Raw genomic sequence first — 121,283 nt, forward strand, 5'->3', positions numbered from 1 at the left:
TTGTTGTACAGAGGTGTGTGTTGTACAGAGGTGTGTGTTGTCGTACAGAGGTGTGTGTTGTCGTACAGAGGTGTGTGTCGTCGTACAGAGGTGTGTGTCGTCGTACAGAGGTGTGTGTTGTTGTACAGAGGTGTGTGTCGTTGTACAGAGGTGTGTGTCGTTGTACAGAGGTGTGTGTCGTTGTACAGAGGTGTGTGTTGTCATACAGAGGTGTGTGTTGTTGTACAGAGGTGTGTGTTGTTGTACAGAGGTGTGTGTTGTCGTACAGAGGTGTGTGTGTTGTACAGAGGTGTGTGTTGTTGTACAGAGGTGTGTGTTGTCGTACAGAGGTGTGTGTCGTTGTACAGAGGTGTGTGTTGTTGTACAGAGGTGTGTGTTGTCGTACAGAGGTGTGTGTTGTTGTACAGAGGTGTGTGTTGTCGTACAGAGGTGTGTGTTGTCATACAGAGGTGTGTGTTGTTGTACAGAGGTGTGTGTTGTTGTACAGAGGTGTGTGTTGTTGTACAGAGGTGTGTGTTGTTGGCAGCTGTCACTCACCTCGATGCAGCTCTGAACACGACACAGAGGAATCCACAAACTGAAGCGTTGGCACAGGCCGACGCCAAGACTCTGAAACACTCCAACAAAAACATGTAACGGCAGGAGAGACTCCACTGCAGCAAACCATTAAACCTTTGTCCCGGGAGGGAAGAAACCGCAGGATCTGAGGTGTGAAGTTTGAGATTTAAACTTTTTACCTGAGCTTCAAACGCTTCAGCCAAAGAGCTCGACCTGGGACGTGTCTTTGGAAGAACGAGGCCTCGTCTCTTTGTGGGATTCACTTATGGAGGAGATGAAAAACGTGTTATTCTTGTAAATCACCAGCGCTGATTGAAAAGTCGACACTTATTCTTGTTGGTTTGGCTTTTTTTTTGTGATGACAGCAGAGTTAAGTCTCAGTCTCACATCTACAGGAGACATTCGGAGACATACAGAGACAAGGAGGAGATGGACAAAAGGACCATCTCTGCTTTAAGTGAGTGATGCCTGTGCAGTAAACATGGACTCAACATGGACTCAATGCCATCATATTCCACGATAATAAAATAAATCCTCGTTTCCAGATCTGTTTGTCCCACTTCTGAACCTGTGATGTGGATTTCTGGTCATAAATGTGAGATTAGGGCCATAAAAGTGTGGACAGATAAAGCGCCCTGTCCATGAGCAGGCGCCATTGGCTGAGCTGCTCCTGCACAATGCTCCAGTAGTAAATAGTAAATAGCTGCAGAAGAGGGGCTTAAACTTGAGACGCGTGAAGGCATCAGCCCGAACCTGACACCCGCGCATGGAGCCCGGGACCAAACATGCATCGCCACAGAACATCTCTAAAGCGCATTCCGCATTCTGAAATCTAATCCGAGGACATCAGGATGTGTGACATAATCCTCAAGACATCTGAACAGCGCGCTGCTCCAAACGGGGCTGCGGGGCTTCGCTTCGGACTCGTTCGTGGACGGCTCTCTCTGTTTGCTCCTGAAGCGCAGGGGCGGGTCACAAACTGGTCCGAACGTCAGAGCAACTCAACTATAAATCTGTCCAAAGTGTCCAGCGCCTGGAGCCTGCGCGCACATGTCCCTGCTGTCCTCCAGCTGCTCACACACTTTCCACTTGGGAAATATGGAGAATTTCATCATGTGTGGCGCGTCTTGTTTTGACTTTTTCAGGATTTTCTGGATTTAACCTCGTTTGGACATTTGTGGTGCGCCTTGTTTTGATGTCTTCATCCAGTTGCCCTGACTGGAGATGGTGGACATCTCTCGGATTTCAAACGTGGAAACGTAGCATCCAATTAATCAGGGACTGCAACTGAAGCCCGGGCGCAGTGGCACTTGGTCTGAGCTCTACCTTTGGACTCGTTTGGGAGAGTGCGCGAGAGGACGCACGGCTTTGGAGAATGAAAAACACACCTGGCGCGTCATTTCACATGATTTTCATAGGACAGCTACTGCGTTTTACCTTTTATTGAGATATTTCTGTGGCTTTTGACACCGACGCGCAAAGTGGGACACTAAATGAGAGGAGTTTTCACTTTGGATTATAAACCCAACAGTCAGACAAGGGTCAGGTCTGCATGGGTCATATTTAAGGTAAGCGCGCGTTATGTTACATTTATTTAGCCAAAGGAACTTGTGACACAGTTTGACTCTTCAGAAAAAAAAACAGCCCGAGCCTCCGTTTCACAGCTGCCTCCGCCTAAAGTCCCTCTTTACGCGTGCACACTTAGTTTAGGTTAGTGCAGACTCAACGTGCCATTAGACACAGTCACGTAAGCACTGGGCATTGCCATCTGGCCAACTCTTACAATTATTTAGACTGTGTTTGCCAGCGCGCTGTGGTGCGTGCTCTGCGCAGGACGCAGCGCCTCGGGGCTGTGCACAGCTCATCCTAATCTCTGAGCAAAAAGTTTAGCACTGAATGAATCTAATCTGTGTTTGTGTTAAAGCTGGTGCATGCCAGAGCCTCGAGGTTAAAAGAATAATGAGTTTCTTTTTACGCACGATTTTACGCACGGCATTTGTGGCGTTGTGGCGCATTGAGACACGTTAAACACTCACTACAGTTACACTCTTAAACTATTATCATACTGTAAAAGTGATATTATACAGACAAAACCCCACTAACACGGACTAAACTACACATTTGTGTTAAAATCGAGTCTCGTTGAGAATCTTTACGCGTCTTGAATGAGCCAAAGTGGATCAAAGGCTCCTGACATGATGACACACAGTTATTAATACAGATGACTCACAGTGGAGCTGGTCACATCACATAGTGGGACACATCACTGACATTTCTGAATTAACCAGGCCTGGCCCGGTGCCAGACCAGGGCACATTCACCACGTGACACTGACGCCTTTGTCCTGTCTGCAGGTTCTTCATAGGAACTGAGTCTAAGATGAAGTTATGGGATGTTTTGGCCACATGTTTGTTGCTCCTGAGCTCTGTAGCTACTCGGCCTCTTTACTCAAACGCTCGTCCAGCCAAGAGGACTTATTTCCCCAGCAGCAGTGATTCTGTGTCCATCTCAGAGGAGGACAGCGAAGAGGCCAACTTCCAGCCCCAACAGCACAGTCTGCGTCAAATCCCAATGGAGGATCAGAGTAAGTTTTGTCTCTTTTGTCTCATTCATTCTCTCTGGACCCTAATCTCCTGCCAAGTCCTTTTTGTTTCTCGCTCCACTATCGCCGCTGTTTGTGGCTGATGCAGAGTCCCACATTGATAAGACGCTCAGACGCAGAGGTTATCACACGCTCGGATCTGAGTTTGTCTTTTATTGCCTGTTGGTTACGTCACAACAAGGTCAAAACAAGACGAGCAAACGAGCCCCCAGCCCCTCAGACATGTCCAACTTTTTCCTTCCCTTGTGTTTACATTCACCTCTGCCGCTCTAAATTAACCACATATGACCTTTTACCCATCTGCCCCGGAGTGGGAAGCTTGTTTAAGAGGAAGAGCCCATCGCAGGAATTTTAAAGAGTGAATGGCGCTGGCTCGTTTCCCCCGCAGCGTCGAGTCTAAAGGTCTGTTTGTGTTACGTCCTGACAGCAACAGTGGGCAGGGATTTATTTTGTTTAGATCCAGGTGACACTGTGTAGCATCGACCAAACGCACGAGCGCCCGACATTCTAGATAAGGAATGGAACTTTTGGCGGCATGTTTGTCCCGCCACTTCATGTTCTGTTTGGAGAAGCGCGACGACTCCGAGGCCGCGCCGAGACGGTAAAGAAAAGTGTTTTTGAGTGAAAGATGGCGAGAAAGAGTCCGCCTCTGTCTTTAAACGTAAACGGTCACATTTTTATGAAGCGTTTTACATCGAGGAACACATTTATACACCAGTGTGCACAGATACGGGAGTAAAATGGGTGAAGTGTCTTGCTCAAGGACACAATAACAGAGGATTTGTCCGCTCTAGAGCAGGATTCGAGCTGCAAACTTTTGTATCACTGGACAAACGCTCCACCAACTGAGCACAACAGCTGTAAAACAAGAGCCAAATAAATATGCAAATCCATCCCCTGCAAAGTTTTTATATTAAATTATAAAAACTCAAAAGTTCCACGTGGCTCAAACTCACCTGAGGCTCAAACTCACCTGAGGCTCATTTGTGTCGATTCTTTTACCCAAATATGTCTGAGATGAGCCTGGATCACGTTTGTGTGTCACTTTCGTGTGTTTTTTTTGTCTTTTCGTGGTGCATTTTCGGTGCTTTAAGTCGTCTCTCCGTGTTTCCGCTCCTCGTTGAATCGGGCTCGACCCCAGAGTTCCTGTTTGTCAGAGTAACACGTGGACAGGTGCACACGGCGGCGTCCTCGTCCGTCGGCTGGACACAAAAGGAGCCGTCTAAATCAAAGGGCAGGTGTGTCTAAACAGATTGACCCCGGAGCGCCTGATACAGAGGCAGCAGACCAATCGGCTGTGGAGCGCCGCCGGATCAGGTGTCGGCCGCTCTGTTAGTGCGACAGGTAGATGCGAGCGGACAGGTGACACCGGGCGTAAAAACCGCAGGCCCAGCTGCCCGACCTGCCCCTCGCCGCTTTAACCACACACAAAGGTAATGGGAGTTAGACTAATTGATTCATTGGAGAACAATACGACTTCATGATTTGATCGTTTGCTGCTGCCAGAGCTCGCGGCGGCGGCGTAATGGAGTCAACATGTAGATGCAGGGCGCTCCTCCCGTGGCTCCTCCTCCCGTGGCTCCTCCTCCGGCTCCTCGGCAGATGGTGGACGTCTGTCTGTTTTCAGTTTGAGGCAGATGAGATTCGCCTCTGTCTAAATGACTCAGACGTTATAATTCTCTTTCAAGTGTTTTTAGAAGCTCAGATGCAGAAGTGCGTCTCTTTGTGTGATTATGACGGTTCAGTGTAAACGGAGGACGCTGCAGGGACATGGACCTGACGCCGTGTGTGAGGAAATACGGGCTTTTATGTTACAATCATTAGTATTTTACAGAGCAGCTGTGAGGCCCCGTGCTCCGCCCTGGACCAGCTCCACATTCATCTACAACTCCACACGTGCACTTCATTTTTATACATATTGTCCACGTTTGTGTTGCACTTTTCTTTGTGTAACATCCTGGTCCTGGAGCCACGTGGGCGTCGTGTTTGACCATGAGCGTGTCCACCTGTTTGTCGTTTTTAAAGTGTTGTGTGTTTGTTCCACAGATTACATGCGAGGGCCTTACCCAAACCACCTGGAGGACGTGATGGATTTTATCGAGGCCACGATCGGGCGACTGCGGAGGTCCTCTGAGGCCGGAGGAAACAGCCGAGGTCGAAGGGAACGACAGAGAGGAGCAGCAAACGCGGGCAGAGACAGAGAGGGGAGGAGCCACAGCGACCGGCGGAGGGGGCGGTCCCGGGGCCGAGGGGGGAAAGGAGGCCGCGGGGACAGGAACAGGGACAGGACGACGGCGGTGCAGGGACGAGGATGTCTCCTGAAGGAAGTCCACCTCAATGTGACGGACTTAGGCCTGGGATACCAGACCAAAGAGGAGCTGATCTTCCGCTACTGCAGCGGACCCTGTGTGGACGCCGAGACCAACTACGACAAGATCCTCAACAACCTCACACACAACAAGAAGCTGGACAAGGACACGCCCTCTCGCACCTGCTGTCGGCCAATCGCCTTTGACGATGACTTGTCCTTTCTGGACGATAATGTGGTGTATCACACTCTGAAAAAGCATTCTGCCCGGAAGTGTGCCTGTGTCTGAGGGCGACGAAGGACACCAGGAACATTCTGAGGATCTAAGGTTCCTTCACACATTTACAGCTCTCAACTGAGTCCGCTGAGTCACGTGACCCGTCACGTGAGTCACGTGACCCGTCACGTGAGTCACGTGACCCGTCACATGACCCGTCAGACGCTCTTTTATGGAACTGAGAGCTCTGGCTTGTTTTTGTCTGGAGTATCCATTTTGTGTTTTCAAAGGAACTTTTTCCAAGGCAGAGTCCAGACTCAAGGGCAAACTACAGACTCCAGACTCGGGGCAGACTCCAGACTCGGGGGCAGACTCGGGGCAGACTCCAGACTCGGGGGCAGACTCGGGGCAGACTCCAGACTCGGGGGCAGACTCCAGACTCGGGGCAGACTCCAGACTCGGGGCAGACTCCAGACTCGGGGGCAGACTCCAGACTCGGGGGCAGACTGCAGACTCGGGGGCAGACTCCAGACTCGGGGGCAGACTCCAGACTCGGGGGCAGACTCCAGACTCGACTCCAGACTCGGGGACAGACTCCAGACTCGACTCCAGACTCGGGGGCAGACTCCAGACTCGGGGCAGACTCGGGGGCAGACTGCAGACTCGGGGGCAGACTCCAGACTCGGGGCAGACTCCAGACTCGGGGGCAGACTCCAGACTCGGGGGACTCCAGATGAACAGATTTGAGGAGTATACTCCGCTGCATGCTAACTCACTGCACCACACTGTCTGGACGTTTACACTGAGAGCCGAGATGAGAAAAAACACACAAGATTTTCTGCTGCGTCTCCATAAACAAACTATATAAATATATATATAAAATACATACTTATATAGAGAGATATACACACGTGCGTGTAAGAGGTATATTTATTAAGATAGAATTAACTTATTGTTATTTATTTCAGTCCATTTTATCAGAAAAGTTGTTTTTTTATTTATTGAAATGCTCTGCTTCCTGGACGGTGCCATAGACCCGCTTCTGTCCTAGACCCGCTTCTGTCCTAGACCCGCTTCTGTCCTAAACCCGCTTCTGTCCTAGACCCGCTTCTGTCCTAAACCCGCTTCTGTCCTAGACCCGCTTCTGTCCTAGACCCGCTTCTGTCCTAGACCCGCTTCTGTCCTAGACCCGCTTCTGTCCTAGACCCGCTTCTGTCATGTCCGTTTCAGGCTTCTGTGACGTCAAAGCTTCATTTTGATTCCAGATTTTCAAATGTCAGAAACATAAAGTACTGTAAACTTCGTGAGGAGCTGCAGAGGGGACCAATGGATGTTTACTCGGTCACTGTTTTGGAGAAGATTTTTTTTTTGTTCTAGTAGAAACGAAATGCCACAAATGTATCAACACGTCACAACTGGGTCAAACAAACGTCTGACCGTTAGAACGTTTAGGTCACAGACGAGTTTCCACGACAACGCAGCTATTCATGCGTCGCTAAATTTGCATCGTCCTGGAAAGATTTGATTTCAGTGACACGTGTTTCGACAGTGATTCCTTTGTGGAAGCTGCTGTCTCAAACGCAAACACACGTAGGTCTGGTGTAGGACTTGTGTAGGTCTGGTGTAGATGTGTCGGTGTCTTTGAGGAGCTCTCCTTCACACGTTTCCCTCCAAACCGCAGTCTGGCGTCGCCCCGTGTGAGCGCTTTAAAGTCCGCCGTCTCCGTCTTCGCTCCGACACACGGCCCCTTCTCCCTCGGAGCAGATTTGTAAGTGATCCCTGCTTCAGTCTTAACCGAATATCCCAGCGGCGACGGCGTTTTGGTGAAGGCAGTTTAGCTGAAATCTGGAGCTGTCATCACCGTCAGCAAACGCACAAAAATGAGACACGACACAGCGACCGAACCGAAGTACAAGCATTCACACGCCTCAGAAACATACAGCCTGATTTTAGTCACGGTATTGGAGATATTTTATACTCTAAAATGCTTTTTCGTGTCATCAGAGGTATGAAACGACACGGTAGATTTAAGTTGATCTTCTTATGTAACAGATACACACACACAAACGCACATTATTCTGACAGAGTGTGCGTAGGACATACAGTGATGTACAGTAGCTAAAACACGAGTGAGGCTCAGATTATCTTGGAAAAACAGGAGGCTTCATGAGACTTTGGAGCTTTACGGCACAACATCTGGTTTAAAGACTGTGCCACGAGATTGTTACAAATGGAACAATTGCACACTCTTACTTACGTCTTGATAGTAGCGCGGATTAGAGCCTAAGGTATCCGTGGCCACCCAGCTTTGTGTATAATCCCCCTCACACAGATCAAATCCACGGCATCCATCTGAAATTAGGCCAAAGTCGACAGTGAAAAAAGAAACGTGCTCGTCTTTATGTCGACATACCTCCTGAATTGGCTCATCCTCCGCCTTCAGCCGCTCGTCGTAAGGTTTTCCAGATGACGGTTGTGTTGGAGAGTTTCTGATTAGCACCGTGCAGCTCTTAAAAACTTTACATTAAAATAGTGTAAACTGTGACCACTTTCTCCGCCATCTTTGTTTTGTTTTTTTCCTCTGGTGTTGTCCAAGCGTCCACAAACGGCATCTGTTGAGTGTTTTTTTTTCTCTCCTGTTTTGTCTCCGTTGTTTTGTGTTACAGAACCAAAGCTCTTGGCAAACTTTATTTTTGTACAATATTCATTTTATAACTTTTTACAGAATTAAACTTGTTTCTATTAAAAGATTCCGTGTCCTGGTCTTGCGCCATCTACAACAAACACAAGCGTTGCCAGATGCAGCTCATTTTAGGAGCTCAAATTTACACAATCGTTATGTAAATTTGGGGATGAGAAGTCGGTTAACTGGGAGTCTGGTGGAGGAGACATGTAAAGGACTGCGCTGCATTCCAGAGCTGCAGCCCAGGGTCAAACAGTAAACAAAAGTGAGCCGTAAAGAGCCACTCTGCTGTAAATCAGGCCCAGTCTTTCCACTGAGCTGCAGATACATGTAAACGCGAAGGAGGCCGTGTTAAACGCTCCAAAGACGGGTCTGAATACGGTCGGTCAGGCTTAAACTCTGTGAAATAATGAGCAGTGATGTCAGTTTATCTGTAAAAGACGACTGCAAAAACTCCCAGAATCCTTCACCTGTTTGTTCATCACTGATACATTTAAGCCCAGGTCACATGACTCCATCAGGCCAACGACGAGCCGCAGCAAAACTGACTCTTTTAGATGTTTTTGATTCACAAAAATGGAACAAACCCCAACAAAAAGTGAAACTGGTTTGTGACACAATTGAAATGTAATGATCTGATAATGACAAACAAACACCTCATCATGTTTTTAATTTATATGGACTTTTAAACTTGTTTTTGTTTGTTTTTCTGTTTGTGTTGTGTTTTAAACTAAGAGCCTAAGAGCTCAATGGGTTCTCCTGTGTAAATAAAGAGAAAGAAAGAGACGGAAAGAAAGAAAGACAGAAAGACAAGAAGACAGAAAGACTGAAAAAAAGACAAAGACAAAAACAAAAACATAGAGACAGGTAATTGGAACTGCAGTGTTTGTACGAGTAGAAACTAAAACTAGTATCAGACCTAGATACTATTTGAAGTAGTAATTGCTCTAGTGTATATGGTACACAGTACACAGTACACAGTACACAGTACATGATCCTGAGTACTTTGAGACTCGTCTTTATATTGAAGGTTTAAAACCAAACAGTAAAATTAAAGAAACACCTGTTATATTGTCAGAAACACTCTTGATCCTTGTGGGACTGAGATCAGCTTCAAGCCTTTTCCTTCAAATCAAAATCAAGTTTGAAAAGTTAAATTGTTAAACATTAGCCCCGTGACGCCCCTCGTCCCCACAGGTCCTGCGTTCGCCCCGTCCCGTGAGTCCAGGATCGTCGCTGGAGGGTCAGTGCAGGGTCCACACATTCCAGTTTTCGTGGCCTTGTGGCTGGAGGTCGTGGGGTCAGAGCAGTGACCGTGGGTCCGGTGGGTCGGGCCTTTTTCTTGGGGCAGTATATTTGAGGTGGCAGTTGTTGTGGCGCTGGTAGAATGTCGTGTATGTTCAAAGCAGGTGGGTAAAGAGCAGGACAGACGCTCCTTTTGGAAAATAATGGTGTGACGGTGGAAACGCGTCTGCTGCTCATTTCACTCTAACAAAGTGAAACTAACCGTGTTTCAAACAGAAGCTACCGGGGGATTTCTCTTGGATCCAACAGTTTGTAGCGTTTGGATCCATCAGAGTTTTTCCCTCAGGCCAAAATATTTCCTTAAAAAACATGTTTCATTTTAACTTTTATGAAGAATTTAAATATCCTAATGTTATGAACTCTATTTAAACTCTTCTGAACTTTAATTACAGATTTAATTTCTTTGTTATCCTATTCAGATCTTTGTATTAAAATTAAAATTAAACTATTACCATAAGAAACTTCACGCTCCAAAACCACTGGAACCAACTCTCTGCAATATTTATTTAAAGGTTCTATATTACACTAAATAAAGCTTTAATCCATGTTCTAACGCCGTTTCCTCCTCAAAAACAGACCTGGAGTTGTGTTTTGTTTCATTTATTATTTGTCTGTTACATCTCCAAAGCTCAAAATGCGACGTTCCACCTTGTGATGTCATGAAGTGGTAGTTTTAAAGTGTTTTTACAGCTGCTTTTACCTTTAGTTCAGTCGAGATAATGATAATGATCCCGATGAGTCTAGTGAAGGTTTGTGGAGTTTAAAACACTTCCCGTATCACCACATGATGACATCACAAGGTGGAACAGAGTGTTTTCTGTCTGAGAAGAGCTCAGTTCATATATAAACAGGGTTTTTTAAGTAAAACAAAACACAACTCAGGCCAGATTTTAGACGAGGAAACAATATTATCAGGTTTGATCAGAAAACAGAGGAACATGGAGCCTTTAAATCTGGGTTTTCTTCAACACTGGGGTCACCTCCTCCTGTGGTGTCCTCCTCCTCCTCCCGTCGCGTCCTCCTCCTCCTCCTTCTGTCCTCCCGTCGCGTCCTCCTCCTCCTCCCTCCCTCTTTGTCCTCCTGTTGTCCCTGATCTCATCCTCCTCCCGTCACGTCCTCCTCCTCCTCCTCCTGCTCACTCTTTGTCCTCCTGTTGTCCCTGATCTCGGCCTCCTCCTGTGAATCTGACTCTTTGTCGACTTTAGTCTCTGTTAAAACCTCCGCTCATTGTTCTTCCTCTTCCATACTTTTTCTTCTTCTTCTTCTTTTCTCCCCGTGACTTAGTTTCATATGATTTTTACGGTCTCAGGAGGCTTGCCAAAACGCAGACGTTGAACGGCCTGCTTGTGATTTTGTTTGGCTCAAAGTTGGAAGTTTGCTTTGCAGTTTGGCCAATTGAGAGTCAACAAAGACGTACAGACTGTCAATAATGTAACGCACATGAATGTTTGGCGTTAAGGGTAAAAGGGGAAAAACGCCGCTTCAGATTCTATTAAAACTGAACCGTGAGACGCAGGACGATGTTCATTTAAATGTGGCTCCAGTTTGACAAATGTTTGTTGTGGTTTTGTCCGATAAAGACTTAATGAAACGTCCACAGGTTGTTCTCTCAAATATCACATCTGCAGCTCAAATTTACTCAATTGGTGAAATATTGTAAATAATTGGAAATATCTGGAGTCGTGCGTTTATATTTGTGTGATGTGACTTAAAACAAATGTGTTCTGAAGGTCAAACGTTTCTCTGAAGAGGAGCCACATGGTTCAGTCGACAAATACATTTTTTTTACTAATTACATTTACAGTTTTTGTGCATTCCTCTCAGCGTTTGTGTCGTTCTTGTGGTTCGCGACGCCTTTCGTGCTGGACCGCTTTCAAATTTGCCTTTGTCTCGCAATAAAACCGTAAACAAGTCATTTAAATTCAGCCGTTCTTGGATTTCCACCAACGCAAAAGCAACGTACAGTGTCGTTATTAACAGAGTCGACTGTGAAGTGCGACGGGAAGAGACTCACAAAGGTTTTGGATTAATGAAAAGTTAAAATAAAATGAAATGGCTTCGTTTCAGTTTCAGAATGTTCTACATAGTTGGCAGAAGTGAACCACAAGATCTGGAGCTGATTTATGAGGCAACAGCATTACTCTGGAACTGTGGAGAGGAGAAGACAATAGAAAAAAAGTCCATACAATGAAAACCAACATTAAAAACCCGAGTACTTTTATTGTTTTTGACGAACGACAAATGGAAATCTATTTGGGCAGTAAAAATATGTGTAAAGCTCCTTAGCACGGAAGCGTAACACATTAAAACGAGGGCAGGGTGACGCTCTGAACACGAGGCTTCTGCGTTTTAAGGAGACGGAGCCGTTCACAAAGTCGTTTAATCGGCCATAAAAGCCACAGTTTGTGTTGGGAAACCTCAGATCTTGCGTTTCTTCCACTCCGGCTCCTTGTCGGCGTCTTCATCCTCGTCTGATTCTTCTGCAAACACCGGTTCAGGCTGCGTCCTAAAGGGATTCACAGCAGTTTACGGTTTAAACACTGTTCAAACCTCACAGTAAATAAATGTCAAACACTTTCATTATTACATCAGCACATTAACAGATGGAGCTCACCGTTTGTTTAAAGTGAATCTGATACTTTCAAGGTTTTTAGATAATGATCTGAACGACTCTTCTTCAATTTTCTGCCATTTGACCAGTGTAAACGGGTGAACGGGTTTGGCTTTTTAAACATTCATGTGTCGCACAGGAGCAATATAATAATGAGGCGTCTCAGTTTACAGAGAAATGCTCCTTTGGGCTTAAATAAGTAATACCACTTTAGCTCGTCTTACTGCGTGTACGCCGGGGCCACCCAGTACGGGTCCTCCGCCGCCGCCTGCGCGTGGCGTAAAATGGCCTCTCGTGGGTTACTGTCGTCGGTTTTGTCCAAGGCGATGTTCTTCACGATGAACGACGACAGAGTTCCACCGTGAGCCGCCACTCTGCCCCCGCGACCTGCGACGAAACATCACAAACACGTCAGGACTTTGACCAGCAGAGGAGCAAAGACTCAGGTCTGTAAAAGTACAGATACTACAGAAAACAAATACTCAAGTAAAAGTGAAAAGGATCTGTCGAAAAATGTACTTAAAGAGTAAAAAGTAAAAGTATTTCTCTCAGAGTTTGAGACGTAATGACGCTTCAGATGTGGTGATTTTGATAAAGATTTGAGCTGATGTGTTTTTATTTTTTTTATTTTTGTTTTGCTCAAATTATGAAGTGGATAAAAATAAACCCTCAGACTTTTCAGCAGGTCTCAAAGTCCTGTTCAAAAATGTAGTGCAGTAGAAAGTACAGATACTGCTCTCAAATGTGCTGAAGTAAAAGTAAAAAGTACACAGTGTAAATGCACTGCAAAGTACAGATACATAAAGTTTTGTGTACAGTACTTTACTACTTTTACTCTTCTACGTTCCCACTGGCGTTCTCATCTTTACTTACAGTTATACGTGTTACATTTGAGGTATTTTCCATTTTAAAAACTACTATAATTCAGTCAAACTGCAGTTTTTTTTGTATTTATTCACAATATTTCTGATCACAACTGAACAGATAAAAGTGTAAATCGTTTCTCACACTTTTTTTAAGCCTGACTGAAAAACTCCAATAACAAACAGCTGTGGAAACTCCAAATCTGTGTCGTATTAAAATACACAAATAAATATTCCAAAGAGTATTATTATTGTTATGATGTAGTTAAGTGTTATGAGGCAACGCGCTGGAGGAGGCGGAGGAGGCCGAGTGGGAGCCGTAGTGATACTGCTCAGCTGGGTTGCATCATGGGGCTGAATTGAGGCATTTTAAAAGAATGCTTTGACAACAGTAGTATGTTTAGAGCTCGGTGAACTTTTGGCTTCCCTCTGGTTCCATTACCTGGCCCAGACACGGGCGGCTCTGGCTTGTGCGACTTCTTGGGATCCAGCCGGTCCTTCTCCAGTTGTTTCTTGGTGCTGCGTTGCCGGGCCTCTCTGAACATGGGTAATGCATGTGCTGTCGACAGAATAAACAGGCATAATTAAGACGCTTGTGTAACTCAAACCGGAGGCTCACATAACGCAGCGGGGGAACATTTGCAGATCCGACACAGTCAAATCTTTCTCTTTGTTGACATCTTAATACTACAGCAGCGGACACCTGTTGAACCCTGTGGCGTGGCCTTGTGTACATTTTCTGCCATAGTGCGCACAAATCTGAAGCGTGTGTGTGTGTGTGTGTGTGTGTGTGTCTGTGCTGCGCTCACACCTTGGGGAGTAACGCTTTAGTATTGGGGTGAGATAAAGTGATTTTCCATTGACGAGTCCATGGCGCTGTCTGCTCTTCCTCCCTCCTTCACGCTACATTAAGTAAAAGGTTACTGTTAACAGATTCCCTCGCGTTTCTCAATGGGCCATCACTAGTTTCCTGTCCTCTTTAATTTTCCAAAGCCAGGCCATTAAGTGCGTCACTCAGCGGTAGCGTAAGGGCCAATGGCGGAGCTCCGTCGATAAAAACCCGTTAGACAAAACAGTAAATGAAGAGCGGATTGTCAAACGTGTGAGATTAGCGGCTGGTTTGGTCTTAGGTTTTGGGGGCAGTGAGAAGCACGCGCAGATGGAGTGATGGGGCCGTGCATGAGCGGCGGACATGTGTGTGACCGCTGTCCGTGTGTGTCTGTGTGTGTGTATCACGCAGACGCCACTGGTCAGCAGCGTGATCCTGACCACACGCTCATCTCGTGGCAAAGCGCCCGGCAACGGTCTATTGAAGTGACCTCTAATAGTCTCTCCTCATCCAGATTCCTTTGAAAGCCGGACTCTGACGTTCATATTTCACAACACGGCCACAAACTAGAAAATAAAAAGACTTCAGTGTGTTTGTGAAACGACACGGACACGACCCACGAGTAAAGTGACACACGGAGAAAACAGGGCGGACGAGTTTGTGGAGGTGAGCGTGAACTATAATTTACCTACATTTGGAATTATTCAAACAGTTTGAACAGAAATGAAGTAATAATCATATGTAAAACTATCTAAATTAACTCTGAGTTCCAAAGCAGCCAATAAACCGCTCAAGAACTCACTGAAAATGTTCAAACAAGACTAAAAATTTAATCACTTTATGACATCACGAGGTGGGACCAAGTGAGGATTAGTTTAACATGTAAATCCATAAAAATACAAGGGAAAAGCTGTTGTTTCTCCAAGTTGACGTAATAATGACAGACCTGAGCATCACTTTGTCGTGTTTCCTGTGAGAGTGCGGAGGATTTGTTTGATTGACGGGCGGAGTGGACTTACGTGTGATGATGTAATCTTGTGCCAGCATCTCCGTGTGCTTCTCTTTGCGCTTGGTCTTGGCTAAACACAGCTTAGCGCCTCTGCAAAGGAGATAATGTGGAGTAATCACATCACGATGGCTGAGTCACACACGGGACAGACGCCCCGCTGCCACAGAAGGGCCTGATTAGAGGCGGACGCAGGGACGTACCTGTAACTCTTGACCGGGTCATAGTAAACTTTCACCAGCCCGTTCCCCGTCCCCACCATGATCTGGTTCAGTTTAGGATGCCACAAGCAGCGGACGACACTCTGGAAAGACAAAGTGTTCATGTTTTGAAGAGTATTGTACAAGGACGTTTAAAAACACACCACAGAGCGTCTCGTAGCAGCACGGAGCAGAGGTGGGGAGGGGGTTTTCTATTGTGGCGGAGGAGAAACGCTCAGAGGCTTTGCAGAGACATAAACAAAAGAATGAGATTTTCAGAGCTCAGAGTGTGTGACCCACGCTGGTGTGAGACAGCAGGATCAGGGCGCTCTGCTGCTCCACTTGACTATATTTGGTGGTTGGGATGAGGCTGGAGTCTGTGTGACAGATGGAGCTGTGCCAATACGCAAATGTGACCACATTTATTCAGCGACTGTCGGGGGAGAGAGAGAGAGAGAGACGACGCACAACGAGAACGAGCCTCATGATGAAGAGCCACTGTTCTTCAGTGAAATGTGAGGCGACAACACCACGCTGCTGCAGAGGGCGGGGCTTAAGTCTGTCAATCATAACTTAGGGCGCACACACACACACACACACACACACACACTGTCAGAAGAGTCACTGTGCTGCACTTCACCACACACTGTACTCAAATCAGATAATCCACTCTAAGGTTAAAAACTATTGTCAAATGTTTAATTCCTTGGTTCATTCAGTCGTGTTTTGCTCATTTTAAGTTTTGACCCAGTTTGACCTGGAAAATGGAAGATACATTTTTCTTACAGCCGTTCGAGCTCATTTTACACTCGTACAGACTGTAAAATACAGTGCCAAGTGTAGTAGGACAGAAGTGAGGGTGGTGTAGAGGAGGACAGGGGCGGTGGAGGGGGGGGAGGAGAGGAGGGGGCAGGGGTGGAGGGCACGGGGGGTAGAGGGGGTGGGGGTTATTCGACTGGATGTGCAGATACTATGACTGTGAAAGCTGCTTATCGTCCAGCTGTTCATCCTCCCAGCATGCACCAGTACAGACAGTCCCCATCCTCCCAGCATGCACCAGTCCAGAGAGTCCCCATCCTCCCAGCATGCACCAGTCCAGAGAGTCCCCATCCTCCCAGCATGCACCAGTCCAGAGCCCCCTGCATGCACACACACTCCTCTCTGTGCTAATGTGAGAAACTGGATCACACTGAACACGATTTTCACGACACAAACATTAAACATTACGCTTCTGTATTCGTCTGTAAACTGTGGAAATGGTGATGTTTGTTCGATTAAAGCTCAAACTCTCCCAGCGCGTGTCTGCAGGCAACGTTTACATCCATTTTCTCCTTCCACAGTTTCAAAAAATGGACTTCACATCCTGTCGTCGAAGTATCGAGACAGAGACCCCACCAGACCCAGCTCAGACCCAGCTCTGCTAACGACGCCATAATCTCCTCAAGCTCGTCATGAGCCAACTGTAATTGATTGAACAAGCATTAAAAGAGCTCGGATTTACCATGATACAGATATTTAGAGTCAGACCACGCGACGGCAAAATGCAACACGTCCTAAACCAGAGCCACACTTTTATATTTGTGGTAAAAGTCTCATCGAGCCGTTTACTCAGGCTCCTCTTTCTCCAACGTCGAGTTACACATTTTAAATAAATCCAAATGTGAAAACTCGCTCTAATTGTGTTTGTATGAGGAGGTTTCAAAAGATCCTCAGTGGAGATGTTTTTGGACTGTACGGATGGGACAATAAACAATAATATCGTGATGAAAATGGTCGACAATAACCGTTCTCGGGACATTTTATATAATCGTGATAATTGCCGTTATATCACCTGAATGTGCAGAAAAAACGACTGATCCACAGGGGAGTTGACGGGGGGGACACAAGGGTCTGTTGTCCCGGGGCCCAGAACTGGACCCTCTTCCTATTAATTTGTATTACAGGGGGCCCACGTGAGACTTATTGTCCCAGGCCTCTAAATTTCAGTCGACGGCCCTGCTCCTCTAGAATATTATCCACTAAAGTTATAATTGTTCATAACCGTAACAACTGGACTGTAGACCATTGTGTCGTGTGTCCTGATTGGCTGTTGGACTGTAGACCATTGTGTCGTGCGTCCTGATTGGCTGTTGGACTGTAGACCATTGTGTCGTGCGTCCTGATTGGCTGTTGGACTGTAGACCATTGTCCATCAGTCTCCTCCGTGCCGTGTCTCCTGTCCAGTACAGAATGTGTTCAGACAAATTTACATAAACGTTGGATCTCAGTGTGACTCTGAAGTGCTGTACGTTTGCGATTTGTTTTCTCCCCGACAAAACCCACAATGTCGATGAAACGTTCTGCACCGACAAAGACGCCTACGAAGGTTTGAACTTTGAGAGAGTTTAAACGAGAGAGAAATGTGAGAAAATGTTAACGTCTGTGTGAGAAAAGTGTATAAAGTGTGTGGTGAGGGGTTTGACAGACAAAAACAGAGAGAATAATGTAAAAAATAAAGATGATACTTCCTGTTGTGGGTTATTTTTAGAACGTGACCCCTGCGGTAAAACAGGGACCACTATAGTTAATTTGTGTGAATGGAAACAAGGAAGTCACGTCCGCAGGTACTGTCAAAATACAAACGATCCACCCGACATTTAGCAAAACCCCGCGGTTGTAAAATGGAAGTACAAGTGACAACTGGACTCGACAGTGAATCACGAGGCCAGTCCGGCTCCACAAACCTCCTCCTCGGACCTGCACAAATCATAATGTCAACACAGAGGAAGCAGCAGGGAGAGGGGCCTAGCGTAGCGCCTGAGAACGAGGAAGTCTAGAGCCAAGACCCACTAACCCCAGCCCAGAATAAGATCCACAGAGCTGTGTATACACTTATAGAAGCCGTGTTTATTCTCTCTGTCCGCAAAATTACATCACTTCATGAAAGAGGAAACTTTAGTTAGACAGTTCTTGGTAGCTGCTGTATCTGCCCTGTCAGATTATAAAACCACAGGCTGATTGGGGCAAGCCGAGACGATAGCTCCTTACCCAATATGTAACACCAATTATGCAACAATAATACTCCGCTAATGGGACACATCACTCACAGCTCCCGGTTCAGTCACTCCTCAGGACGTCCAAAAGACTGGAGCCAACTATGGGAAAGGACTGGGAATGTTTAACTATCCAAAGGGCAGCAGAAGTGGATGGAAATAGGTCATTAGCGCGGGGTTGTCTTACTGGAACAACTGGCAGGATTTCCTTGGTGAGATGCACAAGAGAAGAAAAGCCCCCGTGTTACGCCTCAGCTTTGGCCAGGCTCCGTGCGGTGATGAAAGAAACGTCCAAATCTCCAAAGAACTGGAAGCGGCTCAAGGCTTCAGAGCGGTCAAGGATGACGTGGTCGGCTTTAGCATGAGGAAAGAGCTAGCGGCGGCAAATGAAAACCAAACACTACCACCAGGAATATGACTAAATAAGACTAAACACGACTATCCTTCAGTCGCAGCGTGGAGATGGGTAAACTACTGATGTGTTTTCTTCCTGACTTCCAAGAACAGAGATTTAGAAGTTACCACATGGACTCGTTTTTGAGTTTAATACTTTTGTCTCTTTTTGACTCTGTATCAGATCAAGAGACAAAGTTTATCTTTAACCTGCACAGACTGTATATTTGTCTATGTAAAGGACACGAAAATCTTAGAAACTCTGTTATAAATGCCTGGTGTCGTAACAATAATGATTAAAATAAACTAGTAATGCACCACCATCGTCATTTGGATTGTTATTATTTTGAACGGGGCTGATCTTGACAGCAGAGGCGTGTTAAAGCCTCCCAGACACAGGGGGCAGTGTTGACGTGTTGATGCATAAACACTGAACATTTGACACAATTCAACATCACTTTAAAATATATTGTAGTATGTTGTAGTCCATCGACATGAACGGGATTTCTACTTAATCGGAAATGCCGCCACAGAAAGTGCGGTTTAGGCGCATTTACGGAAAAAAGTGGGTGGGGCCAAATAAGGTCAATCGTGTAACACAAATCAATCAAAACAAAAGTCAAATATGAAATATGCTGATTTGCCCTGAGTCCCTACAGTGTCCCCACAGCGTCCCCTCCATCGTCCCCACAGCATCCTGCACAGTGTCCTGAACAATGTCCCTACAGCGTCCCTACTGTAGCTTCCCTACAGAGTCCCCACAGAGTCCCTACTACATCGTCCCTAGAGCGTCCTGCACATAGTCCCTCCATCATCCCCACAATGTCCTGCACATAGTCCCTCCATCGTCCCCACAGTGTCCTGCACAGAGTCCCTCCATCGTCCCCACAGCGTCCTGAACAATGTCCCTACAGCGTCCCTACTGTAGCTTCCCTACAGAGTCCCCACAGAGTCCCTACTACATCGTCCCTACAGCGTCCTGCACATAGTCCCTCCATCGTCCCCACAGTGTGCTGCACAGAGTCCCTACAGCGTCCCCCACATAGTCCCCACAGTATCCTGCACAGAGTCCCTACAGCGTCCCCACAGTGTCCTGAAAAATGTCCCTACAGCGTCCCTACTGCAGCTTCCCTACAGAGTCCCTACTACATTGTCCCCACAGCGTCCTGCACATAGTCCCTCCATCGTCCCCACAGTGTCCTGCACAGAGTCCCTCCATCGTCCCCACAGCGTCCTGAACAATGTCCCTACAGCGTCCCCACTGCAGCGTCCCTACAGAGTCCCCACAGAGTCCCTACTACATCGTCCCTACAGCGTCCTGCACATAGTCCCTCCATCGTCCCCCACAGTGTCCTGCACATAGTCCCTACAGAGTCCCCACATCGTCCCCACACCGTCCTGCACATAGTCCCTCCATCGTCTCCGCAGCGTCCCCACACCATCCCCACAGTGTCCTGCACATAGTCGCCACAGCGTCCCCACAGGACCCTCGCTCCGGGCCGTGTTAGTGTGTCTTGTTTAGGCAGGGCTGATTGGTGGCCTTCCTTTCACTTCTGCTTGGCACAACACTTTAAAACACTGCACTTAGATTTTGGGGCCGTCCTGGAGCAGACGGCTGATGTAAACATAGTAAATATCTCATCCATCAGGTTCACAGAGTGCAAACACCACACAAAAACTACAACTTAAACATTTAGGGAGGGCAGGTGAACGAGGGAACGAGACGAGGAATTATCTGAGCGAGAGGCCACACAAACAGCAAAATTAAACATATATATGAAAATAAACCACATTGCACAATGGGAAAGATGTTTACAGTGATAGAACATACCAGACACTCAACAAATACCACTGTGGAAATGTGAATGTGGTACTAAAATAACAATGTAAAGTGTTTAGAAACTTAAAACAACAGAACAAAAGGCTGGATTTTAAAGGGGAATACTTGTGAAATAAACAAGTGTGGCCAAGGAGTCAAAGAAAATATTTTGATTAGTTCTTCTGAGCATTCTTTAAGAGCACATTTATTTAACCAAACATGCCAGAGACATGGGTAAAACTCTGGCAGGTCGTCGTACTGCGTGGCCTGTTTACTTATGTGTGATATTTGGCTGGATTTAGAAGGAAATCTTGGGGATTTGCTCGCTCTACAAAGGGTAAGAACAGAGGACGGGGCTCGCTGCTCGCTGTTGCGGTCTCTCACAATGGCAGATGGTTGAGCGGGAGAAAGGCCCATGGAAAAATCACTTCCAAATGTTTACCCTCCACAGTGAAGTGAGAGAAAGACAAACGCTTCTCAGAGTGAGGCGAGAGGCGGCCGTCCAGCTCCAAACCGAGCCCGAGCGAAGCGTCTCGGGCCCGTCTTTGATGTCGACTGCGGCCATTTTGTCACCGCGGGACGCTCGGAGCAATGTCACAGCTCATAAGTGTTAATGTGCACGAGGAAACAGCGCGGGGACAATCACATTAGAGACATTGTGACGTGCAGCAGATCCATGAGGTAATATTCCTCTGAAAAGTTCACTCCAGTCCAGCGCGACCAGGAGGCACGTGTGGACCAGCCTTTAGCGCGGGGACGACAGCGGTCTGGTGACGATCGCCGCATAATGATGTTTCAGGGGTATTTTTAGCACCACCCCACACACTTGTTTTCTTTTGCTTTATTCTAATTTCAGACTTCGGCCCGGGCAAGGTCAAGCAGCAGCTGAAAAACACACTGGGACATGACATGAGCTCATTTAAACTGTCTTTACGTTTAAGTAACAGCAGCACGGCGAGGCCCAAATGCAAAGACGACTGCACGTTAACTACAGACTGAAGCATGTGTACGCAGATAAAACACAGAATATTTAACTTCTTTTCAAGTTTGAGTAAAATGAGAAAACATCAGCCCAATTCCAAGGCATCAGACGGAGTTAACCTGACTGCAGACACACAGAACTTTCCCTGCTGGATTCACACGTTCCTCTGAGTGTTTTATTTGAGCTCGTTTTCTGTGGCCGTGTGCCGTGGACTCGAGGAGAAACTGGGATTAGTGGAAAGTGCCTGAGCTTTTCAGAAAATGTAAAATGTTGAAAGAAAGTTGGATCTCAGAAGCAGCCCGAGTGGGATATTTAAAAGATCATTTCTGATAAATGTGAAGCAGTGACTTTTAAATGTCACTCCAGTTACTTTTTACAGCGGGGAAAATGGGACGAGCAAACACGACCAACAGCCATTAGTGAAGCAGTCGGGATAAACAGGTTAAAAATAAAATTAGGATTTAAATTTGTGTTTAATAGACTGAATTGTACAAGGAGTTGGCACAAACTCCAACCAGCCCAGGTTTCCAAAACAGCAGAGAGCTCATTTGAGTTTAAAATGTACAGTTGTCCCTCACTATCGGTTCACCTTTCACGGTCTCGCTGTTTTGTGGATTTTTTAAGCGCAATTTTGCTCTTTTTTACAGAATGTGTTCAGACAAATTTACATAAACGTTGGATCTCAGTGTGACTCTGAAGTGCTGTACGTTTGCAATTTGTTTTCTCCCCTGACAAAACCCACAATGTCGATGAAACGTTCTGCACCGACAAAGACGCCTACGAAGGTTTGAACTTTGAGAGAGTTTAAACGAGAGAGAAATGTGAGGAAATGTTAACGCCTGTGTGAGAAAAGTGTATAAAGTGTGTGGTGAGGGGTTTTACAGACAAAAACAGAGAGAATAATGTAAAAAATAAAGCTGATACTTCATGGAGTCATTTTTAGAACGTGACCCCACGATAAACGAGAGAACACTGTACATGAACGTGTTTTAGTGAATCCACTCACTGCGTTCGTGACGTCGATCTGGTAAACCCTCTCAAACGTCGTCCGGTCAAAGAAAACCAGCTTGCCGTTTCCTTCGTCTTTCTTCACAGACGTTCCAGTAACGAGAAGTTTGTCGTCAGGGCTGAAGCAGCAGTCGGTCCTGAGACAAACAAGGGAATTATAAAATATAAAACATAAATCATAATTCAGTCTTATTTCATCCTCATTCTTACATTGAGAAGTAGTTCGTTAGTCCGTTCGCCACGTTCAGCGGTTTCTTAAAGTTGCGCATATCCCATATTTTTAACGTGTCGTCTCCTAAAACAAAGAAATGAAAAACTTTAAGTGAATATGCAGATTTAAACAGGTGTTAAAGTAACTGTCAGTCACTTTTCCCACCTCCGCGTGATGCGAGGGTCACGCCATCGTACGAGAACATGATGGAGGAGGTGTCCGACCCGGGAATGTGGGCCTGTCTGCAGTGGTACTTTGTGTGAACCTAGGAACAAAACATTCATTTGAAAGTGAAACAATTATGAAACAACAAAGCAGTACATAAAACCAGAAAATAAAGTTCCTTAAAGCTTTCTTTTCCAGGCTGCGGTATAAAAACCGCCAACTCAGGAGCACATTTAACTCAATCAAGTTAATAGGAGCATACATTCTGGTGGTCGACAGCACCACATGGTTTCAATTGTGCAAATGGTTTGTAACTGCTAAACTCGCACTATCCTCCACTGTATCCATCAGTTAATCTTTACAAAGAACAGGCCACAGACATTTACGTTGGCAGGAGGAGGTTGTACAGGTAACGGCTGAAATAATAACATTTTGCTCATATTTGAACGTGCCAAGCAAAAAAACGTTTGGGATTTTTGACGCTTTAGCTTTACAAATCTAAAAAAAGGAGCTTGCACCTTTGACGCAATACAATAAAAACAGAGAAAGAACAGAGAGTTCATCCAAAACAAAACAAATGGAAACACTGCCACTCTCTTCTACAGACACGACGGTATTATACACGCACAGACTTCTAAACAGTTTGTATTTGTGAGGACGCGGCGGTCAGGAGCACTTATGACCACTAACTGCCCCGGGTCAATGTGGGAGTCAATGATCCGTGAAATTCCAAAAAGGAAAAGTTTAAGAAAATGGACAAAAAGCGAGCGATTTGTACTTTAACAACTTTCTGCTGGTTTCGAGATCGTCGTCAGATTCACCAGAGCAAACCAGTCCCGGGTCTGACCGCACGACCCCCGTCCCGTCGAAACCAGCGACAATAACCATGGCCTTGTCCGCCTTTGCTGCGCCGTACAGCCCACGGGCACATGGGCGTTCAGGGCTAATGTTACGCTGCTTGGCTGTGACTGTGCCCATCAGCATGTAACACTGAAAACCAAGTCGACGCGCTGGCATTTAAGTCGCGGGTCATTGTAAAGACTTGTCTCATGAGCCCACTGGGTTCATTTGACTTTCTCTGAGTTTTACCATCAAACTTTAATGACCCAACAGACTTCCCACGTGTCTGTACAATCTGACAGAGATCGAGCGCGTGGGGGTTTTCATGACCGATGCCGATTGTTAGAATTCAGAGAAACCGACGGCCGATAATCTCTGCTCGTATTTTAACGTAGGGCAGATTATTTTATCCAAATTATGTCATTTTAATTTAGTAAAACTCCCATAAGAGCTGTACAGTCAGGGTTTGTGTTAAAATAAAGCTTCTTTTGGCAGCAGGTCGGACAAAAGTAAATATCGGCCTGTGCTGGAGATGAGGCTGAAAACAAATACATTAAACAGAGCAAATATCGGCTCGATATATCGGCCAAACTGATACGTAACAGCCCATCTCGAACAATCAGTGGCTTCTGTCAGTGAGTGCAGTCGACTGGACTCGTCACAAGCATCAGGTAGAATGGATTCAACTGTGATCACTTTGAATACTCGAGTACAGGCCGTGCAGTACTCGAGTACAGGTGGGGCAGGGTCTGTCAGTAACGCCCTCTGACACAGACCTGTCTCACATACAGTACAAAGTCACACTATTTTATCTGCACAGCTGGTAATATTAAAATTGTGCAGATAAAATATTCTGAAGGTTGTATTTTTATGAAAATGTGAAAATGCACACGGTCCCAAACGCTCCGTACAAACGCTCCGTACAAACGCTCCATACAAACTCCATGTGCTGTTTCCATTGCACTTTGTCACCTGAGATATTGATTAAGAGATCAAATGGTGCTATAGACGGGTGAAGCAACAGTATGTGAGGTGGGACTGATAACAAACACAAAACAAATATAACCCTGGTTTCTACAGCTGGACTTTTATTAATCCCAAATGGAATGCAAATAAATGGGAGAAAGGAGAATTGCGGAAAGGTAGGCTTTTCAGAGCACAGATAAGAAAATGTGTGTGTGCAGACTGTGGAAGAGAGATAAGACTGAAAGACCGGCCAAAAGAGACAAGACACGATGGGAATAAGCAACGTGTCCTCATAAGACACTACACACCGCCCTCTGCAGCGTTAAGTGGAGGGAAGTTATTAACTCGGCAGAGACAGATAAAGTCGTTACCTTGAACTGCAGATAACATGTGTTCCTCCTAAGGCCTCGGCCACTTAGTCCTTGAGGTCCCCCAGAGAGTCCTCCACCTCCTTCCATCATCAATCCCAAATGACTTTAGGCCCAAACCGTTCTCTCTGGTGTAATCTCACGTCATTATCAGCACTTTATTTTATTCACTACATTAAACTGACACGACCGAGTGAGACGTGTCAGGAGTTTAATTTAACGGCACGGGCTTTTGTTACAGCAGGTGGAGCCCATTCAGCGCACAAGAATCGGCTCTATTTAAAGAGAATCGCACAAAACACCGACTCCCAGCACCAACAGTGAGGGCGACGCTCTGGGCGGAGCCAGTGGAGTCTGGACAGGAGGGTCATGGACAAATCTTATAACACAAAGTAAGATCACGCTGAATACTTAAAATAAATGAAAATGAATGTAAATGTGCTTATTACATCATGATTGGCGTTTGCCTCCTTCAGTCTGGAGTTTAAATAAAGTCAAACACATTCTGATGTCGGCCGGTGAGGGATTTATTGCCTTATGTTGGACAATAATCAGTCGGTGTCTGGAGGTGCCTTTTTCTTTCATCTTCACATTTAAACATAAAACTTGAGCTGAAGCATAAGTTTTCAAACCTGCTTCAGAAAGACAGTTAACAAAGATTAGCAGTTCAATAAACCTGGTCGTTTTAGGTTCCATCCGTTTGTTCTGTCTATTGCAAACACACACCCACTCCTGCTATTTCTAGACGGCCTACTGCTGTTGCTTAAGCTTAAGTGTTTATTTACTATGATGATGTTGGCTGCCACTGGTGAATGCCATGGAGTTTGTTTCCTGTGTAAATCTACACAGAGGCCTGTGAAACTGAAATCATAGGCTCCATTTCAAACTCTGCAATGCCCCGAGACAGAATATTTAGAAAGTTCTACTTCAAGTCACAGTGAATGTGGAGATCAGCTGAAGGTGAAGACTGAATATAATGTTTTTCACTGTTCAGATGATAATTACATGACTTAATTTGTGGAGTTGATGTGAATGAGCTGATTTCATCTCTTTTCTTCAGGGTCCAGCACAAACCTGCCCCTCAGTGTCCGCTCTGACCATCTCTCCAGTGTTCTGCCTGTGGGACCATCCCACTCTGACCTCTGCTGCTTTAGAGGATCGAGTGGCCAAACTGTAGTCCAACAACAGCTGCTCTGATCTTTCACAGAAATCAACACATGCTGATGGCGGCGCTGGGCCTGCGCTGGGTCTCGTTACTTTTACACTCTTCTCAGTGGCATTATGGGTATTATGGGCATTATGGGCACTGGGCGGTGTATTGTTTTGAGAACATAAAACACTTTAAAGATCAAAATGGCAGACCTGGTGGTTTAACCCTTGAAAATCATGTGAACAAAAGGAATAAAAAAGGACAAAAATCAAAATAAACATTGTTTGTCGAGATGAGACTCTGAGCTGAACATAAAGGCCTGTCTGCAGAGTGAGACAGAGTGAGCTCCGCAGAGTGAGCTCCGCAGAGTGAGCTCCACAGAGTGAGCTCCACAGAGTGAGCTCCACAGAGTGAGCTCCACAGAGTGAGCTCCACAGAGTGAGCTCCACAGAGTGAGCCCCACAGAGTGAGCCCCACAGAGTGAGCTCCGCAGAGTGAGCTCCACAGAGTGAGCTCCGCAGAGTGAGCTCCACAGAGTGAGCTCCACAGAGTGAGCTCCGCAGAGTGAGCTCCACAGAGTGAGCTCCACAGAGTGAGTTCCACAGAGTGAGCTCCGCAGAGTGAGCTCCACAGAGTGCTCCTGGTGTAAAGAGGCTGTTGTTTGGTGGGACACACTCTGATCACACTAGAGCCTGGTTCATGGGAGGCTCTGGTACCATCTTCCATCTGCACTGTCTGAAGACGTCAGAGCGTTCTTATGATTTCTGAGGTGATTCTTTGGAAAGTCCTCAAATCAAACGCACAGCATCATGCTGTGCGCATTTCAAGGAACTTTTGTGCTGACCCTTTGGGTCTGAGAGCTCGCAATCACTCTGTCTTTAGCAATCTGTTAAGAGAGAGCTCCCCGGCTCCGCCACAGGCCCAGAGCGCTCATGTGGAGGGGGAAGAGCGCGGTGTGTCAGCCCCAATCGCTCGCTCACAGCGGAGACTTAGTCCAAGGTCATGTCCACGTTTGATCATCTCTGATCAGCTGCATTTTCAGCCCATGACTAATAGAGCTCATACAACAGAGGAGTCGGCAGCTGTACCAGCACCAAGAGGTCAGCTCCTTTTTAGGCTAATGGCACAGGGTCATTCAGACAGAACAGGCTCCTGTGGTCAGGGAGGACACATGAGACAAACTACAGGCTCCTGTGGTCAGGGAGGACACATGAGACAAACTACAGGCTCCTGTGGTCAGGGAGGACACATGAGACAAACTACAGGCTCCTGTGGTCAGGGACGAGACATGAGACAAACTACAGGCTCTGAGAGGACACATGGGACAAACTACAGGCTCTGAGGACACATGAGACAAACTACAGGCTCTGAGAGGACACATGGGGACAAACTACAGGCTCTGAGAGGACACATGAGACAAACTACAGGCTCTGAGGACACATGGGACAAACTACAGGCTCTGAGAGGACACATGGGACAAACTACAGGCTCTGAGGACACATGGGACAAACTACAGGCTCTGAGAGGACACATGGGACAAACTACAGGCTCTGAGGACACATGAGACAAACTACAGGCTCTGAGAGGACACATGGGACAAACTACAGGCTCTGAGGACACATGGGACAAACTACAGGCTCTGAGAGGACACATGGGACAAACTACAGGCTCTGAGAGGACACATGGGACATGGTGAAACTACAGTGCTCATAAACACTCAGCGAGGTGTAGAAGGAGCAATGCATTGTGGTAGTTTAGCGCCTCTGCCTTTCAGCTCAGTACAAAGTAAAAGGAGAAACGATGGAAGAGACACCAGGAAATCAGTGAAAAGAGAAGTGAGAGGAACCAAAAGGTCCAACAGCTGCAGAGCCAAACGTCTCAGAACACGAAAGAACAGTCACAATCTGCTGCCTAGCAACAAGTTTAAATGATTACACCTCATGAAAGCTCCAAATAAATCTTTAATAAACTGTAGAACAACAGTGTAACCTCCCACTCAGACACAGATGTGTTTAAGCCCAGTCAAACACAGGATGATGGATGTTCTGTCTAAACCATTCATGCCCCAAATATCTACTGTTGTTTTATCACGTAATAATTTATCAAATAACTCAAGTCAAAGCAAATGCTTAGCACCAAAAGCTTTTTCAAGCCAAAATCAACAGTTGACAACAAGGCGGAACTTTGGGAATGGAATGTACCTAAATCATTTACTCTGAGTTTTCTAGTAGTAAAAATAGAAATAACTGTATTTCTAGAGCACTTTTGTTAACACAGAAGCAAAGTGCTTTCTATTCAAAGGGGGTTTTAATATAGATGTGAAAGTTGTACAGAGTCAACAGTTCTCAGTTTCTCAGGTTTCTTCAGAGGTTTGGGGCTGTGATAGAGAACTGTGTGTGTGGAGTCGAGACGAGGAACATGAGGAGGTTTGACCTGAAGAGCGAAGAGAAAGACCAGGGACATGGGGACAGAAGATCCATAAGAGACTGAGGACATGATGTTTTTCATAATGTTTGTGTAGTGTAAGTATGTGTGTAATGTGCTCACGTGTCTTTATGAGACTAGTCAAGACTCGCCATCGAGTTCTGTAACATTTTAAAAGGTTTAGAGACTTTTAGTACCAAACAAGACTGGAGTCACCCATGGGTCTGTACTGTAAATATAACAACGTCCTTTATACCTGCCATGAGAGCGCTTTTCTCCAGGGTTAAAAACACCAAAGGAACAAGCCCCTGGTCAGTTTGAGTCGGACATGTGGATTAATATGACACAGTTTTAATTAGAACATTTCACCCTCAGGTCAGTGTTATAACCTGAGCTGTGTCCACTCTGGACTGTGACCTGTGGGTGTTTGGTCCTGGTCAAAGCCCTCAGTCTGGTCTGTGCGTGTGTGTGTGTGTGTGTCTGTGCGACTCACACTCATGTTCCTGTCCCAGATCTGGATGCTTCCGTCCTGACATCCAGCTGCCACGAGCCTCCCGTCCCGACTGTAGGTGCAGCAGATGGGGATGACCTTCTTGCCCTGGAAAGAGCGAGGTTTGAACACGGCTTTGTGCTGCTTCTCTTTGGTCACGTCCCAAGTACGGACAGTTCTGTAAATAAACATGAGTTTAAGATCAGGTCGTGCTTGTAAATGTCCAGGATGTAAATGTTGTACCTGTTTTTTTACTCAAATGTAACGCAGAAACATGTGCAGTCGTTATTTTGTCTAACAAACCCATTCTGACATGAGCCCTGTGGGCAAGGTGGAATATTTGGGACAAAAGGCTGATTCAAAACAGGTGTCACAAATTTCAGAAAAGAACAGAAAGTGAAAAGATGGACAAGTTAAAGCACAGGTTAGAAGATGGACATTTGACCTTTGACCTCACTGGCCCGACTCTGAGGGATGTTACTCAACGAGCCCCCTGTGTTTTTACAGAGAAACACGGTAACATGAGTGATATCAGTGTTTTACTCTTTAAATGTTGCTTTGTGGTTGTTAAACTCTCTGTGCAGACAGGACACATGTTTGAACATCCAGACCTCTGTGTCACAAGGTCAGAAGAGAAGTATAAACAAACGCACTGCCGCCAACAGCGACCCAGACCACGGCAAAGGCCCACATCGTGAGACAGGAGACTGAAGACACATGTTCTGAAACTGAGACAGGACGTTTTACACTTCAGTGGGAGCAGATAAGACACTGCAGATTAACTCAAGGTAAACGAGTTCTATTCTCTCTGCCCCGTGTAGGGACGAGGCCTGGGCTGCGTTCAAAGACTTACAGTTTTTTGACAAATAAATATAAATAATACATAAAGGACTTCACATACTAAAGTACATGTGTGTAATGAGACAGTGAAAGGCTCAAGAGGAGAATCTGTGTGTGTGGAAAATAAACTACAAAGGAAACAGCCGTGGTTTGAGCTCCTCCTGGGTTGGGTCGGTCTTTACGCTCACAGGATTAAGCCGTGTGGCCTGGTTTGAAAAGGTGAAAAAAGAGATTTGTTCTTTCCAACTTTGTTTTCAGTTCAATCAGCGCCGCTTTTCAGAGAGGTGAATGTAATGAAATGAGACCTATACAGTGTCACCCGGGCGTGAGCTTTATGGGGCAGCGCGTGGTTCACACAACGACTGATGAGTGACAGCTCTCCCGGCCCCAGATCCGACCCATGAGCGTTGTTATGGGCCCAATCAGACGGGCGGTCGCTAGGACCGCTCTCCCAGATGACGAGATAAAGAGGAGTGAGATGAATGTGCTGCACACGGCGGTTTGAGGCTCAGATCGACGGGACGGGGCCTGGTTCTGGTTGAGTGAATAACTGGGTTTTGTTCCAGAGAGAGAGGGATGAGGCAGCTGTATTAGTGTTTCTGAGGACGATACAGTCTTTGGAGAGAGGGAAGAGTTGAAGTCATGCATAAAGCACAAGTGTGACTCAAAATGAACAAAGACAAAAAGACGACAGAGACGGAGACCACACATTATACATGTCAAAACTGTAGATGGAATCAGCAGGACGTCGTGTAGGACTAACACGCCCCTATTCAGAGTTTAACACAGTATGTTTCTGAACAGAGCACATGGAATGTTACCAGAGAACAAGCGAACAGTGAACAGTGAACAGAACAGTGAACAGTGAATAGAGAACAGCTACCTGAGTTTAACAAGCAGAAATACTAGAGTGTAAATTAAATGACAGGAGGGAAGTGTTTAACTGTAAGAAAATGCAGATATTTCTAATTTATAATAAAGTAAGAGCTGTGAAATGCTCAGTTTTTTCCATAAAACAAAAAAAAACCCAACACAAACACAGACGCCGTGGACTCGAGATCCACTGTGCATCTGTGGACTCGAGCTCCGCCGTGGACTCGTGTGTGGACACATTTACAGTAGAAGCTGCACATTCATTTGTTCAGTGACTCGTTTGCGGCCGAGCCATTCTTCAGAGCTCTTTTTCTTCCCGTTAGTTTAAATCTCATTTATCTGGAGCGGTTTAATGACCTCTGATGTCCCGTGTGCATCTCTCCAGCTGCAGTCTGACTCTGAGCCAACTCCAAGGGAATCCCAGGCATTCAGAAGACCTGGAAACATTCCACTAACTGAGGATTTGAGTGCGCTGCGTGCACCAGAGCGGCTCAGGATCTGACAGAGGTAACATGTGGGCCCAATTACAAACTCGTCTTATGGCCTGTCCTCTGCTCCACCACAGGCTTGAATGTGAGGCACAAGAAGAACACAACACGGAGCTCGGATTGTGATAAAAGTACATCTAATAAAACAAAAAAACACTCCGTCACATCAGTGAAGTCTGCATCTTGTCATGACATTTGATCCTCATAAAAAACGGATTTTATTTCTCCAGTTACTTTACCACAGCAGGAAAAAAACTACTGCAGAAACATGATGGACACAGATGGACACAGATGAGGTAATGGATGTCCACTTTGTATTTGACCATTCTTCATGTGGTAATTAGTCAACATGAAATAGTTTGTAGGATTTCCCCACTGCCCGGGCGCTGGTGCGTTCCATCGTTTGAACATCGTGTGCCTCCTGCTGCTGCTTTATGAACACAACACATCCGCTTCCTTCTCGTGCTCTTCCTCTTTGACGGAGACTGTGGGTTATTGAAATGATTCAAAAAGCTCGAGGTTCTTCTTCTGAAAGGGATTCTTTGAGCATGAGGATCCTTAGTGAAGGAGTGGGCTGGTTCACTGATCATACTTAATAAGCCATTCAAATAAACAGCACAGGGCTAAAAGGAAAGCAAAGGAGCTGTGACGTTATGGACAGCACCTTCATCAGGCAGGAATGCACTTGAAGAACATCTATGGTGGAAGAAAAGAAGAGAAACTTTGTCTAATCCGCATTTTGAACAATTTATGATGAATATTTATTTGGATTCTGTGGATTTCCTGCCGTTTCCTTTTCTGCGCTTCACGTTCGGCCCATAAACTGTCCACGCTTTAACCTCAGCACTTTTCTTCAAGCGGGTCACGGCGTAAAAAGGCCGTCAAAACCAGAGCATGACCCGGTAACGTAATGCTCCTGATCAGAACAAAGCAGAACACAAACTGGAGCAATAGTAATCTGTGTGGACATAAAGCCCGGCTCTATCGTCAGGTTAAGTATAATACATGACCATAATCCCAAAAGGTCCAGGAGGCACAGGGCACGAGGCCCCGGGCCCCGTCCCGCCGCTCTACACCAGCGCAGCAGATGTGTAATACAACCCAGACCCAGTCCACTCCAGCGTTTTTCCACTGGGGATCAAGCCTGATACACGACAGTTTACACATTCATTTAGTAAAACCTGTTTTTTCATTTGTCCGTTAACATTATTTGTGTAAATTAGACACACTTTGGCTTTGGCCTTTGTTTGCAGTACGATCGCCAAGTAACATTTATGGAACTACCACAACATAATTTGTCTCATCTGCTTTCCAAGTCACACCAGGGAGCAAAATATAAACTTACCTAGTTTTTCCAGTCGGCAATTTTGGTGACGATTGTTAAATTTAATTATAATGTGTTTTGGTCAAATAACTGGTCTAATATGTGATGTAATTTTATATGTCATAAAGTAACACGAGAAACACATGAAAATCAACCCCTCCTTGTACACAGAGATGGGACAATACACAATAAAATCGTTTATCGTGATAAAAAAGGGGCGTTCGTGGGACATTTTATATAATCGTGATAATCTCCAACAAAGATAATCACCGTTATATCAGCAGAATGTGCAGAAAAAAGCGACTCCACAGGGGGGACAAACAGGTCTGTTGTCCCGGGGTTTAGGGGCCCAGAATTAGCCTCTCTTACTATTATTTTGTATTAGAGGGGGCCCATATGAAACTTCTTGTCCGGGCCCACCAAATTTCAGTTGACGGCCCTGCTCATCCAGAATATTCTCCGCCAGATCGTAGTTGTTTTCACAGATGACAAAGTACAAGACTAGAACACTTATTCATAACATTAAAATGATAATTATTCATATCCAGAACATTTTAAACTGTCAGAAACTTGAATAATTATCGTGACATGATCATTTATCGTAATTATTTTGGCCATGATAATCGTCGCAGTAAATTTGAGTCTCGTCCCAGGCCTCCACGTACACCGCTCTCCCTCCATGTGCGCCCCACTTCTCACTTCAGACTCTCAACCTCTTGCCACCTCTTGACCTCGTGGACTTTTTCGACTACAGCTGCTCGTCAATGGCTTCCTGTTCGCTGCGAGCCGAGTTGTCCCGAGGCAACACCCAGCGCTAACGTGCCAGGGGAGGATTTCCAGAGCCTTGACTACGGGCCAAATAAACCAGCCGCATCTGGGAGTGCAGCGCGACTGGTAAACACAGAACAGCCCACAAAGCAAAGCGCTCGTTTCAGCGATGGTCCGGGCGGCGTTTCTGCTCTGCGGCCCGTCGCACACACTTACAGTCATCACGGCGTTTTCACTTATGGACCGACATACGTGAAAATGCTCACGCCACAGGCCAAAATTACACTGCTGCTTATTGTTGCCAACTATTATAAAGTCTAGTATTTACAGCTTTAAACAACAGTCACATAGAAGATGTACAGAATGATTTGTGTCATTCTTCAGGCGATGGGCACTTGCTTATTTGTGACAAGTAAAAATAAAGTTATGTAATTTGACTTTAGTTTAAAAAGTGTGTGTTGAAAAGATAAACAGAAATCCAATCTGTAAAGTAAAAAAACTGAAGCTCTGTGCATGAAATGAAACTCACCCGTCATTGGAGCAGGTCATAAACTCCTCTTTCGTTTTTGGATGCCAGCAGCCGCAGTTTAGCATCGCTGTGTGGCCCTAGAAAGAGCAGGGAGAAAAATCACCTTAGAACATATTTAACAGGCACTGACAGATAAACTGAGGCACCACACACTCTGAGAATCTTTACGTCTGATTTGGAAAACATGTAGGTTACACTTTGTACAAGCCGGGCGTTTGTGAAGCTGTTTGGTAATGAGCACATGTTACCAATAGAACATGAACGCAACGGCTAAAGGAAGATGAAATAAGGTCTACAGCAATGACCTTAAACTGAGCCAGTTTCTCTGGAGAGAGATATTAAGCTATGGGTCAATACTCCAAACAGAGAGCTCCCTGTAGAGTCAACTTAAGCCAGCGCTCCTGCTAAAAAACTCATGTGGAGAAAGACTGAAAACAAATAACTTTAAAGTGCGCTGGCCCAGCAGGAGACCGAGTGCTCTGCCAGGTTAAAGAGGAAACACTGTGGTAGTGTGCAAGAGGCAAAACCTGACAAACAGCTAAGTGTCAGGATGCTCCAGAGCCTCACAGGAGAGACAATGGTATGTGAGCAGTGGAAAGACAAAACCGTCTGCTGACTCTGTCTCAAAGGAAAACACTGTACGGTCGATTAAAAGTCATGACGAAGTAATACACTTTAATGAGCAAAACTAACTAAACAGTTTGGTCGTTAGACGTTAATGTGCTGAATCATGAGCCACCAAAAAGCTTTATATAATGTAGCAACCTCCTAAACTTTAAACCTGAGGATACTTCAGTCCAGTGTGAAAAGCACAGAAAAGTATAAATGCCCCTTTAACAACTCAGCTTTCCTTTTTATTTTAATGGTAAAGAATAGAAATCCTCATTTTCAATGTGTTACACAGAAAAGATGAAAGGCCATGTCACACCATCAGAACTAGACCTGGATGTTTTAAATGTGCCAACAAATACATTTCCACTGAACCAAACACTGATCAGATGGACACAAACAAAGGAAGAATGTAGAACATCCACGAAAACACTGGCACCAATGGACCTTCACTTAAACTCACTCATATGAGTTTAAACTGTGTCCAAATGCAGCGCAGCTGCTGCAGATGTTTAGTGACCAACACAAACACTTCAGTCTTAACATAGGCCCTTAATATGACGGCCCTTTGTGGATCCAGGTACAACAGAGACATGAAGCAGCAGCATGTGGGGCCCCTGCGACTGGGCCCCTGCGACTGGGCCCCTGTGCATCACTAGAGACACAGCCTCTTTCAGTTTTCTCTTCAGATCATTTTGGCTGAGAATGTGTAAATTTTTTTATTTTTTGTACCATGTTCAATGAATGTGCCTAAAATCCCACAGGTTAAAACACAGCAGTTTCCTCTGTGTTTGAAACAATGAAAGTCCAACTGTTAAACTACAGGATGAAAACAAACTCATATTAAACCTGCACATACATTTACAGGAGGGTCACAGTAGTTTACCTTTGTGTTGGCCATATCCACTATGTACTGGTCTCCTTTTATACACTCCATGACATTGAAGCCGTCCCGGTCCAACACTTTGGCCTGAGCATTAGCAGAAATCACCAGGATCACGTCTCCTGTGATGCTGTACTGCAGTGACTTTATCTGATGGCTGCAATGACACATACAAATTATGCTTAGACGAACATGATGGTTTGACAGAACACAACACTGTACAAGTACAACCACATACAAACCAATGTTTACACAGAAATCACACTCAAAAAGCCCTTTTCAAGTGCGACCCATTTTAAAACTATTTTCTTACATTGTGGGTACATTAAAAGGGCGGGATCTGAATGGTTCTTTTCTATGAAAATCTTTAGTTTGAAATACATAACAAAGGCACTTCACACATTATATGTGAGAGTAGATCAAAGTAATGACTGAATCATATCAGATGTACAGATATTTCAATATCCCACTGGTTTCAACTGCAACAAACGAAAGTTGGACTCTACCTTCAGTGAAGACCATAATAAACAGAAGCACACACAAATGTGCACAGATCTCAACCATCTGCTTGTGTTGTGATGGGCTCATTTGACTGAATGGTCAGGATGTCCACGAGTCAACATGAAGCCTGATTAAGCACAACAGTATGTGTGTAAATAAATGCACTGCATGTCCTAAATGTTTGTATGAATCAAGTTCCCCACATGTTCAACAACTGTGTTGATGTTACACAAGGAACTGACTCACCACTCACAGGGCTGCAGAGTCCTGAAGGCCTGGAGTGTCTGATCCATACCGGCAAAATCCCAGAAGCGCACATCAAAGTCATATCCCCCCGACACGAGCCGAGCTCCAGAGGGGTCCAACCCGAGAGCCGACACCTGAGGAAGAGGCATCACTTTTAGAATTTAGCCCAGTCAATATTTTGTGGTTACTCACTCACATTTGTGTCACGCTGCAATCTAATGATGCAAACAACTGCTGCTTTGAACTTACTGTTTTGGTTCCATGTTGTAACGTGATCTCATGAGTGTCTGGAATCTTTTTGACTGGATCCTAAGAATACAGAAAGAAATGAAGAGCACTCTTTTATTCTCAGAGACATCCTGTCTTTATTATCTGCTCATGACAGCTTCATCTCAGATGAAGAGTAACTAGTTTTCTGCCCCTTACACAATCTTCACAGTGGTTGTGCTGCCATCTAGTGGTAACATGAACTACATGCTGTGCAAGCAGAAGAATGTAAAACCTTTTTTGTGGAATAAATTGTTGCTTTTTGTTTCATACATACATCTTCATTTTGATCTTCCTCTTCGTCCTCCTCATCTTCATCGCTGTGTGCTGTGCTGCCTGTGTATCCTGGAGGAAGGGGAGGCCCCACAAGCTCCTCATCCTCTTCCTCAGGCTGATGCTGAAGAGGGAGCGGAGGACCAATTTCAGAATCACTGTTGCTGTCACTACTGCTGTCACTCTGTTTTCTTGAATGAGAAGAAAAACATAAATACAATTGCACAAATTACACATAAATACTCCATTATTTAATTAAACAACCTTGAACTTGTCACTTTGCTCTTCGATGTGTTTGTCACTGAGTGTGAGCTTTCCCCAGGATCTTTCATTTGACTGTCCTTCTCTCTTTCCTCTATGGTGCAACAAATCAGTCAAATTATCCATGACCACAGTGGCCTCATAACCAGAATGACCGTGTGTCTTTACCCAGAACCCGCTGGCTCCTCTCTATGGCTGTGCGGCGAGTCTGCTCGAAGATGGCATCCAGGTCAAAGGTTCGTGCTTTTTTACCTTAAATACACAGGATCAAGAGTTTTATTATAACATATGAAATGATGCAGGTATCATTGAAATAAAGTGAAGCACAAACCAAAGCCTGAGAAGCCCATGACAGAAGCAATGTCCCCATCACTGCTCTGCCCTGATGGGACAAACAGAAATAAGTTAGTACATTTTAAACTTTAACGGCATAAAAAGCTCAGAATGACGAAATGACATTATTATTAATGATTTTATATAAATATAGCAAGATGGAGATTCCAAAATATAAAGCAAAGGAGCTAAGTGCAAGTTCCTCTGTTTAATTTAATCTCAGAGTTGAAACCGTGAGTATAAACTGTGTTCGATAAAATGTGATTCATAAAAATAAACTGAAGGTTAAATGGAGGCAAGAATAAACAAGTTTTAGGGATATAAACAGAAACGCTACCTTCATTAGCATCCATGTTTTCGAAACTTGAAAAGGAACTTTAACCCCGGAAACTCTTCTTCTTCTTCTTCTTCTTCTGTTGTTGGTCTTAGAAATAATAGACTCCGTCCAGAAGCTCCTCAAACAGAAATAGCAGATGATTTTTTGGTTGGAATTAATGAAGAAAATGTTTAGGCTGTCTTTAAAAAAAATAAATAAATAAATAAAAATAAATAAAATAAATTCATGTCTCAAGATGGCGTCCGCCCCCGCCGCAGCGACGCAAAGTGACGCACAGCCGGAGAATTATTAGAATTTATTTTCTGTTTTTGTCCATTTTATCACTATAAACAATGAAGCGAGGAAAAAGGATAATCCTTTCACAAGTTAAATTCGCCAATTTAATTTAACAAGCTAATTACACTAATTTACTGCTCAAATGTGTCAGTTTAGCGAAGCTAGCTGCTCATTAATGTAAATGCGACAGTTTAAACCCAGTTAAGACCTTAAAATAAACGTTAATATTGGTAATGAAAATATTTAAGGCAACAAAACACAAGTAGAAAACTTATCTTACCAGTGATTTCAATCATTTATAAAATATTTGGTAAAAACTTTTGACGAGTGAAATAACTTAAGTGTAGTGTACGCTGGCGGCCACATGAGGGCGTACTACAGCTGCTCTATGTATTTAATATGGTGAAAATGTTATAAAACCTTATTTCTTAAAATAAAAATATCCAAACCAGCACTGTTGTCTAAAACATTTACATAGTGGCCGTTGAGATAAAATCTAAAATATGTGGAAAAGTTGTTTTTGGTGAACCTGAAAATACCTCAATGCTCAAGTGTCCAGTCCCAATATGGCGGCCATTCCGCCGCAGCACCAGCTCGGATCGGTGAGCTGTATATTTGTGTGACCTCTATAATCTCTATTTCGCTGTGGTTGTAAAGGGCCGAGCGCGCCACCGTGTGGTCGTCACCGGTACATTCAGTCAGTCGCTCTTTTATATTGAAATAACTTTCATGCGAAATTGTGAAACGTTTTTTTCTATAATTTATTTATAGAAATCATAGAAACATAGTCAAATTTTAAAAATAAATATTGAACATGTGTAAAAGCTCCAAAACATAAATTACATTGAAAGATAAAATACATTCTCATTGCCTGCATTGCACACACAGATGTGCTCATCGTATAAATCTGGAGTGACTTTACATTTAGACATTACTAAATCTCAAGCTGTAAACATTACTTAAGATGTTTTTTCGTCCCCCAACATCCTCTCGATCGCAGCCCAGTCAATTTGACTGATGTTGCTTCCGGTGTCTGACAGATTCTCCGGCCCGTCCCCCTGCGCCTCACCTGCTACGATATCGTCCTGCTCCTCTTGACTAAAGTACAGCCCAGGTATCTCCTAACACAGTCACAGGGACACATAAGACCACAGTAAAGTCTATACATTTTATAATCGTAACAATACATTCCACATATTTGACTCAAATGAAGTTCAAATCTTACGAGGTGAGACACGTCTCTCTCTGTGTATGTTCTGGATCTGTGCAGGGTTTCAGTTTTATTCAGATGGTCTCTTTCCACAGCTGGTGCTCTTGAGGGACTTTTTCTTTTGTCATCTGCATTTGACCTGGAAGATCTTGGGCTCGTCAACATTCCACGGCGGGTCACCTGAGAGAGACGGTCCCTGGGCAAAGATGTCACTAGAATACAAACATTTGGTAAAAGTTGTATTACGCATGAATTAATAAAATCACTGTAAAAGTTCTAGTGTTCATACCTGGTCTATCTAGACCCAGTCTCTTGTGGTATTCATCTGAAAGAACGTCTTTTATCGCAGCTGAACGAGGGCGAGGGTTTTCAGGTGGACTCTTATTCCTGACTGAGGGGTTAAAGACCCTTTGGGAGGAAAAGGAAACTTTAAAATGTGCTAAATGGTGATCATTTCTCCTGTTGCAGTTACATTTTACAGCTGTAAACATGCCCGTTACCTGTAAGTGCTGCCAAAGGGCGGGGCAGAGGGGGGGCCGGCGGAGGGGGGGCCGGCGGAGGGGGGGCCGGCGGAGGAGGGGCCGGCGGTGAACGTGTCTGCAGGATCTGAAAAGCCTTGTGTTCTTGGGGCACTGGCACAAAGATCAGTGGCCAAGTTATAAGCCTCCAGTGTGCGCTGGTTAAAATGCTCCAACACACTGTTACAGAGTCAAACACCATGAGTCTTTCACAGTTAACATCTTATAAAAACACGTGCGCACACAGACGGGACATACACATACCGGACAGGTTCCCATTTAGATTTCAAGTTTGCATTTTTAGTCACACAGTTCTATGAGAAAGAAAAAAAATGCTTTGTGATGTTCAAAACACTATAAATAAATGGAGTTAGTAAAAAAGCAGCAGCTCACAGTTTTATGAGGGGAGGGAAACGGCCTGCGCTCATTCTCTCTGAGCTTCTGCCGATGTTTCTGATAAACAGCCAGTCTCTCACGCTGCTTTTTTCTCATCCAGGTCCTTAGCTCTCTTTTTTCATCCTGGGGCGTCAAACTGTTTTTTGACATTTTGCCTTTTTGCTCCAGATCCAGCCTATTTCAAGACTTTTATTTACCAAAAGTACCACAGCAGCCTGAAGCGTATCATATAAACAGTATCATATAAACATCACCTGCTCCTGTAGTCAGAGGAGTCCAGCTCAGTCGGCGACAGAAACCCTTCTCTGACCAACTGCTCTAAGATTTCAGCTGTATCCGATAACCCCGTCTCCTCTAGAGTCTCATCTGTCAAACCACTACAGAAAACACACAGAACACAGGTCAAAGTGATGTGGTCAAAATGTGAACGTACAAAAGTCTTCTTACGTGTTGGACAGTTCAGAGAGTTCAGTCGAGTCCTGTTTTCTCTCTGTAAAAACACGTCCCTGAGTTACACAGTAAAGTTTTGTATTTGTATTTTACGCAGGTGCATCTTTACCTGGTGGAGTGACGGTGTTAGTCGAGGCAGATGTTTGAAGCTGAAATGATCCACAGACGTTCAGTTCTGTTGAAGTGTCACGTGGTGGTGTCTGCACTGTTTAAGAGTAAGATAAACCAGCCTTTACTATTCAATTTAACGCACAAGAAACACAAAACTATCATTTGATTTTATGACGTTAAGTTACTTTCACATGGAGCATAAAGCCGCACAGTTTTCTTTACTCCTGTGTTTGTCTTTTTCTCAGACGTCGCGACTGGGGTCAGTTTTTCTTCAGTGTTCACCAACTATAAGGACAAAAAACAAACATATAATTAGTCAGCGTTACTACACAAACGCTTCAGTCTCTTTTAAAAACAGTCACCACTCTGGACTTGGAGAGGTCCGTCTCGAGGGAGTCTGCGATGCGCTGCAGAGCGGTCAGCTGTGAGTCCAGGTGGGACATTTGAGAGGAGAACCAGACTGTGGACTGTGGGGTCACGAGCGGCTCAGACTTTACGGCTCTGACGACGTTTGATTCAAATTCACAACTTTCTACAGCAGAATCTTCTCCATCAACATCCCACGCAACAGGACTGCGTGGAACAAACTGCTCGATGTTGATTTCTGAGATGAAAAGGTAAAAATCCATGAGTACAGGTGGTGCAGTTACAAGTGATTTGACTTAAAGGTGAGAAAGGTCAAAGGTGAGACCTGGCTCAGAGGTTTGATCTTGAAGCGTTTCATTTATTGGTTCATGGGAGATTTGAGGTTCGGCCCCGTTTCTCAGGACTCCGGCCGCCAGGAGGTGAAGCTCGGCTGAAGCGGCGGCAGAAGAACGATCGATGTGACACTGTGGCAAATCTTTGTGCAGGGATTTGTCTTCAAGATCCACCACACGGACGAAGAGACGCCCGTGTGGAGCCTGCAGTGCGACACGTGAGGAAAACAACTGTGACATTACTCCTCAAATATATTCAAACTAATGATTTAAAAGGCTCGTCTTACCTGTATTTCTTCTGTTCCCTGCTGCTGATCTGGAGCAGTATATTTGTTGTAGGTTTGTTCCTCTTTAAAAACAGGAGCTTAAAGGAAAATAACAAAACATTAAAATAAAGAGACTTAACTCTGAAGCAGCAGACACTTACCTTCTGTTCTGACGTCAGTAGAAACGGCCTTATCCACGTGAAGAGAATGGTCTTAAAAATAAATAAATACATATAAAAAAGCCTTCAAAAACTCCTACAGTAAAAGTACTTTCTCCACGTGACCCTGTTCACCTGAGTCTGTGTTGGTGCAGGCGTCGTGTCGTTCTGGAGGTTTCTTACAGGTGGATGCAAACGCCTGGAGCTCAGCAGCTGTGGAAAAGACCTGCTCCAGTAAAGCCTCCCCCCTGAGCAGAGGCCCTGAGATCAGAATAACATCATAACATCATCATCTCATCACAGGGAGTGTAAATGTGTGGCTTTGTATCATCTTATAGACACTACCTGAGGACGGGGCGGAGCCTGTTTCAGCGACGGCCTCCTCAGAAACGATGTCTTCATTTGTGAAATCGCACGTCGTCTGCACAGTAAAAAGAGGCAGGAGATAATGAGACATTTGGCCGTAGTTTGGGCTCATGATGCTGAAGCTGTGAAACCTCTGGGGGGATGATGGAGTCATTTGGACGAAACGTTATCTCTCTCGCCGCCTTTTCCAGTCTCTCTCTTCTTTTCTGCCTGTGAAGAAAAACACAGTGAGACTGAAAAACCACAGGATTTATATAAAATAAACACATTTACCTCTTATCTGCGTTGTGTAAAGTGGAGGATGTGTTGGCGCCCCCTGCAGGCGCTCTCAGCAGATGCACTTGAGAACTGTCACTGTGTTTTTTACCCAGAATCAGCCGTGATATTTGAGATAAAGAGGTTTGGAGCGGCAGCATCTTGGAATACAAACACATCAGATGGAAGACAATCCAAATGCATTTATTTTTAAACCCTTTTAAAAAATAACAGTTACCATCTTAGGCTGAGGTTCTAGTTGCAGGAGTCTTATTCTCGGTGCTGGTCCCGTGTGTGCAGCCTGTGCAGACGGGGGCCCGGGGCCCGGGGACAGTCTGGGGAGGGTTATGTTGCTGTTTGAAACGGGCTGCACATGTAGAAGCTTCAGTCTTTGTGGAGCAGATTCTGTCCAAACAGGTGAAGCCAGAGGAAGTCGTGGAGCCTCTCGTCCTTTGAGTCGTGTTTGATTTGAGTTCACAGGGACAGGCTGATGTTGAGCCTCAAGTGTAAAACGGATGTGTCCTCTCGTGAACCTCATGAGGTCATTATGTTTGAACATGGAGGGACCAGATTCAGTTTGTGGGTGATTCTGTGGAGACTGAGGTCTACACCTGGAGACATGGGCAGAAAACTGAGGAGAATGGAGCTGAAGCAACTTCAGCCCTGAGAGAAGAGGAGCCGCGTGGCTCTGCAGAGGAGCCGCGTGGCTCTGCAGAGGAGCCGCGTGGCTCTGCAGGCTGCAGGTGGAGGGAGGTAAAACAGGGTTTTGAGGGACAGTTTGTTTGAGGTCAGCTGTGGTCAAAAGGCCCTCAGTGCACGGGATCAGATTGTTTCTTGAGTTTCTTACAGGTGATCCAGCTTCAACTGAAAGTGGAGACATTTCTGGACCACCAGACAAAACTGGACCATGGGTGAAAGGAGGAGTCTGGAGATTCATGTTCACAGTGTGAAGGCCCCTGGAGCCTGGATGAACACACACAGGGCCCTGAGGACGATGCTCAGGGGGTGGGCTGGGCCCTGTGAGAGGCTCTGAGGGACGGGGGACAGATGGGGGAGGCTCTGTGGGACGGGGGACAGATGGGGGAGTCATGGCGTTATTTAAAAATGGCAGATTTACAGACAAGTTGAAGTTGGATTGGGCAGAGACATTCTGCTGGGCAAGTTGTAAATTAGAAAACGAGGCTCCCAGGACTTCCATCAGGCTCATGTAGTTAATATTCTGAGATTATAAATAGAAAAGTCACTCTCACTTTAAACACAGAATCAGTCTCAATCTGTGACATTCAGGTCTTACCTGAACCAGTCTGTACAGGTCCTCACCCAGACGCTGCCTCATCTCTGGAGTCTGAGCCTCAGGGACATGAGACACTAAAGGAGGGGCAGCTGGAGGGGCAAATGGAGGGGCAAATGGAGGGGCAGCTAGGGGGCGCTCTGTGTGAGGATCTGGACTTTGGCTTGAAGACTGGAGCTTTGAACCAGAATCATGTACCACACTCTCCTCTTTCTCTGCTGACCCTGTTAGAGACTCTGTGTGAGGAGACGTCTTTGTCTGCCTGAAAAAAATGACATGAAAAATAAACAATCTGCAGAGCAAATAAACATCTGCCACATGATTTTAAGAGCACATGTTTCATTTTACTTACAAAACGGCAGAATGAGATTGAGTTTGAGGATTTTCAAGGTCTGAAAGTTTCAAACTCTGTAAAAAGACAATTTGCATTTATTGTATTATGGAGAGTAACATCACAGTTACAGAGTGAAACTCACTGCTCCTGGAGCGCAGACTTCACTCGAAATGGAGGAGCAGTCCCAGACACTGCAGTGAACGTGCCCGTCTGTGATAGAGGCAAATAAAGACATAAATATGACGACACATAACTCTTACTTTAGGTTGCTACAACAAACCTTCTTGGGCTGGAGCCTCAGGAGAGTGTGAGGACAGTGACCTACTGGGAGCGTCTGGGGGCGGCTGATCTGGGGCGTGTTCAGTGTGTGATCTCTGTAACTCCTCAGTTTCACCGACACAGGAGCCACTTGACAAAAACAAGTGTTGATTAAAAACCAAATCACACTGACAGTGTATAAATACTGGGCAAAGTAAAACCTACGCAGACGACATTAACTCCAGGACCCTGGAGGCCGTATCAGACGTCAGAGCAGAGCTCGTGTCCACTCTCCTCTTCTCCTTTTCCACTTTTCGATGTGTTGGAAGCAGCACTGGGCCCACAGTCCACTGTGTGTGTGCTATTTGCATATGGGTCCTGTCCATCCCAAACAGAGCAGTGTATCTGCGCTGCATCAGACGCAGTGAGGTCAGGACTGCAGGTGCAGAGGCTTTGACCCGAATGACCACTCCATCAGCTGTTTGTCCACGTCTCTTCTCTCTGTTCTTACCATGCTGCCCCAGGAGCAGCCTCCTGTCTGCCCAGCGCATCAGCCACTCCAGCAGCCTGCCCAGCTCTGGAAACTGAGCTTCTAACTCAGTGTCAAGGCCCTGGATCAGCTCCACAGCAGGAGCCACAGAGCAGAACCTCAGGCTCTCAGACGTTTGTGTCTGAGGAGAACTTCTAACAGAGCTGCACTTAATGCTCCTCTGTGAAACATCACACAGCTGAGTTTGATGATTAAACAGACCTTTATGTCGGCCTGCTGTACGCTGAGGAAAACCACTAGAAGAGGCTTGTTTTTGGGAGACAGACTGAGCTGAGGTCATAGCTGCAGGACCTTGAGTCTCTGGCCTAAAGCAGGAGCCTGCTCTGAAAATGTGAGTCTCTGACTTGTTTCTTTCTTGGCGGTGCCCGTCTCTTTGGCGTCGATGCAAAGATGTTAACACATCAAAAGCTAAAGAATGCAGCTCTTTTTCTCTGAGTTTGTGGGAGAAATCTTTCAGCAGTGGAAGCTCATTAGACGAGTCAGAAGGCTCTTTTTCTAAAAGATAACTGAGGAAAAGCTCTAGGAAGTTCAGATACTCTGCGTCTTCAAGCTCAAACTCCCATGATCCCACTGAGGGGAGAGAGGGCTGCTTTACTGATGAACGCTGCTCGTCTTTGGCGCCGCCTGATGGGCCGTCTCCTGTAATCACATTCTTGACCTTCTTGGAAGTCTTAGTTTCATCTCCCCTGTCTCGTATTTTAGACTCTTTGGTCCTAAAGTGGAAAAAATTAAAACAAAAAACAACAAAAGAAAAAAGAAGGTGAGGAGGATGTGAACAGGAGCTGTAAACAAACACCATTTTCTTTGAGAGGTCAAACAGAACGATGGTGCAACTGGATGAATCTTCTTACCCAGACGTGGACGTGTCGTCGGCTGCGTCTGCGTCGCTGTGCACAGGGAGCAGCCCACAGTCTGTTAAGGTGCTGGTGCTCAGGCTCGTCCCCAGAGACAGTTGTTTGGTTCGATCTTCTTCCTCTTCTATTTCTTTTTCCCATAAATGTAACTCAAGTGGGGCCAGGTTCCGCCGTAAACGATTCAAGTGTTTCTTCCTCAGCCTGAGTTTGTCTTGAATGAAAACCATCATGATCTCCCCTGTTTCATTCCCAGCACCTACAATTCAGATGGTTTTAGTAAAAATATGCAACAAAAAACTGATGATGATGTTAATATTAAAAGTGGTGATTACCAACGACATTACACTGCTTTAAAGTCTGCATTATGGTGTTGTACTTTTCTCTCAATGGGACTCGAACGGATTCTTCTTCCTCTGGGAAAGACTGCACCAGAGCGTCTGCCACCTGAGAATAAAGAGTAACAAACATAAGAAACACACTGACATGACTCCATTATCAAACAGATGACACTGTACCAATGAAACAGGAGGCAGCTCAGACAAAAGACTGAGAATAGTGTCCTGAACTATTTCTTCACAGTTTAGGAACCGAGAAAAGGGTAGAAAGCGCTGGGCCCACTGAAGAGCATCGACACAAGGAGATCTCACTTCAGAATCCTCTTGGCTCTACAAAGAGAAGAACGCAGTAAACACCCACGGCAACATTACATTTTTGTGCATAACTGAAATGGTGAAACCTGCTCGTCTCCCGCCTTCTGTCGATCGGCCTGATACTTTCTGCAGGATAAAGAGAGCTGATCCCTGACGTGAAGCATCCAGCAGAGACCACACAGCTCCCTGAAGCAGCCTGAGAGCAGAGCACAGGACATGCACGTCTGAACAAAAGAACACACTGACAGTGGTAGAAATCCACACTGAGACAAACACCAAACAGATTTTACTTATTGTCTGGATTGTGCCAGGGTCGATGTTCTTTTTAGGTCTCCATCTGAAGCACCCGCTCCTGTTGCTGAACTTTAAAAGACCATCTGGAAACGACACCTCTACTTGAACCGCACCGGGATAGGAATATTTCTTCTTCATCTGAAAATAATTTGTTATATTATCATTTGTGATTCTGAAAATGCTAAAGAAATAAGTTTGGAAAGGTTTAGTTTGTGAAATGCCTTGTATAAGATGTGTCGGGCACGTCGCAGCTGCCTGAGGTACCACTGAGCCGCAGGGGAACAGCAGTTTGCAGATCTCAAGACTAAGAGTAATTTTTGGATAACTTCTGATATTTTATGGCGAGAGGAAAGTTCTGTGTGATACCCCACTGTGCCCACCGGGTCCTAAACACAAAGTCAACAGTTATACAAGTACAACAGTCACAATGAAAAGGTTTAGTTTAAATAAATGCACTTTTCATACATCATACCTGAGTGTTTGGGGAAGGCTGCGGACAATAAAGAGGTGGAGATGGAAGATACAAAGCTGTGGGCACCAACGCAGACAAACATGAACAGAAATCCTTGGCTTTGTCCAGAAGAGAGGACAAAGGAGAAGACACAGCGTCCACCTCTGCCATGACCGAGGCCTTCAGAATGTCCTGTATGGACACGTGCAACAGTCCCCAGTCCTCTTCATCAACTGGGTCTAATTAGAAACACAAATATAAACTGTCACTATGGGAAACATGAAAAATAAAATCAAACCCCCAGTAAGAGCAGACCTGAGACACTGTGGTTTGCATCGAGTTCTGTTTGTTCATTGGAGTCTCCAGTGTCTCCTAACAGACACTTGAGCTCAGCTTGAAGGATGTTTGCTGGTTGTAAATCCCTGGGCAGAAAGAGCTCCCTTCTGTTCAAACTGTCACAAACAAAAAAACATAAATGACAGGAAATTCCCTAAATACAGAACTTTAGAACTCAATGTGCTTTTCACACTAACCCAGTGAAATCAAAGTGCTGTTTGCAGTAACATGAATATGCCTGACTCAGAGACACTGCTGCTTTCCAGTCCCCCAGATGATAAGCCAACCACACAGCTTCTGGAAACAGGGCCCCGAGCATCAGCAGGTCCTGTGCAAACTCCACTGTCCAGACTCCTGAGAGCTGCTGCTGTCGGACGGCCCTCGACACCTCTGCCTGGCACAGAGGGACCAAACGCCCCAGACTGGAGGCTGAAAGTGTTTCACTGTTAAAGAAATGAAAGGTTTACACATGTGTTTATTTTGTACAGACCATGAGGCAGATGCACTGGTGGAAGGACGTCCACACTGTGGGGGGGCAGGATGTAAAGGGGCTGGTTACTGAAATAAGAAGCCATGAATCTGCCCAGAGTCTGAACCACTGCATAAGCTGCATCTGTGCTGACGTCCTCTGAGAGCCACGGGCACTGGAACGAATCTGTCATAAAGTTCAGACTTCAGAGTTCACACTTTATGTTGTGCACTTTTGTGAATGAACTGAAATGAGCTCTGACCTCGTTTGTTGCTGATGCCGTCTCCGCTGCCGTCCTCCTGGTGCTTATGTGTCTGCAGTATTAAACAGACCATGTGGTCTCCCAGCTCCTGGGCTTGTTTCAGATGATACTGAGAGAGCAGACTGTACAAAAGTGCCAAACAAAGACGCTTCTCCTGAAACACAGTTGCTTTTCCACCTGAACAGAGATAATGGGATTTAAACACTGTACAGTTTAGGATCATGTAGGACTTTAAAGTTACACACTTTTTTTCCTTGTTTCCAAAAGTTGTGAGAACCAAACTTCTGAACTTTCTGTGTAAAAGCCACAAAGAAAAAGATCCTCCCCTACAACAAACACATAATCAATAGATGTAAAGTGGTAAACTTATTTAAATCGTAACACACCTGAATAATCTCTGAGTTTGTTGGGCTCTTCCAGACATTCCCCAGAGGCTTGTAACACTGTCTGAATCTGACACATTATGACGATTACCTGCTGCTTTTCCCTTTCCCAGTTCTCATAACCTTTAAGATGTTTCAGTTCACACATGTACTTTTGGGTGATTGAGTAAATCCACACCCAGATACCGTGCAACCTATTCAAAAAAAGGATAAACACATTATTTTGCCATTAATGTTAATTCAATCATCAAAAACACAGATTGCCCTTTGCCTCCTGGATGGTTGAACAGCAGGTGATGTGCGGTGCATCAGGTTTGTCTCCTCTCTCGTTTCAGTTTGCAGGACGGGCACACTGTGTAGATCTGAGGGCCAGAGCTCCGGTTCCTCAGAAGATTCTTTTACATCAGACCAGACACATCTCTGCTGTAGTGAGTAGGTTTGATCAAGAGACTGGGTAAACATTTGGATTATCTGGAGTGCTGTAAGTAGATTGTGGGATGATATTTCACAGTTATGATGGCAGTACGCTTCTGTGTACGGGGTCAGCACTAGTTGAACCAGATTTCTACAAAGTTCTACCATTATCCCAACAAACAGTGGTCCTTCTGAGTTTGCTCTGTCCCAGGGAGTAAAATGAAAAAGCTTCTTGAGAAAGTTCAACGTGTGATCAGCTTCACTTTCTGAATGCACCATGGAGCTGGGTCGTAGCTGTGACAAAGCTGCAAAGCGAACAGTGCACTTCATGGCGTGTTTCAATAGGGAAGATTTGGATTCACCAAAGTTTCCCAAAGACAAACCAAAGGCCCAGGCACTTAGCAGCTTGGTCTCCACTTTTTCCAAGTCACAGTAAGACATTTTCTTTCCCACAGAGGATCCTTGTTCAGAATCTGACTCTAGAACTTGTTCATAATGTGTATTCAAAGCATGAAGAGTGTCAAACATTGAGGCAAACTCCAGTCGACCACCTTCCTCAACATGGGACCCAGGTGGAACCCCATCCACATCAGAATCATCGTCAAAGAAGGTCTGGGGAAACAGTGTGATCACGCTGGTCATGTTTTACTTTGATAAATATTTGTTCTACATTTTTACTCACCTGCACTGTTTCGAGAATGTCCCGGGCGTTTCCCATCGTCCCTTGATCTTGTAAGAAAAAGGGCAACGTGGATCCATCTGCTGAAGTTCTCACGTCTGTGGACTTCAGTCTGTAGGTTGAGCCTAAGTCCAGAAGACTCTTTTCCACATTCAGAGCTGAAACCGAGTTGAACCACACCTTCTGCAATGGCAATAATTATTAAAATAGATTAAAGGAAGTTCTGCATGTAGAAAATAAAGCAACACATGTAGAGGCAACGGGAATCTGAGAAAGGTTTAAATTTAGAAGAATGTACTGAGTGTTTAACATACGTTTATGACACATGTGAATGTACTGTGTTTAACAAAAGCTTAAAACACCTGTGGATTTTCCAGTAACTGACTGGCCTTCTCCAGATCTGTAGTCGTGTCATTCAGTAAAGCTCTCAACAGCAGAGCCGGTGAAATCTTGTCAAACACTCGGACGACTGTTGCCATGTAACCGTCAGACACAATGAAGTAAAACAGCTGTGGGTGGCAGGTCACTGAATATCGCTGCCTCATCACATCTCGCACAGACAGGCTTGAGCTGGACAGAGATGCCTCTCCTTTGCCTGCGTAAGATGGAGGCCTGTAAAAAAGCCACATCATTAAATAAAAACACATAAAACACAATCACATCAATGTTGAATCTGTTAAAAGACATTCTAATCTATACCTGTAAGTGACTAGTGGATGCAACGGAAGGAAATGTGCTGGTCCAAAATCAATATTACAACCAGATGTTGATAACGTTAAAAGCCCTCCGAGGCGCGCCAACATTAGAAGTGAACCTCTTTTCAAAACACAGGCCAGAAAAAGTCCACCAGCAGACCAGCTCACACAGCCCACCCAGTACGACCTAAACACACATAATGCACAAGAACATCATGTACAACCCTGGTGCACGGCAGACTTAATACAGAGCATTTGTTTACCTTATATATTTAGATGGAATAGACATTTTCTTACATCCACAACCTCCAAGGCTTCGTGACACAGACACAAAATTAACAGTGCTGACAAAAAGGACTTGTGTAGCCTAAAAAAAACAAAAACACATTTATTTTCAAAAATCCAAAGATAGGTAGGTTGAAAGTCCAACACATAAAAGTAAATAAAATATTCTTTTCAGATAGATAAAAAAAAAAAAAAATGAACCTGTGGCTGTCTCTGGTTTAAAACAACAGCCAGGAGTTGGCCATCAGGTGAAAGTGCTGACACTAAGGCACCTCTGGACTTCACAGGTTGGCAGGGAGGTTTGAGACTTGACATCAGGAAAGTCTTGGTGGCCCATTTTACACTGTAATTTACTGGACTGGAAAAAAACATGCAATTTTAAAAGAAAAAAATATATACAGATAGATTTAGAAATGTATATACTGGTACATACCCAATTTTCTCCTGATTCTCCCCCCAAATAATTTTGAGACAGGATATGATTAGCTTGTTTCCAGACGTAAACACAAAGGTGGATAAACAAACATCACCCAAAGCCTGTAAATAGTTACGACATAAAAAGAAATAGGTTAAAAAAGTAAAACAGTATTGCTCTAAATGTGTTACTTTCATACAAACCTCTGTTTTAACAAACAGTGTGTGCACATAAGCTTCTTTGTCTTGTGAAGTCGGCAGCATCGTGTCATTAGAGGCCTGGATTTGGGACCAGTTTCCTTTTACTGTGGAATCTCGGACACCTATCAAATCTCTGACATCCGCACACTGCCAGAGGAACACCTGCCCTGTCACAGCTACAAGCAGCACATGCAGGCCATCTCCTGAAACCTGGACCGACAGCCTCGAAGCACTTCCTATGACAAACAAAAACTACAAATTACTAATGGGCTAAATGCAACTAAAATAAAGTGAACCCAGATTAAGGTTAAAAAGCAAACCTTGGACACTAGATGTGAAATCAGCAACTTCAGGCACAGTTGTTGTTATTTTCAGAACGTCTTTATCTCTATTCCACATAAATATTTGTCCGGTTTTTAGAAGTCCACAAAGCCACACACCTGAAATAGAACAAGCAAAGTATAAGATATGATAGAGGGCAGGCTGAAAGACATTAAAATCACAGTACAACAAATCAAAACATGAATAATCACAAATAATCATCATAAAATTAACTTTAAATGAGAAAGAGCTACGAGTTTTATATGTTCCCTAGTTCTTCTTCACAAACCATTGCTGGATGAAGCCATGGTCACTACATTGTTGAGCAGTGGATGGAGTTTTGGAGTCCTCTTCTTGGTGCGTCCAGAAACCAGGTTAATCTCACTTATGCGTTTGTCATCTAGTAGAAACACAGACTGCTTCTCCTGAACCAAAACACATGGCAGGTTCATACAGTGTCTGCAGTGACTCTCAGTGATGTTTCTGTCTCATTTTTTACCTGTCCGAGCCAACAAAACCTCGGCCAGGGCTTCTTGCGTTTGATGCTCGAGGACAAAACCACCTCCAGCTTCAGCTCCATCAGGTCCACACAGTTTTCCCATTAGATTTTCACTGAAGTGGTTTAATGTTCAAAATCCACTTACACAAAGGAAGAAATACGTTCATTTACTCATGGGAAATATAAAAAATAGTCTAGTCAGAGCCAATCACATAAGAATAACAAACATGTTTAGTTTAGCATGAGCTAGCTTACCGCGCTACTCCCGCAAAAAAAACAACACGATTTGAAAAAATGTGAAATGTTTTTCTACGAGTCAAAACTGAACCAAACTGTGGGAAATGTTCGTAAAATAGCTGCTTCATGTGTTTTATCTTGGCTAATTAGAAAATGTTTCAAAAAATCCCTCCGTGGCAATAGCACATTTTACCCACAATCCTTCAGGAGGAAGCCTCGGTCCGTTGCCATAGAAACAGAGAAGGAGGGGCACGTGATCATAACGCGGGCAAATTTAAAAAGATAATAATAATAAATAAATAAATGAATCGTATTTTATTATCGCCAGAAAGTCGAAGTTTTGTAGAGGGACTTGTTGCTTTTTGTCTATTCGTTAATTTATTTATTTTTCTTATATCATGTAGCCTAGCATAGCATGTAGCACAAACGTCATAAAGATATGCATTATTTATATATAATCTGTATAATTTTATCTTTATCTTTTATATAATCGATATAATTTATTTTTTTCTGCTTGTATTGTCCAAGTGCTCTCATTGGGTTGCCCTGTATAAATAATGACAAAATAAAATTAAATTAAAAAAAAATAATTTATCAATAATAAATTATCAATAAATAAAAAATAATTAATTAATAAATAAAACTAACAAAATAAAAAACAAATAGAAAAACATAAAATAGAAAAAAAAAAAAGTCTATGGCATATAGGCGAGATTGTAACCTATGCCTATTTTAATATAAATTGCTTTTATCTGTGTAGAAGAATATGCAGAGCTGCTCCTGTTCATTGAAGAGAATAACCAGCAGAGGGCAGCACGTCTCTTCTGCACACAGGCAGCTCATCTCTGCCTTTGTGACATAGTTGATCACTGTGAAGATAAATCCATACACTGCTTTGTTTCTAAGCAATTCATATATTTGTGCTCAAGGTCATTTCTGTGTGGAGAGTGCAAAGTGTCCCTGGGTTCACTGTTTCTCTTCACCATTAACATGCTTCAGCCTGTGTGCAACCTGAAGCAGCTCTCCCTTATAGCCTTGTAACACAGAGTTATTAGGTTTGCCCCCTGGCCCCTGGTGGTTTAATTACCCTTGTACTCTTTTCTTTTCATCATGATGGAGATGACGGCCGCCATCGCCAAAAGGTGAAAGAGGAGACTTGAGCAGACCTTAATTGGTTCATTTGCCTCTGCCTGCCAGGCGCAGATGGAGCTCTTTATTACTGTCACGGCCAGGATCACTCTGCTTTGAGGAGGTCTAAGGAGGAGACATAGCCTTAGACATGATGGAAACAAGAGCAGCAAAAACAGATAAATCGCTTACGTTTATATTTTATTCATTTGGGCGATTGATGAAACATGATAAAACAAACTGCCTAAAATATTGAGGTATTTATTCTCTGAGAAAATCATTTGGGAATAATCCTTCAGTTTAGACAACAGATTTTTAGCATCTCTACTTAGTCATGTCCTTCTACGATAAAGAGTAAAGCCTGATGAAAACGTAAAACATCTGGAATGTTAAGACAGTAAAAGAAATATGCAAATTCAGGAGAGTATTTGCTTTCATGTAGCAATCATCACAATGTTCTGTGATTACATATAGAACAATTGTGCTGCGACGGGGCCTATGTCTTCTGTTCAATATAGAGACATCAGTTGGCATGGTAACCTCATTTGCCATCTGCAGGCCCCATTCATTCTGAAAAATGACACTCCGAAAGCTGTCAAGAAACAATTTGATATTCTCATCTCAGTGACAGTGAGCTTTGGGCTGGAGCTGTTCACTCTGATTCAGGGCTGTGCAGGACAATTACAAGTTTTACTCTGCTGCAATTAACGTTGCATTGCATTTTCATTGTGGTTAGAGTGTGCACAGTCCCAGGTGAATGTATAATGCAGACTGCACTGTGTGAACATTCAGGCCAGGGCCAACATCAAGGAAACAACTTTAATAGAAAAGATGCACAGGTACATTGCCCCCACGCAGAGATGCCATTAGACGCCCCACATGTTCATTTCAGCCACCAGAAAATATTATTAAGTTTAGACTGGATGAGTGAGTGCCCGGCTCAGCTGTCACCTCACCTCATCACACACCTCATGACCCACGAGGATAAGACACAGGGCTTTTACACCAAAGAAGAGAACACACAAGAGTGAATCATATCAGGATGGAAAAGATTATGTTGAATCTGCCCTTGGTTGTTTTCATACAGGTCCATTCTCACAGTAAACTATTTCTCTGTTTACACCAGTAACAACTATAGCTGAGATAAGCTAAAATACTTTTGTGGATTACTCACACTGGTGTTTACATGTACACACATATGACACACAATCAGGGAATTCAAATCAAAATAGAAACTACAGTGTGAACACGTTTATAGAGTTTTATTCTTACTCATTGGCTTTAGTGTCCTGTTATGTGTCCTGTTGAAGCCACGGCTGTTTGTCTTTATAATACTCTATTGTAGTGAGTATCTACAGCTGAAGCGGCCTGTGCCTGATCCAGTCTTTTGAATTCTAAAGCCCTTTTTATTTATGGATAATTACCTTTCTGATAGAGAGAAATCCCATCAGTTGAGAGAAATTTGCGTTGCAAGTTAAATCTTTGTTGGAGTCTCATAAATCCTTTTTTCCTTTCAAGTATTTATTTATTTATTTTATTTTTTCTACAGCAGCAGCGCGTTTACTCCGAGCGTCACTACGTCACAGCAGCGTGCTTACTCCGAGCGTCACTACGTCACAGCAGCGTCCGCCTCCTCTGCGCTGTGATTGGTCGAGCCGTGGGAATATTCAAATGAGGCTTTGATTGATTGGCCCGGAGCCGGTCTCTCCCGCACAGAGGAGCCGAGTCTCATTTCCATCCGACATCAGGCTCCTGTGGCAGCGGCTCAGCGGCTCAGCGGCTCAAACCCGGGACACAAACCGGGACACGGCCTCCGGAGACAAGTGTCCACGGAGGTTTTGAACATGTAGAAGAAGAGGAGGCGCAGGAGGCTCGTCCCGTCCATGGATATTTCCCCGGAGCCGAACTGTTCGCATCGGGAAAACAGAGCCCAGGAAGTCCGCCTGGAGAGCGACCAATCACCGCAGAGAAGCAGATAAACAAGCCTCATGAGAACATAAGACCAAGTGAGACTCAGGGACACATTTAGACACATTTAAGAGTTTGCATGTCCTGAGATTCGTCTGAATGTGCTGCTGTTTGCATGTTTTGTTTTGTTGAATAGTTGAGTGTATGTGCTTGATGCTGGTTTGATTTGGTTTAATTGAGATGTTTGTGTGTTTATATTGTGTTTTGTTTGTTGTATGTGGAGTTGTGTCTCACTGTGCACCTGTCTGTCCCTGTTCTGTTTTGTGTAGTGTTTTTTTTGTGTGTGTTTTGCATGGGCCTGTCCCACATTAGGACAGCCCGTGTGTCATCATTAGTTATATTCAGTAAATCCTGCCAACTGTCTGGACTGCTCTGGACCTGATCATAGATTTGTGCAAACGCTGAAGCCTGTGTCATCGTTTCCTCTTTGCACGAGGATTGGGTTCGTTTCAAGTTCTTCCTCCCCCTGTGAAGTGCACTCATGCCATATCCAGTCTCATCAGTGTGCTGTGGATGATGTGAAAGCCGCTTTTCCTCGTCTCGGTGTCTGCGGATCCGGGAAGTGCTTTGAAGTCTATCATTGGTCATTGAAAGCTGTCTCTGAAGGTTTCCACTGCTATTGTCTGGAAGCCGGAGGAGGGACCATCGCACCTCACTGCACCGGTGGCAGCCGAGGTTGAAGGTTATAGCCGCTGCAGAGGGCCCTATAGATTATTGGCCAGGTGTGAAATTCTACCCTGCAAGCCTTTTTCCTGCTTGTGCCAGATCCTTTATTATCCAGAGAGATGGGATGTCACAGCTTTCCACCAGAGGCAGGAGAGAAAAAGCCTGCAATTTGCTGTTTATTATCCTCTTTCCTTCTTGTGTGCTATTTTTTGTGTGGAAAATAAGTCAGCCCCCTGGGATAAGCTTTATATTGAGGCACAAGGGAAATGCCCCCGGTTTAGAAATGGCACAGTGTCATGTTTGTGAATGTGCCTGTTTGTGATTTATAATAATAGTGACTTAAAAGAGATACCGTGTGTGTGATGGTGACGTTTCTAAATTAACACCGATCGCTCAACAGAAGGACAGTTTTAAAAAGAACAGAAAGTCTCCCAAAGCACGAGGCAAACAGGGTCCCACAGCCCATGATCGAAAGCCTTTAATTTCACCTAAGCCCGGGCTATGGATCATGCTCCTCCGACCGGCTCTGCTTTATGGCCATTTTGGTGATTAAAATTAATGAGAAGGTTAGCGAACCCAGTTTAGCTGTAAAACTAAGGGACCGAGCAGCAGTGAGAGCTACTGATCTGGAGCAAAGGCTCACAGTATATTCAATATTCAGTTTAACAAGAAGCAAAATGTGCAACAAAAAGAGCCGTACGAGCCAGTTAACACAGTGAAACGTATCTGCGGCTGGTTTCATTTCTTTCTTTATTTTTACTGGCAGAATTTCAATAGTAAACGACTCATGGGGCCCTGTAAATCTGCCATGATTTGCATCTCATTGTATGTATAGACTTGATGGCGTGCGTCCTTCCTGCTCCAAATGTCTCTGTATTTTGTGGCTATTATAAACACAAATAATCTGGTTACATTGTGATTCATATAACACAGTAATCACATGACTGCTTAGAGCTCGCAGCCAGACATGGACGCCATTCTAGGCAACATAATACAATTTTTCTGTTTGGGTTAGTCATATTTGATCGTCTCCAGAGCTCATAAATGGAGTCATGTTATGAAGCGTCGGAGCACAGGTATCCCGTGGGCTTTTCCCTTCTGATCTCACACCCCGGCAGTAATTCCACGTCTGAAGAGGAGGAATTTGTCATTTGGCTGCTCCCTTCTCTTTGCTTTCTCCCTAAAGTAACCCAGCTCTGATTTATTGTGAAGTCTGCCCGGCCTTGCTCAATCTCCGGGCCTATACTAAATTACCAGATGAAGGATTGAGCTCACCATGAGAATGACCTTTTCTGCCGTCGTTATTACTCAGGCCAGAGCCAGGACTGATCCAGGTCATGTATTTTTTGCCGTGTCATGTCTGTGGGAGCAGGTCCAGCCCCTGGTACAGCTCACACTGACACGTGCATCAAGACAGAGGATAAACTGAAATGAAACTACTGGAGGAAAGTACACGGTATACAGCCCGAGAGAAGTACACGGTATACAGCCAGAGAGAAGTACACGGTATACAGCCCGAGAGAAGTACACGGTATACAGCCCGAGAGAAGTACACGGTATACAGCCAGAGAGAAGTACACGGTATACAGCCAGAGAGAAGTACACGGTATACAGCCTGAGAGAAGTACAAGGTATACAGCCTGAGAGAAGTACACAGTACACATCTATGAGAAGTACACAGTACACAGTCAGTTCTATTGTGCACATATCCAGTACAAGGGGACGTCATGTGTAATTACGAGCAGCTTGGCGTCTTTTGAAATCTGTCTAATTGGTCTATTCATAGTAATGGATGAGGACGGGGGTGAAGGGTGGAAGGTTAAGGACTGGGCCTCTGCGGGTCAGGGGGGAGGGGACACGGACCCCCGCTGTGATCGGGAACTCCTGTAATCTTTATTTTGTCTACATGATTGCATCTGGTCATTATTTCAAATTAATGATTAAGTACAGCAAATTACAAGTGATGTATCATCGTTTGACTTAAACAGAGCGGCGTCCTCAGAGGAATGAGCACGCCCTCGCCCCTCTGAGGACGCCCTCGCCCCTCTGAGGACGCCCTCGCCCCTCTGAGGACCCCCTCGCTGCTGTGAGGGCGTCCTCAAACCGGTGAGGACATCCTCAGAGGGGCGAGGGCGTCCTCAGAGGCTCTACACATCAGAGATTTGTAGAACATGTTGATGTTTTTGAGGCTCATGTTGCAAAAAACATTTCATTAGGTGAAGAAAAGCGAGAAATGATCTTTACATTTTATCTTTTTTTTCAAAGAGATGTTTTGTTTGAACTTTGCTCATATTATTTGTCTGTGGTTTGTTTGCACATGGTGTTTGGATGTGAAAAGCACAGACTGTAGCATTACCCCCATCACCACACAGTGAGCAGGCGGGACAGTGAAGTCTTCTATAGAACATAGTGTGTGTATAGTGTGTGTATAGTGTGTGTATATTGTGTGTATAGTGTGTATAGTGTATATTGTGTGTATAGTGTGTATATAGTGTATAGTGTGTAGCACGTGTGACATTTCCGTGTGCAGATGTTGTCATGAGGTTCGTCGCTGCTGCCAGAGTCGAGCACAAATCCTTTGGTGCCAATTAGCTGAATAAATAGCTTAGTTGTTGAACCAGTTGCAACTAACAACTCTCTGGAGTAAAGTGTCAAAATGTGTCTTTACACAGAACAGCACCTGATAAAAACATCAGTTCAGAGGGTCAGAGGGTCAGAGCGCTGACCCCACAGTCTCCTCCTCGTTGACTCAGACTGTGTAAACGGTGTAAACTCTGTTGTTGTGTTAGACTGGACAGTTTAGTTTTTGTGTGTTCTTGATGTGTGCAGGCCTCTGGGAGTCTGATTAGATAAAGCTGTAGTGTTTACTCTCTAAATGTGGACTGTAGCATTTACCCCCTGACCTTGCTCCTGCTGCATCCTCGTGCCTTGGCAGAGGCCCATCTGTGAGAGCAGATCTGTAAACTGCCCCGACTCAAACCTGATGGACTTTATTTAGACATTTGCCATTAGAATGATCCATATCTCTGCTGCTGTGCACGTTCTTCTCTAAATGTGAGAAATATTCATCTTGACATTGAATTAAAAACCTCCAGTAGTTTAAAGAGCTCATTTTAAAGACGTCTTAAAGTGTCTCCTAAACCCTCCATTAAATAATCACAGAATCTGTCACAGTCACAGCTCAGAGCAGCACGTCCTCATCACCAGACCCACCAGACCCACCAGACCCACCAGACCCACCAGACCCACCTGAGCATTGAGTGTGTGACCAGGGGAAGATGAACAAATATGAAGAACAACTGACCGTTAGCACTGAGTGATCCACATGCATGTGAGTGATCCACATGCATGTGAATGCTGTGGACATCTGTCAGAATATTGCCCATTGTATTTCCATGAATCTGTATGTTGCATAAATCATAAGAAAAGCCCTTTAACTGTGTTGTAATACCTTTTTACACGGGGCTAATCTCAATGGAAATGAGGCTCATTGTTATCAGCCCCGGGGCTTTAAGAGCGGGGCTTTAAGAGCGGGGCTGAAGGGGCTGAAGTGTCTGTGGGGTGTTTGGTTTGTGAACCTTTGTGTCCCTTTTCTTCTGTCACTGCACAGAAGGCAAAAAGAAACTGTGAATCTCTTATATGCGCCTCTGATACCAATTATGCAAACTATTACAGAATTTAACCAGGGCAGCTCTTATCGGCTAATCCAGAAGTAATAGATTCTATTAAAAATGTATGAGGGGGCCGGGGGCCGGGGCCGGGGGGGCTCGCTGTGAGTGTGTATAGAGATGAAACTGGCAGCTGCGGCTGGACTCCTGTCTGTATGTCAGACTTTACTTGTCTCGTCTCCATTACTATAAGACAGCTTCCTGCAGTGCTGCCTCCGACTGCAGTCCCAGTCATACATAATATACACTTAATTATATCCGAGCAGCGTTGTTATTCACAGAACACGTCGTTTTCACTCAAGGAGAACTGGCGCATTACCACTCCATAATGACCCCGCGCTCCGTGTTAATCATTAATTTCTCCCCAAATTAACCTTTCTGAATCATTCCGTCCCTTTTTTGTGCACTCTGCCCGCTGCACAGATGAATTTTGAGTGTGTTTGAGCGAGGAGGACATTAGCATAGGCCTCACATGCTAATCCCCCCACAGACGCTCAGTGGAAGGGCTGCACTTCCTAAACCTTTTTCATTATCATCTAATTATTAACTGAGGAATCTGAGGAGCGTTAACACGGAGAGACGGAGAGATGGAGGGAGAGATGGAGGGAGAGATGGAGGGAGAGATGGAGGGTGTGTTTAGACTCTACAGTATTTCTGAAAGTCTGGAAATTTGGTAGCAGAGGCAGGTTCTTGTCAAATTGCCTCAGAAGGTCAGAATGATGCGGCGAATCCATCTATATTAATGTCACCTGCTCCTGATGGATACGCTCAGGCTGCTCTGACGCTTTCAACGCTCCGACATCGCTCCGAGATGGTGGAAAGTCTGCTGCGTTTTATTTTACACTGCCAGTTTGTTTTAAAGGTGCACTGTGTAACTTTTCTGCTCGTCTCCATGGAGATGACACTGCTCACCCCGAGAACAGCGAAGGGCGTCTTTTGACAAAAACACTGAAACAACTGAAAACATTCCATTCCAAGACGGATACGTTTAACTCCAGACTGTGGAACATCACAGGGAAAGTAATGACATCTCCATGGAGACCAGCAGGTGGCGAACCCTCAGGAAAAGTTACATGGTGCAGCTTTAAAGAGGGCGTGTCATGTAAAATCGATTTTTTTTTTTAGGGGAGTTTTCTGTGATGTTATAATGTTATTCTCTCAAAAACATGTCTGCAGAGGTTTTAGATCATCCATGTTTGAGTAATCTAGTGATCTCTACGGTTAGCTGTACAAGGCCCCGCCCACAAGCCTACATCACCCCTGCATAAATATACAAAAACATGATACAAAACTGTGCGCTATGACATGACAAACCTGGTGTGATGTGCAGGAGTTTCATTAGTGCGACGCAGCTGATTGTGTTGTGATAGTGCTCTGAAGGGGGAGGGGCTTAGCACAGAGAGCAAAGGGAAACGTGATGTTAATCTGCTGTTTTTAATTGAATATAGCGTGTTTTGTGTTAGAGTTAGACGTGTCCAGAACATAAAGCGTCTACGGAAACATTAGCGCCGGATTGACACGCAGTAATTTAACTAATGTCTCCGAGAAAAAGACGAGACTGACACCACACACTTTATACACTTTTCTCACACAGGCGTTAACATTTTCTCACATTTCTCTCTCGTTTAAACTCTCTCAAAGTTCAAACCTTCGTAGGCGTCTTTGTCGGTGCAGAACGTTTCATCGACATTGTGGGTTTTGTCGGGGAGAAAACAAATTGCAAACGTACAGCACTTCAGAGTCACACTGAGATCCAACGTTTATGTAAATTTGGACAATGGTCTACAGTCCAACAGCCAATCAGGACGCAGGACACAATGCACGTTCAGACGCTGTAAAAGAATATGTAAAATTGGACAAAAAAAATCCGTGAAACAGCGAGACCACGACAGATGAACCGCGATACAGCGAGAGACGACTTTTACGTTTTTCTTATGTTTGGGGCTTGGGCTCTTTGGGGACGGCCTTGTCAGGATCTGTTTGTTTTTTGTGTTTTTTCTTGTTTGTCGAGACACTTGTCTGTTGTGTGTTTTTATCTGCCGCTTCGTGACTCTTTAACCGACCCTCTTATCTTCTCCAAACACTTCTGTGCTAATCGTGGGACAGTGGCAGCTTCAGAAAGAGCATTTTAAAACGGCTCCACGCTCAAGTGAACACACTGAAAAATTCAGTTTGTCTTACTGCCAAAAACCGTCTTATCGGGGACACATGGGGGACACGTGGGGGACATGTGGGGGACGAGAGACACCAGTGGACTTATCTGTGAGGACGACCACAGTGGAGTCCACGGCTCTGATCTGTGTGGGCCTGGCCCAAACACCAACACTAACACCAGCACTAACACCAACACTAACACCCTCTGGGCTTTAGACAGATGTGTTGATCCTGGACAAATGGACTGAACATCTCCACTTTTATTTAGTGAGAAAAGCTGCATAGTGTGGCTCAGTGTAATAAAGATTGAATTAGATGGGGGTTTTTTTGTTACTGTACTTTGTGTTTGACTTTTGTTTGGATATGACAGAATCAAAGTGGCTCCACGGCTCTTTACGACTCTTTACGGCTCTGTGTCTGTGTAATACTGTGTGTGTCCAGCTCCACTGTTTGAATAATAATAATGTCCTTATTGACCCGTTTCATTCAGGTTCATTCATATATAATTTTGTTTTTTAAATCCTGTTTGTCAAAGGGATTTCCTCGTGTGTGTTTCTCTTTCCTCGTGTGTTTCTCTTTCCTCGTTCCACATGTGTGTGGCTCTGGTGTGTGACTCTGGTGTGTGGCTCTGGTGTGTGGCTCTGGTGTGTGGCTCTGGTGTGTGGCTCTGGTGTGTGGCTCTGGTGTGTGGCTCTGGTGTGTGGCTCTGGTGTGTGACTCTGGTGTGTGGCTCTGGTGTGTGGCACGTCTCTGACTCAAACTTCTGTCCTCTGTCCTTCAGGGCCGAGCAGCAGACGTCTGTATTTATCCACAAACGGCTCTTTACTGGAAATACTGCAGTATAAATACTGCAGTACTGCAGTAGTGTTTGTACCTGATCCACAGTAATGTCAGGTGTATGAGACATAAAACATCTGCTGACGCCGTCACATAATCAAAGAGAATGTCAGATGTGATTGCTAATGAAATATTCTCTTCATGTGAGCCGTGTGTGTGCGGCTGTGTGAGCCGTGTGTGTGCGGCTGTGTGAGCCGTGTGTGTGCGGCTGTGTGAGCCGTGTGTGTGCGGCTGTGTGAGCCGTGTGTGTGCGGCTGTGTGAGCCGTGTGTGTGCGGCTGTGTGATTTGTGTGATCAAAGCCAAAGAAGCGGCTGGAAACAGGAAAGAGCCGTTAAAGGAGTCGACAGACAGTGGGACGACACAGTGATGTTACTCAGAGGAGAGCACAGATCACTACTGTGATTTACAAACGCAGATGATCTGACCCTTCAGGAGAAATGAGACTTTATACGATTGTAAAGAGAAGTACTCGCAGTACTTTGTGCGTGTAAAGAGACTGACGGACGGAGCTGGGGAACAGTTTTGTGCTTGATTTGACTTTGTTTTCAGACTTGACGTGCACTTTGTTCTGTTCATTGAACGGGTTTTCGTTGATATCCCACTTGCCGCGCTGACATATGCTTCTTCCTTTTCTCCAGCAGGTTCAGAGGCCGTATCGACCATGTTGGCCTGTATCCAAAGACGACAGAACTTCCCCTCACAGCATCTCAACTGCTCCGCCAGAAGTGTCATGGCGTCGGCTCCTCCGCTCCTTCTGTCAGCGCCACATCTGCAGCCCGGCGTCTCCAAAGGTGAGCTGCTCTTTCATCTGTCAGCTCTGTGTCAGGAGGAGCAGGTTTTTAGAGCTTTTTTTACCACTGATCCTAAGTGTGTGTAAATGAATGGCTCTTGTTCTAAACTGTTTCCTGGAGTTCGGTCACAGGAGGTGATTGTCTGTACATTGTCACATTTGGACATTAGGTCTGGGATGTTCATGTGAGTTTCCCTGTGTGAGATGAAGAGCTGCAGAGGGGGGTAAACTGTTCATGTGAGTGGATTAAATTCTGTACAAATGCATATGGAGCTGGGTCTTTACTTAAATGAACATGTTCTTGTGGGTTGTGTTTTCCTGCCGTGCATTTTCACAGAATGGGCTCATAAATACAGTGATTGGGCGTTTGCTCCGTCACATTCCTGCCAGTGCCATATGATACAATATTTGGGGAGACTTACCATCGTCCCCGGGGTGTTCAGCCTGCACATTTCACACTTTGAGAGACACATGAACATACATAATGGTCTCTAATTGTCAGCTTTCAGGGACAGCTGTGCACGGATGAACCCGACTCCCGCTAATGCTCGCAGGTGTTTGGACTCACTTCTCCACAGAGGGAACGTGGCTAAATCTGGGAATGCGGCGTTTAGCTTTGGTATCGTTCAGAGTCATGAATGTACCTCTGCAGACAGACAGGTGTACTGCAGACAGACAGGTGTACTGCAGACAGACAGGTGTACTGCAGACAGACAGGCGTACTGCAGACACTCCATCTATTTCACTCTGCACAAATTGCTGCCAGGAAACTCTTCAGACTAACACTCTGTATGAAACATGAACCTGTGAGTCAAATGCAAAACTTTGACAATAACGATATAAGTATTTACATAATTAATCAGGAGGTGCCACGTGTTAATGACACTGAGATGTTTACAGATGTTTTCTCTCTGTTTTGGGTCGTTCCTAAAGTGTCCTGTTCCTCTGTCGCTCACATTCACTGCTGGGACGGCCTGCTGCTATTTGGAGTGTTCTATATTTTCCCCCCTTCCCCACATGATCTATTTTTATTCAGTTATAAAAAAGTGAATCGTCTTTGCCTCCATTTCGCCCCTGCAGTGAAACAGCTCTTTGTCTCTGTGTTATTAAATATTAATTGGAAATCAGTGGAGCGATTGTCTGCTAAACGCTGGAACAGAAGGAGCCAGTGTGCCCGAGGCGCGCTGTAACCAGGGGTGGACTTCACATCCTGTTTACCTGCAGGCCCCGCCCCCCCCCTGGGTTTAGTGTTGAGCGACTGCGGTCGGTGTGGCTCCCCGCGGCTCCCCGTGGCTCCCTGCGGCTCCAGACTCACATTTCACACAGACTCCAGGGAAAAGGCAGAGCTCAGTGTGTGTGGCACCGGCCTCTTCATTAAACTCATCGCTGTTGGGCTCAGTTAAAATGGGACGGTCTTGAGTTTCCGCTGTGCTTTTAAAAACTATTTCCATTTTTAGATATTAATAAATGGAACGCACGGGCAAGAAAGATCTGAGCCGCAGAGAAATCTAAGCTCAGGTACAAGCCCCGGCCGAGCTCTGAGCCCTGAGGTCGCGCTGGTCCTCAGTGTTTCTCTGGACACTGCTGATTGTTCCTCTCTGAGCGGGTTCTCTTTGGCCCTCTGAGCGGGTTCTCTTGGGCCCTCTGAGCGGGTTCTCTTTGCAGTGGCTGAGTTCTTCCCCCGAGCTCAGCTGTGGGTCCGGGGGCTCTTATAAAGCTAATGCTAGCTCTAGTGTAAACACAAATCTACTTCTGTTTTTCTGTGTCGATTCCTCTGTGCTGCGTCTTCTCTTTATGTAACACTTGGGTTTGGCTCATGTTCGAGACTTTCTGACCTGGAAATATTATATTTTCGCCCTTTTATACGTGACACCATCGATAAACAGGAAGCAGCTGTTGCGTTGGTTTTTTGTTTTGCAGATCAGGTGAACATATAAAGAGGCTCTCACTGGACACACATCAGGTCAGCGGTGACAGACGATTATTTTAGTTTAGATCAGCTGTTTGTCGTCTTGAGTCTATATTCTCTCTCGCCCAATCATCTTGTTTCTTGTGTAGCCTGAGTTAAAGCGCCCCGCCCCCTGCTGGCTCCACTCCGCCCCCTGCTGGCCCCTCAGGCGGGCGGTGCAGTTCATGTTTGGACAGTGGAGACACTCTGACCCACTGGAGGCTCTGGTGTTGTTCTGATGTCACTTTAGTTTCTCCATCTTTAGTAAAGTCCATAAACCACAGAGATAAATTCACTTTGATGATTTAAACTTATTTAAATCTCATCACAATGAAACTGAAATGAGTTTAATGTTGGTCATTTTTAGAATAAGATGAGTTCTGTTCTGTTAAGAATACTGTGCACACACTGTGTGTCTGGTCCCCTCAGGTCCTGGTCTAGTCCGGGGCCTTTTCCAGGGGCTGGTGTCACAGATGAGTGGGTTCAGGTCCATTAATGACATGGTTGTGGTGACTGATCTGATTGGGTAACGGGGCACTTAGAGGAGGTTGTCATGGTAACAGCAGACGTGGTTTTTAATGTGTTCAAAGTGCTGTGCTTCACTGTCCCTAAATCTTAAGGTAGGAGCCATTTAAATATCAGGATTATTGGTGTGGTAAACAAGTGTTTATGCGGCGCAGAGGCTCTGGCCTGTAATTAGCTGCCAGCTCAGAACTCCACGCCGCCGCTCAGGATTTGACACGCAGAATGTGTTATCTCCGAGTGCGTCCCCTAAGTTTCAGCGCTACATCAAAGCCACACCAGCCTGAAGCCCGCCACCGCCGCTCGTGTATGGAAATGAGCATCATTTATGAAAGTTTATCTGTGGAGATCCCGGCGGTCACTGTGATGTGCTCCTCGGGCCTGAGGGGGAGGAGCCTGGGAGCTGGAGGTTTAGGAAAAACACTCTTCTGGTTTAACTTCTGTCTTCAGACCTGCCCCTGGGGTTGTTTTGCCCATAAATTAGAGATTAGCTCTAACCACTAAAAGACAATGAGGTTTCTGCTCTAATCTTAGAAGAAATGGATGGGAGTTTGTCCACGGGGAAAAGATTAGGCCGTTAAAGTGACAGGAAACACTCAGTGGGACGCAGGGGGGCGGGGCCTGAGCAGGGACAGGCCGTGTATTTAAAGCAACACGGTAAATAAGATGCTTATTATTCCCCAATTATCTCAAAGCCAGTGTATAAAGCGTCTTTTTAAAGCCGCGACGCAAACACGAGCGCACACAAACAGCCCGACCGGAGAGAGCGGGTTTATGATGGACCAGAGCCACCCGCTGTTCTCTCTGAGGCGGCTCCTGGCTGGAAGCAGGAAATGAGGATTAGGTGTTTCCTGTGAAAGTGTGCCAGTTTGACTCAGCGGGACGCCATCGCCTCAACAGCATGTTTAATGTGGACCGCCTCCTCCGACCGGGAGCGCGTTTTCAGCCCGACTGTGGGGATCATTAAATCTATCAATCAGGACTCGCCAAACAGCAGCGTCATTAGAAAGAAAAAAGTCAGAACCTCGTCATCGACAACATATGTCCCTCAGAAAGAGACGAGATAAAGAGCGAGTGGGACGCCCTGAAACAGGAGCCAACGAGCAGAGGAAAACGTCCAATTATTATAGTATTTAGAAGAAACGCCTCATTTATGAATGTATTACTCCATAAAAATAAAGTTCAGACATAACAAACTTTTCTGTTTTCACCACATAAACTTAACATGAAAAAAAAATAAATACAAAGGTGTTTGATGAGTTATATTAGTTAGATTTGTTGTGTTGTGCTCAGAGGTTATAAAAGTCTGTAAACACGTTGCATTTTTGAGGTGTCTGATAATTAAAGACTTTTAAATAAACCACAGTGTGTCAGGTCTGTGGAGCTGTGAGTCGCCTTTGGAAGAGTTTTTTAAATTGTGAAGAGACTTTATGGGACGCCCTGTGTGTGGAGAGACATGTTACTGACACGTTACATGTTACTGACATGTTACTGACACGTTACATGTTACTGACATGTTACATGTTACTGACACGTTATCTCATAGTTGAACCACTGTTAAAATGATTCAGTCTAAATGTGACGTGTGAGTCGAGGTCGATCCAAACACGACGATGGAGTTTGGAGACGTTTGGACGAAGCTCAACAACAGAGTGAAGCTGTGTGTGTGTGTGTGTGTGTATATGTTTGTATATTGGTGTGTATATGTGTGTTCAGAGACTGTAGGTGTGTGTGTGTTAAATATGTGTGTATATTTGTGTGTATATGTGTGTATGTGTGTATATTTGTGTTATGTGCAGGTTGAGGGTGATTAAGTGCTTAAGGTCAGTCTAATTACCTCCTCTCTCCTCGTTACCTCACGGAGCTGGTTGCCATTTCCTGGTTGCCGTGTCAACAGCCTCATGTTTGTTTTTAGATTTTATGTTTCTGTTTCCTGATTATTTCCTTTGGTCTTTTCAGATGTTTATGTCGTAAGTATCAGACCTGCAACTAAAACTATTCTGCAAAATAGAGTCAAGTTTGGACATGTCCCAGTGGACAAGCGTGTCCCAGTGGACACGCGTGTCCCAGTGACACAGACCATTTATTTGTTCAAAAATGTCATTAACACTGTGACTTTAACAGAGTTTTGTATCACAACGAGGAGCAAAATCAGAGACGTCGTGTGATTTGAGCTGATTTTTATTCTCCATTTGACCTCGGCCCCTGAGAACAGCGCCCCCTGTCAGTGAACAGCACAATGAGCTTTAATCAGGTTTACTTTGGGTTTGTGGACAGTTTGTGTGTCCTGTGTGTCCTGTGTGCTGTGTGTGTCTGTGTGCGTTCTGTGTGTGTGTTTGTGCGCTCTCTTCCTCACACTTTCTGACTTTAAACCCAAACTCCTGCCTCAGGTTTCGTCCGGCGTCTCGTGCTCTGACTCCGTGTGTTTCACTTCGCTCAGGTTTTGACTGAAATGACTTTTTGAGCGTCGTTTTCTTGTCACAAACACTCCGCCCACCTTTGCCGTTTTATTGTCAGGTCGGATTGAATCAGTCGTGCGTTTCCAGCGGCGCGGGGCCCGGTGCTTTGGCTGCGCCCGCTGCTCGTTCTACCACAGTTCAACACGTCTGATTGGCATAAAAACCCACAGGACTCAAACTGTTCGGTCTGTTTGTAAATATAAAGCGGGTTTACTGCTCGCCGGGTCTTATTCTCATCTTACGTTTTAATAATGATTATGACTGTGTTTCTGTGCCAAAGCCAATAGCTCTTTATGCTCATGTCACACGCCGGAGTGCTGCTGTCAGTGACAAATGGAGGAATGCAAAGCGTGGAAAGGCCTATTTGCTAATGAGGTTACCATAGCAGCACATTAAGGCGGCCCCAGTGGCTGTGCAGCTGTGTTGTGTCTCCACGGCTCTGACTGGGCTCTAATCGCTGGACTAACAATATCAGACGCCCTGTGAAGACGTGCGAGTGCTCAGAGTGTTTGTGGAGCCGCAAACCCTGACATTTCACTCAAAAGAACATGCACACGGAACACGCACACACACACACACGGAACACGCTCTTTCAGTCCTGTGGTAATGAACTAACACCATTTCACTGTGGAAATGGATGTAACACTTTTAATAATCCAGTAACGCAGTGTTTCTCAAACTGTGGTGCAGGTGCAAATAAAGACTGACCCTTTGACCTCATTCTGCCCCGCCCACTTTTGTCACTAAACTGTAAACTTTCTTTGTGGTGGCACCTCCGGTTAAGCAGGAATCTTGTTTATTTCAGCAGTTTTGCAGCTAAAATGTGACTAAAGTCGGTTTGTGTCGTGTGACCAACACGTCGGCGGCGGCTCTGGGGCTTTAAACGCCTCCGTCTCTGCTGTGAAATAATCCAACCTCACGACGATGGCGGCTCCACAGAGGCGTCCAGACTCGGGTGGAGGCCGCTGCTCGTCCTGGTCCAGCTCCACGTCGCAGTGTTTAGTCCTGTTTGACTTTAGTCCAGTGTCATTTCTCTCAGTTTGTGGTTCTTCCTCCTGTTTTTTAGTTGCGTTTTTGTTGTGCTGCATTTGTTTCTTTACATTTCCCATCTTAGGACCATCTTAGGACCATCTTAGGACCGTCTTAGGACCTTTGCTCCAAACCGTGGGTCTTTTACCCAAACGTGGGAGCCGGTTTGTGCAGCTGGTTCTTCCGGTTCCTTGTCTCCACAGACTGAGGATGGGGCTCACATCTTGATGTTGTGTACAGTATAAACAGCTCCTTGGGCAAACCCAGATGTCGTTGTTTTCCAAAGCAGCTCCGCTCGGCGCTACATAATAAACAGTGTTTTTGCTCCGTTGTGTTGCGTTTGCTCCTGGCGCCGGCTCCTTTGGGAGATTGGTGCAGGGATTGAACGGTTCTACCTTTTCCACATCCCTCCTCCATTTTTAAACACCCAATTTATTTTCTTCATGAGGTGGATCTTGTAGATTGAGTCATTTTCACAGTCTGAGGCTCACTGTAGACTCAAAATGAAATGAACTCCCAAATCAATTTGAGATGGAACGACACGTGAGCCCCCCCAGCAGCAGGGGCCCGCTTTGTCTCTGAAATGGAAACCAAGTGTTTTGTTTTGATTTTGATGCTTTTTTTTAGATTACTGTCTCTTTCTTTTGACTTTCACTATCTTCATGTTCATTTAAATGCATTTTAAAAGATTTGAGTAATCCTGATGTGCAGCAGGTTTAAACAGACTCAGGCTGAACCTAAACAGATGTTTAAATGCTGCATTTGTCCCAGTTTTATTTTGTTCACTTTGTGTTTGAACACTTCATTTCCATGAACCTCACAGGACGTTCACTGACAGAAGCTTCAGATTCACATCTTTAGTTAAACCTCCTGAATGTTCAGGAGTTTTCTGCTTTGTTCATTATTTTTTTCATGACATAAATTCTAAAAATGTTTTGTTTCTTTTCTTTTCAGGGGAGCCTGTCTCACGATACCCGTCTCCTGCAGAGCTGGACGCCTTTGCTCAGAAGACCGCCCGGAACCCACTGACCATTAAAATCTTTCAAACTGAAGTGCGGGTTCCACAACATAAACAGTTAAACAAGACGGTGAACGGGCTGGACACGACGGGACAGAGCTACAGCTCGTGCCCGTACTCCAGGGGGTATCAGGGTTTGTTGGCCATAGTTAAAGCCTCAGTGACGATCAAAGGAGTCGTGAAAAACTCCGAGGGAAAAAGGACTAAACATTCGAGCGGACAGGCCTCTGTGGGGCCGTACGGTAACGCCCCCTACAGGCAGGGGCATAAAGCCTATCACACGAGCTCGTGTAAGGCTCCGGACGTGCCCACAGACACGCACTGCTCCAGCGCCAGGGCCTCGGGGGACCCGGGCCGCGCCCCCCGGGCGGAGCTGGCGCAGGTTCAAAGCCTGATGAGGCAGATGAGCAGAAACCCCCACAGAGAGCAGCTGGGAGGAGAGGCCCGAGCCAGCCCGTCTGTGCAGGCCGCCGCCGCCGTGGCCCCCCAGAGCGGGGTGACGTACGCGGGCGCCGTCGTGCCCACGCAGACGGCGGGCACGGCCAAAACGGTGTACTTGGACAAAGCCGACTACAGGACGTCCTGGCAGCGCAAGCAACAACAGACGCAGCATTATCAGCACAGAGCAGTGAGGTACAGCGCCGGGACTCACGCCGGGACTCACGCCGGACAGTCTCCTGACGCCGTCATGTCGTTGGCTTATCCCTCTCAGCTCTCGTACCGTCTCCCTCTTCCCGGCGTCCAGGACAGGGGCAGCGCCTCCTCTTTGAACTGCATGCAGGGAGATTTCTCTACCGGCCCGTACTTCGCTTCTCTCTGGGACAACAGTTTAACGTCGGCTCCAAACAGTGACAGTAGTTTCCAGTCTCAGTTGTTGGGCGTCTGTCCCGCTCGACCCAGAGACCTGCCTCTGTCCAATCATCATCCTAAATGTCACCAACTCCATCATCACCAGACGCAGCACCCGGCGCCGCAGCCCCACCCTCACAGCCACCAGGCCTACAGCGCCGACCACACGCTGACGGGAGGCCTGCCCACGTCCAGCCTGTGCCACGCCGCTCTGCTCAGCAGCAGCCTGCAGTCTTTGGAGTGCCTCATCAGTGAGATCCAGCCTCCCTGCATCAAAGAGCGCATGCTGGGGCGTGGGTACCAGGCCGTGGGGATGCCTCTGCTGCTGGAGCCTCAGCAGAGCCACATCCAGCTCCCTGTCTACAGATAAGACACAAAAAGGACTTTTTTAGACGTGTGAGACGTGTGTCCACTGCACCAGGTTTTGTGCTGGACCTGGAGAATCATGTGGATTTTTTAAACTTGTCAAAAACCTGCTGCATCAGAACCGCGCTCTTCAGCCTCAGTTCATTAGGTCATTTATTTCAAGAGTTGTTTTAATTGTTTTGTAAATATACAAATATATATTTTTACAGAAAATCTTATTTGTGGAACATTCCTTTGACCATCAGATCTTTGGTTATTGGCTCCTTTGTGCTGGACGTCTGAAGAATCAGAGATGATGTTCCCTTATTATCTCGCCTTTGCAAACAGCAGCCGCTTTATGGGGAAACAGTTTGATCTTTTGCATAAAAAGTACAGTTTTTACAGAGTACAAATGTAAATCAGTCTGATGTGGTTAGGCGGCTCTGCGTGTGGAGACTCTGTAACCAAACGCCATCAGGAGATGTTTGCATTTTCACTTGTGTTTTTGTTTCATTTTGAAACTCCTGGGATATTGTGGATGTTTACAGTTTAATGAAAGGTTTGTGTCCCAGGTAAAGCTGCGTGCCACGATGAAGCTACGGCCATTTGAACCAACTGAATCATTTGAATCAATTGAATCATTTGAATCATTTGAGTCAATTGAGTCAATTGAGTCATTTGAATCAATTGAATCAATTGAATCATTTGATTCATTTGATTCATTTGATTCATGTCATGTTCCTTGTTTTCGGGCTCCAGTCTTAGTCTGGAGTCGTGTGTCTCGTTCGTTCATGTTTTATTTATTTGGGCTCGTTGGGTTTTTAAGGCGTCTCTATTATAAAGTGCAATTATTATTATTCTATAAAGTATGTGAACACTGTCCATGAAAATGATGTTAACATGATTTCAAATGTTTGACCCTAATCAGTTTTTGCCTCTTCGTAAAATGAAAGTCAAGTAAACGACATTTTCTAGAAAACCACGTGTCGTCTTTTTATTATCCCTTTGGACAAACTAGCATGCAAATGTGTAACTATGGCTCATACCTGGACGACTGAGGGATTTACAGACGCAGATGGACTGAAAACAGACGCTTTATGTGGTTTTGTCACATTTAATCCTTTACTCTGCTCTAAATGCATTTGATGTCTTATTTTTCAAAGATCTCCTCCTTCAACCACAGTTTCAGGTTAATATTGGCAACAGGGTCATTTCTCAGCCGCCACATCAATAATGAACGTGCATTACAGGGAATAATTTGGTTTTCATGGTCATTTGTATCATTAATGCTGGAGGCACTAATGCATAAAAACATGTTCTGTGCAGGACTAGGCGCAGTGCACAGTTTTACCTCACGTTTCACTCAGTTACAGTGAGAATAGACTGTGATACTGAGGAAATACTTAAATCTGTTGCAGTTGTGGTGAAGTAGCGGAGGTAAAGGAGGTGGAGGAGGTGGAGGAGGTGGAGGAGGAGGTGGAGGCAGCAGTACAAGTTGTGAAAAACCAGTACTTGATGCATTTATTAAGGTTCTGTTGAATACTCTGGTGTTTTAGTATGAAACCACTTAAACTAACCCAACAGTCGCCCTCATAAAGATGAATCCTCTGTGTTTGGCTCCTTTGTCCAGACTAAAGTCCAGCTCAGTCCAGTGGTGACCTCTTGTTCAGATGACCGGTCCTCCAGAGTGTCGGGGTCAGTGGGTTTGTGCCTGGTTCGCTGTGGTAAATGATTTCTTGTCTTTAGTTGCGTCCTGGCTTGTCTCTGGACTCTTCGGCCTCTATCTCTTGGTCAGACCAGGCGTGGAGCTGATAAACGTCCAGGATTACTGACATGCTCCTCTCTGGCTTTCACTCGCTCCACTGTGGCCCCCAGGACACTCTGCAGATAAGTGGCACTGCAGAGGAAAAGGCTTCTAGATGTGAAGGATTAGGAGGCAGAATGAGGAGAGGGGCCTAAACCCATTAAATCAGCTGTAAAATTGGGTTTGGAGTCTCGCGAAGGCACTAAGGGTAACACTAAGGGTCAATTTTAGCTGGAATGAACTTTACAAAATAGGGCATCATGTTCAGAGTAATTTTTTTTAAATCAATTTATTAAGAGCTGTGCATGAAGGAAAATTCAATGTGAGAACACTGCCCCCTGCTGTTCAGTTTATGAAGGTCATTGTAGAAAATATAAAACATTTTACACTGACAGAGCCTGTTTGTTTTTACTTCTGCTTTAACATTTGCTTTAGCTTAATTATCTGTTTTTATTTATTTTTATGACTGTTCAGCCTTTACTGTGAGCACAGAGACGTTTAATAGATGTAAAATATACACACACAGGCAGGATAAATTATATAAAATAAAACATTCAGCAGTTGTTAATTAACCTAATGCAAAACTCAAACAGTATTATCACAGGGAAACAAGAACATACAAAATATATTGAATAGTAAATCTTTAATAAATAACAGGGAACATTACACACACTTCAGGGATGGATTTGAAACATGTGAAAACAAAAAGAATCTAAAAACTGTCACTGCAATGAAAACAAAATGAAGTTTAATCTGAACTTAGACACAAATCCACATGTGAAATACTGTGATCCTTTCAGTCGTTTCACTTCTAAACATTCAAACAGAAACATGAGACGTTTTTTGTGAAGAGTTCATCTGAATCTGAACAGTCCAGCATCTGATTTAAGGCACACGTCATTTAATAAATACCTCAATATTTTAAGTATCTTTGTAAAACTCTATGTACAAAGTCCATGTGATGAAACATCAAACTGTGTAGTCCAGCTCTGCGTTTAGCTCCGTGTACATGTCATAAATGGCATCTACGGTGGCTGTGAAGTTCACCAGGAAGTGACGCACTTTCTCCAGACACTCTTCTTCTTTCACTTCTTCTCCTTTGGACAGAGCTTTAATAAAGTCTGACCTGTAGGGAGCCGCCATCAGAGCCGCCTGCAGAGAGAACAGGTTCAAAACAGAGATGACGTGTCACATGAAGAGCTCTCAGGCTTTTTATTTCAAACCCTGTGTCCAAAGAGTAAAAACTGTCACCTTAAAAATCTTCTGCACTAACCAGCCGTGGTATCTCTTCAGTGACCCTTCATAAGCCTTGGTGATACTGACTCGAATGAGGTTTGGGTTATTCTCGTCTTTTTCACCATCTGCCAAACTCTGGAGCAAGATCTGAATAAAGCGGAGCCCCCTGCAGGAGACACGGAGGATTTACACCTGAATAATGAGTTTGTTTGACCTCCCCACACACAGAGTTAAACTGCTGACCTCTTTAACCACATCAGAGCCAGTGTGGCCCCGACTTTAGGCCATTCAGACGCATGGTCCTGTCGCTCTGCCTCCAGGATCTGCTGCAGCGTCACAAACCTCTGAGGGTCCTTCTCATAAACGCCTCGAATTTTCTGTATAAAACAAAACAACAGCCTTTATTAAACCTGTATTTAAAATAAGTTTATATGATCTGAACACCAGTCTCACCGTGATGTTGCCGATAATATCAGACTTGATGAGCGAGAAAACTTTTGACCCCAGACAATCTGAAACAGAAGGACATTTGAGAAGAGCTCAATGAAAAATGAATGAGTTCACACTGGAGCGAGGAGCCAGAGCCTCAACGCAGAGTCACAAAGAGCTCAATGTGCAGAGAAAACAAAGAGACTCACTGAAGCTCAGTGCTGACTCAGAGGAGCACAGAGGAACAGCCTCTGTACAGAGGAACAGTCTCCTGTACAGAGGAACAGTCTCCTGTACAGAGGAACATTCTCCTGTACAGAGGAACAGCCTCTGTACAGAGGAACAGTCTCCTGTACAGAGGAACAGTCTCCTGTACAGAGGAACAGTCTCCTGTACAGAGGAACATTCTCCTGTACAGAGGAACAGCCTCTGTACAGAGGAACAGCCTCTGTACAGAGGAACAGCCTCTGTACAGAGGAACAGCCTCTGTACAGAGGAACAGTCTCCTGTACAAAGGAACAGCCTCCTGTACAAAGGAACAGCCTCCTGTACAGAGGAACAGCCTCCGTACAGAGGAACAGTCTCCGTACAGAGGAACAGCCTCCGTACAGAGGAACAGCCTCCGTACAGAGGAACAGCCTCCTGTACAGAGGAACAGCCTCCGTACAGAGGAACAGTCTCCTGTACAGAGGAACAGCCTCTGTACAGAGGAACAGTCTCCTGTACAGAGGAACAGTGTCCTGTACAGAGGAACAGCCTCCGTACAGAGGAACAGCCTCCTGTACAGAGTAACAGTCTCCTGTACAGAGGAACAGTCTCCTGTACAGAGGAACAGTCTTCTGTACAGAGGAACAGTCTCCTGTACAGAGGAACAGTCTCCTGTACAGAGGAACAGTGTCTGTACAGAGGAACAGTCTCCTGTACAGAGGAACAGTCTTCTGTACAGAGGAACAGTCTCTGTACAGAACAGTCTCCTGTACAGAGGAACAGTCTCTGTACAGAGGAACAGTGTCCTGTACAGAGGAACAGCCTCCGTACAGAGGAACAGCCTCCTGTACAGAGTAACAGTCTCCTGTACAGAGGAACAGCCTCTGTACAGAGGAACAGCCTCTGTACAGAGGAACAGCCTCTGTACAGAGGAACAGTCTCCTGTACAAAGGAACAGCCTCCTGTACAGAACAGTCTCCTGTACAGAGGAACAGCCTCCGTACAGAGGAACAGCCTCCGTACAGAGGAACAGCCTCCGTACAGAGGAACAGCCTCCGTACAGAGGAACAGTCTCCGTACAGAGGAACAGTCTCCGTACAGAGGAACAGTCTCCGTACAGAGGAACAGCCTCCGTACAGAGGAACAGCCTCCTGTACAGAGGAACAGCCTCCGTACAGAGGAACAGTCTCCTGTACAGAGGAACAGCCTCTGTACAGAGGAACAGTCTCCTGTACAGAGGAACAGTGTCCTGTACAGAGGAACAGCCTCCGTACAGAGGAACAGCCTCCTGTACAGAGTAACAGTCTCCTGTACAGAGGAACAGTCTCCTGTACAGAGGAACAGTCTTCTGTACAGAGGAACAGTCTCCTGTACAGAGGAACAGTCTCCTGTACAGAGGAACAGTGTCTGTACAGAGGAACAGTCTCCTGTACAGAGGAACAGTCTTCTGTACAGAGGAACAGTCTCTGTACAGAACAGTCTCCTGTACAGAGGAACAGTCTCTGTACAGAGGAACAGTGTCCTGTACAGAGGAACAGCCTCCGTACAGAGGAACAGCCTCCTGTACAGAGTAACAGTCTCCTGTACAGAGGAACAGTCTCCTGTACAGAGGAACAGCCTCTGTACAGAGGAACAGCCTCTGTACAGAGGAACAGCCTCCTGTACAGAGGAACAGCCTCTGTACAGAGGAACAGTGTCTGTACAGAGGAACAGTCTTCTGTACAGAACAGTCTCCTGTACAGAGGAACAGTGTCTGTACAGAGGAACAGTCTCCTGTACAGAGGAACAGTCTCCTGTACAGAGGAACAGTCTTCTGTACAGAGGAATAGTCTCCTGTACAGAGGAACAGTCTCTGTACAGAGGAACAGTCGTCTGTACAGAGGAACAGTCGTCTGTACAGAGGAACAGTCTCCTGTACAGAGGAACAGTCTCCTGTACAGAGGAATAGTCTCCTGTACAGAGGAACAGTCGTCTGTACAGAGGAACAGTCGTCTGTACAGAGGAACAGTCTCCTGTACAGAGGAACAGTCTCCTGTACAGAGGAACAGTCTCTGTACAGAGGAACAGCCTCTGTACAGAGGAACAGCCTCTGTACAGAGGAACAGTCTCCTGTACAGAGGAACAGTCTCTGTACAGAGGAACAGTGTCTGTACAGAGGAACAGTCGTCTGTACAGAGGAACAGCCTCTGTACAGAGGAACAGTCTCCTGTACAGAGGAACAGTCTTCTGTACAGAGGAACAGTCTCTGTACAGAGGAACAGTCTCTGTACAGAGGAACAGTCTTCTGTACAGAGGAATAGTCTCCTGTACAGAGGAACAGTCTCTGTACAGAGGAACAGTGTCTGTACAGAGGAACAGTCGTCTGTACAGAGGAACAGCCTCTGTACAGAGGAACAGTCTCCTGTACAGAGGAACAGTCTCTGTACAGAGGAACAGTGTCTGTACAGAGGAACAGTCGTCTGTACAGAGGAACAGCCTCTGTACAGAGGAACAGTCTCCTGTACAGAGGAACAGTCGTCTGTACAGAGGAACAGTCGTCTGTACAGAGGAACAGCCTCTGTACAGAGGAACAGTCTCCTGTACAGAGGAACAGTCGTCTGTACAGAGGAACAGTCGTCTGTACAGAGGAACAGTCTCCTGTACAGAGGAACAGTCTCCTGTACAGAGGAACAGTCTCTGTACAGAGGAACAGCCTCTGTACAGAGGAACAGCCTCTGTACAGAGGAACAGCCTCTGTACAGAGGAACAGTCTCCTGTACAGAGGAACAGTCTCCTGTACAGAGGAACAGTCTCCTGTACAGAGGAACAGTCTCTGTACAGAGGAACAGTCTCTGTCTCTTTCACGTGTCGTGTCTTTGAAATAATCGTGTCATGAGTCTGAGCAGCGCGTAACGCAGACTGTTTCACGCAGACTGTTTTACCCAGACGCCTCTGCGCCCTGGACTCACCGATAAACGCGGGGAGGTGAGACACTGAGTCCAGGAACAGCCCGGTGTCCACGGCCCGGTCCGGGGGCAGGTCGGTGAAGAGGTGGTCCAGCAGCAGAGACATGTCCAGGACGGGGTCTGTGCGTAATTACGCAGCACTAACGATCTGCGCCTCTGGAAACAACCCGGAACTCCAGCCTCGTGATGGGAGGCGTCAAACCCAGAGCTCCAGCCTCCAACAGGTGGAGAATTACACTGTGGTCTACGGAAACCGCTGCGAGTCAACCAGAACAAAAGACACACAAGAAAAGGACACGGCGGGTGCAGCACTTTATTCAGACTGAGGCGGGGACTGTGGCGGGTTAGAAACGACACAGACAGGTCCAACCAGGAGGAAACTCAACATCAGGAGGGTTTTTACTTTTATTATTATCCATTTATTGGATTTAGCTCCACGTGGATCAAAACTGCTTCACTTTAATAGACTTAATCTTATTATTATATATTATTCTAATAATAATATAAATGGATTTACAGAGATTAGGAAACATTCCAATGAGGAGGATTTAACATGAATGACACATCAGTCCTAATGTTAAATTCATTTATTCATCAGAGGCAGATCTGTGTCTAAACTGTGTGATTCTGGTTCTGTTTCCTCTGGGTCAAACCTGCTCTGGGTCAGTCACACAAACAGTCACAGGTGACATTATGAGTGTAAACCACAGTGGTGTAAAGTGGATCACTGTACCACACAGACCCACACTGAACCGTGAGCTACACACATCTCTCCACGTGAGAGGATTAAGTTAAAGAAAAGCTTATGAAAATAAACACTGGTCTTTGTAGAGGTCTGACGTACATTTATAAATAGAATAACATCTGTAGAATCTGCTTAAGACTTACAACATTTAAAACAGATTAAAACACTTAATGGTCCACACATTCAAACACCAAAACAGAATATGGCTGTTAAAATCCAAATAAAGATTATAAACTCTTAATTTAAATGAGAGAAAACTGTCTACTGCCTCGGGCTGTGGGAATGTTCCCGATTGTGACTTTAACAGTAGAAAACACTCTGAAATATGGGTTAACAACATTTTACTGTTTTGTATTTTTATGGAACTAGTCATGTTTATATTTGTAACACTGGAGAAGTAACATACTGGCATTTTTTTCCCAATTGGTCAATAATTAAGGCTCAACAGCACAGTAACATCAAGTCCACGCAGTGAAAGAGCCAAGAGTTTGACTTCTGTACAATGACATTCAACATCCAAAGTGTGTACATCATTTAAGTCTGAGGAAAAACAAACTAAACTTTATATCCATTGGATTAGGAGGAATTACAATGAACTTGTGCCCAGTGGAATACAATGTTAGTGGAAAGTTTAAATCATGTAAATGACACATACGATAGTAAATATGGCACAAAGTCAGGTTTACTTTGTGGGTATCTGGAATATTACTTTACTCAGTTGTTGTTTTCTTTGGTTGTCACAGTGACAAGTTGCTTGGCAGCTTTGGCGATGTCGTAGGCACACTGAATGACCTGCTGAGTGACCAGCTGGATGTCTGATGGACAGGGGCAATGCTCCGCAGCCTTCAGACACTCTCCATGGAGACGACTGGCACTGGAAGTGAGCAGACACAGAGAGCCACGGACCGTCTCTGAGGAAGGCCTCTGCGAGCGCAAGAAGAGGTAAAAAAACAACCACAAACACAACATCCAGAAATACAATGAGTGAAGTGTGAGCCACAAACATGCACCGGTGTAATCACACACACCGGACAGGCCTGACCAATCCTCTGAGTGTTTTTTCATGTTTCGTCAAACAAACTGAACCTCAGGCAGGGGGCGTGGTTAGCGGCTCATCTTACCTTGGGAAAGAGGGCGGCCATCTCTGTCACAGCCAGACAGATCTTCTCTGAACAGGGCAGAAAGCTGAGGCAAAGGCACAAACATGAAAAGCTCTGAGTGACGCTCTTTCACTCTCCTTATAATTGTATAATAATGTAATAATAAAGATAAACCAGTGCAGTGTTTAACAATAAAACCAGTGCAGTGTTTAACAAGAGCAAACAGTGTGATCCAGGCAGCTTCTTTTGGTTGAAGTAAATAGATGAAGATGTAGACAGGACAGGAAACAACAGGCAGGTCTGGTTCAAAGCTCCCAGTTCAGCTCCTACAGTCACGTCTCCTGGACATCGTAGGACATTTGGCTTTGGGAGAAGACTCTGTTTTCTCTTTTATAAAGTGTGAACAGGTTTGTGTCCTGGTGGCAGCTGCATTCATTCATTCATTCATTCATTCATTCATTCATTCATTGTTTATCTGACTAAAGTGTGTTTTTTTTAAATAAAATGTTAAAGGTGTAACATGAAACTTACTAATGTGTTTCTATCAAAAATACCTTGAAAAACGTGCGTTCTTAGTGTAGTCTCCACACACCATTTTAACATTCAAGCAGATGCATTTGTCCGATCACAGGACACTCAATGGAGGCCACATTAAACGCAGGTGTGGACAAGTTTCAACCACTTCAAACCACAAATCCCCAACTAACAGACAAATGTTAGTCCTGGAATGATCAGAGGAGTCCACGCCTAAAGCCGGTGGGAACAAGTCTCCAGCGTCACATGAAGCCGGGAAAGGTGACAGGTGATAAATAACTAAAGCCTCACCTGTCGTGTTTCGTCTCCTGAGCAGCACGGAGAAGTTCTTGTATGTTCTTAGTGATTTGCTCCGTCTTACAGATGACGTCCTCGGTACAGGGCAAAGTGCCGTCCTCCTCAGCGCCTGGATCAGTGTCTGTGGCTTGAAGAGGACTAGTACAACACGACAGGACAAACATTAATACTTCTGCTTCAGGAGTGAACATATTATAAAGGAACGATCTTTACCCAGCGTCTTCAAGCTCAGAGTGGTTTGGGGCGGGGTCATAGTCGTTCTCCATCACTGTGCTCTGTGCTTCCAGGCTGCAGCCCTGCAGACACATGTGACAAATGTCACTACTTTAGTTCAAATGTGACACAAAGACACTGTGACCTGCATCATTTAAGATAAGGCACAACAATTATCAGAACCATGCATTTCTGAGCAAAAGCTGAAACAAGATTACATCTCACAATCACATTAAAAAGGAAATGAAACCCAAACATCAATCCAATTAATTCGGAGCCTACGTCGCAAAAGTGATTAGTAATGCCAAAGTGTATTTTAAAGCTGGGTGTTTCCAGGGCAGCCACAGAGAACAGTATGTTACATCCCTAAAGAAACCAAAGCAGATCCGAGATTTCAACCTTTTTCAGAGAAAGAAGCTCTACAGACAGACAGAGCTGTGGCAGTAGATGCACGGGTCCATGCAGGCAGTGAATACTGACAAACAGCAGAGGAGGCTGGAGAGTTAAGCTCAGACGACTGTTTGCGCTGTCACAAGAACTGCTTGTGAACCCTGGGGAAGGTCAGTACTTAACCCTTCGAGATCTCTCATCCCACGACCAGGACAGGGAAGAGGGGAAGGTAGGAAGGGAGGAAGCAGCCGTCCCCAAAGGACCCCTCCCAATCTAGAAGGGGGTCAAACCAAGATGAGCGACTGGATGCACGGATGGACTGAATAATGAACCAAATGAAAAACCAACTCCAGGCCAGTCAACAGCATTTCTCCTCAAAACTGCAATCAGTCAGAAACAGCTCATCTTACATTAGTCTGGAAGGGCTGTAAAACGACTCCATCGTCGCTCCGAGCCGGCTCCGCGCGGTGGGGGTACTGTCGTAGATTAGAGCCCGTCTCGTACATGGACAGAGCGCGGCCCCCCCGAAGCGGCTGTCGACCGAAGGGACCCTGAGGCGGCTGAGGTCCGCTGGGAGCCTGCCATTTGAGCGTCGTGTTTTCAGTCTGCAGGGAGTTCAGCTGGAAACACAACGGTTATTTATTTGCATGTGTGGTTTAAGGAACATTGATGTTTTTGAGACGGCTGCTGATGAACCTTGCTTTGCATCACCCTCAGTTCTTCACTTAAATGGCAGTTGACTTTGAGGAGCTGTTGTATTTTTGCTTCTGACGCTGTGAGAGCACTTTTCACCTCCATAAATTCTTGGACTGTGATTGGTCCATCCGACAGGTCTGACGACTCTGAACTCTGCAACACGATATAATGAATAAATGTAAGCCGTTGTAAATAAGAAATGAACTCAAACACACCTTAGTGCGTCCGTCGTTACAGCTGTCACTGCAGGTCGCCTCTTGCACTGGGTCTTCATCTGACGCCACACTGTCATAATCATTATCTTGGCTCTCACTGTTGTGGCGACTGTTTATTCCCTGAAGAATCAGCTCTACATTATCTGAGAAAATCAATACGTCTAGATTAGTTCAAAGCAAACAAGTAAGTAATAGATGGATCATGAATGCGTTTAAAGTGTCACACCTTTTGGACTTTCACAGGTGTTGCCCCATTGTCTGTGTTTTGCATCTGTCAAAATATCAATGACGAGTGTGGCAAACTCATGGGCACTGAACCGGGCCAACTTCTGACGACCCTAAAACATGTAAACAAAGAGACGTTAAACACAACATTAAATGGTTTTATTAATATGGATGAATAATTGAATATGACTTCAGTTGCCTGATTTCTGGTAGAAGAATATTCTGGATTAACTGGCAGGAACGGTACGACTGTTGTGTCTGTGACGAGTGTGCTGTGGTTCTGTGTCGCCAACCAAACTGCAAAATACAAACATTTACTTCATTAAAGCACAGACTGGATAAAGAAAAGGACTAAGTGAGTGTGACGTCGCCCGTAAAGTTCAGCTCCAGATGAAGCTCAACGAGGCTGGAGCGAGTACAGCGGCTAATCTGGAGCAGGTACATGTTTGGAATTCTGAACGTGAGTATCATAGCAACCAAAGAGCCAATCAGGAGCGAGACTGTTGAAGGTAACGCCCGTTCACACCTGCGCCACTGGTTTAGCAGAGAATGGGTCGCTAACAGGAGCGACCTCAGGGAAAGAAGGACCTGATTTGTCTGTTATTAATGTTCAGATCTTGATTTACAGACACAATAGTGAAATAAAAACCCCAGGATCATGTAGAGGGTTAATACGAACATTTAAGACCGAAATGACGAGTGTAGCCCATGATCGCTTCCTGTTTGGAACGGCGGCTAGCAGGTTAGCTCTGTCCATTTACATAAACAGTCTGTGCATAACAATGAGTACACAACAGTCAACAAAATGTGTTTAACATTAACCTGCATCTGTTTCTCTTCTGTCCACTTCATCGTAGACGTCCATGGCGAGTTCCTCAAACTGATGATTACTCAGCTGTAAAACAATTATACAATTTAAACAAACTGGGGGAGCAACAGATTTTTGTTCAACAGTAAAAAAAAAAATCTTACCGACTGGAGTTTCTTCTTTGCAGCTTTTGCAAATTCTGACAGATCCAGGCTGTAAATAAAAAAATAAAGTTAACGTAAATAATTATAATGAACGCACCAACGAGTGAGCGACACAGCCAGGCACTTACTTATTTCTTATCCATCCATTGCAGCACAAAATAAATTAAACTGATTTGACTTGACAGTTTTTATTGTTTAATTTCATGACAATAACCGTTACATCACACACAGCCTGTATTACCTGTCTGCCATTTGTGGAATAATGAAGTGTGTCCCATTTCTGTGATCTGCAAATCACAAACTCACATTAATCATCATCATTATCAGCAATAACATTAATGTCCTCATAAAACACACACACACACCTGGCCTCCTGCCGCACAGGTAAAACGTGAGGCGGTCCGTGAGCTCGTACTGGATTTCCACGAGTCGTTCTGCGAGTTCATGGTGCCCGGCTTGTCTAAGTCACAAAACATCTGCTATTAATACTCACAGACATTGAGAAAGACTGGCAGGAAACATACAAGTTTAATATAGATCGACACAAACGCGCAATTTCCTTTCTCAGTTCACTGTTCAGTTAGTCACAGTCTTCCTCAGTTATTCACACATTTGTGGTAATGTGCTCTGTGGGGTTTATGCATTACATGATGAAGAGGAGTTGCATTGTTTTCCATTTCCTTCTTCTAATTTCTGCCTCAAATTTCTACAGAAGAAATTCTAAATAACTGTTCCGAGACACTGACCTTGCATAGTCAATCGGTGTCTTTCCGCAGGAGTCCAAAGCTCCGGGGTCGGCTCCATAAACAGATAAAAGTTCTGCTTGTAAAACTTGTCCTGCTTTTGCTGCTATGTGAAGAGGAGTGTTTCCTTTTTCCTGTGGGTCACAAAATGGTTTCGATTTTAATATGAGCATTGCTTAAAAAAAACTAAAACTAATTTCACTTTAACACTTACTGGATGGAAGAAATTGGCCTGAGCTCCTAAAGACAAGAGTCTGAGGCACGTTTCTAGATTTCCAGTGCGAACACTCGAATGGAGTTGCTGCAACATAAGTGTTTTTTTCGATTACACAACAGAATATTTCAAATGCAGCAGCGTTTTTGAAAGTGTGCGCAGTAAAAGTCACATCTACATCACCATGACCTCACTTTTGTTTGAAATGTTTGCATTAGGTTTATAATAAAATGTGCAGAGGGACTATAAAAAGTACCTTGCTGAGGTCTTTGGCAGTGACACTGTCATCTTCACGACAAGGCATCCGATGAACATAAGCCAGCATCTGATACTTAGCCTTGATGAACTCGGTCTTGTTTGGGCTGAAAGAACAATAATAATCCTGCTTTATATTGCAATAAACACACTGTGAGTATTTTATATAGCATTACTTGAGTTTATTTCAGCCTCAACATCTCTGACATTAACGGTTCAGTATAACAAAAATGTCAATAATGTTTTCTATCAAACTGGGTGCATTTTGCTGCAGTGGGCGACATATAAAACGTGAGCGATGACACTTACTGAACTCTGTCTTGAGGGTTGGCTTTGCGCTTCCCACTGACTGAGGCGGAGGGGTCCAAAAGCGTGTGCTCCCAGATGGAGTTCGCCCCATTTCCGTACAGCGTCTGCACCATCTAAAACAAATACGCGGGCAAACAGAACAGTTCCTCATTAATACTTTGCGTTCTGTAGAGACTCAGCGCGTCGGGACAGTTTGTAAAGTGTCCACGTTCTAGAATTCAACGATGTCCTGATTTCAGACGGAGGGCAGGGGCCTGTGGGAGACGTATGAGCCACAAATGAGAGAAACTTTATCCCAGTTTTTGATTGATGTGGATAGTTTTGGTAATTACAGAGACATTAACCATGAACTGAGTCAACAAATCTATCAATCTGACAGTTACCAGCAAATTGTACGACACAATTCTGACCCATAAGACGGTGTTTTGATGTCACACGAACGCAGTCTACTCTAAATGAAATGTAATGTAATGTGGAGCAGCTCAGAGTATGTGATAACTGTATGTATATATGATGTTTGGGAGGTGTCGTGATGGAGGATCCACACCTGTAACTGTGAGGGGGGCCATGAGGAGTGAGTCAGATGCCGCACTTGGGAGCTGTGTCGTCCCAGACCTCGGTGGATGCTGCAGCACTCGTCACAGATGAGCACGCCTCTGTTGATCGAAGCCCAGCGAGGTTCTGCAAAAAAAATGATGATTATAGACATGTCTGCGATGCAAAATGATGATGGTACATGAGAAATAATAAGAATAATCACAGAGAAATCAGGGCAATCATATGAGCTCTGTGGCAAAGGAAATATCTGACAGGGATTGTTTTTACAGCTCGGATTCTTAAATAAAAGCAACTATTCATACAACTGTTCCAATCTGCGTTTATATATCTATACATCTGCATTTATTGACTTTAGACAAGCTTTGGTTCTCTATGGTTCCTCCAAATGAGCCATAATCACTGATGACTGGAGGAAAACAGTTTGAAAAGACAAAATGGCGCTAATCTGAAAAAACACTGCACACAAACGGGATTAGTTTGAGTTTTAATATTAAAATGACTGTCACTGCCGTTTCAGAGGTAATATTCTTGTTATTTACAGTGTAGTGCTCGGTGTTAGCTCTGATGCTAACGCGTTAGCATGTTAGCTTGTTAGCATTAGCATTAGCCTGTTAGCTCGTCTCACCCGGGGCGCTGCAGTCCGCACACACTTCTCGGCTCCTCAGTCTCTTGGACATCCCTCTGGTCCAAATGTCCGCGCCACAAGAAGCACAGAGACTTTATCTGTGTGGACAGAAGTGTGGACAGTGTGGACACGGTCCTGGACACAGCAGCAGAGACGAGAGTCCAGCCTGAACAAAACAAGAGCCGCCAGAAGAGACGAAGAGACTCAGACTCACACAGACACAGGCTCCGGCTCTCACAGAGACTCAGAGACTCAGAGACACAGAGACACAGGCTCCGGCTCTCACAGAGACTCAGAGACTCAGAGACTCAGAGACACAGAGACAGACTCTGTCTCACTCAGACTCAGAGTTTCAGAGGCTGGGCTGTTTCCTTCCTCTTCCACAAACAAAGACACTTCAGTCTCACAGAATAAAAGTTGGATAAAATGTGAATATTTGCAACATCCTTTGTTACACTTAAAAAAAACAAGAAAAGTATAATTACTCGTCACAGATGAGGATTTTAGAGAAACAAAGTGAAACTTTCACAGACGTGCGCCCTCTAGTGTTTAATCTTTAACCTGTTAAAGGGACATTCAGCTACAGGAAAGAACTTTAATCATGTTATAACAGTGTTTATAATGTCATAACAGTGTTTATGATGTTATTATTACAGTGTTTATGATGTTATTATAACAGTGTTTATGATGTTATTATAACAGTGTTTATGATGTTATAACAGTGTTTATAATGTCATAACAGTGTTTATGATGTTATTATTACAGTGTTTATGATGTTATTATAACAGTGTTTATGATGTTATTATAACAGTGTTTATGATGTTATAACAGTGTTTATGATGTTATTATAACAGTGTTTATGATGTTATTATAACAGTGTTTATGATGTTATTATAACAGTGTTTATGATGTTATAACAGTGTTTATGATGTTATTATAACAATGTTTATGATGTTATAACAGTGTTTATGATGTTATTATAACAGTGTTTATGATGTTATAACAGTGTTTATGATGTTATTATAACAGTGTTTATGATGTCATAACAGTGTTTATAATGTTATTATAACAGTGTTTATGATGTTATTATAACAGTGTTTATGATGTTATTATAACAGTGTTTATGATGTTATAACAGTGTTTATAATGTCATAACAGTGTTTATGATGTTATTATTACAGTGTTTATGATGTTATTATAACAGTGTTTATGATGTTATTATAACAGTGTTTATGATGTTATAACAGTGTTTATGATGTTATTATAACAGTGTTTATGATGTTATTATAACAGTGTTTATGATGTTATAACAGTGTTTATGATGTTATTATAACAATGTTTATGATGTTATAACAGTGTTTATGATGTTATTATAACAGTGTTTATGATGTTATAACAGTGTTTATGATGTTATTATAACAGTGTTTATGATGTCATAACAGTGTTTATAATGTTATTATAACAGTGTTTATGATGTTATTATAACAGTGTTTATGATGTTATAACAGTGTTTATAATGTTATTATAACAGTGTTTATGATGTTATTATAACAGTGTTTATGATGTTATAACAGTGTTTATGATGTTATTATAACAGTGTTTATGATGTTATAACAGTGTTTATGATGTTATTATAACAGTGTTTATGATGTTATTATAACAGTGTTTATGATGTTATTATAACAGTGTTTATGATGTTATAACAGTGTTTATGATGTTATTATAACAGTGTTTATGATGTTATTATAACAGTGTTTATGATGTTATAACAGTGTTTATGATGTTATTATAACAGTGTTTATGATGTTATTATAACAGTGTTTATGATGTTATAACAGTGTTTATGATGTTATTATAACAGTGTTTATGATGTTATAACAGTGTTTATGATGTTATTATAACAGTGTTTATGATGTTATAACAGTGTTTATGATGTTATTATAACAGTGTTTATGATGTCATAACAGTGTTTATAATGTTATAACAGTGTTTATGATGTTATAACAGTGTTTATGATGTTATTATAACAGTGTTTATGATGTCATAACAGTGTTTATAATGTTATAACAGTGTTTATGATGTTATTATAACAGTGTTTATGATGTTATAACAGTGTTTATGATGTTATTATAACAGTGTTTATGATGTTATAACAGTGTTTATGATGTTATTATAACAGTGTTTATGATGTCATAACAGTGTTTATAATGTTATAACAGTGTTTATGATGTTATTATAACAGTGTTTATGATGTTATAACAGTGTTTATAATGTTATTATAACAGTGTTTATAATGTTATTATAACAGTGTTTATGATGTTATTATAACAGTGTTTATGATGTTATAACAGTGTTTATAATGTTATTATAACAGTGTTTATGATGTTATTATAACAGTGTTTATGACGTTATAACAGTGTTTATGATGTTATTATAACAGTGTTTATGATGTTATTATAACAGTGTTTATGATGTTATTATAACAGTGTTTATGATGTTATTATAACAGTGTTTATGATGTTATTATAACAGTGTTTATAATGTTATAACAGTGTTTATGATGTTATTATAACAGTGTTTATGATGTTATTATAACAGTGTTTATAATGTTATAACAGTGTTTATGATGTTATTATAACAGTGTTTATGATGTTATTATAACAGTGTTTATAATGTTATAACAGTGTTTATGATGTTATTATAACAGTGTTTATGATGTTATTATAACAGTGTTTATAATGTTATAACAGTGTTTATGATGTTATTATAACAGTGTTTATGATGTTATTATAACAGTGTTTATAATGTTATAACAGTGTTTATGATGTTATTATAACAGTTTTCTCTCATCCTGACCTTACTCACAGTTGTATTTTGTTAGTCCTGGAGGCTGTTTTCACCTGCCCCCTGTCCCCGCCCACATCCCTGTGGGTCAGACAGAGCAGCTGCTCCTGGGGCCCATAACATGTCCCCTCTTTAAAGGGCCAACAGGTCACATGCTCCGGGCCCTGTGGCTGCAGACTGAAGAATCTGGTTGTTTTTGGTTCATTCTTCAGGTTGAACAGGTGACACTTCATGAGGAACAGCAGACAATGTGCAGATGTACAGTCCTGTTCCACAGTAAATGCACATTTCATTATTCAAAGTGAGTCTGTCTTAAGATTCATCAAACGTATTGATTGTATTGATCAGTGATTTAAATGTGACATTAGTTCATTTATGGAGTTAAACATAAAGATGAGCTCGTGCCTCCTGCAGCATTGAAGTCAGTGCATATTTGTGGTGAGGACAGATGAGTCTCTGTCTCTGTCTCTGTCTCTGTCTCTGTATATATATTTTGAATCCATCAGTCTCAGTCTCTGTACTGTGTCTTTAAAGGGGAGTTGGTTGAGGAGGAGCCGCAGACACAGCTCATCTGCGGGAGCCGTTCATCTTAAACCCTCCGGTGCCGCGTCGAGGGGTTTTTGGGGTTTTTTTCTTGGTAAAATCGTGTTTTATTCACAGCGTTGGCCATGGGAGGTACGAGACTGAGTGTGTGAGGGTGTGTGTGTGTGTGAGGGTGTGTGTGTGAATGCGTGTGTGTGTGTGTGTGTGGCATCAGTGTTTTCTTGCAGATATTTGTGATCAGAGCCTTTGACTCTTGTGTTTCTCTGTGACAGAAGCGGAGACGCGTCAGAAATTACTGCGCAACGTGAAAAAAGAGGTGCGTGTTTTATTTTTATTTGTCACTTTGTGTTTGTGAAGCAGCTGTGTGTGTGTGTGTGTGTGTGTGTGTGTGTCGGTGTGTGTGTGTCTCTGTAATAGACAGTGGGTGTTTCTGCAGGGGGGGCTGTGTACCGGTGTCTTTCTCTGTTTTTGCCGCTGTTTAAATGTGTTTAAATGTGTCTGTGGCGTAACATGATGACGAGGACAGGGATGAAGATGATGATGATGATGAAGATGATGACGTTGGTGATGATGATGATGACGATGGTGATGATGATGTTGGTGATGATGATGATGATGTTGGTGATGATGATGACGTTGGTGATGATGATGATGACGTTGGTGATGATGATGATGTTGGTGATGATGATGATGATGATGATGTTGGTGATGATGATGGTGATGATGATGATGATGACGTTGGTGATGATGATGACGTTGGTGATGATGATGATGTTGGTGATGATGATGTTGGTGATGATGATGATGATGATGATGGTGGTGATGATGATGATGACGACGTTGGTGATGATGATGTTGGTGATGATGATGTTGGTGATGATGATGATGGTGATGATGATGGTGGTGATGATGATGTGATGATGACGTTGGTGATGATGATGATGATGATGATGTTGGTGATGATGATGATGTTGGTGATGATGACGTTGGTGATGATGATGATGTTGGTGATGATGATGATGATGTTGGTGATGATGATGTTGGTGATGATGATGATGATGATGATGTTGGTGATGATGATGATGTTGGTGATGATGATGATGTGATGATGATGTTGGTGATGATGATGATGTTGGTGATGATGATGTTGGTGATGATGATGATGTTGGTGATGATGACGTTGGTGATGATGATGATGATGATGATGTTGGTGATGATGACGTTGGTGATGATGATGATGATGATGATGATGATGATGATGATGATGTTGGTGATGATGATGATGATGTTGGTGATGATGATGATGATGTTGGTGATGTTGGTGATGATGTTGGTGATGATGATGATGATGTTGGTGATGTTGGTGATGATGTTGGTGATGATGATGTTGGTGATGATGATGATGATGTTGGTGATGATGATGATGCTGCTGTGATGGTTGTGCTCCAGTCCAGTTAGAGCAGGTCACAGTCACAGTTACTAAAGCTGAAGTCCAGTCTCCAGTCAGAGTCAAATAAAGATTTTGCAGAAACTACTCGAGTAACAATGTGAGTTACAATTTGAAGATAATGTGACTGGAAGAACAAAAAAATAAATAATGCACAAAATCTCATGTTTTCAAAAGATTTACCACAAACATGAGAAAAACTGGATCAGATTTGAACTTATCTGTTCAAATGTCTGAGTGAAACATGTGGCTCTTTTTCACAGGGGCCAAAACATAACACTAAAATGTCACCTCACTGTTCACACATGTTTTTGTGCATGTTTCAGGTGACCCAGGGCCTTTTTACTCTGTCATATTTGTACATGTTTATCACACTAATACTCCAGTGTAATGTGCAGTTTATACTTTATAAATGTCTTTTATTTTAAAGGCAGAGTGACGTCTGTGATTATATCAATTCAACAATATCGTATGAAACAGGATCACCTCATGAGACACAGAATGGGAAGCTGTACAGCAGGGAGCAGTGGAGCAGCTGCTATGACTCATGCAGCACAGCGACTAAAACAGCATTTTGCTTCTTTCTTTTGCAGGTGAAACAAATTATGGAGGAAGCGGTAACAAGAAAATTTGTGCATGCTGACAGCAGCCACATCATATCATTCTGTGGTAAATATATGTTTCTTTTCACGTTGGTGCTTTTTCTTATACTGTCAGTTTTGGGCAGTATTGTATCATTATAATAAATGTATAAATATAATGGTAGAGACGATGTGGTGGACACAAAGCAGACGTCCTTTTTGCTTCTGCTGAGATTCCACTGAATTTAAACTGTTCTGCTTAAAAACTGTGATTTATTGCATTAATGAGATTATTGTCACACTCACCTCCTTCAACTACAAACTCTGTGTGAATTAATATTGTAAATATATGTTCAATTTAAAAGTCATTTACTACGTAAATGTGTATGAAACATCCAAACTGAAGTGTGATTCACATATCCTAGCAACAAGCGACACCCTGGACTCTATTTGTGTAAAACATATAAGACACAGTGACTAACCCAGAGTCTGTGTGTTTTACAGCCATAGTGGAGGCATGTGTGCTCCACGGGCTCAAGCGCCGGATCGCTGGCCTTTTGTGCAGTAATAAAGTGGCAGCACTTTTCATGAAGGTGGCCAAGAACTTTTCACCAGCTGAACAACTTTGCCAGAAGGTCCAGGAACTGGAACAACTCATCGAAAACAAGTGAAAACATGATTATTATCGTTCATGACAGAATTCACACATGACCTGTTTCATTGTACTTTGGTCAAATATATATGGTATATATATGGTATATAAAACTGACACAAATATCTTTCCTGTGGTTAAATTTTCTTTTTCAGCAAACAGAACATCTCATCAGTGAGTAATGAGCGCAGTCGTCAGTCCAAACTGGGGAACCTCCCTCCACAGGCTCTGAAACACCTCTGGATCCGAACGGCACTGATGGAAAAACTCTTAGACAAAATAGTTCTGTTCTTGGTAGAAAACTGCAGGTATTAAAATATGTTTTTATGTTTAATTTGATAAAGATTTTGATTTTACACTTGATTCTTCTTCTTGCAGTACGTATTATGAGAAGGAGGCCATGCTGATGGACCCTGTGGACGGACCCATCCTCGCTTCACTCCTGGGTAAGAGTCACATGTGGAGCAAAAGTCTGTGTCATAAAGTGAAAGTGAAGTGAGTTGACTGTGTGACAGTTGGACCATGTGCTCTGGAGTACACCAAAGTAAAGACCGCTGACCACTACTGGACCGACCCGTCTGCAGACGAGCTGGTGCAGAGACATCGTATTCACAGTGGACACTGTCGGCAGGACTCCCCCTCCAGGCGCCCGGCTCTGGTGCAACAGCCTCTGGTTTTGCTCAAAGAAATCATACAATAAAGAAGTACTTTTATTAAAATAATCATGTGCACATAGATCCAGAAAAGGCAGTCCAGTGGGAGTATGGACGACCGGCCCCTCACGTGGGTCAGAGAATATGTGGAGTCACTGCATCAGAACTCCAGAGCCACTCTGCTGTTTGGCAAAAACAATGTCCTCGTGCAGCCGGTGAGTCTCAAACAGATGATGCTCATGTGATGATGCTCATGTGATGATGCTCATGTGATGATGCTCATGTGATGATGCTCATGTGATGATGCTCATGTGATGATGCCCATGTGATGATGCTCATGTGATGATGCTAATGTGATTATGCTCATGTGATGATGCTCGTATATTTGACTCCTTTTGACGGCACGTTGTTTAATGACAGAGGGATGATATGGAGGCGATCCCAGGATACCTCTCTCTTCACCAAACCGCTGACCTGATGACTCTAAAATGGACGCCAAATCAACTGATGAACGGAAACATGGGAGAACTGGACTCAGAGAGAAGGTCTGACTAAGACAACAACATTTCTGTAGAAACACACTGAGTTTATGATGTGGTAACGTCTGTTCCAGTGTGTACTGGGACTACGCCATGACTATACGTCTGGAGGAGATTGTGTATCTCCACTGTCATCAGCAAGGTATGTGCGCCTGGGGTGGGTCACATGTCTTATGTAACACATCCTGGCGCTCACATGATATCCCCTCAGTGAACAGCGGGGGCACCATTGTTTTGGTAAGCCAAGATGGGATCCAGAAACCTCCTCTGCATTTCCCCAAAGGAGGTCATTTACTCCAGTTCCTCACGTGTTTAGAGACTGGACTCCTACCTCATGGACAGCTGGACCCTCCCCTGTGGAACCAGAGGGGAAAGGTCAGTGCGCACAGAGGTTCATCTAATGTGATACTTTATGTAACATCAGACAAAAACACACAAACAGACAAAAGAACAAGTATTGTGCCTCTTCTTTTGCAGGGAAAGGTTTTTCCAAAGTTACGAAAGAGGAGTCCACACGGCTCCTGTGACTCTGTTTCAGATAAAGAAGATGATGAAGCCACAGATTACGTGTTCCGTCTCCTCTTTCCTGGTAATCAAATGGAGTTCAGTAAGTTTCTGCGGTTCTTCTGCCTCTGAAACCCAGTGTTGTGTTTTTGTTCATGGAGATGGTTCAGCGTCCTCTCTCTCACATTTCACATTATGTTCACATCGTCTTTGTGGAGCCCATGTCTGGACAAACATGTCATCTTCATCAACGTGGTTTGTTTTTCTTTGTTTTAAGTTTGCTCATGTTTTTAGAGAAATACAGTGATGTTCAGATCCAAACTGAAGTCGTGTGTTTCAGTGGCGCTGGAGCTGATGGACCAAGGCGTGACCATGTGGCAGCCGACCCAAAGGAAGTCGTCCTGCTCCTCCTGCTCACAAAACGGCTCCTCTGACAGCTCCCTCCCCAGCGCCTGTAATCAAGAGAGGTAAGAACGGGAAAAACAGGGACGTAAAGTACAATCGATGTCACAGCCGTTCCTTTTCACTGTTAGAGCTCCGATAAAGCTTCTGTGTGACACCATGAAGTACCAGATCATCTCTCGGGCCTTCTACGGATGTGAGTACAAGTGTATTTTAAACTTATGTGGTGTCAGTCTGCTCCACAAAAGCATCTGTTTCACGTGACGTAGGGCTGGCGTACTGCAGACACCTGTCCACCGTCAGGACGCACCTGTCGGCTCTGATCAAACCCGTCATCATGGACCCAGACACGCCCACCAACGCACGGATAGGTCTGTCTCCTGAAGTCTGGGGCATGTTCCTCCAGGACAGCTCGGTACGACTGTGCGCTTTAGAACTTTAGAACTGATGGAGGTTAGAGATGGAACATTGATTAATGCAAATACAGGTTTGAAATAGTTACTACAATTATTATGTCCCCCCCATAATCCACTGACTGTTGAGAAATAATGGCATTTTTATATTATTTTTATTTTTATTTTTTATTTTATTATTTTTTATGATGATGGTGATTATTATTATTGATTTTATTATTACTTTTTTATATTTGTGTTATTATAATGGAATATCAATACAAAACAAACAATATTGTTATTTTGTTGTTAAAATTATAGATTTTTGGACATTGGAGCTTTTAAAGTGTGTTTTTTTGTCAGGCGTATGAGGAGGCAGAGCTCCATCGCCTCGTGTACTTTGGAGGAGTGACTCCGTCTCTGCGTAAAGAAGTGTGGCCTTTCCTCTTGGGACATTATCACTTCACAATGACAAAGAAAAACAGGACAGAGGTGTCGTTTTACGCTTCAACATTATTAAGTGTCATTTAAAAAACATTGTGTAAAGTTTGTTCTGTTTCAGATCGACAGTCAGATGCAGATCATGTACAGACAGAACATGAAGGAGTGGCAGGGCTGTGAGGCCATTGTGCGTCAGCGAGAGCGCGAGAAACACGCCGAGGCTCTGGCTCGATGTTTATCAGGGGCCAGTGTGGAGAGGGGCCCCGTGCAGAGGGACTCCACCATCAGCACAGATGTATGTACATGTATGACACAACACACGCTGTTATTTCAACACCAAATCACTGTCTTTGTGTTTTACTCTTTTTATTCCAGTCGTCTCTCAGCTGCAGCACAGATCAACACAACTCACACTCTCTGAGTGACTCCACCAGCACCGCACAGGTACGACAACACACCACACACAAACAACACACCACACACACAACCCATACACATACACACGGCCCATACAGACATGTGTGTGAGGTTCATGTTTGGTTCATGTTTGGTTCATGTTTGGTTTCCACAGGTTTTTGAGTCGATTGAAACATCGGAGCCTCCAGCCTCGAGTGAAGGACCAGACGGAGGCTCCACTTCCTCAAACAAAGAAAACCAAAGCAGCGTCTCAGAAGCTCCAGCGTCTCCACAGGCCACGAAGGAGGCCATGAAGGAGGCCACGGAGGAGGCCACGAAGGAGGCCACGAAGGAGGCCACGAAGGAGGCCACGGAGGAGGCCACGAAGGAGATCACGGAGGAGGCCAAAGACAAGGCCACAGACGAGGCCACAGACGAGGCCACGGAGGAGGCCACGAAGGAGGTCACGGAGCAGGCCATGAAGGAGGCCACGGAGGAGGCTAAAGACAAAGTCACAGACGAGGCCACGGAGGAGGCCACGAAGGAGGTCACGAAGGATGTCACGGAGGAGGCCACGGAGCAGGCCAAAGACAAGGCCACAGGCGAGGACAAAGACCAAGCCAAAGACCAGGCCACGGAGGAGGCCAAAGACAAGGCCACAGATGAGGACAAAGACGAGCCGCTGCCTTCAGTCGCTGACGCTGAACCGACAGAAAAAGCAGAAGAAACAAGTCAAAGCACAAGCCACGAGGCAGAGGACAGTTTGGAAACAAGTGGCACCAAACAACAGTCGACGTCTGAAGAGAACGGAAGCTCTGGAGAAGAGAAAGTAACGACCAACAACGCCTCAGTCGATTTAAAAGCTGTAGATACAAATATGAACTTAAGGCCTACTACAGAAACCACCGATGTTCTCAAGTTACAAACAGAGATCCATAATGAATACTTCCAAGCGCCTCCACTCGGTCAAACCTTGGCCAGAAAATTCAAATCTTTCACTGCTGAACCTTCACCTGATAAAGACCGTCTCACATCCAGTGTCCACGTTTCCCCACAGACGTCACCGATCGAAACTTCTGAAAAGACAGAGCTCACACCATCAGCTCCAGACTCAGAAAACATGAAAGAGAAAACAGTTGAAATATCCTCTGACAAACTCGGCTCAAATTCACCCGTTCGACAAGTCCTCAACGCTCTGCAGTCAGCGTCCAGAGGGAGCCTGTCTCTGTCCAGACAGTCTCCAGACACGGCCGACTCCGACGACTCGCCCTCGGCTCTGGAGATGGAGGACATCCCGGTTGGAATCACGTGTGTGACTTCAGAAGATCCCAGAGGCAGACCCCTGACGGCTCTGGCAGCTCCTCCTTTCAGACTCACTCAGAGGGACAAACCTGCGTCAGAAGAACTGGACCCACATCTGGACACGGCCGGGAACACCAGCCCTGAAGGAACTGACCTGGGACTGTCCGAGGAGGAGCTGGAGATGGAGAAGCTGGAGATGGAGAACGTGCTCTCTGAAGCCAAGACTGTGGACTCACAGGGAGACGTCAAGTGCAAAGAGACGTCTGAAGAACAAGGCTATTCGGTAAAATAATGTTTATGTCTCTGTCCTCTCCTGTCTCCAAGTCTCTCCTCATGAAATAATCAGAGGTGACGAAGTACAAGTAGGAAAGTCCGGTTCTTTAAGTACATTTGACAGTGTGTACTTTTTACTTTTACTTGAGTACATTTGAGAGTAGTATCTGTACTTTCTCCACTACATTTCTGAACAAGACTGAAAAGTAAAAGTACTTTTCATCTGATTTAAGGGAGTATTTTTACCACGTTCATGGAAACAACCTGAATAAGAGAATTCAAGCTTTGGCTTTGAGCAAAACTTAAAAATAAATAAATAAATAAAAACAATATTAAAATAAAAATAATAATAAAATACAAAAAATTTACAAGAAAAATTAAAACATTGATTTGTTTTGTTCCTGTTGAACAAAATCGGTCTCATCTTGAATCAATATCACCACATTTACACTTAAATGAAAAACACTGAAATACTTTTTACTCTTTAAGTACATTTTTAAACGTGTGACACTTTTACTATTTCTTGAGTAACTTTTTACCTCTGTATCTGTACTTTTACTTAAGTACTTCTTGCTCTTTTGGCACATTTTTAACTTAAATACTTTTACTTAAGAAAAAGTATCACACAAAAAAATCTGCGTGAGTATCTTTTTACCTCTGTATCTGTACTTTTACTTAAGTACTGTCTGTGCAGCAGGAACAACTGGACATGTACCTGATTAATTTACATCGTATCGACAAAGACGTGCGACGCTGCGACAGAACGTACTGGTATTTCACCCCAGAAAACCTCGAGAAGCTGCGAAACATCATGTGCAGGTGTGTGGTAGTAGTAGTAGTAGTAGTAGTAGTAGTAGTAGTAGTTTTATCCCAGGCTGTGACACGTTGATCTTATTTCATTTGCAGTTACGTCTGGCTGCATCTGGACATCGGTTACGTCCAGGGCATGTGTGACCTGCTCGCGCCTCTTCTCGTGATTCTAGACGATGGTCAGTGTTTGTTTCTCCACATTATGGTATAAAAAGTACACATGTATTATCGTATAAAAAGTACACGTGTATTATCGTATAAAAAGTACACGTGTATTTTCGTATAAAAAGTACACGTGTGTCGTCTCATCTCATGTTCTATTTGGGGTTTTTTTTTCAGAGGTTATGGCGTTTAGTTGTTTCACTGAGTTGATGAAAAGGATGAACCAGAACTTTCCTCACGGTGGCGCCATGGACACACACTTCGCCAACATGCGTTCTCTCATCCAGGTGAGTGTTTGAGCCGAGCGTAGGGGGCGCTCTTGTGTCCTGAGTACTTCATCATGACATGTTCTGTGTAGATCCTGGACTCGGAGCTGTTTGAACTGATGCAGCAGAACGGAGACTACACCCACTTCTACTTCTGCTATCGCTGGTTTCTGCTCGACTTTAAACGAGGTGAATATTAAGGAGCCGTTTCCAAAGTTTATAATCAACCAAATAACGAGCCGTGTTTTGTTTTTTGTGTAGAAATGGTGTACGACGACGTGTTCTCCGTGTGGGAAACGATCTGGGCGGCTCTGCACACGTCCTCTGAGCATTTCGTCCTGTTCATCGCTCTGGCGCTCGTGGAGATGTACAGAGACATCATCCTGGAGAACAACATGGACTTCACAGACATCATCAAGTTCTTCAACGGTAAGATTCAAACGGAGCCTCAGATCCTTTTTGCACTTTAAGAGTCTGATCTTCTGCTCTGGTTTGTGCAGAAATGGCAGAGCGACACGACGTCCCCAAAGTCCTGAACATGGCTCGTGACTTGGTGCACAAGGTTCAGAGGCTCATAGAAAAAGAGTGATGGAGTCGCTGTACAAAACACGCCGAGCATCCGTGTTTCTGTGAGGAAAAAAACCACAAGAACAGAACCGGTGCATTTAAATGTGAAACTGCTTTATTTAAACACCTGTCTCCGGCTGCACCTTAATGTAAAAACACAGTGATTGTCATGTAAACTGTGCCATCGTAGTCGTTCTAGTCGTGAATGTTTCCCAGTAAAAATCTGCTTCAGGATGTGATTTGATTTGCCTTAAATTTACAGTTTTTTCAGGGATCCTGCCGTCCACCCGACCCTCGTACACAAGGCAATGTAAAAACACGTCACTATGAAGTTGTAGCTCGCGTGGTTCTCTGCGCCGCGCACTCGTGTTGTTTAATGTCACGTTTTTTTTAAACATGACGTAGCTGTGATCAGTTTCACACACGCCCCGAGTAAAAGAGTGAGCAGCATCACGATGATTATTGTATCACCACAGACATGTGACACAGGTGAGACGTGTGGACACAGGTGAGACGTGTGGACACAGGTGAGACGTGTGGACACAGGTGAGACATGTGAGCACAGGTGAGACGTGTGGACACAGGTGAGACATGTGAGCACAGGTGAGATGTGTGGACACAGGTGAGACGTGTGGACACAGGTGAGACGTGTGGACACAGGTGAGACGTGTGGACACAGGTGAGACGTGTGAGCGCAGGTGAGACGTGTGAGACATGTGGACACAGGTGAGACATGTGAGCATAGGTGAGATGTGTGGACACAGGTGAGACATGTGGACACAGGTGAGACATGTGGACACAGGTGAGACGTGTGAGCGCAGGTGAGACATGTGGACACAGGTGAGACGTGTGAGTGCAGGTGAGACGTGTGAGCACAGGTGAGATGTGTGGACACAGGTGAGACGTGTGGACACAGGTGAGACATGTAAGTGCAGGTGAGACATGTGAGCACAGGTGAGACGTGTGGACACAGGTGAGACGTGTGGACACTTCACAAAGCCCTTCACTGATGTGTCCAGGTTTGAGCCTCTGGTTTGTGGATGTTGCGTTGGACAGATGTCAGTGTTGTTCCTGAAGTTCCATGTGATGTGAAATGATTTGCTGATTAATGCATTTATTCAACTTTTATATGTAGTTTGCAAACCTCCCAGGTCACAGTTAATTATACCTCAAGAAGATCGTCTTCATCATAATCTTAATTTTGTGCTTTTAATATCAGATTTAAATATGTTTATTTATTATAGTTTTTTTTGTTCCTACACGACGGCCGTGTGCTGATCACTGCTGGGTTTAAATCGGATATTCATCTTTAAAGCACAGTGTGGAACTTTAGGATATAGAAAAATATTAATGGCTGAACAGTAAAGTAAAACTGAAAGAGTTTGGACTGGTTTACATAAACAAGCCCATTTTACAGCTAATGGTGTGATTGTGTTTTGGTTTAAAAAAAAATAGAATATACATATATAGTATTTGGCTTTTTCAGATTAAATATTGAACTAAACTATTGTCATTTAAATATTTTATTTTTGCAGTGTTGTCTGAATCACCCAAAAAAGTTAATTTGTGTATTAAATGTTTATTTTGCATTTTGTGTCCTTTACTTTTGTGACAATACATTTCATTTTATTGAAAACACAAACCAGAAACAGAGTGAAAGGGAAGGAAAACAAGAAAAACAAAGCTCAGAGGTGAAGCTGTCGCGGCCAAACGGCTTTAATGGCATTTTAAGAAACTTCATAGATACAGTCGATATGATTCTCAACTTTATCTCCAAAATGTCGTCCCTTCAGTGTAACTAAGACTGTAGTTAAACGTCAATCACTCTCAAAAAGATTTTTCAATAAAACGGTGCAACAATATAAAAAAAAAAATGCACTGCCCAAATGATTTAGTTGGAATGTACCAATTAAAACAAAAGGATTTAATCTTGAGGTCTGGGGTTAAAAACATTATAAAAATCCCCAAATACAAACGCTCTCATCGATAATGTCGTGGCGGCGGGCTGTACTGTGGCTGATATCGTCTGAATGGCGGACTACGGCGAGACATAGCACCGCGAGGAGGGGGCGAGTAACGTGGAGGGGGGGATCCCCGGCTGTAATATTCAGGGGAATAACGCCCCCTGGATCTGGACCGGGACCTCGCTCTGTCCCAGCTGGGCATCACTCTGTCCTCATAAACACGAATAAAAGACGTCTCACCCTGAAAGTTTGGGGAGCAAAAAGAAAAAAATGTTGTAAAAAATTTAATAAACTTGAACTTAGTGTAAATGCAAAAATCAAACCTGATGTGAGCGAAATTCTGAGCGATCGAGTCTGCGCACAGCGTACTCCATATCGTCTCTGTGGACAAACTCCACCACACCTTCTCCAGAGCGCTGCACGTTTGTGTAACAAACATCTCCAGCCTCGCGCATGTGGTCCTTCAGGTCCTGCCAGCTGCCGGTTGGTGGCAAGCCTGAAATTAAAAGAATGAAATTTTAAAATTAGTTCAAAGAAATTGCATTTCTTTTTCCCAACATGGGAACAGAAAAATGAATCAAACTAAAAATTAACAAATTCACAACAGTAAAACTTTGGCTGCATGAAGCACTAAACCGTGATCTGCTTTAGAATCATGCAACATGCTCTTTAAAACTTTTAATTTACACACCATTAAAAATATAATTTTTAAAAAAACACCTACCATTGAGCCATTGTGTCGATTGGGATTGTGTAATGGCCACATTGACTTGAGTTACCCGAGCCTTTGAAGAGCTGACTGGACCTCATCTCCTTGAAGCTCAGGGTTTCCCTCACTACTTTGTACTTTCATTATAAGCCATTAAAATGTCTCCCTACAGTTCACGTGGTCCACTATCACAGTTTCAGTGTGTCCGGGACAAAATCAAAACCAGAGAGTAACTGTCAATAACATCTGTCCATTCCTAGTCCTCGGGTCCTTCCATCCTCCACAAGGTGAGATAATGTAAAGCAGTCTAGATGATGTCCACACATCTGCCTGACTCCTGGTCTCCATCTCCTAGCATCAATGTCCTCCAAACAGGTTCATTTTTATTCTGTTTTAGAGCCTCCGTCCACCATGAAACCAAAAGCAATCTCTGAATTCTGTCCATTGAAAGCATTTATGTCTGCCTGCCACATTTGCCTAAGACTTTTGATGTTTGCAGAACTAGACTGATATAGATTCTCTTGTTAGGTACTTTTTTCTTTTCCACTTACTGCAGCAGGCATCTGTGGACTCTATTATGTCCTGTCCTCTTTCCTGACCTCCAGTTCTCCTTGGGATAGAAACATAAAAAACCTCTGGCTTATGACGTCCACCTACCAGTGACTATCACTCGGAATTCCGATCTTCTGGATGGAGGTCCACCTCTTCCTCTTGGAGCAAATCCTCCTCCTCTTGGAGAAAATCCTCCTCCTCCAAATCCTCCTCCTCTTGGAGTAAATCCTCCTCCTCCTCCTCTTGGTGCAAACCCCCCCCCTCTACCGCCTCCGGATGGCACATACTGGTTCGTAGATTCTCGTGGATATTCCACTCGCAGTTTGACGTCTCCAAATCCAAATCCATTCCTTCCAGAGACTGCATCAGCTGCATCCCTAAAACAGAGCAAACAATGCCTTACCACTGGAGGCCTTTTCATGTCTTTGTCCCGTCCCAGAAGAGGCTTTGTGGATCCAAAAGAGGAGAAAGCTTTTGGCTCGCTATTCCAGGGCATCCCAAAAACTCACCGTGGGTCTTCATACTGAATGAAGGCAAAAGGAGTTGAGCCACTGTAATTCTTCAATTCAATGAGGCGGATTTTTCCATATTTAGTGAAGAGATCCTCCAGGTCTCTCCGCTGGACGTCCAGGGGAAGGTTACCAACATAAATCCGTCCATTTGACATGGCTCTGGATAATTTGGCACTGCTGACACAAAATGAAGGTGAATCCACTGGTAAAGTTTAAGGTTACTTCTGCTGAGAAAAAAAAAATCAGGAGGTTCAGCTGGTGTACTTCAGATTTAATGTGGAATTCCCCTTAAAATAGAAACAAGTTAAACAAACATTAGAGAGTACAAAGTTGTGCGAGACTAGTCCTGTGTCCAGAGGACACACAGACTTAAGTCTCAGTATTTCTGTGTTTCATGAGTTACATCGGACTAAACAAAAACCTGCACGTGTCCAGACTTTGGATAAAACTACTGCGGATGTTGTAAGATTATTATTATCATTATTATTATTGCTGTTGTTACATTACCAGAGAAAAGTGAGGAAGTTGGCGTTTAGAAATCACAACTAGTTATTTAGTTATTAGCATTTGTTTTCTGCTAGTAACTGTTAGCATTTAGCCACGTCTTCTTCTTCTTCCGGTTTCTCCTCTTCTTCGTCGCTCCGGTGGCGTTTTATGGCGCCTCAATCCATCGACACCGCGTCACTGCCCCCTACTGACACTACAAGTAACTACAGTCTGTTTAAAATACGAAATAAAGCGTAAATGTGTCAGTTTAATCCCTCAGTCCAAGTATGAGCGTAGAAAAGGAAACAAATAAAGCATAAGTCAACACCAGTGATATTTACAGATACATTAAAAGAAGTTTAAAAAAATAAAAATGTTTTGAAAATGAGCTTGAGGTAAATGATGTTTGTGTGTACGACTACAAGAAAACAGGAGTGGAGGAGGCTCAAGGGTTGTTTTTTTTTATTTTAAATTAAAATATACAATATTATAAACAAGAACAGTGCACGAGGCTTAAGCTTTTACATTCACATTCACAGAGCATGTCCAATATTTTCAATATGTATTAAACAAATGTAAAAAAATTAATAAAATATGACCTTTTATATTTCAAATTCAGCACATGGAGCTTTTTTTCAAGGCTTTTGGGTTTGTGCAATAATTTGAAGAATTTATATAAGAGGATGAAAGGGATTGAAACTAATTTGGGTTTCTGGCCCTAAAATTTACAGTAATGGATGTGATATTTTGATTAGGATTAGAAGTAGTAGTAGTAGTAGTAGTAGTAGTAGTAGTAGTAGTAGTAGTAGTAGTAGTAGTAGTAGTAGTAGTAGTAGTAGCAGAGTTTTGTTTTTTTAGTTGGCTTGAGTGTTTTGTTTTGGGGTTTTTTGTTTGTTTGTTTGGGGGTTTTTGGTTTTTTTTCCCCTTTGGCTTGATTTTTTTTTATTATTATTATTTTTTTTTTTTTAATTTATTTATTTAGTTAATTATTTCAGTTGGCTTGAGTGTTGTGTTTTTTTGTTTGTTTGTTTGTTTGTTTTTGTTTTTTTGTTTTTCCTTTGGCTTGAATGTTTTTGGTTTTTTTGTTTTTGTTGTTTTTTTTGGCTAGAGTGTTTTTATTTATTTATTTAGTTAGTTAGTTAGTTAGTTATTTTAGTTGGCTTGAGTCTTTTTTTTCCCCACTTTGGCTTGAGTGTTTTTATTTAATTTTTAGTTAGCTGAGTGTTTGTTTTTTGATGGGTTTTTTTTTTTGCGTGAGCGTGATTCACAGCGGCGTGCTCCTCGTGACGTCAGACGCGACCCCGCCCCCTCGCCTATATGCTCCACGCGCACGCTTCTCTGCAACGCCACAGAGACTGGACACAGTGGACAGAGACTGGACTGAGTGGACACAGACTGGACTGAGACTGGACAGAGTGGACACAGACTGGACTGAGTGGACCGGTCAGCAGCTCTAAACTGTGTCTTTGTGCTGTTATTTCTGTTATTTCTTATTTCTTTAGATCATGTCTTACACTAAGTTCTTAGCGCCTTTATTCCGGCGCAGCGCAAACACAGCGCGCATCCCTCCGGCTCAGTATCGATCCACTGTGGCATCGACCAAACCCAAAGAGGAGAAAGAGCCGCAGATGGAGGGATGTCCCGTGATCGAGGCTCAGCCCGTGGAGCTCATCACCCAAACCACAACTTTAAACAAACCACGAGCCCAGAAGATCCAGATCGACTTTGAAAACACAAAAGAAGCTTATAGAAGTAAAAAGAACCTGGAGCTGCTCAGGAGCCTGCTGGTCTTCAAACTCTGCACCTTTGACTTCCTCGTGGAGAGAAATAAAGAGGTGAGTGTTTGGGCTTGAGGTTTGATTTATTGTGTTTCTGTGTTTTAAATGTTCTTCTTTTCCAGCTGATGGACCTCAGCCGCAGAGTGCTCGGACAGAGGCTCTTTGAAAAGATGATGAAAATGACCTTCTACGGACAGTTTGTGGCGGGGGAAGATCACAACTCCATCAAACCCCTGGTCCATAAGAATGAAGCGTTTGGAGTGGGGGCCGTGCTGGACTACAGCGTGGAAGAGGATCTGACACAAGAAGAGGCGGAGAAGAAGGAGATGGAGTGAGTAGAAAGGCTCTAAAATGATGAAAACGTTACATAAGACACTGCAGAATCCTTAGTTTGTCTGCAAAACGTCACACGCTGCGACGGGGGGTGAACCTGCTGCAGCTTGTGAGAGTTTGAAGGCGACACGCTGAGGAAAAATGTAAACAATCTGGAAAATGTGCAGGTTCATTTCACTGTTGGGCAATATATTATGTAAGAAAATGTACAGGAATTAAACGTAATCATTTAGTTGTCATCAAATCAAATCATCTGCAGTTGGACAAGTTACAATTTGATTCTATTTTTCTCCTTTTTAAGCCCCACACCTCCCTCCAGATCCTCTTTAACTGACAGAAGAATCAGAATCAGACTTTTATTGCCGTTATCAGTGACACAAACTAAGACTCACAAACTAAGAACTTTCTTCGGTGATAAAGTGCAACATAAAACACTGAATAATAATAATATAAAAAAGTAGAAATGTAGCTGTTATAAATACAAATAAAGGCACGGAGAAAGTTAAAAAAGATGTGCTTAAAAATATAACCATAAACATAATCCTGAGTCAAACCAGTGTCGCTTAAATAATCTGAAAACAAACACAATCAGTTGAGCAAATATAAAAATCACAGCCGACTGGAGATTTGACTCGAGCCTTTTTCCTCGTTTCCCTCGAGCAGAAACTCTAATCACCAAAATCAGAACCATGTGTTTTCCACCTCGGAGCGTTTCTATTGGAGCGTGAGAACAGACCCCTCTCGTGTGATTGGCCGCGTGGGGGGAGAGGTACAGCGTCCGCGGCGTGCCAGGCTTTTAGAAAGAGCGTTATGTAATCCTCAAACGGGGAGCGTGTTTGGACAATGACACAACAAACGCAAACATCTCCCTGTTATCGTCACCTGAGTGTAACAGAGACACAGCCTAGGGGGGGTTATCTCTGTTATTTCTCTGAATCTAAATGTGTTTTTAATCTTTTTTTGCAGCTCGTGTGTTTCTGAAGCAGAGAAGGAAAGTCCAGGTTTGTGTTTCACGCTGTGGGGACGTGGGGCTGATACTACACTGAGTATTTATAGTCGGTCGGTGGAGGATGTAACAGGAGTGTTCCAGGGGCCGTGCGCTCGCGTCTCGGCTGGAACTGGTTGTAACTGGATTTTGTGACGCTGTAAAAGTCCAGTGTAAAAGTCCAGCATGTGGACGACCCAAGACACGATGTTACGTCTGTACTTCTGTGTCTTTATTCTTTATTTGTCAGGCGTTTGGTTTAAATGTCCAAATTCACGCTGCTGCTTTCCCCCTGCAGCCTCTGAGCAGTGAACACACATTAAAACACATTAAAACACACATTAAAACACACATTAAAACACATTAAAACACATTAAAACACATTAAAACACATTAAAACACATTAAAACACATTAAAACACATTAAAACACACATTAATCCAATCCACTTTATTTATATAGCACATTTCATAAACAAATTGTTTCCAAAGTGCTGCACAGAGACAAAGTGACATAAAATAAATAGGTGCTCATTTAATTTGACTAATAACTAACTGTACATAAAATCAATAAAACACATAAAAATAAATAAAAAGAAAAACGCAGAGGAGCACACAACACATTAAAACACACATTTAACGACAATTACATTAAAAAAACCAACAGTTCAACATTGAAATTAGCAGGAAAATACAATAAAATGTCCCATGTCCAGTACAGTGCGTTTCCTTCAGTCCAAAACGATATAAAAAATCAATTCTGTGCAGATTTTACAAAGACACAGACGGATGTGGACACGTTTAATTATCAAAAATGTACTGAATTTCTAGTAAAATTATTCAGATCTACAGACGGTTTGAGTCTTGAAGTGAAAAGGCGACGGAGTAAAGTCTGAGCTTCTGTTTGGACCTGTGCAGTTTGCAGTTTCCACGGAGACCGAGTGGATCTGGAGTTTGTTCGGGAGGAAGTTTAATCCATTTTGTCAAAGTAGGCGGAGCTAATTTATTAATAATTCTGAATAAATGTATTAGATTTGAACACGTAACATTTTATATTTACTCACACGGTTAAGTTACGTGTGATAGTTTAAGAGAAAAGCTGTAGATTTATCTGAAAGGTGAATCATTCTTCTTTACCTCGACGGATGGCGTTGACACGAGGGGGGCGGGGTTAAGGCTGTAGCTGGTTGAAAGTGGGCGGAGCAATAGAATAATCTATGTGCAGAATATGAAAACTTTGATTTGATTCAGGACATGTTCTTTTGTTTAGATGATGGACTTCGGGAAAAGAAATACAAAGCTCATCGTCGGTTCGGAGACAGACGTGGAGGCGTCATCAGCGCTCGCACGTACTTCTACGCCGACGAGGCAAAGTGCGACAAACAAATGGAGACGTTCATTAACTGTATCAAAGCGTCGGGTGAGTGTGAGGCTCGAGACGCCGCCGTGACGTTCAAATGTGAAAGTCAGATGTAAAATAATAATGGTTTAATGTGGATTCCAGGAGGAGCTTCTGCTGATGGATTCTCAGCGATCAAAATGACGGCGCTCGGGCGGCCGCAGTTTCTTGTGGGTTAAAGTTTTGCCGTTTTCCTCATTAAACATTAGCTCGCGGTGCTGTTTCGTAACACGTTTGTCTTTTCTTTGGACAGCTCCAGTTTTCTGAAGTGCTGGTGAAATGGAGACGTTTTTTTAACGTCCTCGCGGCGCAGCAGGGTCAGTCTGAAATGATGGTTCTGGATCAAAAACTAGAACTGGAACAGCTCAAGGTGCGTTTGTTCATTTAAATTCCATCTCTCTGCGTTTCATTTTTACTCTTTGAAAATAACTGTTGCGTTTCTTCCAGGAGAGTTTGGCTGAGATGGGCGTCGGAGACAAAGATGAAATAGAAAACTGGTTCACTGGAGAGAGACTGGGCCTCTCGGGGTAAATCGACTGAAACGACACAAAGCATCAAGTCCAGAGTTACTGACCTGCTCTTTATGTTTTTAGAACGATCGATCTTCTCGACTGGAACAGTTTGATTAACGACACCACCCGAATCTCCAACCTGCTGATGGTGCCAAACCTCAAGGTCTGAGGAAGATTATTTTAAATGAGGCGTTAGTTTAGATGTGTTTCAGCTCGATTGGAACAAATGTAAAATAAAAGATGTCCGTGTGTGTGTTTACGTGTGGGGGTGTGTGTGTGTTGGTGTGTGTGTGTTGGGGTGTGTGTGTTTATGTGTGTGTGTTTACATGTGTGTTTATGTGTGTGTGTTTACGTGTGTGTGTTTACGTGTGTGTGTTTACGTGTGTGTTTATGTGTGTGTGTTGGGGTCTGTGTGTGTGTTTACGTGTGTGTTTACGTGTGTGTGTGTGTGTGTGTTTACATGTGTGTGTTTATGTGTGTGTGTTTACGTGTGTGTGTTTACGTGTGTGTTTACATGTGTGTGCCTTTGTATGTGCAGACTGGACATCTTGAGCCTTTGTTGAAAAAGTTTACTGCTGAAGAGGAGCAGCAGATGAAGAGGATGCTACAGAGAGTGGATATTTTAGCCAAGGTGAGTGTTACGTCACGAGTTGGGGATGGAGCTCCAGATTATGAAGTTGCATAACGTGTGTGTCGTTTAGCACGCCGTGGAAAACGGGGTCCGGCTCATGGTGGACGCAGAGCAGACGTATTTTCAGCCGGCGATCAGCCGCCTGACCCTGGAAATGCAGAGGAAGTTCAACAGAGAGAAACCGACTATTTTCAACACCTACCAGTGTTACCTTAAGGTCAGAACAAACCAGTGCGTCTCAGGAAACACCAGCACTTTGAACTCTAACTGTTACAACTGAAACCTACAGGAAGCCTACGATAACGTGACCATGGACGTGGAGCTGTCGCGCAGAGAGGGATGGTTCTTTGGGGCCAAACTCGTTCGTGGGGCTTATATGTATCAGGAGAGAGCCCGGGCCGCGGAGATCGGCTACGAAGACCCGATAAACCCAGACTACGAGACGACCAACAGAATGTACCACAGGCAGGTTTTACTCACGGGTTACAGTAGAAGTCACATGTTACAGTAGAGGTCACGCGTGTTACAGTCACATGTTACAGTAGACTCATGCGTGTGTTTGTTTTTGAAGGTGTTTGGAGTACGTGCTGGAGGAAATTGAACGCAGCAGAAGGGCCAATGTGATGGTCGCGACTCACAATGAGGACACTATTAAATTCACTTTAGAAATGTGAGTGTTGTGTGTTTGTGTGGAGACTCATGCCGTGTTCCTTGTGTAACTTCATGTATGTAACACTTTCACATTTCCAGGATGAACGACATGGACCTTTCACCCGCTGAGAATAAGGTTTACTTTGGACAGCTGCTCGGCATGTGTGACCAGATCAGTTTTCCTCTGGGTATGTGGTCCTCCGCATGGTTACTAAAAGTAAACATCAGGTTATGGAATCGAAGCGTCTTGCGTCATAATCGTGCGACGTTAGTCTCCACGAGGTCGACTGACGTGGGGAGATTCTAAATGTATCAGCTTTTTATCTCAGAGGTCACTGATCCTTTGCTATCAGACCGATCTGTGTCAGGAACAAACAAAACCCAAGTGAAGGTTTTGACACGATGAGGCCAGCAGGGGGCAGCGCTCAGCACAAAATGTGTCAATATATTTTTGGCTCAATATTCACTCTGCAGTAACTGATCCATCTCTTTTACCTGAGATGGAGGAATCTCCCTAGGGTTTTTTTCTGTTGCTGGTGACAAAACAAACAAACAATCAGGGACTTCTTTTCTGTAGATGCTTAAAAAAGTGAATGATTTAATTAATTCACTCTGTTTTACTGTCATGTGTTTTCTAAGAACAGTTTTCTCCGGTGATGACATAATCTCTACATAAATCTGTCTCTGCTCAAAGGCACAAACACTAAACACTTGTGTCGTTGAAACAGGTCAGGCTGGTTTCCCCGTTTACAAATACGTCCCATACGGCCCCGTCAACGAGGTCATACCTTATCTGTCCCGACGAGCACAAGAGAACCGCGGCTTCATGAAGGGCTCCCAGAGAGAGCGCACCCTGCTGTGGAAGGAGCTGAAGCGCAGATTACTCAAGGGACAGATTCTCTACAAACCTGTGTACTAAGTACTACAGGTACTCCTGCATACTATTTACCACAGGTACTCCTGTGTACTGTGTACTACAGTTACTCCTGTGTAGTGTGTAGTGTGTACTGTGTAGTGTGTACTGTGTAGTGTGTACTGTGTACTGTGTACTGTGTAGTGTGTACCTCAGTGGCCTGTGCGTCCTTCATTCCATTGCCATGACTTGAGTGATGTAGTTTTTATAGTTTTATTTATGAATATTTACATCTTATGAAATTGTGCCTTGAATGTGTCGGTGACAAATGGAGGTTTGACGTTCGCTCTGTCTGTAAATATCCTGTTTAGGTGTAATTGTATATAACAGATGATGATTTAAACGTGCCTTATATCTGCAGACGAGTGTCGATCAAACACTCCCACAGGACGATATTCTGTAGTTTGATCTTTTTATTGTTACAGATGATATATTTTTGGAACTTTGTAAATGTATAATAATAAAATAATTGTATTTCCGATGATTGTGTGTGTTTTCTGTTCTGCCCAAAGATCCAGTCCACACACACGTTTCTGTTCAGTTCCTCCTCTTCAGCTGTGACACTGTTGTTGTGTGATTGTGTGTGTGATTGTGTGTTGTTCAGTTGTGACACTGTTGTTGTGTGATTGTGTGTGTGATTGTGTGTTGCTCAGTTGTGACACTGTTGTTGTGTGATTATGTTTAAACTGAAAGGAAACTCCCTGTACTCTGTCCTTCCAAGAACATCCGCCCCACAGAACAGACGAGGGTGTGATGTGAGATGTTTGTGTCACTTTACCTCGTGGTTTGGCTGCTCCTTCTGCTTCAGTAGTTCTGACCGAGTTCTTTTATTCGTTGTTGTTCTGATAAGACGAGAGCTGATAGTCTGTTTAATGTGGCTCTACTTGACTTTGGATATTAATTATTACACAACGTCCTTGGTGGTTACAGCCTGAATAAAAAGTTTAAGAGAGAAGCAACTGAAGCAGCAGCTCCGCTCAGAGCAGTCAGGCCTGTGTCCCTCTGTCCCTCTGTCCCTCTGTGTCCCTCTGTGTCCCTCTGTCCCTCTGTGTCCCTCTGTGTCCCTCTGTCCCTCTGTGTCCCTCTGTCCCTCTGTCCCTCTGTATCATGATCTTGTGTTTAAGATGATTTGTAGTTTGAGTCGTGTCTCACAGCAGAACGAGCCTGAGATTATAGATTTATACATGTCCCACAGATTAAAGCCACAGGAGCCACACAGAGGACTGAACCAGGACTAAACCAGGACTGAACCAGGACTAAACCAGGACTGAACCAGGACTAAACCAGGTCTAAACCAGGACTAAACCAGGACTAAACCAGGACTGAACCAGGACTAAACCAGGACTGAACCAGGACTAAACCAGGACTGAACCAGGACTAAACCAGGACTGAACCAGGACTAAACCAGTACTGAACCAGGACTAAACCAGGACTAAACCAGGACTGAACCAGGACTAAACCAGGACTAAACCAGGACTAAACCAGGACTAAACCAGGACTAAAGCAGGACTAAACCTGGACTGAACCAGGTCTAAACCAGGTGAATCAGTGTTTTAGTTTTGCTCAGTTTAAATCTGTCTCATTTACTGTGACTCAAACCTCGACTTTGACTCTGTGTAAATCCAGACTCTGTTCTGTTTCTCTGCTGTGAATGGTTTTATTCTGCCTCTTCTGTTTTAAAAGAACCAGTTTTTTTACAGATCCCAAAGATTCGGATCCCATTAAAGAGCCAAGAGTCCCAGCTCTACCACCTGCTCTCCACGTGCTGAAAAAATGTGAGAAACGTTGCCAGGGACACACGCCCATCAGTGCAGATCCACACCTTTGTGAGTGTAAGACGAGCCTGAAGACCGAGGTAACCAGACCTGCCAGACCCCGGAGGGAATCGAACCCTTCAACTCCACGTCACAGGGTGGTCTCTGCTCATCTCAGGTGAGGTCAAACATTTACCTTTGTGTCTGGTTCAGTTCATTAAGTTCCTGATGTGCTGTCCTCATGAGACATTCACTAAACTCGAGGACAAGACGCAGCATGTCTCTGTTTTCAGATTTAAAACTCTTAAGAATCTAGAGTGAAACTTTAGGACAAAAACAAAGACACAGTCGGTGATCTGTTAATGATTTCATGTTCCTGCTCAGGCATCTACAGCAGAATCACAATAAAAGGAGAGTTATTTTAACATGAAAACAATAAATGAGTTTATCACAGGCTGTTATTATCATCAGCATGTTATTTTAAAGTACATTATATTAACTGTGTTGTGTTTATTATGTTGTATCACACGAGGCTGTGGGGCCGTTAGATTAAATAACTTGTGATAACATCTTTTTTATCTTTGTCAGTTCTTTTTTGTCGTGTAAACAGTCAAATGGCCCACATTAACTGAAAAGGCCCACATTTACTGTACACATGTAAACATAAATAACACAAAAGTTAATCATTACGATCAAACAGGTCACTTTTATTTGTTTACTTTATATGTGAAGCTTCGTTCTAACTTTTTCTCACGTGTTTTTCAGAAACCTAAAACATGGTTGTTCATAAGGACTGACACGGCTCATCAGAAACACTGATGTGTTTACAGTGTCAACATGTGAAGTGACTGCAGCAGGTTTGTCCCCGAGGCCTCGGCTCAAAGGTAAAACTCTGTCACCTCTCGGCTCCAGGTTGGGTGTGGCCACGTGTTTTAAACCATCTTTTCTGGTGTATGAGCCGTGGATCGACTTCTGCTGTCGACCTACGTTTCATCAGGATGTTTTTATAAAGTGATGTGGCTGCTCCTCTGCTCATTACTTCAGGTTTTCCTTGTACTTTCCTTGGAGCCTCAAATAATGTTTGGCATTAAGGGCAGAAAGCGTTTGCTCATACGAGGCTCCATACTGTGGATTTTATTGGCGAATGTTATGGTTTTGCTCTACTGCTACACAGACCAAGCTCACGTAAAGACGGTGTAAGTAAAACTTAGGCCTGACTGGATTATTACAAATGTGTTTAATATTAATATGTTTCATTCTTTCTTCTTACTAAAGAGACTCTGAAGAGCAGACTTGTCGTGTCAGCGTGTCCAGACCGCCGGTGCACCATGTTGTGACCACACCCTTTCACCGGCCGCCGTGCTCACCTAAAGTGAACATTATGTTCATGAAGACTCATAAAACCGCCAGCAGTACTCTCCTCAACATTCTCTTTCGCTTTGGCGAGAAACACAAGCTGAAATTTGCTTTCCCTGATGGACGTAATGACTTCTTCTACCCGTCCCCGTTCACGTGTTCCCAGGTCAAGGACTACAAACCCGGAAACTGCTTCAATGTTGTGTGTAACCACATGCGTTTTAACCACAGTGAAGTGTCTAAACTCCTGCCTCCAGATGCAGTTTACATAACGATCCTCCGCGACCCGGTCCACCTGTTTGAATCTTCCTTCCACTACTACCACAGAGCAGTGCCCCTCACGTGGAAACTCACAGACGAGGATAAACTGGCTGAATTCTTAAACAATCCCACAGCCTTTTATAGCAAAGAAGCATTTAACTCATTCTACCTTAAAAATCTACTATTTTTTGACTTTGGATTTGATAATAATCTACAGGCTGATGATTCTCAGGTGACAGAGGCTATTTCTAGTTTGTCAAAGCGTTTTCAGCTGGTCCTCCTGGCCGAGTACTTTGACCAGTCCCTGATTCTGCTGAAGGAGCTGCTGTGCTGGACAATGGAAGATGTGCTTTATTTTAAACTCAACACCCGCAGGAGCTCGTCTGTGTCACGACTGACCCCAGACGTCAGAGCCAAAGCTCAAAAGTGGAACGACATTGATTGGAAACTGTATCAGTATTTTAATGACACTTTCTGGCAGAAGGTTCGGGCTTATGGAATAGAAAGAATGAAAGAGGATGTGAACGAGCTGAGGAGGAGAAACGCTGAGATGAAGTCCGTCTGTATCGAGGGGGGTCATGCAGTGGAGGCCCGGAACATTGAAGACAGACATTTCAGGCCCTGGCAGCCGCTCGGAGAGTCGTCCATCCTCGGCTACAACATGAAAAAAGACATTGACCCCAAATACAAGACGATCTGTAAGAAAATGCTCACTCCTGAGATTCAGTACTTGGCTGACCTGGGTGTGAACCTGTGGCTCACCAGACTCTGGGGCTGGATAAAAGATTATTTGATTTCTACAAATTTATATTAAGAACAAATAAAATACAGTTTAGAGCCACAGAGGAACATGTGGGCCCCATTTCAACGAGCAGAATTAACCCTGAAAAGAGGTCAACTGATGGGCCAAACACAGATGGGCCAGTCAATTCAATTCATTTATTTTCTAACGCCCAAAATCACAACAGTTGTCTGAAGGGCGTTCATGTTTTGGTTGATGGGGAAACCGGAGTACCCGGAGGAAACCCATCCAGACACGAGGAGAAACATGAAAAACTCCACACAGAAAGGCCTGGGCGACCCGGGGATCAACCAAACCTTCTGCTGTGAGACATGAGCCACTCAGCCACCGAGATATACACACAAAAACACAACAACACACAAAAACACAACAACACACACAACACACATCAGTCACTGATGGGCCCAGTCCAGAATTTAATGATTTGACTTGTTTTCATTTATACAATATAAACACTAACAACTTACAAAAATGGTAATTATCTAATTTAAATTAAAATCTGAACTCAGATATTAAAATAGTCATTTCAAACTTTTTAACAACAGTTTAATGTTTTTATCTCTGTGGCTGCAGGCCTTGGAGTAATATTATTTGAATCCTCATAATAAAAAAGGATAAATTGATTTGTGTTCTCTTCCACATTTCTTTTATATTAAACCAGACTGACGTGTCCCGTGTTCAGTCACATGACTTGTCCCTGATGGAAGCCTCTCGTTTACTGTTGCTGTGGTGAAGCCTCTTTGCCAACCTCAATGTTTACTCTCTCTGATTTCTAACTCTGCTCCAAACCTGTTTAGTAAAACAGAAAACTGAGCCGTCTCAGGGGGAGATAAACCCTGAGTTCTCTCTTAAACCCTGAGTAAATTGAACAACAGCCTGCGCCTGGACTGTGATGTATGAACTGTACATGTCGTTTACTCTCTCACAGTGATCTTGGATTTCATGCTGGGTTATTTTGTATGTACTTTATTCTGGTCTAATAATTCAGCCCATTGTTTTGCTGGAAAAAGCCAATTAAACACAACAGTCTGTTAACCACATCTTACATTTGAATATTATCTTAATGTTAAATGTGTCCAGATGTTCAAGGTGCTATTGTTACATGAATGTGCTATTTATTAAATTTAACCTAATAAATGAATTTTGGATGAAAACACTGACTCCCAACAAACCTCATACGTGTAGTCAGAAAATACTCTGGATTCATAAGACAGAAACATTTAATTAAGTTACAAACAAAAGAATAACACAATCTGTATCACACTGAAAGTGACAGAACCAAGAAAATGCTCATGTCTGATGTTTGTGTAATCTTCATCTTCCACTGGACATGACACACAACAGTCTGTTTTCTGTGTGATCCAGGTGAGGTCCAGGTGAGGTCCAGGTGAGGTCCCGGTGAGGTCCGTGGAGAATAAAGTGTGATGGCATTTTGCTTGGCCTGGGATAACCTCCAGCAGAGTCCTACTCTTCGTCTTGATTCTCATAATTGTGTTTTATGTGTTTCCAAAGTTTCTGTGGAACAGAACGACATTATCCACTGTTAAATAAAATATATATAAATGAGCACAGACAACACAAAAGTCTCAGTTTAACCGGTCAAAGTGTATTATTGGCTAACATTAGCTTGGCTAACATTAGCATCTGTGCTATCGCCCTGACAAGGTCAGAAGAAAACAAATATAAAACGTTGTATTTACCCCTCGGTTCATTTGCTCAAATATTAAATCTCCGCCTTGATCGAACAATCGCTCAAAAAACACCGCCCCGACCATGATGGTGATGGCGAAGGTGGAGGTTCTCCTGAAGAGCAGGTTATACGCGGACTTGGTCAGTGACATGTTGGAGCAGGAGTGCGCACTGCGCATGCGCGGAAGTACAACTACGTCACATCCGGTGTGAGACATAAACACTCTGCTTCAAACGGCTCAAACAGACTGAATATAAACTCAGATCTGTTCAAATATAACTCACAGACAGCAGAGGTGTTTTATTAAGTTTTAGCGCCGGGTTTTGTTTTTTAAACGGACCAAATCTCACGTAAACTCGTGTTTTCTTCAGATGTTTCCTCCTCGGTCCGACTCGGTTTAGAGCCGTGTATTCGGTTATTCGTTTACTGTTGTTCTGTTTCGTTAAAGGTACGATTCCTCCTTAACACTGATCATTGTCCTGTCATATTTGTCTAGTGTTTATAACATGAACATTGTGGGTTGGTTCAGTTGTAGTTGCAGTTTGTGTCAGGAGGTGGCGCTGTGGAATGACACCACACACTTCTCTGTTTTCACAAAAGTGTATCCAAATGTACACATTTAGTCTACTTGGAAACGCATATAGGTTTTGTATATGTTGAAACTTTAATGTTCAGATGTTGTGATTAATGATGAAAATCATATTTGTGATTAAATGAAAAATGACTAAATTGTGTTTCACAGTTGGACTGTAAAGGCCATGGGAAAGAGGTATTACTGTGATTACTGTGAGCGCTCCTTCCAGGACAATATGCACAATAGAAAGAAACATCTGAACGGCGTCCAGCATCACAGAGCCAAAAAGGCCTGGTTTGACTTTTTTAAAGGTAAGAACACTATAAAACTCTTTATTCACTGAAAGTTCTCTTTAATACCACCCACACGGCATCATTGTGTAATGTCTGCAGACCCTGAAGCTATTCTCCTGGAGGAACAAGCAAAAAAACCCTGCAGGATGTTTCTTCAGAAAGGTCAGCTACAGCTCATTCTCAGAGGGAACTTTTAATATCAGTGCATATAATACTTCCTTCTTGTGTTTGTTTTTCTGTCAGGAATTTGTGACTTTGGACCAAACTGTAGATTTTCTCACATGTCAGATCAGGACTTTTATCGTCTTAGACGCCAAGTAGAAGGTGGGTAATGTTGAGGAACAGAGCCCTGTCATCCTGTGTTCTGCTTTGACAAAAAATACACTTTAAACAGAAATAACGTTCACAAACTCATTTACTTACAAATAATTAGAAAGCAGTACTGTGCGTCTGTGCTGACATTCCCCTGTAGAGACTGAAGGTGTGTGTTTTTACACTGACTTTCATACTCAGTCTGTAGATGGAGGCTGGTTTAGACCTGATGCCTCGACACATTACACCGTCCAATCACTGTGACGATTCTGTGGTGTTGTGTCTTACATTATTTGGAGCATTTTTGTGACGTGTCATGTCCCTGTCAGTCATGGTCCTGTTTAATCAGTTGATTATCAATTATAACAAATATCTATGAGTCACTCAGAACAATAATGAACTACAGCAGTGCTCGTTTTAGTGTTAGAGTGAGCTCTTTATCCTAATGGTGACCTCAAGGATTATTAATTCATACATTCTATGTCAGTCAGAGCTCCTTCAAAACATGGTGTATTTTCATAAACAGATGACATAAATGTTGTTTTTTGGATTATTCTACTGGTTATTCACCTGTTTCCTGAATGAGATTGAACTGAAATAACATTTCACTGTTGGTCAAACTTGTGTTTCATTTCTTTTGCCTCAGGTGGAAATTCTCAAGAGCATTTCGAGGACAAAATTCTGTCTGACAGAAGCGTGGAAGAGTGGCTCACGAGACGTGAAAAGAGGAGAAATGCCCTTTGTAGCGCAGAGTATGCATGCATGGTCATTTCTGAATAATTGAGACACATTTTGCCAAATGCTAATCATCTCGTTCATTTAAAATTCACATCTTTACTTTTTAACCCTACAGAGACGTTAAAACTGACACAGAAGAATCCCCCGAAGAAACTGACGTTCCTCAACACCTCCTCCTCGTTCCTGACCTGCCGCCGTCGCTCCGGCCGCCGCCTCCGGGAGGATGGAAAGTCAGTGCAAACACAGAGTGGGGTTGAAAGATGCTCCGTGTTATTGCTCAAACAGGACAGTGAAGTGGAAGGACAGAAGTGTGTCATTTATATCTTGCAGTTTTTGAGTGACACTTCTAATGTGGAAATACAAGACTTTTATTTGGGAGTTTCTTGACATTTCAAACGGCTCATTCATCTTTCTGCTGTGAGACGCCTCTAGTGTTTGATAATCATGGATTTATTTGCTTAAACAATAAAACAGTAAAAACCTTATGTCCTGACGCTTATAGTTATATTGTTCCATATTGTTTCAGTCCAAAAGCTTCATTTTGATCTGACCACAGCTCACGTCCTCCGGTCTTTCAGCAAATGCACTCCATGTTGTCACTTTTATGGCCTGTTTATTTATTATTAGACTTCAACACTTCCCCTTTGCAAATGCTGGAGAAAGATGATCACTGTCTTTAAAATAGAAAGAATCGTGGCCCTGGGCAGCACTGATATTTAAATAAATAGTGGTATTTAAATAAATTCTGGTATTTCCCTGTAGCTCTTCGGTGCTTTACACAGAAAACCGTGACGTGAACTCTCCTCCGTCTCCACAGACTGTAGATATAAACTCTTCATACAGTCTGATCTTGACCTTACACACATCTCCACTGTTTTGTTCTTGTACATTGACAGTTGAGCTGATATTACGACAAAACACAGAGTGAATAAATGCTTTTTTATTGCCGTACATGCACCGACACACAGCTTACATTAGTGTATAATTAACGCTGTAACCTCTACATTTAAAGAATGGGTCACAGAATTATAGAGAAAGTGCTACTGGAGTTTAAGTGGCGTCATAAAACATTAGACGATACGAGGAAAAGAGCGAAGAGGGAAAACAGTAATGACACATGACGGATGAGAGCAGACGAAACATTAGAACAAAGGCACAAAGACGAACATCAGCGAGAGCAGCTGGAAAAATGTCTGCTCATGGAAACAGGACACTACATCTGTGAGTTTGTGTACAGTATAGGACATGCACACAGTCACACATGCACACAGTCACACAGTCACACACATGCACATAGTCACACAGGCACACAGTCACACAGGCACACAGGCACACAGTCACACAGGCACACACAGTCACACATGCACACAGTCACACAGGCACACACAGGCACACACATGCACACAGTCACACAGGCACACACAGGCACACACATGCACACAGTCACACAGGCACACACATGCACATAGTCACACAGTCACACAGGCACACAGGCACACAGTCACACAGGCACACACAGGCACACAGGCACACAGTCACACACAGTCACACAGGCACACAGGCACACAGGCACACACAGTCACACAGGCACACACAGTCACACAGGCACACACAGGCACACACATATTCACACGTATTCACACACATTCACACAGTCACACACACATTCACACACATATTCACACATTCACACACATTCACACATATTCTCACACACATATTCACACACACACATTCACACACACATTCACATTTTTCTTAGAGCTACAGTGTGACATCACATTTTTGTTTATTGCCAGAATGAGTTAAACCCTCTTTCCTTCCAGAATGATAAAGATTTGATTAAAAAAGTGCAAGAAAAATATATATATATATATATTTATTTTTTCTACTAAAGCATTTTAAAATATTCATTAATTAATATAAGTGGTTATAAGTGCATGGTCTTAATCCACATCTGGACGTCCGGAAATCAGGTTGATGTCAGATATTTTTTGTGATTTTTTGATGTTTTCTTATAAAATTATGTTTACATTCATCATAAAATCACACATTTAATTAATTGTGTTTTCAAGTAAAAATATATAAACAGATGTGTTTGGCGACTCAAGAAAGAAACAGAAACCAGCATTTCTGAATATTTGATACATGACGCCTCATCACATTCACAAAAGGACAGTGGACGGTGGACGGTGGACGGTGACAGTGGACAGTGGACAGTGGACAGTGGACAGTGGACAGTGGACAGCAGCTGCTTCAACATCACCACATTGTAAAGTTTAAACTAAACGCTGAGCTGGAGGGCGGAGTGTCTCTGTGGGACAAGGTTAAACTTGTTTCTGGTTCATGTCTCTATGAGTCTATCCTCAGACCCGATGGTAGAACAAAGAGGCAGCAACAGCCACAGCGCCACCTAAAGGCTATTTGAGCCATTCCAAAGGAATTTGTTTAAAAATATTGGTCGCTCACTGAGGCCCTGCCCTCCATCTGAGACTGTGACAGAAAATAAAGAACATTGCAGCATTGCAAACAAAACGTGAGGTCTGAGGACGCTCACTTTGCAGATTGCATATCGTTTGAACATATATCAGATTTTAAACGTTTATTTCTAAATTTCGACATGCATCTTGTGGAATGTACATCCTCCACTTAAGCCACAAACACTACATTTAAGATCTACTTTTTCTACTATCATGGGTTTATTCACAGCTGTGAGGCTCGTGCACACACACAAACACACACACAAACACACACAACACACACACACACCACACAGAGACACACACACACACACACACACACACACACACACACAGGGCTCCTCACAGTATTAGGAGTCTGCTGCAGAGCCTGTGTGACACAGACATGTCACACAGGCTCTAGTACATTTGCTCTAGTACATTTGCTGTAGTACATTTGCTGTAGTACATTTGCTGTAGTACTTTTGCTGTAGTACATTTGCTGTAGTACTTTTGCTGTAGTACTTTTACTGTAGTACTTTTACTGTAGTACTTTTGCATACACACGGCTGTTTCATGTCTTTGTTTCTTCAGTCTAAACAGCACATT

At 44.0% G+C, this 121,283-nt stretch overlaps 12 protein-coding genes across 16 annotated transcripts; 6 read left to right on the forward strand and 6 right to left on the reverse strand.

Annotated features, from left to right (window-relative positions):
• The first annotated feature begins 1,684 nt into the window (after positions 1 to 1,684).
• Positions 1,685 to 5,816, forward strand: gdnfa (glial cell derived neurotrophic factor a). The gene is made up of 3 exons (XM_033990118.2): positions 1,685 to 2,126; positions 2,913 to 3,142; positions 5,207 to 5,816. The coding sequence occupies exons 2-3, from the start codon at positions 2,938 to 2,940 to the stop codon at positions 5,755 to 5,757; spliced, it is 756 nt and encodes a 251-aa protein (XP_033846009.1). The 5' UTR covers positions 1,685 to 2,126; positions 2,913 to 2,937; the 3' UTR covers positions 5,758 to 5,816.
• A 6,059-nt stretch (positions 5,817 to 11,875) lies between these two features.
• Positions 11,876 to 37,630, reverse strand: LOC117392164 (WD repeat-containing protein 70). Its single transcript, XM_033990181.2, has 18 exons — positions 37,563 to 37,630; positions 37,224 to 37,274; positions 37,061 to 37,144; positions 36,896 to 36,986; positions 36,636 to 36,822; positions 36,341 to 36,400; positions 36,092 to 36,225; positions 35,348 to 35,501; positions 33,853 to 33,929; positions 29,034 to 29,208; positions 22,793 to 22,892; positions 22,627 to 22,711; positions 22,415 to 22,553; positions 15,186 to 15,286; positions 14,996 to 15,075; positions 13,590 to 13,706; positions 12,509 to 12,671; positions 11,876 to 12,179 (listed from the first exon to the last, which is right to left on the reverse strand). Exons 1-18 carry the CDS (start codon positions 37,576 to 37,578, stop codon positions 12,092 to 12,094), a joined length of 1,902 nt encoding a protein of 633 aa, XP_033846072.2. The 5' UTR covers positions 37,579 to 37,630; the 3' UTR covers positions 11,876 to 12,091.
• Positions 37,631 to 38,714: 1,084 nt separating this feature from the next.
• Positions 38,715 to 51,987, reverse strand: cplane1 (ciliogenesis and planar polarity effector 1). Its single transcript, XM_055231812.1, has 48 exons — positions 51,907 to 51,987; positions 51,697 to 51,832; positions 51,407 to 51,526; positions 51,090 to 51,322; positions 50,905 to 51,008; positions 50,673 to 50,829; positions 50,450 to 50,553; positions 50,191 to 50,373; positions 49,854 to 50,103; positions 49,495 to 49,674; positions 48,670 to 49,424; positions 48,402 to 48,592; positions 48,261 to 48,341; positions 48,016 to 48,192; positions 47,775 to 47,939; positions 47,482 to 47,713; positions 47,264 to 47,400; positions 46,970 to 47,187; positions 46,719 to 46,883; positions 46,494 to 46,635; positions 46,290 to 46,399; positions 46,069 to 46,218; positions 45,886 to 45,997; positions 45,551 to 45,809; positions 44,375 to 45,412; positions 44,172 to 44,299; positions 44,034 to 44,101; positions 43,910 to 43,965; positions 43,561 to 43,819; positions 42,505 to 43,485; positions 42,285 to 42,427; positions 42,143 to 42,221; positions 41,991 to 42,066; positions 41,781 to 41,906; positions 41,649 to 41,699; positions 41,509 to 41,585; positions 41,215 to 41,425; positions 40,886 to 41,127; positions 40,709 to 40,808; positions 40,522 to 40,617; positions 40,410 to 40,452; positions 40,217 to 40,339; positions 39,960 to 40,137; positions 39,831 to 39,880; positions 39,549 to 39,746; positions 39,338 to 39,456; positions 39,064 to 39,260; positions 38,715 to 38,959 (listed from the first exon to the last, which is right to left on the reverse strand). The coding sequence occupies exons 1-48, from the start codon at positions 51,985 to 51,987 to the stop codon at positions 38,798 to 38,800; spliced, it is 9,243 nt and encodes a 3,080-aa protein (XP_055087787.1). The 3' UTR covers positions 38,715 to 38,797.
• A 3,002-nt stretch (positions 51,988 to 54,989) lies between these two features.
• LOC117391871 (protein FAM222A-like) lies at positions 54,990 to 72,500 on the forward strand. The gene is made up of 3 exons (XM_033989801.2): positions 54,990 to 55,277; positions 63,204 to 63,356; positions 70,268 to 72,500. Exons 2-3 carry the CDS (start codon positions 63,227 to 63,229, stop codon positions 71,548 to 71,550), a joined length of 1,413 nt encoding a protein of 470 aa, XP_033845692.1. The 5' UTR covers positions 54,990 to 55,277; positions 63,204 to 63,226; the 3' UTR covers positions 71,551 to 72,500.
• Positions 72,501 to 73,991: 1,491 nt separating this feature from the next.
• Positions 73,992 to 78,394, reverse strand: LOC117391827 (glycolipid transfer protein-like). Its single transcript, XM_033989753.2, has 5 exons — positions 78,150 to 78,394; positions 75,019 to 75,077; positions 74,809 to 74,942; positions 74,581 to 74,731; positions 73,992 to 74,481 (listed from the first exon to the last, which is right to left on the reverse strand). The coding sequence occupies exons 1-5, from the start codon at positions 78,250 to 78,252 to the stop codon at positions 74,299 to 74,301; spliced, it is 630 nt and encodes a 209-aa protein (XP_033845644.1). The 5' UTR covers positions 78,253 to 78,394; the 3' UTR covers positions 73,992 to 74,298.
• Positions 78,395 to 78,503: 109 nt separating this feature from the next.
• git2b (G protein-coupled receptor kinase interacting ArfGAP 2b) lies at positions 78,504 to 86,631 on the reverse strand. 2 transcript variants are annotated; one of them, XM_033989497.2, is made up of 20 exons: positions 86,238 to 86,631; positions 85,602 to 85,735; positions 85,055 to 85,167; positions 84,747 to 84,852; positions 84,491 to 84,577; positions 84,280 to 84,410; positions 83,899 to 83,993; positions 83,775 to 83,820; positions 83,534 to 83,582; positions 83,384 to 83,456; positions 82,761 to 82,858; positions 82,563 to 82,674; positions 82,337 to 82,479; positions 82,122 to 82,274; positions 81,836 to 82,045; positions 81,609 to 81,698; positions 81,036 to 81,118; positions 80,817 to 80,960; positions 80,013 to 80,076; positions 78,971 to 79,815 (listed from the first exon to the last, which is right to left on the reverse strand). In XM_033989497.2, exons 1-20 carry the CDS (start codon positions 86,287 to 86,289, stop codon positions 79,606 to 79,608), a joined length of 2,193 nt encoding a protein of 730 aa, XP_033845388.1. In that variant the 5' UTR covers positions 86,290 to 86,631; the 3' UTR covers positions 78,971 to 79,605. The 2 variants fall into 2 exon arrangements, with proteins under 2 accessions (XP_033845389.1, XP_033845388.1); XM_033989498.2 differs by lacking the exon at positions 81,609 to 81,698 and having other exon boundaries at positions 78,504 to 79,815.
• A 3,080-nt stretch (positions 86,632 to 89,711) lies between these two features.
• sgsm1b (small G protein signaling modulator 1b) lies at positions 89,712 to 99,432 on the forward strand. The gene is made up of 25 exons (XM_055231813.1): positions 89,712 to 89,756; positions 89,897 to 89,940; positions 91,665 to 91,740; positions 92,157 to 92,319; positions 92,460 to 92,612; positions 92,683 to 92,750; positions 92,820 to 92,962; positions 93,041 to 93,172; positions 93,378 to 93,502; positions 93,571 to 93,638; positions 93,708 to 93,871; positions 93,974 to 94,103; positions 94,341 to 94,467; positions 94,534 to 94,598; positions 94,672 to 94,817; positions 95,158 to 95,286; positions 95,357 to 95,530; positions 95,611 to 95,679; positions 95,807 to 97,216; positions 97,901 to 98,025; positions 98,113 to 98,195; positions 98,356 to 98,465; positions 98,537 to 98,633; positions 98,706 to 98,873; positions 98,945 to 99,432. The coding sequence occupies exons 1-25, from the start codon at positions 89,750 to 89,752 to the stop codon at positions 99,031 to 99,033; spliced, it is 4,065 nt and encodes a 1,354-aa protein (XP_055087788.1). The 5' UTR covers positions 89,712 to 89,749; the 3' UTR covers positions 99,034 to 99,432.
• A 360-nt stretch (positions 99,433 to 99,792) lies between these two features.
• Positions 99,793 to 103,377, reverse strand: srsf9 (serine and arginine rich splicing factor 9). 3 transcript variants are annotated; one of them, XM_033990268.2, is made up of 5 exons: positions 103,256 to 103,377; positions 102,746 to 102,922; positions 102,342 to 102,613; positions 101,299 to 101,471; positions 99,793 to 101,216 (listed from the first exon to the last, which is right to left on the reverse strand). In XM_033990268.2, exons 2-5 carry the CDS (start codon positions 102,901 to 102,903, stop codon positions 100,992 to 100,994), a joined length of 828 nt encoding a protein of 275 aa, XP_033846159.1. In that variant the 5' UTR covers positions 102,904 to 102,922; positions 103,256 to 103,377; the 3' UTR covers positions 99,793 to 100,991. The 3 variants fall into 3 exon arrangements, with proteins under 3 accessions (XP_033846159.1, XP_055087796.1, XP_033846158.1); XM_055231821.1 differs by having other exon boundaries at positions 102,746 to 103,035; XM_033990267.2 differs by lacking the exon at positions 103,256 to 103,377 and having other exon boundaries at positions 102,746 to 103,037.
• Positions 103,378 to 104,579: 1,202 nt separating this feature from the next.
• Positions 104,580 to 110,918, forward strand: prodha (proline dehydrogenase (oxidase) 1a). The gene is made up of 14 exons (XM_055231817.1): positions 104,580 to 105,069; positions 105,135 to 105,343; positions 106,312 to 106,346; positions 107,600 to 107,749; positions 107,834 to 107,898; positions 107,982 to 108,098; positions 108,176 to 108,255; positions 108,322 to 108,403; positions 108,779 to 108,871; positions 108,942 to 109,088; positions 109,161 to 109,336; positions 109,443 to 109,541; positions 109,622 to 109,710; positions 110,251 to 110,918. Exons 1-14 carry the CDS (start codon positions 104,740 to 104,742, stop codon positions 110,439 to 110,441), a joined length of 1,863 nt encoding a protein of 620 aa, XP_055087792.1. The 5' UTR covers positions 104,580 to 104,739; the 3' UTR covers positions 110,442 to 110,918.
• A 1,339-nt stretch (positions 110,919 to 112,257) lies between these two features.
• On the forward strand, positions 112,258 to 115,010 carry gal3st1b (galactose-3-O-sulfotransferase 1b). 2 transcript variants are annotated; one of them, XM_033990083.2, is made up of 4 exons: positions 112,264 to 112,367; positions 112,955 to 113,073; positions 113,234 to 113,385; positions 113,465 to 115,010. In XM_033990083.2, the coding sequence occupies exons 3-4, from the start codon at positions 113,267 to 113,269 to the stop codon at positions 114,618 to 114,620; spliced, it is 1,275 nt and encodes a 424-aa protein (XP_033845974.2). In that variant the 5' UTR covers positions 112,264 to 112,367; positions 112,955 to 113,073; positions 113,234 to 113,266; the 3' UTR covers positions 114,621 to 115,010. The 2 variants fall into 2 exon arrangements, with proteins under 2 accessions (XP_055087626.1, XP_033845974.2); XM_055231651.1 differs by having other exon boundaries at positions 112,258 to 112,367; positions 112,955 to 113,385.
• An 800-nt stretch (positions 115,011 to 115,810) lies between these two features.
• Positions 115,811 to 116,465, reverse strand: LOC117391721 (cytochrome b-c1 complex subunit 9). The gene is made up of 2 exons (XM_033989618.2): positions 116,309 to 116,465; positions 115,811 to 116,123 (listed from the first exon to the last, which is right to left on the reverse strand). Exons 1-2 carry the CDS (start codon positions 116,447 to 116,449, stop codon positions 116,073 to 116,075), a joined length of 192 nt encoding a protein of 63 aa, XP_033845509.2. The 5' UTR covers positions 116,450 to 116,465; the 3' UTR covers positions 115,811 to 116,072.
• Positions 116,464 to 118,642, forward strand: zmat5 (zinc finger, matrin-type 5). Its single transcript, XM_033989619.2, has 6 exons — positions 116,464 to 116,746; positions 117,041 to 117,183; positions 117,265 to 117,327; positions 117,409 to 117,489; positions 118,124 to 118,229; positions 118,331 to 118,642. The coding sequence occupies exons 2-6, from the start codon at positions 117,057 to 117,059 to the stop codon at positions 118,470 to 118,472; spliced, it is 519 nt and encodes a 172-aa protein (XP_033845510.1). The 5' UTR covers positions 116,464 to 116,746; positions 117,041 to 117,056; the 3' UTR covers positions 118,473 to 118,642.
• The last annotated feature ends 2,641 nt before the right edge of the window (positions 118,643 to 121,283 follow it).

This window comes from Periophthalmus magnuspinnatus, chromosome 23 (genome assembly GCF_009829125.3).
Source record: "Periophthalmus magnuspinnatus isolate fPerMag1 chromosome 23, fPerMag1.2.pri, whole genome shotgun sequence".
NCBI lineage: Eukaryota > Metazoa > Chordata > Actinopteri > Gobiiformes > Gobiidae > Periophthalmus > Periophthalmus magnuspinnatus.

Bases quoted from the DNA above. Each gene is read 5' to 3' on its own strand.
- LOC117391721 (XM_033989618.2), bottom strand. From the start codon at position 116,449: ATGTCACTGACCAAGTCCGCGTATAACCTGCTCTTCAGGAGAACCTCC. The intron at 116,124-116,308 runs GTAAATACAACG...TCTGTTCCACAG, and splicing joins TTGAGCAAATGAACCGAGGG to AAACTTTGGAAACACATAAA.
- zmat5 (XM_033989619.2), top strand. From the start codon at position 117,057: ATGGGAAAGAGGTATTACTGTGATTACTGTGAGCGCTCCTTCCAGGAC. The intron at 117,328-117,408 runs GTCAGCTACAGC...TTTTTCTGTCAG, and splicing joins CAGGATGTTTCTTCAGAAAG to GAATTTGTGACTTTGGACCA. The intron at 118,230-118,330 runs GTATGCATGCAT...TTAACCCTACAG, and splicing joins AATGCCCTTTGTAGCGCAGA to AGACGTTAAAACTGACACAG.
- cplane1 (XM_055231812.1), bottom strand. From the start codon at position 51,987: ATGGAGCTGAAGCTGGAGGTGGTTTTGTCCTCGAGCATCAAACGCAAG. The intron at 46,219-46,289 runs GTTTCACCATTT...TTCTCTTTGTAG, and splicing joins AGAAGGCGGGAGACGAGCAG to AGCCAAGAGGATTCTGAAGT. The intron at 41,700-41,780 runs GTGAACAGGGTC...TTTATTTTTAAG, and splicing joins CTGCACCAACACAGACTCAG to ACCATTCTCTTCACGTGGAT.
- git2b (XM_033989497.2), bottom strand. From the start codon at position 86,289: ATGTCCAAGAGACTGAGGAGCCGAGAAGTGTGTGCGGACTGCAGCGCC. The intron at 85,736-86,237 runs GTGAGACGAGCT...TTTTTTTTGCAG, and splicing joins TGCGGACTGCAGCGCCCCGG to AACCTCGCTGGGCTTCGATC. The intron at 84,411-84,490 runs GTAAGTGTTAAA...TGTGACCCACAG, and splicing joins AGGCCAATTTCTTCCATCCA to GAAAAAGGAAACACTCCTCT.
- LOC117391871 (XM_033989801.2), top strand. From the start codon at position 63,227: ATGTTGGCCTGTATCCAAAGACGACAGAACTTCCCCTCACAGCATCTC. The intron at 63,357-70,267 runs GTGAGCTGCTCT...TTTTCTTTTCAG, and splicing joins GCAGCCCGGCGTCTCCAAAG to GGGAGCCTGTCTCACGATAC.
- gal3st1b (XM_055231651.1), top strand. From the start codon at position 113,204: ATGTGGCTGCTCCTCTGCTCATTACTTCAGGTTTTCCTTGTACTTTCC. The intron at 113,386-113,464 runs GTAAGTAAAACT...TTCTTACTAAAG, and splicing joins CAAGCTCACGTAAAGACGGT to AGACTCTGAAGAGCAGACTT.
- LOC117392164 (XM_033990181.2), bottom strand. The intron at 36,401-36,635 runs GTATGTATGAAA...CTGTATTCTTAG, and splicing joins AGGAAGATCAAAATGAAGAT to GATCCAGTCAAAAAGATTCC. The intron at 22,712-22,792 runs GTGGGAAAAGTG...TCTTTGTTTTAG, and splicing joins GACCCTCGCATCACGCGGAG to GAGACGACACGTTAAAAATA.
- srsf9 (XM_033990268.2), bottom strand. From the start codon at position 102,903: ATGTCAAATGGACGGATTTATGTTGGTAACCTTCCCCTGGACGTCCAG. The intron at 102,614-102,745 runs GTGAGTTTTTGG...GCTCTGTTTTAG, and splicing joins ATTCAGTATGAAGACCCACG to GGATGCAGCTGATGCAGTCT. The intron at 101,217-101,298 runs GTTTGATTTTTG...CCAAACTTTCAG, and splicing joins CAGAATTTCGCTCACATCAG to GGTGAGACGTCTTTTATTCG.
- sgsm1b (XM_055231813.1), top strand. The intron at 92,320-92,459 runs GTGAAAACATGA...TTTCTTTTTCAG, and splicing joins GAACAACTCATCGAAAACAA to CAAACAGAACATCTCATCAG. The intron at 93,872-93,973 runs GTCAGTGCGCAC...CTTCTTTTGCAG, and splicing joins TGTGGAACCAGAGGGGAAAG to GGAAAGGTTTTTCCAAAGTT.
- gdnfa (XM_033990118.2), top strand. From the start codon at position 2,938: ATGAAGTTATGGGATGTTTTGGCCACATGTTTGTTGCTCCTGAGCTCT. The intron at 3,143-5,206 runs GTAAGTTTTGTC...TTTGTTCCACAG, and splicing joins AATCCCAATGGAGGATCAGA to ATTACATGCGAGGGCCTTAC.
- prodha (XM_055231817.1), top strand. From the start codon at position 104,740: ATGTCTTACACTAAGTTCTTAGCGCCTTTATTCCGGCGCAGCGCAAAC. The intron at 108,256-108,321 runs GTAAATCGACTG...TTATGTTTTTAG, and splicing joins GAGAGACTGGGCCTCTCGGG to AACGATCGATCTTCTCGACT. The intron at 108,404-108,778 runs GTCTGAGGAAGA...TTGTATGTGCAG, and splicing joins TGATGGTGCCAAACCTCAAG to ACTGGACATCTTGAGCCTTT.
- LOC117391827 (XM_033989753.2), bottom strand. From the start codon at position 78,252: ATGTCTCTGCTGCTGGACCACCTCTTCACCGACCTGCCCCCGGACCGG. The intron at 74,943-75,018 runs GTGAGACTGGTG...TGTTTTATACAG, and splicing joins ATATTATCGGCAACATCACG to AAAATTCGAGGCGTTTATGA. The intron at 74,732-74,808 runs GTCAGCAGTTTA...TGTCTCCTGCAG, and splicing joins GCTCTGATGTGGTTAAAGAG to GGGGCTCCGCTTTATTCAGA.